This window comes from Durio zibethinus, chromosome 3 (genome assembly GCF_047325235.1).
Source record: "Durio zibethinus cultivar Kanyao isolate XHJ-2024 chromosome 3, ASM4732523v1, whole genome shotgun sequence".
Lineage (NCBI taxonomy): Eukaryota > Viridiplantae > Streptophyta > Magnoliopsida > Malvales > Malvaceae > Durio > Durio zibethinus.
In genome coordinates, this window is record NC_143164.1 from 36,285,452 (window position 1) to 36,407,756 (window position 122,305).

The following is a 122,305-nucleotide window of genomic DNA, read 5'->3' on the forward strand; positions in this document are numbered from 1 at the left end:
TATGTAGAGAAGTAAATAATGATTGTCAATAATTGATAAGAGTAATATTATTCTATATTAAATTAACATTCTATTTGATTTTTCACCAAATATATAACGCTTGAATTCGATTACTCTCAACTATATATAATTTATATATAGTTGTCATATTTGAGGCTAAGTAAAATAACGATTATGTTTTGAAAAAATATGAAAGAAATAAATTGTTTAATTTTTTATGTGAAGATAAAACGTGTTATACTTAAATTATCTAACGATAAGTAATTAAAGGTTATGCATTTAAAATAATTTCAATAAAATTCGAACTCGAGATTTTTATATTGAATAACATGATTTTTTACCAATTGAACTAATGATTTATATTAAAAATATTTAGTGGTTCAAAAGTCATAATTATCTTTTTGTTTATTATAAACCCTTACAAATAATCTTTTTGTTTATTAGAGATCCTTAAAAATAATCAAAGGTATTTCAAATATTTGTATTCATATAAAATATCGAATTTATTTGATATATTTAATATCATATTAATTCTATTACATTATTATTATTTTTTATCTATAAATATAAGTATTTAAATAGTATTATGATATTTTTTTTTACCTTAATCTCTTATCTTTTTTTTTTATTTCTTTCATCCTGATTTTTTATTTACATAATGAAATATAAATGCAAAAAATACCTCTTGCCTTCGTCTCTCACCACCCTCTTCTATTCTCTTATCCTTTTAGGAACGACCTTACATCGGAATTCGGTATAAACAACTTGCTCATAAAAAATATATTTGAGAGAACTAGCAGGAGGCTTATGGGAATGGATATGGAGGGGCACTTAGGTCATTTGGCACTTGAGGCCCCGTGTCGTGTGAAGGGTGTAGAAGACCCAATGGGCATAATGGGGAAAGCAAAGGGTAGACAATGGGCTAAGGGAAATTATTAGCAGGGTGGGTTGGTTGGTTGGTAGCGAGCGAAAGGTACCGACGATGCTCTGAGTGGACGGGCGGCCTGCCGTATAAGCTGTGTTGATAATGTACTGCCAACCTCATCCCTAAAAACTTTTTCCTAGTTATTTTCCTCCATTCACTTCTTTATTTTTTAAAGCTTTTTTATGGTTTAGATACTAAAATTTTATATGTTTGATCCATATTTTTAAAAATTTGTTCAAGATTCAATTATATTAGTTTAGTTAAATTTTTTTAATTTTTTTAATAATTTTTTTAAATTGCATCAATATTTTTATATTTTGATAATAAAATACTTTCAAAAATTAAATTTGAAAAATTTTGTCCAAAATCCTGTTCGGATTGAATTAGGATGATGAGCTCGACCAGCAGAATTTTCGGGCAGTGAAGAGCCGTAATTTAAAAGTTTAGTTAATCATCCTGCTTTAGCTTAAAGAATTTACAATTTACATTAATTTAGTTGGTAGTAAGACCAATTAATTACATGTGATAAAAAAATTTATAATAAATAGATTACTCAATTTTTAAAATCAAAATAAAATATATCATATATGATAATTTAAGATAAATAATTATAAATTATATATTTAAGATAATTTTAATAAATAATTATTTATAAAATTTGAATCTAAAATTTTTTCATTTAAAAAAATAAACCTAACGAATTACAAAAAAAATATTGCTTATGATAAAAGAATGATCCATTGTCCTTTGTAATCCATCCAATATGAAGGTCATTCGGTTCAACCATTTATGATTAATACATCATTAGTATACCCAAAATCATTGTATATCAACAGATAAAGCTTGCTAATTAATTCCCATATACCAATCTCATGATTTATTATCTAATTGGATTATATACAAGGAAAAGTTCTTTTTCTTTTTTTTTAAACTCATTTACATGTATAAATTTATATTAAATTATTAACCTTTTAAAAAACAATAACTGAATAAGATATAACTTGAAAAAATATAATTGAAAAATTATAAATTATTCAAAAAAAATTAATACATAAAAATTCGAACATATGAAATCTGTAAACGTAAGACCTCAAAGAGTATTATGTATACAACGTGAGACACGTTGATGGGAATACACGTACGGTACGTCTCAGGCGTCCTAAAACAGTGGGTAATCAAACCTAAAGTCAAAACAACCAAAACGATCCAATTCCATTCCGCCGTACTAAAAACGTGCAAAATGAAGTTATGTTCACACGTGTCGTATTGTGTGTGTGTGTGTGTTTTGAGTGGACTGAAAGTAGCCTAGACGCTTGGCTTGATGATTGGTGGTCAAACAACAAGACACATTGAATGTCGGGACCAGTGGGGCAGTCACGTGCTTTTTATCTCCTTTTGTTTTTTTTAAAAAATAATTTTAAAAAAATGATTTTAAAAAATTGTTTATATTTTTTGAATTGAAAATTTTTTTATTATTTAAATGAGCTAATGGAAAATATTTTTTGTGTTATTTTTTGTTTTTAAATAATATTAATATAATTATTAAAATATTAAAAATTATTTATTATTAAATTATATTAAAATTATTTGTTATTAAAACTATTAAAATTAAAAATAATTATATTTTAATAATAATAATTAATATTAAACTATTATGTTATTATAAAAATACTTAAAATAAAATTATTTATTTTTATATAATTTATTAATAAATTATAATATTAATTGTTAATAATATTTATTAATATATTATATTAATAGTATATTATTTATTAATATATAATTTATTAATATAATTTTATTTATTTATTAATATAATCTTATTTATAAATAAAATTATATTTAAAAAATAATAAATAGTTCTATTTATAGACAATTTTTTTATAAAATATCTTTTTTAACTCTATAAGATAATTTTAAAAAATAATTTTGTTTTTCATTAATCAATAAATTATTTTTAATTAATAAACTAATCTTCTTTCAAACAAATATTTAAAAATACAAAAATTATTTTTTAAAAATATTTTTTCATAAAACAAAGCGAGCCTTATTTTAATGCAAACAATGGCTGTGCATTTCAAATAGGGCCTTTAGTTGTGATGAAATTAAAAATAATAATAATAATTATTATAGCTATGATTAAAAAATATTATTATAATTATGATTAAAAAATTAATAAAAAAATTATATCCACTTAATTTTATTAAAATTAATATTTAAATTTAATTAATAATATGATAAACATAATCATACTATACCACAATTGTATTATATCAAAACTACGTATGAAATCCATACGAGGACTTAGAATACCATTGGCCGTTGCACCACCCTCATGGAGATCACCAAATGACTTGATTTCTTTCTCTTCTTAGGTCATGTAGGAATGGACCGGTGGTTTATCCATCCCAGTGTCCATCGTAATGCGGATGGACTTCGTTTCAGTCTCCTCCTCTCTTGTTCAAATTGCATACATAAAAAACATTCACCTATAATATTAATAATACATAGTCGACAATATTAATTAATATTTGACTCTCAGCATAGTAAAAGAAAATAAAAAATTATTGTCATCACTTAATTAATCCAAAATTTATGGATCAAATATCAAATTTAGCCCGAACAAATATAACTAATATTACAAATATCCCTCAAATCAACTTTAATCACTCATCCCATATAATTATATTGATTTTATTAATACGTTTAAGTGATGGAAAATAATATATTCTAAATAAATACTAATCTTCTAGGCCAGATGGATGATGTGTCAAGATCATCACCGTTGAAACCAAGACCCACCAACCATATTCCTTATATATATATATATTTAATTAAATGAGCAGTTGGCATTAAATTAAAGTTTGGGGTAATTTTAATATATTGTATAGATTTATTTTTTTATAATATTATTATTTGTGATTAATAATATTTATTTTTATCTTATAATTTTTATTATTTTTAATTTTTATACGTTACATTTCAATTTTATTAAATATTGGGAATGGTGTAAATTATAAATTTAATAATTTAATGAGAGATACAAGGGATAAATTTTGCCAGATAGATTGAAATACTATCACCAAGATATGGCTGAACGACAAATTTGTAACTTTTGAGTGACCGTCAATCTAAAGAGCCCGGCAGGCACTTGGGTTATAGTCCATGCAGAGGCCTAAAATTCCAGTACCGTAACAGATTTCTGGCTAAGGCCCAAAAATAAATAAATATTACATGAAAGCCCGCTTTGAATTTTCATTCAGTTAATTTCAAATAAAGTTATTAAAAATCAAATAAACCGAATTTTATTATTTTATTTTTTTTAATAGAATTAAATTACTTAATTTCAAAATTTACTTACCAAGCTTAATTTAATTTATTCAATTAAAATTTTTTATTATTCAAATAATTAAAGTAAATTAAATTAAATTTTAAAATTTTATTTTTTCACATATGAAATATATTAAATAAAAATATTAAAATACTCAATAAAAATTTTAATAATTTCAAATAAAATAAATAATTTTATATATTTTTAATTTTATATATAAATTTAGGGTATTAAAAATTAAAATTTTTTAAAAATTAATTTTAATATAATATATTAAAATTAATTCGATAAATCTCGAATTAATTGATTAAAACCGAATTATCAATATAATGGCGGTTCTTAAGACCCAAAATCCCCGTCACTATTCCAACAAAGCAACAGCGAAGGTAATCGAAGAAGCAAGCTAGGGTTTCCTTCGAAAATGATCTACGACGTCAATTCTCCTCTCTTCCGCTCATTCCTCAGCCAGAAGGGCGGCTCCTCCGATAAGAGGTTCGTCTCTCTCTCTCTCTCTCTCCTTATCTTTTTATTCTAATTTTTATCTGCATATTTGCTTAATTTTTTAGTCCTAGTTTCAACGCGATTAACGTGAATGATTAATTGATTATACTCATTGGGAGTTGAATAAGTACGAAATGGTGACTGATTTCTTGATATTAAAGCACTATTGCCTATTTTAATGGGAGAGGTCAAAGGGGAAATTCAATCAAGTGTTTCCTCTGGGCTTTAGCGGAAATTTGACAAGATAATATGTACTGATTTTAATTTCAATTATTTATAATAAGTTTTTCAACTGTTTGGTGAGAGATTAGAACAAAGTTTTTCGAAAGATTTGTCTTATCAGCAGCGTGAATCTGATGTTTAGAATGAGTTGGCTTGTGTCTAATTTGTTGAAATACGTGGTTCTGCGTTAATAGGGCTTGGCTAGTTGGTTTATTGTGATTGATTTTATCTGAAATTAGGAGAATTTGCTTACTATATCTGAAACTAGTGGTGCTTCTAATGTCATAATAGGACCTTTTACTTCTCATCATTACTGGATTCTATGCGATAAGATAATAATGCTACCTACAACTTTGGAAGTGTTGCAGTTGCAGCTTTTATTGCTCTCTTTCTCTCTCTCTCTGAAACTTAGTGAAGCATCTTTTTAACTGGCGGCACTGAATTGGATTGTGTTATGTGGTTAAGTTTTAGAGGAAAAATCTGTTTCTGTTTTGCTAGTTTAGCTTGGTATGTTGATTAAAGTGCTTGTCTCCCTTATTTTGCCCTATGCTAAAAATGATTATGTGGTTTTTTTCGTTTGCATCATTTACAATCTGCCACCTTGGATTACACCTTGAGCCGTTGAAATCTTATTGGAAGAGAAGGTTTTTTCTGATTACATACTTCTAATGTGTGGATATAATTTGTGCTTGACCTTTCAGGAAATTGGAGGAGCAGAAGCCTAAGGAACAGAAACCCAAAGCGAGTGAGAATAAGCCTGTCATGACGGAGTGATAGGTGCCCTTTGTTTAGTATGCTTTAGGATGGGAGAGGCTGGTGGATGTTTTAAAATGGTAGGATAATTGCTATGAGAATTCTGTTATGTTTTGGTATCGCAAAATAGTTGTGGATGTTTCGAAATACTATCATAATGGTTTTTCTCGTTTGAGGTGGAATGAACTTGTTCTTATCTGGCTTTTGAGTTTGTAATTTTCTGTTGCTGTGGTGTTATTTAATATTTAAGTTTGTGGTTGAATATTCATAGATTTATCTGCAATTAGGGTATTAATTCTATCAAGAAACTCCATGTTTTGGGCTTGAGTGGGCTTTAGGAGTATCAATGGTGCTACTTTTATCTTGCAATGCTAGTTGTGCATGGATTTTATGCAAAGTGCATATGGTTTTAGATTCTAATGCCATTGTCTCGGTTTGAGTTATGTTGTCAGGGGCTGATATCTCAACTATTATTTGCCTCTTTGTTGTCCCTCTGTTTCTCGGTTCCAAAATTCTGAAGTCATGCCCTGGAAGCTGATCAGGTTAGTTTAAGGCAACAAATCCCATGGTAATGGCATTGGCTTTGACTTCCTATAGTTCTACCTTGCTAGAGACGGGTATTCAATGGACCGTTTGATGCTACCCTGTTGTCTTCTCTCCCTTTTCTTCTCTTCTGGTGCCCTGCTTAAGCGGTAGCGTGTTGTTTGGTTTAGAGGTACGGATACCCTTTTATGCATATTGACGTAAAGATAAACTTTTTCTTAGGGCTAACCATTCTCTTTGCGGGAGACATGTTGACATTGTTGAGAGCTGGGTCCCGATTGCTTCATCATAATGGAAGGAGCGATTATGAGTTATATGACCGAGTTGGGTTTTTGGTAGTGCAGAGCCAAATCTTAGTTCATTTTTCTGTAGCTTGGCTAATCATATTTCAATGACTCGGTTCTCATATTGGAATTAACCTACTTGATAGCAGTTCAAATCAAATTTGATTTAATTTTTTCGAATATTATATAATATTATGAATTTTTAAAATTTAATTTGAATCTGAATCGAATTTATATACTATCAAAATCAAATTGAACTGTATTAGAATGATTTAGTTTATCAATTTTTAAAATTTAATTTTTTTATTTTTTAATATGTTTAAGTAGATTTTGACATAAAATTATTATTTTTATTTTATAAAAGTTTAAAAAATATATAAAAATTAAAATATATATAATTTGATTTGATTTGATTTTTTTTAATTTTTTGTCATTCGATTTGAAATTCAATTCGAATTTAATATATATATATATAATATTCGAATTTAATTTAAATAGAATAAAAAAATTAATCTAAAATGAATCAAATGTTATAATTTCGTATTGGTTATTGATTTTTTTTATTTTTTTAATTTTTTTTCTTTCCCCTAGCTTTAAATCTAGAAAGAATGCATGGTGAAATTGCGTCAAGGCAAATAATTGTGCTAGAGATGATCTAAAATCTGATTAATTAGTTGAGCCTCAAACATCTGCTAGAATATACTAACGACCAACCATCATATTTGTCAAAAAGCACCCCTAGCTATTGTCATTCACTCCGACAAAATGAGAAAAGGAATTCTTTTCTTTTTTGCTAAGCTATCTTGTTTTTCACCAAAGACTAGACACCGCCAATGTTTTATAATGAACAATGAAAGATTTTTGTAGTCAAACGTAGATAAAAAGCACTTGAGTGCCCATAAGTGCCTTCCCATGTGCATCCAATCCCAGTTCCCACCCCAACCCCCCCTTCATCTCCAACCCTTAACCTTCTTATTTGCAATAATTTCTTTAATTTTTAAAATGTCTGATATAATCCTTGCCTGTAAATTATAATTATATAAATCATATAAGGTAGAAGGATCACTTAAGGATTATTTTGTTAATTTATATTTAATTAAATTAATACATATCAATACTCTAACCCTATTTGTGAAGTTAAATTTTTTTTTTAAAAGCTGGGCATAAATAAAGAATATATCATAATGAATTTAAGTTTATATTTTGTCATGAATGAATTAACTGATATCAAAACAAAGAATAAAGTCCTGTTGACATGGTAGATCTCTTTTGTAATCTACTCAAAATCTTAGCTTAAAAAAATTAAAAAGAAAAAAAAAAACCCCAAAGTTGGTGGTTATAGAAATAGGAAAGGACGGGAAAGTTTCCAAAGTGGCTTTTGTTTCTTGTCAATGTTAGTTAATCTCTTGTCTCAGTCTCTCTCCTCAGTCTCTTCCCTTTATTCACGCCGCTTTCACTTCCCAATTTTCATTCATGTACTGCTACTTTTTTGTTCATTGCCATTTACTTAACCAGAACAAAACAAAAGAACCCAAAATTTTCAAAGTCTTGTTTCCTCACCCTGTTAGGCTGTTCCCATCCATTAGCATCTGCTCTCTGTTGTTTCCTCACTCTTGTGTTTTGCTCTCTCTTGTTTTCACCAAAAATGTCTGAATTTTCTTTGGCTTCCGCAACTGCCAAGAAGAAAACTCATTTGTCAAGTCTGTTAACTCATTTGTCAAGTCTGTTGCTCTCTGACTTTATAATCTTTTGTTCTTTCATTCTCTCCCACCCTCTCTATTTCTCTTACTTCATCTTCCTCTCCCCTTACCTCTTCAAGATTTTCTCTTTTCTTTCACCTCTCTTTGTTACCACTAGTCTCTTGCTTCTTGCTTTTTTCACTCTTACTCCCAGCTTTGTCAACCAAGCTGGTTCTTGCCACCTCGAATATTTACCAGAATCCAAGGTAAGTTTCCTACTTACTACCTACCAAACACTTGTTGAAACATTAAGGTCTAAAGTTAACGATGAAAGTGATGGCTTCGGATGCTTGGAAGAGCTTGAAGCATATAAGATCGTGTTTGAAACATCAACTACTCTTGAAGTTTTGGAGATGGCGACCAAAGAAGATTGCTTGGAAGCTGTTGATGCTCCCGTTGACAAGGGTGTAAATGTACGTGAAACATTGACGAGTACTAGTTTAGATGAAAAATCAGGGCAGGTTACGCGTCCAGAAAGTAATCAGGTAAAGGCAGTGGTGAAGATCTTTGAAGACTTCTTGCAGGAAAAGGAGGGCGTTGAAAATTTGTCTTTGAAAAGGAGAGAAAAAGAAGTCAAGTCACTAAGCGTAGAGTCCAATAAAGGTGAGGAACAAAAAGAAGAAGAGTTGATGAGAAGCGGATCCAAGGCAATGGGGAATAGAATAAGTGATCCTAAAGTGAGTGCTGACAATGGCGGGGAGCATGCTGACAAAGCAATGGTGAATTCCCAAAGAGCTAATTGGAGTACTGAAAATGATGGAGATAATTACAATTCCAAAGTTACAGATAACTACCAAACAATGGGATCAACTCTTGGGAATTTCGGGTCAATGAGGAAAGAGAAGGAGTGGAGGAGGACATTGGCATGCAAGCTTTTCGAGGAAAGACACAATATGGAAGGAGGTGAAGGGATGGATTTGCTTTGGGAGACATATGAAACTGATTCCAATAAGGTGCAACTGAAAAGCAGGTCAAAGAAAGGAAAGAAAGGTGGCAACGAGTACTACGATCATGATGAGGATGGCTATGAGGAAGACTCGGATGGGCAGTTGTGCTGCTTACAGGCCCTTAAGTTCTCAGCTGGAAAGATGAATTTGGGAATGGGAAGGCCTAATCTTGTTAAGATCTCCAAGGCCCTGAAAGGGATTGGATGGTTGCACCATGTTAGCAGCAGACATGTCAAGAAAGGGGTACCAGTAAATTAGATTTTACTCTCTATTAAACTATGCTTGATGAGAATAGTGGATATGTGTATTTCTCTAAGGATCACAAGTAAATATGTTCTTTGATTTCACATGAAATGTAGCTCTTTTTTCTTTTTCTTTTTCCCACTTGCATGGGGTTGATGAATGAGACAAACAACTGCTAGAGCATAAAAAATTTGCAGAAACCCAACTTTGCATATTGTGATTCTGCATTGCAACATTTGCTCATTTCTTGCTGTTAAGGTAAGGAAATGATTTCCTGCTTTGTTGCTGCTTCTTTTAGGTATGGCGTGGTAGAACGGATTTTTAGTTTTACAAAATGTAGCAATAATAATGGTATATAACATAAAAAGGCCTGTGCTTTATCATTATGCATAAAATCGTTGATTCCTTAAAGCAAAACTATTTGTTCAAGTAATGGTTTTAAGTAGATTTGATAATTCTAGACATGACATGACATGGAAGTTTCACCTAATTTCCATAAAGTGATATTAACATTTCTTGTTGGATTCCCTGCAAGGCATCCAAGGCAGGGTAACAGTTGCCATCTTTTGCTCTTTGATAAAATAATTTGCAGCTTAAAATTTGATTTCTATCCACTCTTCTTTGTACTAGTACTTTAAGAAGGGTATAATTCATTTCTGTAGACCAAAGTATCCTGAATAATCAGGATCTTTGATGAAGCGTATTTCAATAATCATCTACCATTGGGCCCTTCAGCTGTATGAAGTCACATGTGGCCTGGAGGGATTGTTTCAAGCTAATAACTGGGTTGCTAGTTTTATTAAGAACTCAGCTCAGTTGTGCTTGAAAAAAAAAAAGAAAAAGAAAATATATTTCCACCCAACAACAGCTTGTTAAGGAAATGACTCATTGGGAAGCAAAGAAGACTAAAAGTAAAGAGTTTCATGGAATTGTCAACGTCCAAATAGCTGAAACCTTGCATTCAAGAAGCATAATTGAGTTGCAGTTGATCAGATTCAATTGTGTTGAGGGCATTTATTCATAGTTAGGGATATTTTGAATATTTAGGCCAATTTGATATCTCAAATCGACATAACATATTCGGTATTACGTCGATTCAAATTTTGCTCTTCGCCTATAAACAAAGATACTAAAATACTATCATTTCATTCTATTCTATTTTTTTCAAAAATTCTTATTTTTATCCCCTTCCAACTTCCTTCATACTGATTTTTGATTTGTGTAATGGAGTATAAATGCGAAAAACACTCACTACATTTGTTTTTAACCGTTCTCTTTTTATTTATGTCTTTTCAAGATTACGAGCTTGGTGCAAACAAATTGTTTCAAAGGTTTTGTTGCAGTTTAGCAAAGATATGGCAGTACTTCCTGTGGAGCTCTGTCCTCATTGTTGGTTTCAAAATGAATCGCTACAGTTCCTGATACATCAACCAATGATGATCGACAAGAAACTAGACAACCCAGTCTCAAGCTTGTGTCATGAATTATACATCTAACAAGAATCATGTGCTTCGACTTAACATGGCATGGAGTCTCCTCCCAAATACATTATGATGGTGGCAGAGCAGAGTGGTCGTAAACAATTCTCATGGCCTCCAAAACCAAGTACCATTCCTTTGGTCATGCCTACCGAATGCACCCATTTGTTTTCTTGTTGGTTCCTAAGCCCAAAGAACATAACAACAAATCCAATGAAATCAATGCTCACATCTGGTGTACATAAGCTGCAAGCCAAATGGAATTAGCAGCTAGGATTTCAATTGTACAAATAAATTGAATTAAATTTTGTGTTTCATTTAATTTATATTTCAAGTAGAAATGCTTCACCTAAAAAAAAAAACTATCATTAATTAATTGTAATTTTAAATTATGTAAAATTTTATAATAAAAAGTTATAAATTAAATACTTTTCATCTCTCAAATAGTACTTTTTTAGCAGTGTTTCCTGCCGTTACTGTTGACCAGCGAAAGAAAAAATATTACTTTGAGACATCTAAAAAAAGGTGAACACTAAAAAAAAAAAAATGTTAATATTATTCGTATTTAATAAAAATTTTATTTTTTATTAGAATGCAAATGGAGATAACTATGTGTTTGATTTTAAATTTTTATTTGATAAGAATGTGTATAATTTTAAATTTTTATTTGATAAAAAGATGTGAATAAGTAATATAACATCTATCTTATACCCATATCTTATTTGTATATTTTTATATATTTAGTAAATAAATTTTTTATTAAATAATATAAATTATTATTTTAGATTAATTAGAATTAATATATTTTTATTAAAAAATATATTAATATATATTTATAAAAAATCTAAATATATAAGATAAAAAATTAAAAAAATAATTTTTATTTTTTATTTTTTATTAGAATGCAAATGGAAATAAATATGTGTATGATTTTAAATTTTTATTTGATAAAAAGATGTGAATAAGTAATATAACATCTATCTTATACCCATATCTTATTTGTATATTTTTATATATTTAGTAAATAAATTTTTTATTAAATAATATAAATTATTATTTTAGATTAATTAGAATTAATATATTTTTATTAAAAAACATATTAATATATATTTATAAAAAATCTAAATATATAAGATAAAAAATTAAAAAAATAAATTTTATTTTTTATTTTTTATTAGAATGCAAATGGAAATAAATATGTGTATGATTTTAATTTTTTATTTGATAAAAAGATGTGAATAAGTAATATAGCATCTATCTTATACCCATATCTTATATGTATATTTTTATATATTTAGTAAATAATTTTTTTATTAAATAATATAAATTATTATTTTAGATTAATTAAAATTAATATATTTTTATTGAAAAAATATATTAATATATATTTATAAAAAATCTAAATATATAAGATAAAAAATTTAAAAAATAATTTTTATTTTTTAAAAAAGTTATAAGTATAAAGACTATTTATACTCATTAAATATTCATAAAAATAAGAATGAAAATAAATTTAAAATATTTATTGAGTATAAATATAAAAAAATATATAATATAAAAATGAAAAAACGAAGATGATAAATATTTTACTCTTTTCGTACCTTATTTATTGATATCTATAAGAGAGAAGAATATTATTATTGTATTTAAAACTAAAATTTTTTATTTGATGTTATGTGTTAAAATTTTAAAATTAAATTTTTATTTAAATATAATTGGTTCACAGATAGTAAACAATTAATTCTAAAATTAATTAGTTATTAAACTTTTAAATTAAGGATGCTAGTGACGGTCATAGAAACGAGAGCGTTCAAACGGGAACCCGCGTTACCGCCACATTCCAAGTGGGACCCGGATAAAGAAATCACAGCCGTTGATCTCCGGAGACCCCCATTCAAGTAGACGAAGACACCCTAACAAAAGAGTGAGTGACAGAGTGCGGGTGTGGGCCCATCATCAAAATCTTTATCCTCTAATCTTAATAATCACCTTTTTTATCATTTCATTTTCTTCTTTCATTTTGATGCGCCGGTGATTGATCGGCAACAATGGCGAATTACCGTACATCAAGAAGCGGCGGCGGAGGCGGCGGAGGGCCAGTGTTGGGAGGGTTTGGATTTACATTTAGATTGTTGGCTTCTGCAATTACAATTGCTATCTGTTTCTTCTTTGCTCTTTCTTTCTTCTTCACTTCCCACCCTGACTCCCCTCATTTCCAAACCAATTTTGTAAGTACTAACTAACTAACTAACTAACTTTTCCCTCATTTTAACTGATTTTTTTTTTTCATTTTTCGATTCTGGAAGCTTGCCATGGTGACTGATTGTTCAGTGTCAATTTTTTTGGTATTTCTAGGGTTTCTCCACTGGTTCCTATGGAATCGGATCCAGAAGGAGGTCTGTTTTGGCACTCAAATCGGACCCGCTCAAGCCCCGACTGGATCAGATCCGGAAACAAGCCGACGACCAACGCTCTCTCGTCCTCGCCTACGCCTCTTACGCTCGAAAGCTCAAGCTCGAAAACTCGAAGCTCGCTAGGGTTTTCGTGGATTTATCTCGAAACTACTCGGACCTTATTAACAAACAATCTTATTGGGCACCCTTCGAAATCGATTCACTCTCCATTGACGAGTCGGTGCTCTGGCAATTCGAGTAAGAAGTGAAAGAGCGAATGAAAGCCACGCGCCAAATGATCTCTGAAGCCAAGGAATCTTTCGATAACCAACTCAAGATCCAGAAACTAAAAGACACGATCTTTGCGGGTCAATGAGGAATTGACCAAAGCGAAAAAGCAAGGCGCATTTTCCAGCCTCATCGCTGCGAAATCGATCCCTAAAAGCTTACATTATTTGGCAATGAGGTTGATGGAGGAACGAATAGCTCATCCGGAGAAATATACAGATGAAGGGAAGCCAATTCCTCCTGAATTGGAGGATCCCAAGCTGTACCATTACGCTGTTTTTTGGGAAAACGTACTTGCAGCGTCCGTGGTGGTGAATTCAGCCACCAAGAACGCGAAAGAGCCATGGAAACACGTTGTCCATGTGGTGACTGATAAGATGAATCTCGGAGCAATGCAGGTTATGTTTAAATTGAAAGATTATAATGGAGCTCATATTGAAGTGAAGGCAGTAGAGGATTATAAGTTTTTGAATTCATCTTATGTTCCACTGTTAAGACAGCTAGAATCCGCGAATTTGCAGAAGTTGCGACTAAAGAAACGACAAACAAGAAGTTTAGGAACCCAAAATATTTATCAATTTTGAATCATTTAAGGTTTTATTTACCCGAGATGTATCCCAGGTTGCATAGGGTATTGTTTTTGGATGATGATATTGTGGTGCAGAAGGATTTGACAGGGTTGTGGAAGATTGATATGGATGGGAAAGTGAATGGGGCAGTGGAAACTTGTTTTGGGTCTTTCCATAGGTATGCCCAGTATATGAATTTCTCTCATCCTTTGATTAAGCAGAAGTTTAATCCCAAGGCCTGTGCTTGGGCTTATGGGATGAATTTCTTTGATTTGGATGCTTGGAGGAAGGAAAAGTGTACGGAGGAATATCATTACTAGCAGAATCTGGTGAGTTTTGACTTTTGATTGCTACTCTTTGTTTGGTGTACTATGCCCTTGGTTTATTCTGCCTTTGTTGCTTGATTTGTGCTATTAGATAGATAGTGCAGCTACTTCTATAGTCTTAGCTTGATTACAGCGTTGGGAACATTAACCAATAATTTGAGATTAGTGAAACCGCCGGTAATAGCCATTAATTCACTGTAATTTATGGTGGAAATGCTAGCAGTATTTGTGGGATTATGATTTCTTTAATTTGTGGGTACCTGGCTTTTGCAGAATGAGAACAGGACGTTGTGGAAATTGGGAACATTGCATCATGGTTTGATCACATTTTACTCCACAACAAAACCACTAGACAAGTCCTGGCATGTTATTGTGTCGGGTCGAGATTTAAGCTTCGAATTCGTGCGGTTCTGGGACCTGAACATTCACTCTTTCAGCGTCCTAGATCAATTTTTTTATCACGGTTTACACACTTGTGAGGTATTGTCCGTTCTGGTCCTCTTGATCTCATGATTTTGTCCTACAAAAGGCCCCTCACAAGAAAGAGATGGTGTAAACCTTTCTATATCCCAGTGAGCCTCTTATTATGTTCGATGTAGGATTCAGGACTCCTCTTTAGGTCCGTGACATTCTCCTCCACTCAACCTCGTGACGCCCTCGTCACGGAGGCTGGTCACCCTACCTACCTCCCTCGAGGCGCTTGGCGTAGATCGAACGGTTTAAGGCTGGTGCTGAGATCACTTGTCACGGGTCGAGACTTAAGCTCCGAACCTGCGCGGCTCTGGGACCCGAGCATTCACTCTTCCAACATCTCAGATCAGCTTTCCTATCACGGTTCACACCCTTGTGAGGTATTGTTCGCTCTGACCCCCTGACCTCACAATTTTGTCCTACAAAAGGCGTCTTACAAGGAAGAGATGGTGCGAACCCTTTTATACTCCAGTGAGCCTTTTGTTATGTTTGATGTGAGATTCAAGATTTCTCTTTAGATCCGTGACACTTAGACTCGACTATAATCCAAGCATTAGCATGGATGAGATCCTCGATGTGCAGTGTTGCACTTCAATGGGAATATGAAACCATTGTATCATGAGTCAACCTTGTATAGGGTCATGATCGGGGCTTAAGTTGTCATAAGCCACCTATGTATAGGGCCAGGACTGGGTAGAACTCTTGTGCTAGAAAAAGTGTCTTCATTTCAAACATTGTAATGGTTACTGGTAACATAGCTTTAAAATCTCTAAGGCTCTTTAAGGGGGTGAGCCGACAGCGTACTGTCGGGCTGTCTCACCGATTGCTATGCGGGCCTAGGCCATCCACCAAGGGCTGCCCCTGGCTCTGGTGATAGTGGGAAGTCTCGATGTATGATTTTCGATTATAATAAAATTCACCCCGATTGAATGTATCGAATAATGTTTCGATGTGTTTTTTTTTTTTTCGATGTGAATGTGCCTTCTTGCGTGTGTTTGAGATTGATTTCGATATAATGTGTCTTATTGTGAATGCTTAGGACTAACCATGGCTTATAGTTATTTGTTCAGATATCGAATCATTGAAGGTTGATTTGGGTGGAAGCGTCTATTCAAGTGCCGTACGATCTATTGCTTGTTGAGAGAAAACTTAGTCCGTGACACGTGATATCAGAGCACGGTTGAGAAATGCTAGAAAATGAAAGAGATGGTCATAAGTGGTGGACCCAATTACCAACAAAGAATTGAGGAACTTGAGGTCGCGATGGTCGTAATGAAAACTCACATGGTGATTAAAGATCGAGTGAGGGAGATCGAGATAATCCAGCGGAAGTTATCCGATACTCTTCACAATGTGAGCGAGGAGGTTAGAGATGCCTTGAATATTCTTCAAAAGGAGTTTGAAAAACTCAGAGCACAGATGAGCATCTTACAAATGGCTGTGGCTAGATCGGGTTTGAGCTCGATAGAAAGGGCAAAAAGACCCAAGGTGTCGGAGCCTCAATGCTATGAGGGGGTGCTAAGGAGCTTGAAAATTTCTTACTTGACATGGAGCAGTACTTTTGAGCTGTACACACGAATTCAGAGGAAGACAAGATAGCAATGGTATCGATATACCTTATAGGGGATATCAAGCTATGGTGGCACTCCAAGTTTGTCAATGACGAATGTCCGATTAAGATTTGGACTAACCTGAAACAAGAACTAAAAAACCAAAATGTGGAGTATATGTCTCAAAAGAGACTTCGAGAATTGATGCAAATAGGAATAATGAAGAGATTTTGTAAGGAGCTTTTTTACCCTGATGTTGGATATTCGAGACATGTCCGAAAAGGATAAGATGTTTTATTTTCTTGAGGACCTCAAGCCTTAGGCCAGGATAGAACTACAAAGATAAAAAGTACAAGACGTGGCCACGGTCATGGCTGCAGCTGAACGTCTTCACGATTATAATGATGGTTTCTCAAAATGAAAAAATCTTTCATCAGTTGGCAGTAGCTTCAACTTTGGGAGTGGGAGAAAGATGACAAGGTTGGAACGGCCCTTCAGTGGGGGATCAGACATGAGGTCTTTTATCGAGATAGCACCCAACTCAAGACAAGCAACACAATGATTTTCAAGTCTCGGTAACTGTTAGCTTGCTTCCTTTGCTTCCTTTGTAAGGGGTCGTATAGGGTGGCCGAATGCCCACACAGAGGAGCTTTTAATGCCTTAAGAGCCTTGTCTCAAGAGTCCATAAAAGTACCAGAGCGTAGAAAAAGTTGAAGATGAGCCAATCAGGATGGGTTCAATAAGGTTCTTCAATGCCCTCCGCACCCAACTGAACACGATAAAAAAAAAATAAAGTAGAAGCCTGATGTATGTGAACTTAATGATCAATGGGAAGGCCACCAAGGTCATGGTAGATACAGGTGTAACCGATATTTTTATTACACTAGAAGAAGCAAAAAGGTGTGATTTTCAAGTTAGTAAAGGCTGTGGACGAATGAAGGGGGTCAATTCGTCAGTCTTTACGATTAGTGGAAGTTCAACCAAATTGGGGCCATGGGAAGGGAAGGTGGACTTTACAATTTTTTTCATGGATTACTTTAATGTCGTCTTCAGATTGAACTTCATGATGTTAGCTCAGGTGATCCCTATCCTCGTCGTTAGCTGCTTGTTGTTCTTAGGGGAACACCCATGTGTGGTGCCGATCAATATCTTGCTAAAGAGTGGGAAGAGAATGATTTCAGCTTTACAGTTCAAGAAAAGGGTAAAAAGAGGGGAACCCTTCTTTGTGGTCATACCGATCTTCAAAGAAGGGTCAGAAGTGGAACCGATACCTGATGGCATGAAAAAAATATTGGAAGAATTCGAAGAGGTGATGCCAGAGATGTTGCCTAAGGTTTTACCCCCTCGACGAGCAGTGGATCATGAAATTAAGCTCCGTTCAGGAGTGAAACCCCATGTTAGAGCCCCTTACCGCATGACCCCGTCAGAGTTGGTCGAACTAAGGAAACAGTTAGATAAACTTCTACAAGCTAGGTTCATTAGACCATCAAAGGCTCTTTTCGAAGTTCCAATGCTATTTCAGAAGAAGCATGATGGAAGTTTACGATTATGTGTTGACTATAGGGCCTTGAACAAAGTCATCGTGAGAAACAAATATCCCATCCCTCTTATAGCAAATTTGTTTGATCAATTAAGTCGGGTCAAGTACTTCTCCAAATTGGACTTAAGATCTGGCTACCATCAGGTCAAAATCGTTGAGAGAGATGAGCCAAAGATCACTTGTGTAACATGGTATGGTGCATTTGAATTTCTTGTTATGCCCTTTGGACTGACCAATGCTCCTGTCATATTTTGTACATTGATGAATCAAGTGTTTCATGACTATCTAGATAAATTTGTAGTCATCTATTTAGACGACATAGTGGTATATAGCTCAATTTTGAAAGAACATCAAGAACACCTGCGTCAGGTGTTTCGAAGGTTACAGGATCAACGGTTATACGTGAAAAGAGAGAAGTGTGCATTTGTTCAGACCCAAAATCTATTTTTTCGATCACATTGTCGAACGTAGCCACATTCGAATGGACATGAAAAAGGTTATGGCCATCAAGGAGTGGATAACACCAAAGAATGTTAGTGAATTTCGCTCGTTTTTTGGACTAGCTAACTATTATAGAAGGTTTGTGGAATGGTACTCTCGTAAGACCACGATCCTAATGGAGTTATTGAAGAATGAGCATAAATGGTGTTGGACGAGCGAGTGCCAAGAGGCCTTTGAGGGATTGAAGAATGCTATTATGAAAGATCCCATCGTAGCTCTCCTTGATATTGAAAAGCCTTTCGAAGTTCAGATGGATGCATCTGATTTTGCTATTGGATGAGTGCTTTTATAACATCACCCGATAGCATTTAAAAGTAGGAAGCTAAGTGAAGCTGAGAGGAAGTATATGGCCCAAGAAAAAGAGCTCCTAGTGGTAGTTCACTGTTTGAGGGCTTGGCGACATTATTTGTTGGGTTCACATTTTGTCGTGAAGACAGACAATGTAGCTGTTAGCCATTTCCTCACTCAACTAAGGCTTACAGCGAAACAGGCTAGATGGCAGAAAATTTTATCGGAGTTCGACTTTTATCTTGAGCACACCGTTGGAAAGACCAATCAAGTGGCCGATGCATTAAGCAAGCGAACAGAGTTAATGGCCCTTAAAAGAATTGCCTCAATGGCAGCTAGTAGAGCCACGACAGACGTTCGCAAGTTGATTGAGGATCATTTAGGGAAGGACCCGCAAGCCAATGCCATCCTGAAGCTAGTGGAAGAGGGGAAGTTCAAGTACTTCTGGCAAGAAAATGGGGTCTTGTGGACCAAAGGGCCTCGATTGTTTGTACCAAAGGTAAGAGGTCTGAGACAGATGTTGATGAGGGAATGTCATGACACCCCATGGACGGGTCATCCAGGCTGGCAACGCACTTTGGCGTTATTGAAACAGGGTATTATTGGCCTCAGATACGACAAGATGTAATGGACTATACAAAGACATGCGTCATTTGCCAACAAGACAAAGTTGAAAAGAGGAAACCTGCAGGCTTGCTTGAACCACTATCGGTACCCGTCAGACCATGGGAAAGCATCTCTCTCGATTTCATTTCGAGTCTACCCAAGGTTGGTGATCTTGGAGTCATTTTGGTAGTGATTGATCGGTTCTCTAAATACGTCACATTCATTCCCGCTCACAAGTATTGTACAGCAAAAGACACAGCTCGACTATTGTTTAAACATGTGATCAAATACTGGGGTCTCTCTCAAAATATTGTCAGCGATAGAGATCTGAGATTCACGGGGTCTTTCTGGAGAGAACTTTTCAAGATATTGGGGTTCCAACTCAACATCTCCTCAAGCTACCAACCTCAAACCGACGGTTAAACGGAACGGTTCAATGGATTGCTAAAAGAATACTTAAGGCACTTTGTTCAAGCCAATCAGAAGAACTGGCCTTCTTTATTGGACGTTGCCCAACTCTGCTTTAATTCCAACAAAAGCTCTTCCACCAGTAAGAGCCCATTTGAGGTGGTCACGAAACAGTTACCAAGGTTACCCCACACTTCCTTGGAATAATATGGAGGAAAAAATTCGAGAGCCTTCAACCTCGGCAAGGAATGGAAACAAAACACGGAGATTGCACAAGCCTACCTGGAGAAAGCATCAAAGCGAATGAAAAAATGGGCAGACAAAGGTAGTAGGGCTCAACAATTTCAAGTCGGTGATTTGGCTCTTGTTCGACTAGTCCCTGAACAAACCAGGTTCTTGAGAAAGAGAGATCGTAAATTGGTGCGCAAATATGAGGGTCCAGTGAAGATCCTTTCCAAGGTGGGGAATGCTTCTTACAAAATCCACCCACCAAAGTGGATGAAGGTGCACCCAGTATTTCATATGAGCAACTTGAAACCTTTTCATACAGACCCTATAGATGCTAGCCGAAGGGAGCCAACCAGAGCCGCCATCACCATGAAGCCACCCTCAGAGCGTCGAGTCGAAGAGATCTTAGCCGACAGGGAAACCAAGATATCTCGAAGACTTGTTCGGGAATACTTAGTGAAGTGGGAGGGATTAGGACTAGAAGAAATCAGCTGGAAAAGAGAGCACGACCTCCAGAGATTCAACAGAAAGATCGAAGAGTTTCAAGCCAGCAAGTCGACGAGGACGTCGATAGAATAGGTGGGGGAGGATGTCATGAGCCAACCTTGTATAGGGCCATAACCGGGGCTTAGGTTGTCATGAGTCACCCATGTATAGGGTCATGACCAGGTAGAACTCTTGTGCTAGGAAAAGTGTCCCCATTTCAAACATTGTAATGGCTACTGGTAGCATAGCGCTAAAATTTTTAAGGCTCTTTAGGGGGTGAGCCGATAGCATACTGTCGGGCTGTCTCACCGGTTGTTATGCGAGCCTAGGCCATCCACCAAGGGCTGCTCCCCTGGCCCTGGTGATAGTGGGAAATCCCGATATATGGTTCTCGATTATAATAAAATTCATTCAAATTGAATATTCTGAATGTTGCCTGGATGTGGTTTTTTTTTTTTCAATGTGAATGTTCCTTCTTACGTGTGCTTGAGATTGATCTCGATATAATGTGTTTTATTGTGAATGCTTGGAACTAACCATGCTTATGGTTATTTGTTCAGATATCGAACAATTGAAGACTGACTTGGGTGAAAGCGTCCATTCAAGTGTCGTACGGTCTATTGCTTGTTGAGAGAAAGTTTAGTCCGTGACACATAGCTTGATATTACCATGAACCAGTTGAAGCCTCTTTGGACAAAGTATGTCGACTTTGATTTGGATTTCGTCGAGGCCTGCAATTTTGGTATCTAAATATGCTACAAAACTAGTTTTACAGCAAGAATTTCATCTTACCATCTGCATTTTCTTACACGTTAATCAAGTGTTTTTATCCTGCGTGGAAGAAAATTAGCATCTATTTAAAGCAAACACAATACTTTGTCATATTAATTTAAGACTTCTTCCTTTAATTTGTTCATAAAATTGTTCAACTGTTAAACTATTCTGCAATCGTGATATCAAAGATGTTAATCGTCTAAGGAATAGGATTTTGTCTTGTTTGATTATCCCAAAGGGTCGACCAAAATCAATGGATTTCTTCTGCATCGAAAAGCTATCTTCAAATTTACATCTGTCGAAGTGGAACAGGGTAAGCTACACTTCAAATCTATGAATTTGTATTGCGGATACGTCTTTTGTCCAAAAAGCAACAAAGGCAAAAACCATCAATAAAAAGGTAGATTTCCCAATATCGAATGCCCCAGAAGCCTAAACATCACAGTAGTATGGTAAACAAGAATTTAATCTACTATCCACGATCAACAAAAACCTTTCAGTACATATTATCAAAGACAAAACCGTAAACAAATCTAAGATAAAACTCCTCTCCAAATGCTATGCAACAATCTCGATAGATGACTACACTACAAACCGAAAGTTACCTTTGACCACCCCTCCAACCAATTTCCAGATTAATTTCTTCATGCAGGGGCAGATACCCTTGGTGCCACATTCTTGGCTGCTGCATTAACAGTAAGTCCACCAGAACGGTTCACACGGCTACCATTACTCCCCATGTGCTCACCCCTCTGATATCCATCACCTCCACGGTTGGAATATCCTCCTCGATTGTTGCTCCTGTTTCCATACTCTGACCAATTACCAAACTCACCCCGGCTATAGCCCCTGCCACCACCATAGTTTCCACGTCCTCTTGCTCCCTCATTTCTGTATCCAGACCCAGAACCAGATGAAGACCGTCCTTTGTTCCCTGCAAATGAAGACAGTCTTATAACATGCAAAACAGAAGTTTTAAAGCCCATATTCTTGACTAAACTCTATAATCTGGAACATATCACAAAACTTGCTTTTCAATAAACTATGATTTGCATCCAATCAAGAAAGGAAAACAACAATCCTATGCCAACCAAACATTTCAAATGGTGTAGGATGGAAACACTACTTCAACGTTAACTTAGAAAAAAACAACAAATTTGAGAAGAGCAAAGCTCATTTCTAGCACCTTCTATAATAACCATAAAGTGGCCTATATGATTCACCTAAGTGAAAGATCTCATACTCCAGTCAATATCTCAATATGGTGTCAACTTTTGCCAAATCATGTAGATCATATACTATAACTTTGAGTAAACTTAAAAATAAAAGCAACTTGCCTCGAGATGTAGACCTTTTTTCTTCAACAACTGCTTTACGTCCACCAATATTTATAGGTGATGCCTGAAAAGTATATCAAAAAAGGAAAAAAGCATAAAGATATAAATTTGTTGGACAAAAGAAATTAATAAATGCAGCTGGAAAAGAATCATCTAATGCTGGGACATAAATATAAATTTGGTGCAACCCATGCCATGATAAGAGACCTCATCTACATAAATACCTCTATGGCACTTTGCACAGAACTTGCCACTTCAAATTCCACAAAACCAAAACAGAATCCCTGTCGTGAAATGCAGAGAAAATATTAATTGAATATACTGTCAAAATTCGACACATAGAAAAATGATTCAACATCTACCTTCTGACTTCGAACTTGAATACCACCACTCTTGATAGGTCCAAACTTCTTAAACTCATTCTCCAGCATGCTAGGTGTAGCATTCAAGGGCAGACCTTTGACATAGATGGAGGGACCCTCAGCTGTCCACAATCAAAAGAAATAAGTAAAGCATATGCAAAGGCATGCACATATATATAATACACACACACACACACATAAATACATATATATAATCGAAATAAAGCGGATAACAAATACACTGCATGCCTTAATCTCAAATTGTGCAGGAATGACAAAAAAAAGGTGGATACCTTCCACATCTTGATTATTCCCATTTTCTGTAACAGTGTTAGACGATATCTGTGCATCAGATACGGGGGCTGGAAGAATAGGTGGTGCAGCAGTTCCTGGTTGCTCTGGGCTCTTAACTACAGTCTTCACAGGGGAATTTGTAGGGATTGATAAAGGAACCACATTCTCCTTCATAACCTTCAACTAGAACGATAATAGGTGAGGCTAAATCTACCACCTTAAAGCCAGCACTATAAATCCAAATATAACACCAAGTAATTCTAAAAAAAATTAGAAACCTAGCATGCGGCAGAATGGTACATACAATAGATGCATATGATTTCTTTGGAACTTCCTCAATTTTGGAGTTAGAATCAGCAAACATTTGTGAATCATCAGGAATCTCATCTACAACCTTGGCCACTGGTGCTTCCTCTTCATTGATAGAACCATCTCCATTTTCAGAAGGGTTGTACACTTCTGGCCCATTACCTTCCTCTGGTGATGCTGCCTGTTGCTCAACAATGTGATTCTCTGGAGCAGAGGGATCTGCAGAGAAATATTTACATCAATTGGAGAAATCATTATAATTCTGTATTTCAGAAGTCTGGGTTTCTAATTACCCTGCTTGGGAGTAAGAGAAGGTTCAACATCATTAACAGGATCCTGGCTCCCACTTGGATGTTTGGCTTCATCTACGTATCTAAACACATCATTTAAAACAAAATAGCCCTTGTCTTGAGGTGCCAAAAAGAAACTCTGAGTGAATTTCCGCTTCACTTTGTCCTTTCCAGTTAAATACCCAGTCACAAGAACAAGTACTCCCCCATTGTGAGAGTCCTGTGCATCTACAGTTGTTATCTCTGCTGTAAATTCTCCATAACCAAGTGAGAGTATCTTCTCGTTGATGGCCTGGTCCACAAAATGAAGCACCAAGGTTTCAACTCTACCAATTCAAACTCCTATAAGTCATAACTATTTAGATATTACATCAAGATAATACAACTCAACACGAATTCTAGCTTCCAATACAACCAACCATATACAAATAGAACAGAATGGGTTCCATAACCTTTTCTTATATGAATATCAATCCATCTGGTTGCTGGGAAACAAAAATGTTACCAATTATATATTTCTATATTTAAAGTTCTGCACAAAACCTTGATATGAAGAAAAAGTCTAGATATGAAAATCTTCAATATTGTGTAACATTTCCTTTATTTTCATTTTTGCACAAACAAAACCAAAACCAGAGAGTAGATTTTCACATTGGAAATCAAGTAAACCTGGACTTACTAAGACATATAGATTTCAAAAGGGTAGAAAACATGGTTTTCAATAAAATTGTTAGCTTAAAGAAAGAAAATAAATTTGAAACATAATGAAACGCATATACCCTCATTTAGAAAGTCTGACCCAAGACAAACACACACATGCATGAAAGAGACAGACAGAAAACTTACTTGCATAGTTGTTGTGATACTCATTACACCATTTTCTTCAGGACGACCAAGTTTGCTGCTATTATGGTAAAATCGATGAACCAGCTCAGGGGATTGATATAATATAAGGTAGTATTGATGAACAAAGGCATTACCGACCTAAAATCAACAAAAATAGAGATCAAAACTGAACTTTAACCGTATTATTATTACTAAAACATTCAAATAAGAGGGAAGGGTACATACAACATCAGCAGCAGGAGCTGTAATTCCAGATGGGACTTGTTGTTCTGTAGATGCCATTGCCAATTGGTGTCTGCAAAGCAACGAAACCCTAAACTCAAAGCCATTTACTCAAACCATAACCCTAGGTAAATTTTATGTTTAAAGACGTAATTTTTTTTGTCAGGTAATAGCCACGAAAATTCCAACTTGATACCCACAGAACAAATAAAGTATTGAACTATAAAAAATATCATAACAAAATTTCCGGGAAATTTTTTTGAGCGAAAACAAACAGAACCTCACGGATCCACAGAATAAACACTTTGTTTAGAGTTAAAATGAATTATATCCATTTTCCTGAGAAAATTTAAGTATCTTTTTTTCCCTAGAAACTGAACATGAATCATTGATGTAAGCAGGAGATTAAAGCAACAAAAAAAACAAATTAGAGAGAGAAATGAATAAGAGAATTAGTTGAGAAATGAGGTAATTTAACTAAGCATTTAGATTTGGATCGCAAATCGGTTCTCTTTTTTTTTTTTTTGGGTCTTTGTCTCACCTCCCTTTGATGGGTAGGTTGGCGCTTTCTAGGGTTTTTGTGGATGCTGAAAAGGCGCGAGACTGGCGAGGGCAAAATGGAGTGAGAGCACAGGGTTTTTGGTATTTATAGTCGTAAAAAAAATCCCATAGTTAAAGAAATTACCCAAAAAAAATTTTTATATCCCATTATTAAATATATCCTCTGTTTAAAATATAATTTTTTATATTTTTTTTTACATAAAAAAAATAAAATCTTTATATAAAAAAAAAAAAATTTAGACTCGAAATCAAACTCTTGATATTCTCTTAAATACACTTCTTCTCGAAAATATTATATTTCCCTTCATTTCATTTTTCACTCTCTTATTCATTTTTTCATTCTCAATTCAAAACTTATCCTTCAAATTATTAAATCATAAATTATTTTTTTAGTATTTTATTCGTTGCAGGTAAATTTTCAAGATTTTTATTCAATACTTTAGTTAATAATGCAAAAATTAGGATTTTTATGAAATTTCTTTTAGTGAAATCGTATATCTCAAAAATAATTTTTTAAAAATATTAATATAAATTTTTTTCTGAAACTAAAATTCATGATATTTTTAAATTAAAATTTAATTTAATTAATTTATATGATTTCTTTTATTAAAAAATTCATGACTTTTCTTATCATTGCAATTGAGTCAATCCATGATTGATTACTTCTTTTGATTGATTATTTATATACATTTCCCTTCTTTTTGTTCATAATACCTTTCCCTTTTGCTTTATTTTTTTAAAATTTTTAATTTAAGCATATAAAATATTTCGAACCTATAACTTTTAAATACTAACTTTAATAAGATACCAATTGAACCAACCAATAATCTTGTCAGTTAATGCAGTTAGAAACCATATTGAAGGAAAGGACAACAAAGAGACTTTTCCATTCTGTTTTCCGAGAAGAGCTCAGTTACAAGCATACAATCATCATTTTCTGCAGCTCCCACGGTCTAAAAAAAAAAACTAAACACCAGGCAAAACAATCATGCATTGCTACAATTGTTGTATTGTTATTAGAAGGCAGAAGGAATTACGGTAATGTGTCTCAGAGGATGTGACGCATCATCACCCCCAGCATGCTGCACAAACTCAGCAGGTGTGAATGAACTTCCATGGCAGACACAGATGATGCTGACCTCTGATTTTGTATATCTGTACAGAAAACCATTAATGGTTTTACCATTCGGGCCATTGCCTGTTGTTGAAACGCAAGGCATGTTTTGAAGCGAAAGGATGTCGCCAGGAGGAATTTGAGGCTTAGGAGGCTTGCCCATGTCCCCCTTGGCATCTTTTGTTAAAGTGGCAGCTGGAGTTTCATTAGTCAAAACAGGTTTGCTTCTAAAATCTGATCGTATTCTGGGATTGGGTTCTTCCTTCAGACTTGATGGAGTGGACTCGGTGACCTTCATTGAGGCCTTCTTTTCGATACCGTTTCTAGATTTGTCAATACTTTGGGCAGAGTCCATTTGGTGAGAAGGAGCACTGTGTTCAGACTGGCCCTTTAGATTGCTTGCAACTGAACAATTCATTTGAGGATGTTCCAGTTGACAATGACTTGTGCCGGTTCCAGCTTCACTGCTGCAACCACCTGAAAATGAAAGGCAGCCAATATATATCAACAAAATCTATATTCTTAGCAGAGATAAGCATTTGACATCAATGTATAACATCACAACAACATCGAATAAGAACTAGGAAAAATGATGATTACTTCGGGGAGTAATTCAATACATCCACTAGGACGATGGAGGAAACTAGTATGCTAAACAAGTTCAGTAGTAGATAATTCAGTATGGCTCTCAATTAACTATATTCAACACTGTCAAATTAGCTCATGAAATGGTTGAGCTATGTTATAAGAAAAGAGGGCGCACGACTCAACCACTAGATTCAAGAAAAAGAAATTCATTCCCTCCTAAATGAATAGTTAGAAGTTTAAATAGCAGATTGAGAGTAAATAAATATGTCTACATATCCACAGCTGCAATTTTATTAATAAGTTCATTCAAGGCAAGTATCAGGCAACAGTCAGAAACCAATCCAAATATTGCATTCTGTCGCTCTAACTTTTCTTTCTTTGGTGTGATTATCACGGCTCCAAGAAACTACTCACTTTTCTTTAAGATCGTGTGTCCAACACAAATTTGACATCTCAAAGCAATAAGCTTTAAAATATAAAGAGAAACTTAGAAAAAACATCGCAGTGTGTGGGACACGTCCATGTCTTGAATATGCACACCCAAACCCAAGTATATAAACGACAATTTACACTAATTTGAACATTACAAATAAATGACAATGCCATTAGCTCATGGACATTCCAACTCGAAGCCATCATTTTAAGTCTATAGTTACTCATGATTGGCTCACACACAATTGTATATTGATCAAAAGCAAGGGGCAGAGCCATAACCAAGGGGGATTCTTTGTCCAGTATGTACAGATTTCGCTAAATGCAACAGCCGGAATCTATATATTCTTGATCTACAGTAAAGGTGGACAGATTTGAATGATAGAAGAGATCCAAGTTTTCTTGTTTTCCATTAATCATCATATTATCCAGAAACACAAAATTCCCAAATCAAAATCACTAGAAGCGAATCGTTTTCCACAGACAAATGAACTTCATATTGAAATCGGAACCAGATTCATAAAAAAAGGGTGATGCAGGATTTGGTTTCCGCTGGGGAGCCATGTCATAGTTAAACTAAATTTTCATGATTCTTGGAAACTTGCATGAACAAAAAATCTTTGCACGATCAACAAATGAAAGATTTGTAATAGTAAAACAAATAAAAGCAGACAGCCATCCAGAAAAAAACTGCAAAGCACAAAAAGGAAAACTTGGAGTACCTACCTTGATTAGAAGAGCATTCAAGATCCGAAACCACAGAGGAACTATACATGGGAGACCCATTTGACCCTGTTTTCCTATTCCTTTCATCTCTGCTACTGTTTTGCTCCGAATCATATCCATTTCCAGCATTCACACCTGAATCCTGACCCGTCTGAAACGGCCAAAAGGCTCCATTCGGCGCCACTGGCTGCACGACACTCTTCTCATTCCCAACACCACCACCCCAACAAGGCACCCCATTTGCGCAAGAATAAGCAAACCTATTGTCCAGCGGCAAAAACTGGACCTGCGGGTACGGGGACGGGACCCGCAACGGAATAACCGGGCACCCCAACGGATTATTGAGTTCGGCGGTTGTTTTAAGATTTGCATTACCAGAAAATTCTTGAACTTTATTCTTCTTGCATTCTCTTTCTTCCGTTGCACCGACGTCGTCGACTTTGCTTCGGAACTCGTTTTGGTGACATATAGATGATATTATTGTTCCTCTCTTTTGCTGCTTCTCTTCTCGCTTCTTCTTCGCTTCTTGTCTCCTTAAAGCTTGAATCTCACGTTTCGTTTGCGGATAAAAAACCACGCTTTCCCCGATATCTGCAACGGAGTTATTCTTGGGTTTTGATTCTTTCTTGATTGGCTTTAGTTTCTCGGCCTTTCTAAAGCTTCCTACTATTGATAATCCCAGCTCTAGCTCAATCTCATCGTCCCCTAACCCCATAATCCCTAAGTCATTTTCCATTTCAAAGACTAAAAAAAAGCTTCCGGCTAAAACCTCATGCTACAAATAAATAAACAAAATACAGGACAACAAAAATGTACTCTCTTTGTACCTGCTTGTGCATCCGGCCTTGGATTCAGATTTTCTGGGGAGAGAGAAAAGAAGGAACTGAAGAGAAGAGACAAGGCCACGTGGCGAGATGGGGGAAGTGCAGACAAACGGTTAGTGTTGACACGTAAGGGAGTTTTCGGACATATTTAGCGGAAGCGTTAAGTAAGGTTGCTCCAGATCAACACTAATTTTTTTTTAAACGCCCCTCGGGCCTCAATAAAATCTTCATTTGGATTTTTTTTATTAAATAGATTTGATAATTTAGATAGTAAAAAAAAAAAAAAGAAATGATGGATTCAAATTAATACAAATTTATATATTTAAAAATTTAAAAATTTATTTCATATTTAATTTATGAACATAAATTTTAATTTTTACTTATATCTAACATGTAGGCAAATAACTGGCTTAATTTTTTTTGTTACGAAAAAAAAGTAATTAAGAGGATGGGGGGAAGAAAGAGTTCGGAGTTTGACACGTGGCCACGTGCATGAAGAGCTGAAGAGTCGAAACAGCTTTGGTGGGATTTTCCGACACACTTGCAGATACGGACACGTGGTAGGAGATCTCGCTGTCCTCGAGGATCTCGATCGTCTCATCTCGAATTCCCAGGAATCGAAAAGCAACGTCGCTGCTTTTGGGTAAGACACGTTTAAGATTTTGTGAGGTAGGCCCGGTTTTCCATGCGTTACACTAGCTTGAACCTGACACCTGGCTGAGCTCGTGGCGTTACAGCTCAGCAGTCGTCAAGTTGGTCAAGTTGCGTTCGCAGCCTTTGGAGGGATTGACGGGAAGGTGTCGACGTGGGTCGTATTGTTAGCGTTTCGTACACGTTGTGGCAGCCATTTGGATAAGCGGCTAAACGTGGCAAACATCAAAGGGGATTTATAAACGTAAGGTAAAGTGTGGGGTAGTTTGGACCGGGAGTGGACCAAGGTTTGAAAGTTGAGGAAGTGGCGCATGACGGCCACGTGGCATCGTCTGAGAAGGGCAGTGAAAATCACGAGCATTATGAGACTGAAATTGCAGAAGCAATGGCTGATAATTACTGTAAAAATTTTAACAAATGATATAAAAAATATATAAAAATATATTTTATGAATAATACGAAATATAATATAACAATTTTTATATTATATATATGTATTTAGTACAATAAATATGATAATCAATTATTTTTAAATTAATTGATATATTATGAGAATTGATAGTTAAAAATTATAAATTTAAAAAAATTTATATAGATAATATTTTATTCAATTAATAGATTAAAATTTTAAATATAAATTAAAAATAAACTTTTGTTGATTGTCTATTATTTATTGTATTTTAGATAAGAAAGCTTTGTTGGTGGTGGTGGGATTAGATGTTAATTAATAAAGAATTAATATTATATTTGATTCATCAATGTTTGTTGGTTCAAATAATAAAAAATTTGAATTTTTTAGATAAAATTTTAATTTTGAATTTTATGAATGAAAAAAAAATTTATTTTTTTATGAAATTCGATCTGATTCAATTTCGAATTAATCGAAACTTAAAGTAACGATAGAACATAACAAATTTCAAACAAAAAAATTATTATTTTTGACCCATTCATATAAGTGGATTAGGGGCAGATTTGGATAAAACTGAGGTGCGGTTATCATCTAAAAATCATCATTTATGTCCAAATAATGGAAAAGTGAAGTGCAGTTGAATGAATTCAATCATGTCACAATTTTTTTTACACTGGAGCTTTAAAATTCAGTTAATTTTTTTTCTTTCATTGTTCTATATTTTCTAATTTTATTCTAAATCCATGATTTATAGCCTAAAGTGAGAGGAATGCCGGCAGCATTACGGGTGGCTTATTGTTTGAGTTTGATTTCCAGTTTGTGGATAGCAGTTGGAGAAGATTATTCAATGGATCGAACAATGCCTGCAATGCCTGCAAGTCATGATTGGTATGGCCCTTTCACAATTTGGGCTGAATGACTATAGTTTCTATCATTGCAAAAATAATTCAATCTTGAAATCATAACCGGCACAAAGGCTAGGATAATAACTGTGTTTTAAAGCAATGTAATAAAACAGTTCATTCAAGTCCTTAATTGGTCACATGGCTACTGAAACTAGAAGGTCAGCTACTTGATTATCCTCCCTCCCCATACTCAAATGTCATTACCGTAACCCTCTTACAATTCAGAGCACAGGGCAAGGCTAAAAGTATATAATATTCTAACAATACGACTGCTAATTTTGGGTTATAAATTATATATTAGTGCGAGTATTTAAATATGATTCGGATAAAATTTCAATTTAATTCAGTTATTGTCAAGCAAAACTCGAATTTAAATAATTTAATTTATTGAACAAATCGAATTCAAACATTTTAATTTATATATCGAATAACTCACGAATTTAATTGAGTTTTAAAATTTTAATATATTTTTATTATTTTAATTAAAAAATTATTATTTTATTATATATATATATTAATTCGAACTCAAATTCGAGTTTGAATACATAATCGAGTATAAAATCAAATATAATAATTAAACTTATTTTTATTAAATTAATCTAATCGAATGAATTTAAATAATTTAATTTTTATTTCAAGTCAAATTCAAACTTAAAAATTAAAATTAGATCGAATTGGAACCTAATTACAAATATCAAATTTTAATTTGAATTTAAATTCAAACTTTTCGTTGCATTGACTCTACTAAACTCAATTACATCTCTATGCTAATCACAGAACAAAGATAGAAAATGGGAAAGGATTGGCCTGCGTTATTCATATTTAAATTGGTCGCATTGTCCATCAGTTGGGGGCCATAAGAGGCCTTATATTCACTATTGGATAGTAAGAAATTTCATTAATTTAGAGTTGATAAAGACCATCAGGAAGGCGAGGAGATAGAATCACTTCGAGAGGAGTTGCCTTGGGCATGTTACCACCTGGGCCTTCAGTCATATCCACTGGAGCATTTAAAGGTGCTGTTAAGTCAAATCCTTGAAGCAGGCGTGCAATTGTCAAGCGAGTCACTTGCAATGCCCAAGTCATCCCTGGGCAAGATCGTCTACCAGAACCAAATGGGATCAGCTCAAAATCTTGGCCCAAAATGTCCACGTTTTCATGGGTTGTGAGAAATCTTTCCGGCTGAAATTCCTCAGGATTCGACCAAATTCGTGGGTCTCGTTGCAACTTCCATACATTCACAAATAAACGTGTGCCCTTTGGAATATGGTAGCCGCTAACACGACAATCTTCCATTGCCTCATGTGGAACTGATAGAGGAGCTGGTGGATATAGGCGGAATGTTTCCTTAATTATGGCCTGGAGATAGACTAATTTCTCAATATCAGAGTCTTCCACCCATCTATCTCGACCAATTTTCAGGTCTAGCTCTTCTTGAGCACGCTTCAAGGCATGTCTATTGTTCATCAAGTTGGACAAAATCCATGTCATTGCAAGGGATGTCGTGTCACTCCCTGCTGACAATAGAGTCTAAAGTACAAAAGAAAAACCTGTATTAGCATGGCTTGTATTCTTGTCGAACTCCCGATTAAGGGTTAAAACTCTAAAATCACAAAGAAATGTCTCTCTTAGGGCATCGAAGTGCAAATATAAAATATACATTTTACTTTTGCCTTAATTACTCTTTTTTTTTTTATAATTTCAGAATTTTAACCCTCAATCCAGCACCTACCGATTGTTAAGTTGAAATTTGTTGATTAACAAACATATTGAACCATGGTCCAATCCAAATATGCAAATGGTCAATCCAATGAAGAATCAAGAGTGCAAAAGCATACCGTTACTGTTGCCTTGATAATATTTTCGCGTGTATGGCCGAACATGGAATCATCCTCTATCACAGATAGCATCACGTCGATGAAATCTTGATCATTGTTTGCTCCGATTTTAAGCCTCTTTAATTTATGTTCATCGACCCAACTTTGAACAAGAGAGTCCATCTCCTTCGAAATACGCTTCATCGATTTCACTTGCCAGCTCCAGATATCCATCCATTTTAAAAACGGAACCACTTCTGAAAGAGAATTAGCACCTAAGAAATACGCAAATTCTTTGGATAGCTTCATGAAACGTTTGGCTTCCTTGTCTTCACTCTCAGCATCTGAGAAATATCTCTTCCCTGCAATTATTCTTAGAATCATGTTTAAGGTCAAAACATGAAGCCTTTGATCAATTGAGATCTTTTGATTAGGACTCTGCTCATTTTTCTTGCAAAAGAAGTACAAATTTTTGATAAATGCATTCACCTCCGAGATTTGAACATGCTTTAATGTCGCTAGCCTATGGGTAGAGAGAAGTTCAACCACGGCTACCTTACGCATCTCACGCCAATATGCTCCGTAAGGAGCAAACCCAAAGCCTGCGTAGTCGTAAGCAAGGTATGTTCCTACATTCGATCTTGGGCGAGTGGCAAAGATCCTGTCGTTTATTGTTAAACACTCTTTAACTGCTTCGTGATTGGAAACGACAAGGGTGCGGAACATGCCGAGTCGGATTGTGAAGACAGGTCCATAATTATCTGCCATAGCTGCAAGGGTTCGGGCAACTGTTCGTTGGGCACCAAGCAGGTGAAGGTGGCCTATGATGGGTAAGGCACCTGACGCTTCTGGGGCTAGTAATTTTCCCTCACTGCTGTGCCTGCAAAGCCTCAACCTCCATATATTGTACAACATTACCAACCCTAAAAGGCCTCCAACAATTGCTGGTAGATAAGAGGAGAAATCCATGATAAGGTAGGACTAATTACCCTGACTTTATTATTTAGTGGATTTGCAAATTTATGACTGTAGCGGTAGCAGCAGGAGCAGCAATGTCAGGACTGTAAAATCAGTCGGAGTTGAAAAGCTTCGAGTATAAAGCCATGATCGAAGGTGCTGGTAGGGGAGCTTGGAATACGTGGGAGAGGGGATGGATGGAGAAGGGAAACAAATGAAAGGATAGAAGCAAATGAAGTAAAAAATCAATGGCGTTATAATGATCCTGGAGATCCCTGGCTAGAATTGTAATGTGGTTGGAAGCTGATGTTGTACCGCATTAACTCTAGATGTCGTGGTGGGGACGTTGCCCCATTGTTAGCCATAAAAAAAGAAAGAAAGCCAATCAAAGTTGTCATAGATAACATATAGAGTGACGGCTACAGGCCTCTCAATTATTTGATGAGGGCGTGAACTCAGGATAACTCATAACTTCGAGTGGAGTTGCCTTGGGCATCGTAATGTCTAGCCCTTTGGTCATGTCACAACTGTGCGGTTTAGAATCCATTTAAATAAACAGTAAAATTGATTATGAGGAAATTAAAAATAATAATAAAAATAAAATTAATTATTGTTATAATTAAGAGTACAAAAACTAAAAAAATTAATTTAAAATTATAATATTTGGTTCAATTGAATCTAATTTAAATATTAATCCAAAAATCATATCAAATCAAATTATATATATTTATTTATTTTTATATATTTTTTAAATTTTTATAAAATAAAATAATTATTTTAGATATAAATTTATTTAAGTATATCTAAAATTTTATTAAAATAATATATAAAAAATAAAAATATTAAATATGAAATATTAAAAACTAATAAATCAAATCGAATTGAATAAGTAAAATTCAACTCAGATCAGATTAATTTTAAAAAAATAGATTCAAATTCAGATCAAATTTTATAATTTTATAATATTATATATTATTAAAAAAATTAAAATAAATTCGATCTGATCCAAATTGTTATCACTTTAATTATAATGATAACATCAATAGTGAGATATATATTTAAATATAAAATAATAATAATATAAAATAAATTGCATTGAAAAGAAAATGATCATTAAATATATTAAATTAAATGTTATATAATAAAATTTTTAAATAATTTAATATTTATATAAAATTTATTAATAAATAATAAAATTAATTCAAAATATTTATTCGTATATTAAACAATAAATTTTATTTATTATATTAAATTACCAAATTTATTTTACAATTTTTAAATAAAAAAATAAAATCTGTAATGACTTTTTGAACATAACAACAAAACTTAAAATATAAAAAAAAATATACCTGGTTAAAAAATATCAATTAATGAACTGCTATTTTTAATCATAGTGCTATTCTGTTTGAAAGCAAAAGTTTACAACTGACGCGTTTTCTTTATTGCAACTGCACCGCACTGAGGGTGCAGTGCAGTCCAAATGGGCACCACATCAAATCCCTGGACCATGCGAGCAATTGTAAAGCAAGCCATCTGCAATGCCAATTAAAGGTGAGTAAATTTTGATTTGAATCGATTAAACGAATTTAATTGATTTGTTTAGTTTTGATTATAATTGATTTTTTAAATAGATTAAATTAATTAAATTGGTTAATTTTTATTTTTAAAATTGATTATTAAATTGATCAAATTAATTAATTTTTTAATAAATAAAAGTAAAAAAATTAAAATAAGTATTTTTATTTTTTAAAATATTATTAAAATTATTAAAATTTTGAGTAATTTAATTTAAATGGTACTTGAATTTAAGTTTTATTGAATTGAATTTATAATTAAAAAATTATTTATAATAAAAATAATAATAAAATATAATTATTTAACCAAATCAAATCAATTTTAATCAATTTGATTTCGATTAATTTAATTATTTATTGAATAAAAATCAATTAAATCAATTAAAAAAATTTACAATTAAAACCCACACTCACATGCTTTTTTCAAAATCTTTTAGTTGTCTTTCCTCCTTACCCACCATTTTTGAATTTAAAGTTGTTTTCTGAATCACGGGATGTTTTTTACATTTTAAAAAATAAAAAATAAATTATTAAAAAAATAAATGCAATCATATAAAATATATTTGAAGCCTTTACATTAAACTCTGACAAATCTAACATTGTATCATCGGACCATACACAATTGTTAACAATAAATGCAATATTATTTTCATCAGAATCACAATAAAAGCTTTATCTTATTTGTACCTATGAAAAAGTTTTAAAAGGGGTTGATTTGATAATTCATATATTTATGTGGTATAAAACATTAATAATTTATATATTTGTATTATATTGTACATGTAAATTATATGTTATAATTTTTATTGACACAAAAAATATGAAATATATTCTTTAATTTTTGTTAAAATTTTAAATTTATCATCTTTATTTTTTTATATTATGTTATTATATCATATTTTAAATTGTTAGTTTTAAAAACGAGAAATTCAAATTATTTTATTCCAGCTTAACCCTCATATTCCAGGATTTCTGGCTCTATGGTTGGTGAGGGTTATGGGTGTCATTGATTGCAGCAAAATTCTTAGCTATTGTAGAGGCCTTTCTTGCTTTTCTCTAATTCTAAATGGGTTAGTACGGTCTATTTGATAGTGGAAATGATTCGACAAATGCATTATCAAGTCGGGCTTGCTTCGAACATCATTGAAGTATGTTCAATTAAAATCAAATCTGTACAATTATCCAAAATACAATGGTTTAAAACTTAAAAATTTGGATGGCAGCGAATATATGCTTTGGATTAGGGTAGTATCTTTGTACACTTAAAAAAAAAAAAAATAATAATCAGTTCAATTATTTAAGATTCATGTTTTTCGATAAAAAATTTTTTTGATTTGAATTTTGTCGGTAATCGTTTGTAAAAATTATCTCGAATGTATGATCTGTAATAATTTATCTTAAATTATCAGATACGACATATTTTATTTTGATCTAAAAAATTAAACAATCTATATATCCTCATATTTTTCTTACCAAGAAAAAAAAATCTTCTAAGCATTTTCAAAATTAATTGGGTGCAAATTAATGAATCCCTTTTCTTATTACAGTGGCCTGAGCAGCACCCAATCCAATGGTCTTCTAAAACCCAGCTTTTCACTCAAATCTCAATTTGGGTAATAAAGAACCAGGCCCCAGCCTAGTCTTAGAAACTTCAATGTGAGGTCGGAGATGTGTTGGGTGTTTAAAGTAGCTCACTCTCAGAGATCAAGCAAGCTTACAGAAAACTTGTCAGGAAGTACCATCCGGACGTCTCTCCTCCAGAAGTTAAGGAGGAGAACACAAAGAAATTTATTCAGGTGCAAGAAGCTTATGAGATTGTCTGACCAGGATTTGGGCGAAACAAGTGAGTGGAAGAAACGGTTGGAGTCTCAACTTATAGAATTGGAAAGGAGGAGCATGAACAAGCTGAATGAAAAAAATGACATGTCCTGGGCAGCCAGAATACGCAGGCAAAATGGTACACAAGCATACTGGATATTGACAAGAAATTATGTATTATGATCAGCTGACCTGAAATAATTAACATTTCCTTATCACCCAGGTCAAAGAATAATTGACATGTCATTCCTGTGTTGCAGCTAGCTCTGTTTCTTCTTTACTAAAATCCATAAAACAAAATGGTGAAGAAAGGAACATAAAACATATGCAATTAGATGGGAACAAAATCTTATATGATAAGAGGTATTAGAATGGTTGAATAAGGGTGAAGCTGAGGACAGACAGGTTTTGCCAAATAGAAAGCTGATTCCAAGGTAATTAGCTTTTTCATCAGCGCATTGACATTGTTATTAATTGAAATATTTTTGGGAACGGAATTTGATGAGTGGATACTCCCTGCTTGTCTCTACTTTGCTAGAATGGTATTATCCCACATTTATTAAATATGAATATTTCACATTTGGCAAAGGCTATCTAACCCCTTTGACTACCAGTATATCTTTGATCAGTCAACTATGGAAAACAAATTTTCTATTTGTCTGATGAGATACTTAACCTCGTCTATTTAATCAGAAAGAAATACTGCATTTGCTGAGTGAAATCATCTTTACCATATTATTTTCTTCTCCGTTGTACGGAAGGAAACAGGTAATATGGTGAAGGCAGAAGTGAAATCATCTTTACCATACCATAATGGTGCTATTAAAAAAAGTTTGTAGACTATCCCTTTACATTCCTGAATAAATGTTCAATCTGTTGAGAAGAATAATTCTATGTTCTCCTGTCAAGGGTCTCACTCTTTTCGAATACTCAAAAGAGCCAATCTTATTGGCAAAAAAAATTGCATGATCTCTTCATAAAATGCACCAATCAATACTCAAAACTGTGATTCTGTTCCCCCCAGGACAATGCTTCCACCAAACATTCAACAAAAGAATTTCATAAATTAATCAAAGATTATCAGTAGTCAGAACATCAAGTTTGTATTTGAGCATGAAGCAAATCTTCATACTATGATTCAACCTCATATTCAGGCATCAAATCTAGGCTATTACAGGAAAAAAGAAAAAAGCCATAACATCAGTCAAAGCTATTCAAGTAAACCAGTTGGTTTAAACACAGGAGCTAGAATCTTGTATCAGCCTCATGTTGACGAGAAATTTAAACAATTTGTGTACAGCCCGCGTCTAACCGTAAGTTAGTGACCATTTTAATTCGAAAATCTCATGGAAACACCTTACAAATTGTTGGGTTAAATATCTACTTACATACTATAGCATATCCTCAAAATATCCTTCAATTTTTCTGTTTCTTCTTGGCCTGTTTCTTCTCTGTGTGACACAAATACGAATGGTGATCAAAAACAATAGTCGCAAGAATATGAGGAAGGGGAAGAGAAAAACAGAGGTAAGAAAGAGAAAATTGGTACCTAATTTTCTCTTTGCTTCGGATTTCGCAAAAAACTCTCTCCATTCATCCGTTAGAACAAAAATTGGCTCCTCCTCCTCTTCCTCTTCCTCTTCCTCTCCCTGTCTTTCATACTCTTGTTCTTGCAACACCCTAATTATCAGCCAAAACAAAGAAAACAAACTCTCAGACACGAAATTCTTTACTAAATTCAATTCAAAATTTCAGTAACTGAGCTTTGTAGCGAAAACCCATGTCAGAAATTAAAAAAAAAAAAAAATACACGAATGCATCAATTGGGGATATTTGTTTTTTGTTTTTCGAGTCAAAAGAAGAGCAAGAATTGGAGAAACTTACAAGGTACCAGAATGGTGCGCTTCGTTTTGAACAGTCGTGGACTCCAAATTCAAGTGGTTCTGCAAAAGAGGAGGAGCCAAAGTAGGGCTTACGTGGGAATGACAAGTAACGAGGTGGTGGTGGTGGTGGAGAGGGCAGAGGACTGTATGGTGGTGGTGGTGATGGCGACATAGAATCATCGGATGGTGGTGATGGTGGTGGTGATGATAATGATGATGATGATGAACTGGATATGGTGGCCTCCATGATTCGCACCGATACGAAGGTTCCATGGGTGTAATCTTCTTCAATTCTTCTCCTTTTTTCACCACCTACTAGGGTTTATGGGTCACCGAGCAAGGGTTTATTATTTTTGAAGAATAACTTTTTTTACTATTCAATCTTGCTAAAGGTTTTACCGTAATTATAACCATAAACTTTTAAAATCAATGAAAAAAAAATTAATTGAAAATTTGAAATAAGAAATTTTGTTATATGGCACTGTTAGTCACAATTAATTTTTCGTTATTATAATTAGATTTTTTATAAAATAACTTAAAAGTTGTTTTAATTGGATTTTTTTTCAAAAATTTGTACTTTTAAATTAGTTTTGAAAATTTATAATTATAATTACAAAAAAATAAAAACATAATCATAATAAAAGGTCAAAAAAATTTTGGTTAAAATAGTAAAAAATAGTTAATTTTACTATTTTACTTAAATAAATTTTTTATTTTTATTACATTTAAATAAGCTATTGACTTTTAATTTTCATCTAAATAAATCCTTAACATTTAATTTTATATATAAATAAACCTTTAAATTTACTTTATACATAAATAAACATTTAACATAAATTAAAAAAATTTTAAACACAAATAAAAAATAAAAAATTATTTAATTACAATAAAAAATTAAAACTTATTTTAAAAATATTACTCGAAAAATAATTATTGAATCAAAATTATTGTTAGCGATGAAGAAAATTACGGACATCATTCATGTAAAATTTTTTTTTCATATTATTCATTAGTCTCAACAAATTTTTTGAAAGAGATTAGAGTTGTAAAATCTAACATATATTTAAAGAAGTAAATTTTTATGCTAATTATATGATTAATCGAACTTTTAATCGAATTAATAATCATTATGTTTTAGTTGACACATTGCATATAGTTATTAAGTTTAGGATAACACAATTTAAGATAATGTTTGATGCATTAGATGATGGATATAATAAAATAATAATCATTTTATATTATATTTAGTCTGTATTTAAAAAAAAAAGATAAAATTACAGAAAAATTAATTATTTTTTTGATATAAAATTATTCAATTATTTTTAAGTGAAAATAATTATTTTTTAATCCATAAGATTATATTTATATATCTTATTATATATTTAAAAATTATATGAATGATTAGGGAAGATTTTTTTTTTTTTGTTCAAAGGAGGACATAGCCCTTGTAAAGGGGGAAATAATGGAGAAGACTTTAGTTAGAAACCAAGATCTCTATGCCTTTACAAAATTTCCTTAATCATTATACCAAAAGGTAAAGAAAAAAATAATTTTAATTAATAAATAAATTATTTTATTTTAATTTTTACACGTATTAAATAAAAATAAAATAATATTATTTAATATAATTTTATTTATAATATTATTTTATCATATCATGTCGTGATTAAACTTCATAAAAAAATCTTCCACCTTTTTTGAAAAAAAAAAAAAACCTTTAAGTTCGGTGGCATTTGAATTGAATGGTTCTGTCAAATTGTCACCAACCATGAAGACTTTGGTGGCCGCATTAGGTAAATCATCAAATGGACATGGAGTTTGTTGTCACAAAACAAAGCAAAGTCCAAGATCCATGAATTTAAAACACCAGACTTTGACGTAAAATCTTTGTGGAAATATCTTGGCCCTCACTCAATCGAAGTCTCGTACCAAATAAGAACGGCACATTGTTATAAATCAAAAAGAAAAACGTGGTTGTTGAGAAAACTACTCCGGTGCATTAACACAAGGCATCGATTCGACTTTGATTGAAACCTGACCTCTTCTTCAGTGGTTGAGAAATCGACACAAAATTTTTTAATTTTATTAAATTTGTATATAATTTTTAAATTTTATTATTTATTTTATTTTTATATCATATTTTAAATTATTAAATTTAAATAAATGATAATAAAAACTTGAGAATCTTGATCTCAAAATTTTTAAAATCCTTTATACATATATTAAATAAAATTAAATGATATTTTAAACTAAAATTTGAATATAAACTATCAATAAAAATTTATAACAACTCGAATTTAAATATTTTACATCTAAAATTTAAATTTTAGTAATTTGTGTTGGTTTTTATTACTTATTTATGATGTCAAATTATAATTATTTTACGAAAACTCAAGATACAAAAAGCACTATCATGTTATTTTTAAAAATAATAATTATATAAATTAATTAAATTGATATATATATATATACTTGTTGTTGGTTAAGATAATTTGTTGCTTTCATTTATATTTTGCTTACCTATTGCTCCATATAGTAAGCAACAATTTGGAGTGATGGTAAAGGCAAAAGATTGAGTAGGAATGAATCCATGCCCTTTAAAGCATTAAAAGCAGCCAAAATCAGCATTGCATTCTATCATTATCATTAAATAATCATCAATCATTCAAAATCTTGATAGTAAGCATGCTGTTTTTGTTGGATGTTTGCTTCCATTTTAGGCCTACCGGTAACTTTTTTTTTTTTTAGTTTTTCTCATCTAGAGCAATCTCTTTTCTTTTTTCTTTTTTCTTTTTTTTTTATAATGTAACCAATAATTGTTAAATTATAGTAAAATAATTTAGATATTTAAATTTTAAAAATGTTTACTATAATAATTGAATTATAAATTTATTAATTAATATGATATAAAAAATTATTTGATCTTTAAATATTATTATTTAAAATTAATAACGTTAAAAATAAATATTATATTATTTAATAAATTCATAATTTAAATATTGTATTAAAATTTTTAAAATATACATTAAATATTTTGCTATATTAATAAAAATCATTCATAATATTAAATTTTTTTATATTGAATTAAATCTAATAATTTTAAATATAATATGAAAACGATACGAAAAAAATTATGTATGAATTTAGTGTAATCGTATTTCATGTATTGATCGTATCAACACGGTTAAGATGCGACATTATTTATATCATATTTATGTTGAACAGTAATGATACGGTTAAGATATAGTATTGTTTATAACATAAAAAATTAAAAATTATTTTAATTTATTTAAAAAATAAATTAATAATCATATTTATCATATTATTTTGGTATTTAAATAAATTATAAATATTTAATTTTAAAATAAATTTTTATTTAAATACTAATTTAAATGATATTTTTTGTTTAAATAAAAAAATTAATTATGTTTAATTATATTATTCATATATAATTATATTATTTTAATATAAATTAATTTTAAATATATTAATTATATCATATAATATATAACATATATAATAAATATATCATAATAATATTTAAATTATTCATATCTTTTAAATAATTATATTATATTTATATCATATATAAAATTATATTTGATATAAAATATAATATGATAATACGAAATATTAAATTTACATAAATTTACAAAAAAAAAAAAAAATTGGGCAATGACCATGAAATCATTTTTAGCCAAAATTGGCCCATACCCCTCGAGTGGCTCCAAAAGCCACAATGAGCCTAGAAAGCTATAAAAATAGCATCTTCCTCTGAACATGCAAAGATCCGGTTCGGTTCGGTTGCTGGGTTGGTGAGATGTTCCAACATCTCCTCACCTACCATTTGTTAGTTTGGCCGCATCCATCATTTGACTCGTATCTCAAAATATAAAATATACAGTAGAGATACGATATAAATAAAAATATAAAAATAATATAATTTAAAATTTAATAAAAATTATATAAAAATTAAATTAAATTAAAAATATTTTTATATTTTTATAAATTATAATATATAATTTTTATATAAAATATAATATAAATATATAAAATTTAATATTTTATATTATAAAAAAACACAATCGCCGCATCGAAGACCAACCCACACACTTTTTTTTTTTGTTACATCACTGTCATTGTGTCCAATGGTAAAAAACCAAACTCTAAATTTTGCCTTAAAATTAATTTTAAAGGTGTCGAAAAACCAAACCATCTCTTTCTCTCTCTCCCGTTCTTCCTCATTGTCTTTTTCCAGGCGTAACAGAGTCGGCTGGGGCTGGCGAGATAGATTTGGCACTCCCCTACAAAGAACAGCTCTTCGTAGTGGGTTCCACCCCTCACTTCCCAAATGTGAAAAAAGAGATTTTGTCATTTTTTTTATTGAAAATTTTAGTATAAAATAGAGGATAAGATCCACACAATTCAAAGACCAAGGGCAACCCTACGTATCCCTTCCCTTCGCCCCCTCCTCTGCCTCGATTTCCTCAGCTTATCTCTAGCTCTGTCTTTATTCGTATCTTTCTTTTATGTTTTTGCATCTGGGTTCGTCGGATATTGCAAGTTTCTTATCAAAAATTGTATTTTGAATTAACATTCTGATTGTCTGGTGGATTTTGGATTGTTTCAAGCTTTGGGTTTTCATTAGTTTATTCTTTAATTTAGATCAAAATAGGTGCTTTTTTTTTTGGGTTCTGTCAATGGGTGCTTTGGATGGAGGCCATTTCTGTGTTGAGCTTGAGAATGGAATGAAGCTGGATGCAAGTGACCCGGGATTGGAGAAAGAGCCAGAGACTATAGTTATTGAGGATGCTGTGAAAGTTCTGTTGCAGGGCTTGGGTGAAGATGTCAACAGAGAAGGTCTTAAAAAAACTCCTTTCCGTGTTGCTAAGGCACTTGGAGAAGGAACAAGAGGTGCTTTTATTATTTTTCTTCCTAAAACTAGCTTTTTCCCCCTTGATTCTTGTTATATATGATAGTAATTACGGTAATTTCTCTAAGATCCGCATGTTTTTATAATATGCTGACCCTGTTGAAGAATGTTGTTGATTTTTATATTGCTAGCAAATTATCACTATCTTCTATGGTGGTGGGACTGATCTGCACTATGCTCTTTCTTTAGTTTCGTTTCATAATACCCAATCAATAAGCCAAGGTTGTTTTTTCTTCTATTTGGTCCTGTTTCAAGGTCTTGTCAGTTTCGTTAAACCAACAGGCAAATGGTGTTCATGTAATAGTTTACTTTTTTGCTGCATGGGACTTAGCCGGCTAGAAAAAGGCCAAAGTAAACAAATGAAAGGGAAGGATTTTTAAAGTATAAGTATGTTGGGGGTTGATTGATTAAGTATGTTTTGGCTCATCTTGCAAGTTTTGGGCCCCAATACAGACCTTAGTATACAAGATTTTATGCTGTTTGTATGAAGATTTTGAAGCTTGTATAATAAGGTTCTTTTGCCAGTGATTATTTATTTGTATAAGAATTTGTCTACTTTCCTCTTTATCAGCACTTCTTACACATGAACATATTGTTTGTTCACATACATGTATATGTATTTATCTATGTTATCGAAATCTCAGATATTGTGCGAAGTTTTGATCGAGACTTTTCTGTTACATTTTTCAGGTTACAAACAGAAAGTCAAGGATATTGTTCAGGGAGCTTTATTCCCTGAAGTGGGTTTGCATGATGGAGTTGGACATGCCGGAGGAGCAGGTGGGCTTGTGATTGTTCGAGATCTTGACCTGTTCTCATACTGTGAGTCGTGCTTGCTCCCATTTCAGGTTAAGTGTCATGTAGGTTATGTGCCATCTGGTCAGCGGGTTGTAGGATTAAGCAAACTCTCTAGAGTAGCTGATGTTTTTGCAAAACGACTGCAAGACCCACAACGTCTAGCAGATGAAGTATGTTCAGCTCTGCAACATGGAATTAAGCCAGCAGGGGTTGCTGTGATACTCCAGTGTTTGCACATTCATTTTCCAAATCTGGGGTCGGTCTTTCTTGACTCAAAGCATCAAGGATGGATAAAGGTGCTGGTGTCTTCAGGCTCAGGGGTTTTCGAAAATGAAAATGCTGATGTTTGGAGTGATTTTCTGGGTCTTTTGAAATTCAGAGGTGTAACTGTGGAGAAAATTCTAACTAGGGACTCTACGAAACAAAGTTGGTGCCCTTCCTATTCTTCCTCTGTTGCTAAAATTTCCTCTGAGCTTGTAGCACCCAACCCTGGAATGGTTGCTGCAGTAGTTTCAATACTCAGATCTTTGGGTGAAGATCCATTAAGGAAAGAGCTTGTAGAAACTCCTAGCCATTTTGTGAGGTGGTTGATGAACTTTCAGAATACAAAGTTGGAGATGAAGCTAAATGGCTTTGCATGCGGCAGAACAGATCTTCTTAAACCTAGTGGGGAAGTCTGCTCCCACAATAACGAAGAGATGCATTCAGAGTTGAACCTATCATTCTGGTCTCAATGTGAGCATCATCTACTTCCTTTTCATGGTGTTGTCCATATTGGATACTTCTGCCCTGAAGGATTCAATCCCATTGGAAAGTCCCTTTTGCAGTCAATAGTACATTTTTATGGTTTCAAGCTCCAAGTGCAAGAAAGACTCACCAGGCAAATAGCAGAGACAGTTTCACCAATCTTAGGTGGAGATATCATGGTAGTTGTGGAGGCAAATCACACCTGCATGATCTCTAGAGGGATTGAGAAGTTTGGCAGTAACACAGCTACTATTGCTGTGCTTGGTCGATTTTCAACCGATCCTGCTGCTAGGGCTATGTTTTTCCAGAGCATTCCAAAGGTTCCTACATCTGGAATGTTGTAGTCATAACCTGAAGTTCTTTTTCAGAGTTGGATGTTGTCATTCTTTGCCTCAGTTCATGCTTTTTCAGTCTGCAGCAGTGCAGAAAATGGTACAATTTATAGTGTATACTTTCTTCATGGATTACCAAAAGGCAGCCTGGCTATGTTCCGATTGATTATTGGTGGCAGGAATTCCACGCGAAATTGAGAATTTTTTTTGTTCTTACTCTCTGTAGCATAAATCCTCCCAGATAAATTTCAGGGGTGAGCCATTAGTTCCATTATTATTACTTTCTGGTCATACCTTTTTTTTTTTTAAATTTCTCCAAATATAATATATATATATATATATATATATATATATATATATGTATGTGTGTGTGTTAAGATTTAAATTTCTCACTCTTTTATTTTTTATTTTGTTCTCTTATAATCTGCATGGTGAGAAAGTGCTGCAGAAAATACTGCTGAACATCGAGAGTATAATCTTAAACATACATTTCATAAACATTATTTTCAAAAATCCTAATCATCCATGGTATCATCTGCAATTGGTAACGAAACACGATAAACTTTCAGCAACATGACCTCCAAACATCATATTTTTTATTACCAGCAAAAGACATGATGTACACTTACGCCATCATCTGCATTGTTCGAAATAGTGAATGCTTATGAATATAAACATGGCCCATAAGCAACCGCACTTGCAGAATTGTATAAAATTACAGTATCAAGTTTATCTTCATAAACTCAAGGCTCCACTATGATCTTCCCAGTGGCATGGCCATCAATGCTCTTAGCCCAAGCGTCTTGAGCCTTGCTTAGGGGATGCTTTGAATCAATTACTGTCTTAAGGTTTCCTTCTTTCACCAACTTAACAAGATAATCAAGGTTCTCTTTCTTAGGTATCAAAAGCACCGGTTGCAGCTGCTTCTGGGAGAATGTAAGCTTTTTCAGGGCAAAAGTCATGAAAGCACTAAGACCAGGAGTAATATCTATTACCTTCCCATTCCCACTCAAATTAGGCTCAAAGGTAGACCAAGGAGTTTCCACTGCACAGTGGATCACTGCATCATATTTGCGACCAGATGGGCTCTTCAGAGCCGCCCCATCAGGAGTCTTGTAGTCAAGAACCTCATCGGCCCCCAGGCTCTTGACAAAATCCATGTTCCGAGCCCCACAAGTGGCTGTCACATTTGTGTTTCCAAGCTTTGCTAGTTGAACCGCATATTGACCTACGCCACCTGAAGCAGCAGTAATCAGGAGGTTTACTTTCTGGCCGCTTCCATCAAGCTTAACTCCAGCAGACTGGGTAAGTGTCTGGTGAGCTGTGAGGCCAGCAACAGGCAAACCTGCACCTTCAGCAGCTGATACTTGTGGTGGCCTTGCAACTGTCAAACTCTCATTAGCCACAGCAAATTCAGCTAGTCCACCTCCAGTCTGTCATTGTAAAATATATTCATAATAGAATATGGCCGTAGCAAATGACATAAATGATGCTGAATTGCTCATGATAATAGAAAGCAGAAGATAAAATCACCATATCACTGGCTCACTTTAATAATATCCTCAGAAATGATTGTCACATAGACAAAAGATAGTAAGAAGGCACAAAAAAATATGGGTCTGGGAAAGTTCCTATAGCTTGAACCAACAAATAGCCCATGGAACATCTAACATGCATGCATTTCCCTCAAGCAACAACATCAGCACAAGCAAAACTGGAAAGCCGAATGTTTTCAAAGAAAGGCGTACCATTTAAAGAGATAATCTTTCTATCAATGAGGAAAAGCAAACCACAATAAGCAATATAACAGTATTTCAAATTCTAGGGATGATAGGACACAAAACTTTCATTACTTTGATTCATCCAAACAGGCAAGCAGGGCAATGCCCGGTAGAGTTAACTAAGGTCAGTAAGAAAAGGAAGATTAACAAGGTTCATTTGGAGCAAAAAAGCGAGCACCGGTCCTTGAAAATACTTTATATGGGGTTTATGATTTACTAGTGTTCTTCCATTATTAGATTCTGAAGTGGATCATTTGGCTACAAGGAATTCCCTTTCCTCTTTTTTTTTTTTTTTTTTTTCAAGAATATTGAGTTTGCACTAAAGTCCTACCCAACTTCAGCACCAATTAGTTGCTTGGGCTAATACCCAAAAACACAAATGCCACCGAATCTTTATCTACTATGCTAGTATATTGCTAATGCTTCTTCCACTCTTCATGAAGAAATATCCTTTTGTGATTATTCTTAGAATGATTAATAACATGCTACCCCACAACTTGTATCTAAAAATAGCCAGTTGTTCACATTAATACGATATGATATGATAATGTCTCTTTAGTGGAGAGCCTGCTAGATTGGACTTCAGTCCTGTTGAAAATTTTAACAAGAAGAAAAAAAAAAAAAAAAAACCCCAGAAGAATAAGAATGACTACTTACAGCAGGGCTAAGCATGGCCACAACTTTATCCCCAGCTTTGAAATTCTTGACTCCTGGTCCAACCTTTACGACTTGTCCTGCTACATCAGTGCCTGGTCCAATAAAAGTTCTTTAGCCAATGAATGAAAAGACGCAATCAAGATGTTAGCAGAAAGAAAACTGCAATGGTTACTGCTGATTTAAAGTTAGTACTTTCAATATAATTTGCAAATGATATATGACAGCGAACCAAGTTTGCTTTTGAGATATTAAATCTTTATGCTTTGAAAACACTAATTCCATGACAATGTGATCCCATATATTACTATAACGTAACCACAACTGGTTGACAAAGAGACTAACTAATAATGTCAAATTTGGCATAGTGAGAAAAACCCAGATTTGGAATTGGAAGACAGATGTAACTTGAGAACCTAGCCGATAATGTCGACAGAATGAAAGTTCAAGTATCAAACTGATAATTTTATTTCTTTAAGTCCTAAATTGATGAAAAATATTAACCCAACACAAATACCACTCGCCGAGTAAAATAAAGAGAAAAGCAAAGTACCAGGTATGTGGGGGAATTTGAGAGGTAAAAATGGCCGCAGCATCCCTTTCTGCATTTTCCAGTCAATAGGATTTAGACTTGTTGCCTCCAGTTTTAACAAAAGTTCATCTTGGTTTGGAGTGGGAATCGGAACTTCAACATGCTGCAATGCAACAGGCATAAAATTCACAGTCGTTATGACATCAAATCTCTGTCAATTTTTGAAGTTCAACAGGGCAGGAAAATGCTGGAAATACATTTGCAAAAATATGTTACCACAATTCGCTGTCAATATCTCATACCCTTAAGAGCAAATCCTTAACTATACCATTATTTTCTTTCCATTCAAGAAATTCCAGTATTCTAATGCCTGCCCCTCTTACAAATATCTTGATTCTTTTTATCAAAATTTATTACTAATTGGATGATGAAAATTAAGAAGATAAATGGTAATGAAAGAAAAAGCAAGCAAGCAAAAGACTGTAACACTCGATCAGAATCGAGTAGATTACCTTCAAACCGGCAGCTCCTCCGCCATAACTAACATATTGAACGGCATGCATCAGATTCTCTGCCATTTTTGTCTTTTGTGAGAGGAGATAAAACTGAAGCTGTGTTTTAAGACTCGAGTAACTTAAAACTTGGAATGAGGGTAACCATGCAAATGGAGTCCACATGGATAAATTGACGGACATACCCCTATTCCAACAATTTCGGAGGAAATCTCTGGATACGAAACAATGGAAGGTTTTATGTTTGCCACGTGGCTGATACCTTTCTTTTATCTTGGCCGGATGGTAGGAGATCAGAGGAAATGCAGAATCTAAGATCGTCGTAGTAGGTGATTTGCCAGTCATAATTTAATTTAATTTAAAATTTTCATTTCTTCCTTCAGCCATCTTTAAGGATATTTAGCAGATTTTGAGATTCTTCGAGTCTCCGGCAATCCAATCTTAATGCCTGTAATTTTTTTTTAAAATTTTTTTAGTTATGGCTTTTTCATATAAAAAAATTTCATTTGGCAAACACAAAGAATGATATATTAAAATTTAACAAATATAATATCAAAAACTTACGAGTATGAGAAGATTGAGATGATATATATATATATATATATATATATATATTGATTAATGGAGTACAAACCACATGGAAAACAAGTAAAATGATCTCACTAACTGGTTATTGCTCCACCATTGCATTTGAGAGACAGTAGAAAAGTTTTATACTGTACATTATTTTGTAATACCAACTTATAATTATACAAAGTGAATTGCTGGGTTCTTGCAAACTAAAGCAATGAAGCAGAAAGTCTTAACTCCTCTGTACAAAGAGACTTCACTTAACTGCTATAACTTCCCCTTGTCCCTAATCAGTTGTCCTTTAGCTTATAAATGGTGTCAACATATTCTTCTATGTCCCAAAGGAAAGAACCAAAGGCAATTGCTTCTAAAACTAACCTCTTCAGGCTTGAAAAAGAAGTCAGAATCACCTCACCTGTCTCCAGCTTACCTGTTTGCTCATCCCCAAAGAGTGCATAGCTGTGTTTCTCGATCAAATTTACAGCCTCTTTTGATTTCAGTTTGGCACACCTCTGCAATGTCTCAGGATCAAATCGCATCACATAACACCTTAATTCTTCAAGATTCTTTCTCTGTGTACCTGAACCTTGACCTAACGAAATGGATTGCATGTCACTAACATGGCCAAATACCAGACTCCTAAATCTGCAATGCAAAAGATCTAGAAACTGAAGAGAGTTCATATGACTCAGATAGTCTTGATAAGCCAAAGTTAGGCATCGTTCCAGTTGGTGTCTAGAGGCAGCAGACTTTAGAAATAACCATACAAGATGGAGGCTGCATAAAGTCGCCCTAGATGGAGCCGCTGGATCTCAGTAGTAGCCCAATTGTCAGTGACACTGGAGTTTGCCCTCAAGCCAATAACAGTACTGACACGTTCCCTAACCATCTCCAAAACCTCAACGCTATGGATGGACTCTAGCTCCCAATCTTTTGAAGGCCATATCTCAAGTCTACCATTGTAAATGCACCTGGAGAGCCTTGGAACCAATGGTACTCTGATTTCAGAGAATTTTTAGAAGATTAACATATACATGACATCTTCCACAGCAGCTTGGCAGTCGTTCTCTTTCAGTTAAGCAATCCTTCTGGCATTTAGGAAAATCTAATTATGTCAAAAGAAGAAAAAAAACTAAAGAGATTATTATATTAAACATCCATAGAGTCAAGGATCCAACATACAAAATTAGAGGTATTCCAATGGCAGCTCATTTATTAGAGTGATAATATTGCCAGATAAAACAACACGTACTTCATTGGTGGTTAATACTATTACCACCATCGCCTGGGTGCATCGTAAAATGTATCAAGCCAGGGATTTGCAGAGCTCCATTCCAGCAGAAGACAATGCCATCATGCCAGAAAGTCTAATTGATATCACTATAAAACATAAAATACAATAAACTTCTTTTCTAATCCAAGCCAACAGAAGAGTTCTACAAACAAACAAGTACAAACAAGTTAACTTATGATCACAGTATGAGCTTTAAAGGAAAAAAAAAAAAAGATATACCAATTGCTAATAAAATGATTATGGGAAGAAAGAAGAAATCAGCAATAGTCTAAATAGCACTCCAAAGTTCAGATGAATCATTATATAATCAAAATTATTTATTGCACTCTGTACTCAACAAGAATAGAAACAGGGGAAGCAGTAACCAGTAAGCATGTAACCAACACTTTCACGTACTTCCATTATATTATTGGACAATGTTTAATTGCATTAGAGTTAAGGGAACTTAACACTTGTTGAAACCCATTAGTAGTGTGCCTTTGTGAAACTTCTATGAAATGAGCAGTTTTTATCTGTTTATAAATATGAGTAAGTTTCTCAAGTTCTTCATAGCTTAAAATTGCAAATGAAATAGAATGACCTCAGCTAATGGAACAAGGCAAAGAATTAAAAAGTTAGCTTCAATAGTTAATTTGTTCAGCCTTGGGACTCATAACAGAATGAAAAAAGCCTGTTTGCGCCTTGGCAAAGATGAGACAACCAGTGTTTGTGATTTTCACATCACATAGGAGTGACTTTCAGCAGCCTTATCTGAATATGAAATGTGGCATTGCTTCATCTTTGCCAAGTAACTTTGCTTCAACTAGAGCATTAGTTGGGAATATTTAAGTAGGAACATATCCTCATGCATTGTGGAAAGAAAATACATGTCTTCTTTAGTAGCCAAGTATTACAACAGATAGAAGTCGATAAGCATGGTGGATATCCACAAAAAATGACTGCAAAACAAATGAAAAAATTTGAAAAAGTTAAGCATTTTAAATGGATTCACAAATTCCCAAAGACATGAGTTGCAATGCCAACCAAGAGATAAAGCCAAATACCATATGTAACACCAATATGACCCTAGAAAATTTTTGGTCAAACAACTTTTCTTAAACAAAAGGCTTAGCATAGCCTTAGAATCAGTTAATCTACAAAGTATTATGGACAATGACATCTATAAAGCACAAAGCCATACAAGAGACTCATATATCTGATCCTTCTTCTACCAAAATTTAATATCATGACTGATCCATATTAATGACCTTGAAGTCCATGCAATTTTCATGAGTTTCTTCTCAGATTGTAAGTAACCAAAAGAACCCATGAATCAAAAGAGACTTCTATTTGGTAGATCAAGTGTACAAATGATAATAACAAGTCATACTATTCATATAATTCGATTTCAATTCAATTCAAAATATTCTTGGATTGACATCCCAAGGTCTAAGGTATTTGAACTTGGTTGAAATCAATTTGGCATCACTGTAAAATCAAAGCTGGCTTTTTTCCACACATGGTCTATTAAACTAGACCCATCACATAATAAAACCTCTATTCCACCAAAACAAACATGCCAATCATCATTAGAACAAAATTAAAGCTTCCCAAGTCACAACTTATCAACATAAACAAACCCTTTAAAGAACAGATAAAAATTACAGAATTTTTTAGTATATACTAAAAAAACCAACTGTTACACAAACCTGTGGAGACAGGCTTCATCAGAATCCGAGCTGAGAATCATACGAGTTACAGCGGCGTCACGATCACCAGCGAGTTGTTTAAGTTCATCGGCGGCTGCGAAGTGGAAGAACTGTCGTTGGTTCTGAAGAACACTGCTTAAGAACTTCCCCGAAGCTGACCTTGGCTCAAGCGGCACGTTCAGGCTGCCAAAGTCGCAGTGGCTAGCGCCGGCGCTCGCTTTCACCGATGGTACCTTCCGACTATTGAAAGCAGTAGAAGTAAAGCCAGTCTCGAGTGGTCTCCGGTGAGTAAAACTGAAGTTGGGAGGTGAATTACGAGAGGTAAATACGCGGCACTCCTGGGAATTTTTGACGGCGGATGGTAAAAAACATGACAGAGAAGGGGCTTTGTGGAGGCAGAGGCTATGGTCCATCAACTGTGAAGGGGAATCCCAGAGAGAATCTGCAGAAATTGAGGGAGAGGCTTATAGTTTTTATGGCTTTTATGTTTGGTTATTAGCTTGAAAAATGCTATTTGGATAAGGTTTTGATGAATTTTTTTTAACGTCGTAATTATGAATTTGTATTTTGAAAAATATTAAAAATTTATATATTTATATCAAATTTTATATAAAAATTATATGTTAACTTTTTATGATATAAAAATATAAAATATATTTTTTATTTTATTAAATTTATTTATAATTTTTATTAAAATTTTATCCTTTTTATGGAAGTGATAAAATAAAGTGGGAATTGCAGGGAAAGGAGAAGAAAATTAAGAGGGCATTATCAAGATATTAGTTGAGCAAATATTGGTATAGATTTCAAGATTGAGCATATCAAATGTCTTTTGATAGAGATAATAATAGACAATAAATAAATATTTGTCATTATTTGATTTGTTTATATTAAAATTTAATAATTAAAAATAATAATTAATAAATTTAAATAAAAAATTTATTATTCGTGATAGATTTAAAATGAATGCAAATAATATTTTTAAAATATATAATATTTAAATATATTTACATTTTAATGAATAACAATAAATATTTAAATTTCGTATTTAAATTTGTTATCTGCTTAAATACGTAAAGTATATAAAATTTTATATTTGTAAAAAGTTTTGAATCTTAAAAATAAAATTTTATTATTATTAATTAAGAGTAATTTTAAATTTTAAATTAAATTTTTATTTATTTTATATTTTAACAAAAAAATTAAATTAACATATTCAGATATTTAAATAGATTATACTTATTTAAAAGTATTTTAATTTTGATAATAATATTAAATTTAAACGAATTCAATATTATAAATATTAAATAAATTTAAATATTGATATGTAAAAAATAACGAATATTTGTTTCATTGTCATTTTTACTTTTAATTCATGTGTAATTTTATATTAATATGACAAAATTTATCCTTAAAATAAATTTTACATGATAATATGTAATTTATTGATTGTAAATTATTTTATAACATGCAATTTTATGTTTAATATATTACTATTTTAACAATAAATTTAAAAAATAAAAAAAATGGCGAGGGAACTATTGGACTTCTAAAACGGGCCGTAACATAAAAATAAGGCCTCCAAAGAATCGAAGAAGAAGCCTATTTCAGCCCATTACAATCGTCTCTTCACTCATGTTTGTTTATAATGATCGAAACCCTAAAATTTATGCAGAGAAAGTCCAGAGATAGTGAGACAAAATGAGTTTCGATTGCTTGTTGAAGATGGCTCCGATTCTGCTTCTGCTGGTCCTTTTCACATTTGGTAGGTTTCTTATCGGATCAATTTTTCGATAATCAATTGTACGGTCTCACAATTTCCAGATCTGATCAATTGCTAAAACGATCTCCATCTTTTTTAAATATTTGTGAACAATTTTAGTTATCGATTTCATTTTTTTTGCACTTCAATTCTTCAGCGTCTGCCAAGAAGTCTGCTGATGTGACTGAGCTTCAGATCGGCGTCAAGGTATTTTTACTTATCATATCTTTTTTCCTTTCTTTTTTCCCCCTTATTCAAAGTGTTATAGTAATTTGATCTGAGATAAATCAAACCTTGTAAAATGTATCTATAATTAGCTTTAGCATGACATATTGTTGTTTGGAGAATTTTATGGTCGCCGTTGTAGTAATTGTTTTTTTTCATTCTTAATGGCCATGGTTTCTTTAGTAGGGTTGTTCATTCAGTCAGTCCAGTTAATTTCAAACCGACTTATACAAAACCGAATTAGCTGAATTATATTATTTTATTTTTGTTCCCTTTTTCCTTGTTTGTGATCTTACTATATATTTATTTCTCACTTTTGTTTTATATGTTCCTTTTGTATTCACAGCATAAGCCCAAATCATGCGACATTCAAGCTCATAAAGGTGATAGAATCAAAGTGCACTATAGGGTATGTTTCAGCTGGATGTTATGTTTTGTAATATATTGCTTGACCCTCAAAAGTAAATGATGAATATTTGATTGTTTATATTGCTATATGTCAACTGGTTTCAACATCTCGAGCATGTTCCCTTGTTTGATTTTGAAAAGTGGAATTTGGTCTAGTTTTCTTTTTAAATTTCATGGTAAACGGCCATCAACGTGGATAGTTTTTTGGGCATTACTTATTGTGACTTATAGCTGTTTCTAATATCCTTTTGCTTATGCCTAGGGATGTAAACAAACAGAACCTTTGACAAACAATTCGTAAACATGTTTGGTTTCTGTTCATTTATATTTGTTTTTTAAGCTTAACAAACGATCACAAACAACATTTTAAGGTTTGTTACTTAAACGAATAGATCGCGAATATAGCAAAGTTTGTTTGTGAATACTAACATAGCGTTCGATAAACAGTTTATGAACATATTCCGTTTCTGTTCATTTATGTTCGTTTATTAAACTTAACAAACGATTACAAACAACATTCATGGTTTGTTAAGTAAATGAATAGATCATTAACATAGCCATGTTCTTTCATATTCAGTTCGTTTATACCTCTACTTATGCCATTATTCCAATTTTTAATTCATTTTATTTCTCTCATTAGAAGAGGGTTAAAGAAAAAAAGAAATTGATTACTCGTGAAATTTGTGGTTAAGAATATATTGCCCTCAAACATAATGGTTAGAATTAATTGTATGCTACTAATACCAATGAGTTTCTTGGTTTACATAAATTGTCATTCCTTTTTGCAGGGAAAACTCACCGATGGAACTGTTTTCGATTCCAGTTTTGAAAGGGGTGATCCCATTGAGTTTGAGCTTGGTAGCGGTCAAGTAATCAAAGGTTTGTTCCCCCTAGCAACCACTCACACCTTTTGGCTAAAACTCATACAATGATTCATTTTCTTGATGACTGGAATCTTGGTTGTTATATTGCAAGTTCATTGATGCTTGAAAAAAATATGTTCCTTGCAGGATGGGACCAAGGGCTACTTGGGATGTGTGTCGGTGAGAAGCGCAAGTTAAAAATACCTGCAAAGCTTGGTTATGGTGCACAGGGTTCGCCACCCACCATCCCAGGTAATTGAAGGAATGATGCTATTATGACCAAATCTTTTGCTTTAGCTGCTTCGCTTGTTTTGTCCAGAAAATATGAGAAATTTATGGTTTTGCCAAACTTTCAGGTGGAGCAACACTAATATTTGATACTGAGCTTGTTGCAGTCAATGGGAAGCCATCAAGTGGAGGGGATACAAGCGAAGATGAGCTATAGTCGGTCACTAGTCAGAGAATCAGCTGCTTTTTTTTTTTTTTTATACGTTTGTTTTCCTTTTACAAAAGGCGATGGCAACCTCACCAGGGCTTGTGGCTGGGATTTAGAAAAATATATTCTGGTAGCTTTTTTTAAAGCAAAATTTATGAGATGCTAGAAGATAGCCATCTCCCATTAATCCAAAATTATATTTAAGTGACATTTTCATGAATTTTATCATTATATTTTTTATTTTGTTGATTTTTAAACAAAAATTAGAATTTAATAGAAATTTTTGTTCATATAAGCTAAATATTCAGTAAAAATTTTAATTATGTTATTTTTATTTAAAATTAATAAAATGAAAATAGAATAAAAATTTTACAAAATTAAAATGTAATAGTAATAGAATTTAATTAAATTTAATCAGCTGCGTTCTGGTAATGATTCATTAAATATAAAATTTAAAATATATATTTTTATTTTTATTAAATTCTTTTATTGTTTTGTTAAAATTTTAATGTTTGTCAAAATTTTAAATCATATAAATTTTACTGTTTTTGTGTGATGTTATCGCATTTAATAAAATTTTTATTGTTTTCGAATTGTTGTGTTAGTGTAAAATTTAATATTAAATATAGTAAGTAATGAGAAATTTAATGCAATCTTACTATGTCTAAATTTAATAAATAATAATATAATGAGCAATGACAAATTTAATGCAATCGTTAACCAAGAAAGAAAACATAAAACACAAGATGAAAGAAAATAAAAAATAAAAATTTTAAATTAGGGAATGGAAACTGTGGGAGCATCCCGACCCTTCAAAAACAATCAATCAACTGCGATATGTTGGTTGATCTCTTCTCTAGTTTCTCCCTAACCCTCCTTTTTTGGAAGCCTCTAGAAGCCATAACCCCCATCACTTCTCCATAAAAGGCCCTCTCTGTGTAGTTGTCTTGGATTTCCCTTCTCCGATTCTCAAAGCTCCTCAACAACGCTCGTTTCTTCGTTTCTAACGCGCTCACTTTCACTATCTCTCTAGATTCTTCGATTCGAGATGGATGAGGATTTCGATGTTCCGGCGGCGGAGGATTTGATGAACGATGACATGGATCTTCCCGACGAGACTCCCATTTTGAAAGTCGGAGAAGAAAAGGAGATCGGAAAGCAAGGCTTGAAGAAGAAGCTTGTTAAGGAAGGGGAAGGTTGGGACAAGCCTGAAATCGGCGACGAAGTTGAAGGTATAACTTATACTATAAACAAGGAAATAAAAATAAAAATAAAAGAATTTTCCTGTTTTGAAAATATTTTGGATTCTGATTGGTTGTTGTTGTTGTTGCAGTTCATTATACGGGGACGTTGCTTGATGGAACTCAGTTCGATTCGAGCCGTGAAAGAGGGACTCCTTTCAAGTTCACTCTCGGTCAAGGTAACGAAGACCGTCTCTTTCTCTTTTGGAAAGTTCTTAGAGCAATTTTTCGGGTGTAAATCGAATTTGAAGGAAAATGATGAGCTTATTCTGTAAAGTATAAGTTTGATTTTAGTGTTTTACACTGTTAATAGACATAAATTCAAAGCAGTGTTTATAAATAATATGCTTTTTTATTTTGACTTATTAATTAACTTAATTTTGTTTCTTTTGCTGGAAATGCATTAAAAATTTTGGAATTTATATGAAAACCATGGGGAGTTTCTCAAATAAAACTTGTGTTCCTGCTGTTCAAATTTTTACCTATGAATACGTTTTTTGAACTTGCTATATTTGGAATGTAATAAAGGCATTTCTTTGAATCTTGGTGATTTGTTTCGTGTGTATACTATTTATACCTCTTCATTCCTTTTTATGGTATTTAATTTGGTCTATTCAATGAATTTTTGTCTTTTGATGATAATATATTATGGCTGATTGAGGGGCAAGATATCTGTTAAGTTCAAGATGTGCCAAAGCATGAAGAGGATGTGCCATTTTAGTCCTTTTTTTGTTAAGTATGGTATTGGACTTTTAGTGATCTTCTTGTTGAAGTGAGAAACTGTGATGAAGTGGCATTACGCTTTAATATGAAATTTCTGCTTTCTTCTTATGATTGCAGGGCAAGTTATTAAAGGATGGGACGAAGGAATTAAGACAATGAAGAAAGGTGAAAATGCTATTTTTACCATTCCTCCTGACCTGGCATATGGTGAGTCTGGCTCACCACCAACCATTCCTCCTAAGGCAACCCTCCAGTTTGATGTCGAATTGCTATCTTGGACAAGTGTCAAGGACATTTGTAAAGATGGGGGGATATTTAAGAAGATACTTACCAAAGGGGACAAATGGGAGAACCCAAAGGACCTCGATGAAGTGCTAGGTACATTCATATTCTGTTCCTTCTTTTAATATTTATTATAAAAATAAAAATTTTCTATCATTGGGAGGTACTGTTTGATTGAGCTAGGTTTAATACTGGGTTTGTATCTCAAATGCAGTTAACTATGAAGCGAAGCTTGAGGATGGCACAGTTGTGGCAAAAGATGATGGTGTGGAGTTCACTGTTAAGGCTGGTTTGTGTCGTGGATGCCCTTTTTCTACATTTTATTTCCCCGCTAATTTATGATCTCTAATTCCTAAATACTAGTGGTTGCTTCTTCCTCTGTGAACAGGTCACTTATGTCCTGCATTTGCAAAAGCCATTAAGACAATGAAGAAAGGGGAGAAGGCACTTCTTACAGTTAAGCCACAATGTAAGTTATTTTCTCATTATTCTCTTAGCATGAAAGTGGATATGCTTGGCTCTTTCCCTGATGTTGTGACCTATTTTACTATGATAAAGATGGCTTTGGTGAGAAGGGGAAGCTAGCCACTGGTGCTGAAGGTGCAGTGCCTCCAAATGCCACACTTCACATTACCCTAGAGTTAGTTTCGTGGAAAACTGTGACTGAGGTCACTGATGACATGAAGGTTATAAAAAAGATCTTGAAGGAAGGGGAGGGATATGAGCACCCAAATGAGGGGGCTGTCGTCCAAGGTTCGTGTTAAGTTATGAAAAAAGAAATTTCAGTTTTCCCCAATACAACATACTGCAAATGTCTTATTTAATATTTATATCTTTATATACCTTTTGGCAGTGAAATTGATTGGGAAATTGCAAGATGGTACTGTCTTCTTGAAGAAGGGTCACAATGAAGGAGAAGAGTTGTTTGAGTTCAAGACAGATGAAGGTAACAGAAGTCTCCATTCCTCTCACTGCTCTCTTGACTCCAGTTTCATGATTTTAGCTAAGCTGCCCTGCTTAAATTTTTGTGACAGAGCAAGTCATTGATGGTCTTGATAGAGCTGTGATGAAGATGAAAAAGGGTGAAGTAGCACAGCTGACTATTGCACCTGAGTATGCTTTTGGGTCGTCTGAGTCACACCAGGAGTTGGCTTTGGTACCCCCTAATTCAACTTTATACTACGAAGTTGAGTTGGTATCATTTGTCAAGGTAAATGGATCAGCTTGCTTGTATGATTTAAGTTCTTTGTTGTGTATATGTAAGATATCTATTTGGGAATATGTTAAAAGTGGTTTTGGTGATTTGCTTTTTCAGGAAAAAGAATCATGGGATATGAGCAACCAAGAAAAGATTGAAGCTGCTGGTAAAAAGAAGGAAGAAGGAAATGTATTGTTCAAGGCTGGTAAATATGTGAGAGCTTCTGAGAGATATGAGAAGGTATGCATTGCAATGCATATATTGGCTTGTGAAAGTTTCAGTTTCTGCTTTATTATACATTGTATTTTATCGGTGATTGTATATGCAGGCTGTTAAGTATATTGAGTATGATTCTTCCTTTGGTGAAGAGGAGAAAAAGCAGTCTAAGGCATTGAAGGTCGCTTGCAATCTGAACAATGCTGCTTGCAAATTGAAACTGAAGGATTACAAGCAGGCTGAGAAATTGTGCACCAAGGTTGGAATAACTGCATTCATAATATATAGCTAGATCTTGTAGCAATGTTAACTGTTGCATGTAATGAACATGCAGGCTTTAGAATTAGAAAGTGCAAATGTGAAAGCCCTCTATAGAAGGGCTCAAGCATACATCCATCTGGCAGATTTGGATTTGGCAGAGTTTGATATTAAGAAAGCTCTTGAGCTTGATCCTGATAACAGGTAATTTGCCTTAATTAGCAAATGCTCTCCCTTCTTGATCTCTTATCTGTTGAACTCCAACTGTTAAACAAATAAATTGTTTGTTCCAGTTTGGCATAGGTCAATGTCGTATATAATGACGTGTTTACTATTGTTTGGTATCAGGGAGGTTAAGCTCGAATACAAGGTTTTGAAAGAGAAGATCAAGGAATATAACAAGAAGGAAGCCAAATTTTATGGTAACATGTTTGCCAAGATGAATAAAATGGAGTCTGTTGATTCTAGTGTAAGTATTCAATCGCTTGAACAATCCAGGAACTAGTAGGGCTTTCTCTATAGCATTCGATGGGTTTGATTGGGTTTGATTGTTCATGCTTCATGGAGTAATTGATTGTTATTGTTTCTTTGATTTGGCAGAAATCAGCCGGTGAGGAACCGGAACCAATGAGCATAGATAGCAAGGCGTAGGTGGGGATCGGGTGGGGGAGATAATGCCTAGTTTTTATGCTTCAACTACTTTGATTCTATTTATCGGACAACTTATCTTTGGCACAAGAGAACTTGAGTTGTTGTAATGGATTCTAATGTGTCTGAACTATTTTGATTATATGCCCAAAGATTGAAAATTTTATAATCAACCTACTCCGTGCTTCATCAAATGCACGATTATGGTTATAGTTTGGATGGATGAACATTAATTTTTGTTGCAAGAATTATTGTATTAGCACTCTTTTAAGTTATAAGTCATAATTAGTAGTATCTTTTTTTCAAGTGTGTTGTATTTTCATTAACATGTTAAGTTTGTTCTTGCTCAAAATATAAACATAAAATTTATTAGATTTAACATCAATGTGAAAATAAAAATTCTAAAATTAAAATTTAATGTAAAGTTGAACTCATTTTTCTTTATCAAATAAATTTTTTTTAATGAATTTAAAGGAAATCTTTCAACAAATAACTTATTTATTTGTGTCAATAGTTTTTTAAAAATATTCTTAGTTTGCATACTATTTTTTTTTAATTATTAACTTTTGTAATTACGAATCTATAGCAAAATGACTAGCTGCTCTTACATTTAATAAAATAATAAAAAATTCTAAATTTATATTTTTCATAAGTATATATACATAAAAACATATATTAGAAAATGACAAATATACCTTAATTTGGTTAGTTTAGGGTTCCAACTTACCAAAAAGCCAGCGTATAAATAAGACAGAAATAGGGATATAGCAGGTGCTGTGCCTGTGAGCGTGAAACGAAAGAGAGCAGGTGAATCTGTACCTTGCGCCGCTCAGCCAACATGGGTACTTTGTCACTTGGATCTTTACCTTCTCCATTTTCTCACCATCCAAACACTCTAAACTTGTATCTCGCTTTTGATATTTTCTTCTCTTCGATCTTCTCTTACTCTATCTCTTCAATATGTGCTTTTTTCTATCTTTTTCTCAGGTATTTCCAGGGACTCTATGCACAAGAGACGTGCCACTGGTGGCAAGAAGAAAGCTTGGAGGAAGAAGCGAAAGTAATTCTACATTTTCACTTTACCCATTTTTTCTATTCATTTCTTTTCTTATTTCCGTTGGTTTTTTGATTGATTTGTTTACTCTCTTTTCTTTTTTTTTTTGTAAATCTGCTAATGAGCTGTGGGTTGGAATTTCCTATTCTTAAACTTTGTCCAAAATGGGATAAGATGGATGAAATCTTCACAGTTGTTTTCTTTTAGTGGAATCGATCTATTCAAAAAAAATTTTTCGTTGATGTTATATATCGGGTGGGATTCACGTATGTAGAAGAGATATGGAAGTTTTAGGTTCAATTCCTTTCTAGCAAGCATATAAAGAGCATTTTCATGGATGGGTTACAAAGTCTAATTTGTGAGATTTATTTCTAAATGATAGAGCTAGGCTTGGTTGCTTGCCCTTTCTGGTGGGATTGGGGTGGGTCTTGGGTTCATGTCTTGCTTAGCGCGAATGTGATTCTTTTTGCTGTGTAAAATTTGAACCTAAGACATTCCTCTTTGGGGTATTAAATGGCATTTTATGTCGTCTGATGCTATGTGGATGTGAAACAGACAGGCCATCAACAATTACATATGACTCTTAATCCAATTTGGATATATATATTTATATACATGGAAGATCGATGTTTTTGTCCTGGGTGTTGCTGTGATTGTCATGGACTGTTTTGTGTTTCAACTCTTGTCTGTATATAATCTGAGAACCAAGATGTCTGTTGTTTGAGGTTGTTGGGGAGTTCTTTCGGGATGAATTCTTTTGGGAATAGATCCATTGAATTTCCAGTTTGTTGGTCTGCTTTTATCAATAAGTTGTTAGTCTCATGTTTGTGGCTGTTTTTGAAAGGTATGAACTTGGTCGTCAGCCTGCAAATACTAAGCTCTCAAGCAACAAGACGGTTAGGAGAATCCGTGTTAGAGGAGGAAATGTGAAGTGGAGAGCATTGAGATTGGATACAGGCAACTATTCATGGGGTAGTGAAGCTGTCACCCGTAAGACCCGTATTCTTGATGTGGTGTATAATGCCTCAAACAATGAGCTTGTCAGGACACAGACTCTTGTAAAGAGCGCCATTGTTCAAGTGGATGCTGCTCCCTTCAAGCAATGGTACCTTCAGCACTATGGTGTTGATATTGGGAGGAAGAAGAAGACAGCAGCTAAGAAGGAAGCTACAGAGGTAGAATGTTTAAAATTTATTTATTTTCTTTCTGAAAAGTATTTTTTTGGATGCAGTTAACTTTCAAACATGATAATGCCCCGCATAAGATTGTTTTAAAATTTCATTGTTTTAATATTTCATGCTTAGAAATATTTGTTTGTCACTTAGCTTGTCTCTGTGCAAAGTGTATGTACTATTCGCAAAAGTTTAATTTTGCATTTAATAGTCTTATTAAATTGTTTTCTCTTATATCCCTTTTGAAAAACTGATAGAGTGTTGGTGTTTTAATTTAGAGTATGGTGAGAGTATGTGGTCCTTAATTTTTGGTGTGCAAGCTTGCACTACTAAGATCCTTCAGTTGATGTAATTCTTGTGCCTGGTTTTGATTTGATCTTTACTGTTTCTGCATCATAAAACTGTCAGGAAGGAGAAGGTGCTGCCGAGGAAACTAAGAAGAGTAATCATGTGCTAAGGAAGCTTGAGAAGCGCCAGAAAGATCGTAAACTTGATGCTCACATTGAAGAACAATTTGGTGCCGGTAGGTTGTTGGCATGCATTTCGTCCCGGCCAGGTCAATGTGGCAGAGCTGATGGGTAAGTCTGGTGTCCAAGGTCTTTGTTGTCTCTATCATTGTAATGCGATTCTTTTATATTATCTTATTCAATTTATATTATTTATAGATACATATTGGAGGGTAAAGAACTTGAGTTCTATATGAAGAAAATCCAGAGGAAGAAGGGCAAGGGTGCTGGAGCTGCTTAGATGCAGTATTTCACATATCCTACTCTCACCAATGTTGTTCTTTAGATTTTGTTCCTTTTATGGGTACCTTGAAAGCATTTTTAATGTGAAACATTTTACTCTTTTGCTGTTAAATTTGTGCATTTTTTTAAAATCGAAAGTTGAACATTATTTTCTTTGGCGTTATCCCCTACATCTGAAGAATTTTATTGGATTATTTCACTTTAGCATATTTCGCTTGCCAGCTTCTTATTTAGTTTGTATTGTGTCGAATGGATACATGGGTCGAAAAAGACAGATTCCAAGTTGTGATAAGATTGACTAAAGTTGTGTTTGGGAAAATGAATTTGATTGCATATTTGAATGTGGGTAGGAGAAATTTCCTTTTTTTTTTTTTTTAAATAATTGGAAAAAAAATATTTTACATGGGAGGAAATAAGAGAAAATGTATAGTACTAATTTGGTTTTGAAAGACTACAATGGGCATACATCATCTATAATTATTCTGTTACAAATCAATCACATTTCCTAATTGAACAGGGTTATAAAAATTTAGTTGACAAAATATATGAAGACAATTGCTGGCTTGGTGCTGTAACCGTCTGTAATCCGTCAATTGGCTTTGAAATCCAACGTTTTGTTGTAATGAAAATACACCAGAACTCAGGCATGGAAATATCTGTTAAATTTTGATTAATAAGAATGGAACACCATCAATCAATTCTCAAAACTTGACATATATGGTAATGGTACACAATCTGTCTAACAAAATTAAAGAATAACGCCAATGACGCTTGTCTTGCTTCTCAATTGTACAATGTATTATAACACAAAATAAATCCGCGGGACGGAATTCCATCCTCCCACCCCTAGTTTTGAAGGTTCTCTTTAGATTTAACCAATGGCATGTCGCTTGGCAACCATAAAATATGTTATGGTAGTCCAATTAAGTATATAAATAGACCAGAAACACATACCATGCACAAACGAATGATCTGCTTCGAGCCACAGATAGGCTATTCAACACACAGCAATTGATTCAAAGCTAGGTCAGTGTGACCTGTATTTCAACTGAAACTCTCCCGGATAGTGTACGAACGGTTAACTCACCTGTTCTCCTATCAAATCGAGACCAACCACAAGGAAACTGATCCCTTGAAATAGTAGGAAGTAGAAGTGAATTCCTTGGGCTGACAACAAGCTTCTCACGGAGGCAGTTAACAAGATAAAAGCAAGTGCAAGTTCCTTCCTGTAGACACGATTTCTTCTGGTTTTTACGTTTTTCTTGGTTACTTCTAGTTTGCTAAGCTCTTCAAGGCCAGAATCTGAGGATGACCTGAGGAGACTAGTAGCTTCAACTAAAGTATCTGATTCCTTTTCATAGGCAACAAGGTCGGTCTCTGATGATCTCCCCAACTTTTTGGTAACTACCCATTCGTAAGAACTTCCAAACCGAAACAGTCCTGATATCATGGCATTGAACTTTGTCACTGACATTGTGTTTTCAAATAGAAGGTATGGGACTATGAAAGGGAACGATCGTGGTGCTGGAATGATATTCAACATAGACATAATTCCAGGGATATAGCAAACAACCCAGGCTGGTAGCTGAGCTTCTGGCAGGAACATTGTCAATGGGAGAATGATGCAGAACAGGGTGAACGAGTAAAAGGGCAGAATAAGCTTCCGTAGGAGAAAGAACAGAAATATCAAATTCGCTTTCTTGGCCATACTTACCTGGAATGTGGAAAGAAAATGAGATATAATGCAGAAAATTGAACTTTCAACCTTTATATTCATAAGAAAGATTACAAAACTCAATAACTAAATGATGCAAGGAAATTTTTACCATAAACCCAAACATACCACAAGCAATTTGATAAAAAGTTTTCATTTTTGCCACCGAGCATTTGGCCCAATCATAGGTTCATGTATTTCCCATGTTCAAAGAACCGGGCAAATCTCGTTTCCTCAATCAAGGAAATAAGAAAACCACACTGAAGTTTCCGTTATTCAAGATCCTGTTTGTGAAAAGGATTGAAGTTTGGTGACTACGAAATCTACTAACTTCCCCCATTAAATTCATTACGATTCAGAAATAATAAAATAAATAAAGATAAGATGGTAAGGGCTAGCAAAGTTACAAATGAAAGCAAGCAATTCTCAACATACTGTCCCATTTTTACTCATTAAGTATGAAGAGCCAACAAAAACTAAGATGAAATCCTAATAAAGCTTTATCTCACAAAAGATATTCTGAAAATTTATTTTCTGTTCAAGAATTCTTATTCAGGTAGTTCATACCATCCATACATAATGTTTTTATCTAAGATTTAAAATTTTCCATTACAACAATTCTACCACCCAGTCACACTTTTAGTCCACATTATGTATTTGAATTTATTTTCAGACACTAAAATTTAGATATCAATCAAAGAGGAATATGTGAATTGTTGGCATTAGGAATATAACGTACAAACAAATGAATACATTTAGTTTGGTAAATATGTAAAGAAGAAGTAAACAGTTCTATAATGATTAAATAGAAAAGGAATATTTGAGCAGGTTTTGAAATATAGATTATACCAATAAAAACAACCTTAGGAGAAGTTGATTGTACCAATCACTAAGATATAGTAAGGCTTACAGCTCTTCATAAAAACAAGATACAAAGAGGATAGCAGTTGACTCCTAAAGAGGATAGCAGTTGACTCCCACATAAGGATCAAGAATACAGCATTAAAAACCTTCCAGTGTGAAAGTGAGATATCATAGAATATTAATACATTTCAAAAGAGTAGAGAAAGTTTGAATGCTGATTTCAGAAATGGAATATATATAAATATATATAAAATATAAACAATGGCCACAAAAACCTTAAGATGTATTGGTTAAGATACATGGGATTTTGCTTAAATGTTTTCTTTCTGATAGAACACAATGGTTGGATTGTCCACAGAACTAAGGAAATCAATAAAACTTTTAGGTAATAGAGTTAATAAAGTAATATCCTAAAGGAGATATAATTTCTTTATGCATGAACAGTTCAATTTTTATGAAAACCACAAATATAATAGCGTTAAGAAACTTTCATACCTTAGACCGAAGTATGTCAAGGAAGCACAATCTGAACAACTGCATGGGACCTGAATGCCAGCGGTGCTGCTGTTTCTTGTATGCCTCATAGGACTCAGGTAGTTCACAAAGGCACTGCAGACAGATAAAAGTTAGCTCACTTTTTCTCTCTCTCAATTGGGGAAGGAAATTTGTACATGATAACATGTCACAGACCTTAACATCATTCAGATATACAAACTTCCATCCACAAAGGTGAGCACGAACAGCGATATCCATGTCCTCAACAGTTGTTCGTTCCAACCATCCACCACAGTCCTCAAGGGCCTTAATTCTCCACACACCAGCAGTTCCATTGAAACCAAAGAAGTTGATAAACACACCATTGACCTGCTGTTCAACCTCAAAGTGGAATGATAAATTTATGTTCTGCAATCTTGTAAGCAGGTTCTCATCCTTATTTACAAATGCCCACCTTGTTTGGACCAATGCTAGGTCATCATTCCCCTAGAAAAACAGGGAAACAAACCCTGATTAGATAGAAATGATAGGCAAATTAAAAAATCAAAATGGAGAAATAAAAAGGAAATATATATCTTTTACAGGAAATCAACCAGTACCCATGCAGATTTGAAATTAGGAAATCACTAAAAAGCTCTGGAGTTATATCATTCAATTAGCCAATTATGGGGGCACGTATTAAACTTCCTTGTGTTCGAAAGGTGGATTAGGTCTTGTTGAACCAGTTAAGTTAAAATTTATATATTACTATTAATAGGATAAGCACTGTATAGTAGCTGAGAAACGTTAAGCATTTAAAAAGCCAAATATGCTACTCAAGTGCAGCTCAATATGAAAGTTAAATTGGACACTAGGAAAAAGTGAAAATACAGGATTAAAACTCTGATCTCTAGTAGCATCCACATTGTTATCTAAGTCAGGTTTTGTACTGGTTTAATGCAAAGAAAGAAACAAATACATATACCTGGATGACCATGGGTTTGGTATGAATTGAACATCAGAGAAAAATCATCTTATGTGTCAAATGTCACTGGAATAAATATTAATGTCAAAGACTAACTCTGCTTGTGACAAATTGCAGTTATGCATCAACAAGGGTTATCTACATAACCAGATTGTAAACAAAGACCACATTGGCCACCAAGTGGGAATTGCTTGCTCACAACTGTAAACCATCAAACTGCCACATCGTTAACTTTTAACCACATGGTGTTTCTTATCTTGAACCTATAGCAACTACTCAGCTCAACTAAGCATTAATCTTAATCTTGTTCAAGTTAGCTTTATCTCAAACCAATGTCTATGATTATAATAAAGAAAAGGATAATCTAGCACAGCACACCAAAATTATGTTCAAAGGAGATGGCTAAAGGGTATGGACACAAAAACACAAAGAGCTCATAAACACACACAAACAAGAAGGAAAACTTACATAATTAAAATGGAAATTTAATGGAAATTTTCAATTGTAATATATTTCTCCACCTAGACATTAACCGTCAAACCTTCTTAATCCTATAGAGTTCTTAACAGATGTGAACTAAAATTTTACCTTGAAATAAGGAATGGTTTTCTTCAAGAAATCAGGTGCTGGCTGGAAATCCGCATCAAAAATAGCAACAAACTCATAATTTTTCACATAATCACAATTCATTGCAGATTTCAGGTTCCCCGCCTTGTAGCCAGTACGAATAAGGCGATGTCTATATAACATATGCACACCCCTTTGTTGCCATTTCTGTACTTCTGCCTTGATAAGGAGCTGAACATCTAAATCATCAGAATCATCCAAAACCTGTACCAGCATTCTCTCCTTTGGCCAGTCCATGATACAAACTGCTGCAATAGATTGTTGGTAAACCTGTGCACCACAAAAGTGAAAGTTTTGGGAATTACCAAGAACCCACAATCAAAAAATCATTAATTGTTTAAGTTCAAGTTATTTTGATCAATTCCTAAGTATATGGAAGGAAAGAAAAGACAAAATTCATTGGAATTTCAGGGAATTTGAGCCTTAAATCTACTAAAGAACTGAGTAAAAAAAAGTCATTTAATTTTTTTGCTAGGGATTGTGAAACCTACATCTGCTTACCTCCCTCTCATTGCACATAGGAATTTGCACTAACACCATTGGATAATCCTCTACATTGTCTCCTTCTACTGGCCCCACCGGATACTCCATGGCTACCGTTGGTTTCACCTTCCTAAACTTGATCCAGAAACATCCTAACATCAAGACCACACGATCCACCGACTGAATCAAGAAGAGCACTATACACACATTCGCCAAGCTCTGCAGCGGCGGCGCCAAGTAATCGGCTCTAATTTCGAGCCACTTGGCGTACACAAGCTCGACTGCCGCCTCTGCCGACGCTGCCGACGGTGGACTGAAATGCCATCCCTTGAAATACGCAACTAACTCCACACAAAGTAAAAGAAGCACCAGAAACAGAAAGAACTTTATAATACGGTAAAGCCTGGAAGCGGAGGAATCGGAAGGGGAAGCAGAGATTCGACGGTTTGCGGTACGGAGGAGGATAATGGAGGCGTTTGTGATCCACGCGAGGGAGTTAGCAAGCTGCTGGAATCTCAAAAGGCAAACCCAGGACAGCTGGCGTGCGCTTCTGGAGCGATCTTTCTCGGCCGTACGATCAGGATTGGGACTGCTGATCTCAACGGTTAGGAATCCGTTACTAGGATTACTACTTTCGTTCGTGAAAAGCCCGTGGTTCTTCTCCCTTTGCTTGTTCCACCATTCCTGAAACTCATAATTTGGCGCTCGAGACATAAATCACCAAATCAAAAATTAATAAATAAAAAAATCAAATCTGAATTAATTCAATGTCGACAAACAAGGAGATCTTTTCTCAGTTTTTTTTTTTCTTCCCTCTTCTGCTGTTTTCTTGTTTCTGTGTTTGGACGGAGAGAAAGGGGGGGAAAATCTAAATTTAGAGTAGACGAAACATGCCATGTGCGGGTTTTGTATTTCTTAAGATCAAATCCAGATTTCTGTTCTACACGCGCTAATCACGGATGCTGTGGCAATTGTAAGATTATGACGTGACATGAGCGTAGGTCCTTGGCGCGTCAGCTTGGTCTCATGAATGGAAGAAAAAACTAGTACTATAGTAACAGTAACAGTAACAATTGGTGGATGGATGATTGATCTCTCTCTGTCTGCAGATTTCTATAAAGCATCAGAGGTTACATCCACTTATGATTTTTTTTTTTAAATCAATGAAAATTTTTGTAAATGATTAAAATTTAAAATTTAAAATTTAAATGTAAAATATTTAAATTTGAATTTTTATAATTTTTTATACTAAAAATAAAATAATCTTTTCTACTCTTAAACTTCCTTCTACCACTTAAATTTTTTTTTTACTACACAATGTAATTTTTATTTCTATAGAATTACGAATTAAATTTTTAAAAATTATTTATAATTTTATTAAAAATAAAAAATGTAGTAGTAGTAGTAGTAAATTTTAAGCTAAACATGCATGTATAAATTTGTTTAAAAAATTTTTAAATTTAATTGTTGGATAATAATTTCAATCCATTTTTTTTTAATTACACTATTTTGCTGGATAAAAATGAAAATGATGAAGGGGTGTATAAAAAATAAAATTGAATTTAAAGAATTTAATATTCAAGTTAATTGACTAATATAATTACTTTTAAAATTAATTTTTTAAATTGGTTAGATTTTGTTGAACATTAAAATTATTGGAGACTATAGGTATAAGTAAGTAGAGCTTTCGATAAATCGTTTATAAATATATTCAATTTTTTTTGTTTATATTCATTTGTTAAGTTTAATAAATAATTTTAAACATTATTTGTGTGTTTTTTTATTAAACGAATTGGATATAAACAGTTGTCTGTTCGTTTATTTTATGTTCATAAACAAATTTTTTTATGGTTCATTTAAAATTTATTTATTTATTGTTCGTTTGTCGTATATCTACTATTCGTTTATAATAATAATAATAAAATTATATTTTTTTCTTTTATTTTAATTTTATTTTAAAGTTTGTTTATATTTATTTGAATTTGTTTATATTTATTTAAGATTTATTTATTTAAAAATTTTTATTATAATTTATTTATTATTCATAAATTATTTATTTATATATATTCATAAACACATTCGTTTAATATTTATAAATAAATTTATTTAATTTAATTAAATATATACGAATCAAATACAAATAATTTATTATTTAAATTAACAAATATAAACAAATAAAATAATTTTTTTAATAAACACAAACTATACACAATTATTTTTAAAAATAAATAAATAAATACAATCGTACATTTATTCGTTAATGTTCGCATCGCTGCTGGAGAGCAAGTCTATTAGAATTTTGGAGCATGCTCTCCTACCTGGCAAGTGACAGACTGACTTAAGCTGTCCGATAATGAAACGAAAATGATATAATTTGCCCTTTTCCGTCTTTTTCTTTTTTTTTTTTCATTATTTGAGCAGCCAACTATGTTTGTTAGGATTTGGACGTATTTTTGTTTTTACTATTTATAGTAGGCATTAATTGACTGCTTGTTAATTAGTTAATATATTATCGAAGTTGATATTTAAAAAATTTTTAAATTTAATTGTTGGATAATAATTTCAATCCGAAATTTTTTTTTAATCACACTATTTTGCGGGATAAAAATGAAAAAGGTGAAGGGGTGTACAAAAAATAAAATTCAATTTAAAGAATTTAATATTTAAGTTAATTGACTAATATAATTATTTTTAAAATTGGTTAGGTTTTGTTGAACATTGAAGTTGTTAGAAAGTATGGGTGTAAATAAATAGAGTTTTTGACGAATTATTTATGAATATGTTTAATTTTTTTCATTTATATTTGTTTATTAAGTTTAATAAACGATTTTGAACATTATTTATACATTTATTTATTAAAAAAATCGAACACAAAAAATTATTTGTTCGTTTATTTATGTTCACAAACAAACTTGTTTATAGTTCGTTTAAAACTTATTTATTTATTATTCGTTTGCTATTTGTTTATAATAATATTAATAAAATTATTTTTTATTTTTTATTTTAATCTTATTTTAAGGTTCGTTTATATTTATTTGTGTTTGTTTATATTTTTTTAAGATTTATTTATTTAAATTTATTTGATTATAATTTATTTATTATTCATGAATTATTTATTTATATATATATTCGTGAATATATTTATTTAATATTTATAAATAAACTCATTTAATTTAATTAAATAAATACAAATAACTTATTATTTAAATAAATAAACATTAATAAATAAAACAAATTTCTTAACAAATATAAATTAAATATAAATGTCTTTTTAAAAAATGGATATATATAATCATATATTCATTCGACAATATTCACAACTAGGGTTGACAACAGGTCAAATCGAAATAAATTTTTACTCGTCCCGAACTCGACCTAATTTTATAATAAAAAATTTAACATAATTTTTTTTATATTTTTTATACTTGATCTAATATTATATAAATCGTATTTGATCAAATCCGATCTGAAATTAATAAAATATTATTTTTAAAATATATAAAATATTATTTTTAAATATAAATATATAATTATATATAATTAAAAATTAAAAAATAATTTTTAATATAATATTAGATCGAATGAAATTTACTTAAAATTCAAATTTAATTTTTTTTTAATAATATCTTATCCAAAACTTAAATTTATTTTAAAAACATTTATATAATCAAATCGAATCAAAATCTATCATTCTCTGATTGAGCCAATCCTATTCGCAACGCCATTGGAGAGCAAGTGTGGTAGAATCTTGGAGCCTGTTCTCCTGCCTGGCAAGTGACAGACTGACTTAAGCTGTCTGATAATGAAACGAATATGATATTATTTGCCCTTTTCCCTTTTGTTTTTTTTCATTGTTTGACCATCCAACTATGTCTGTTAGGATTTGGACGTATTTTTGTTTTTACTATTTTCTTACTTTTCGTAATAGGCATTAATTGACTGTTTTTTAATTAGGTAATACGTTATAAAAATTACGAATTTGAAAATTTTTATACATAAAATATTTTTTTAATTAAATAAATAAAATTTTTTAAAAAATAATAATAGGCATTATCTAAGGAAAGAGGCCTATTTTGCAAAGTCAAATCTCAAAGCAATGCTTAATTAGGATCAACATAGATGCATACAACATTTTTTTTTCTTATGGTATATATATGAACTTCATTATTTTTAAGTTTCATTTGCAGTATATTTACTTTTGTGTTTCAAGATTTAAAAAAAAAAGTTAATTTGCATGAAATTTTAAAAAATTATAAATTCATTATTTTTTATTAAATTTGATGAAAATAATAAATTAAAGGAAACAAGTTTCTGTTTGCAATGTATTGAGCTGAAAATGAAGATGAAGCCACGCATCCGTGTAAATGAAAGTTGTGATATAAAATGTAAAAGCTTTTCTTTGTCATTCAAACCAATGTGATTCTTTTCAATCATACAATAATTAGTGTGACCAAGTGCTTTGCTAGGGGATAGATAGTCCCCCAAACTGTGGGTGGTAGGCCATAGGTTTCCCATATGGAGAAAAGGGAAAGACGAAACTTTTGAAGTACTTTTGATCTGAGAAGGTCTTTTGATCAATCTTACCAAACACAATTAAATGAAGTAAAATGGAGTAAAATTTTTATTTTTAAATTTAAAAAAATTTTAGGGAGATAAGAGTTTTTGATGTTTTATACTTTCTTCATTTTTAATATAGTAAAAAATATAAGACTCTGAAAAAAAATTTAATCAAATTAAAAAATCAGATAATAAAAAATTAAATTTTGAGATAAAATGATCCCAATTAAATGCCCACTTAACACATGGCAAATAAATAGCAACTAGACTGTATTATGTTTTCGATGGCTGGTTAAAATCCTTTTATCGCCTTATTTCGTTGTTTTGAGGTTCAAATCTTATTTAGTTAGGGTTTGGAATTTATTAATGTTTAGAGATATAAATGATATATTAATATTTATAAATTATTTAAATTTAATTTAAATAAAATTAAAATTTAATTATATTATTATCGAATTGAGCTTGATCTCAAATAATTTGATTTATTGATTGAGTAGAATTTAAATATTATTATTTTTAATTCGAATAATTCACGAATCAAATCGAATTTTTATTTTTAATATGTATTTATTATTTTAATTAATAAAATATTTTAAATTTGATTTAGAGTACAAATAATCGAGTTTTTATTGAATATAAGAATTAAGTTTATTTTTATATGTTAATCAAACTTAATCAAGCAAGTTCGAGTAGTTCAATTTTTATCTTAGATTGAGCTGAAATTAAAAAAATAAAACCCAATCGAATTATAGTCCAACTCGAGTTCAAACTTAATATTATATTGGTTCGAATTCGATCGATTACACCTCTATCAGTACTTCAATGAAAGTATGATCGAACTCTCTCATTATTACCATTTAAATCTAAATATCAATTCTATTAAGATTCATTCAACATAAAATTTTTCATTAAAATTTTTTTTCAATTGTAATTATAGTAAAAAATTTTTCAATTATAATTATAATAATAATTTTTTTTTTTTTTAATTTTACCAAAATCAATCTCCTCACGTTCAAATAGACCCTTAATGTTGTTAGGAACCTTCAATAGGATTCATGTGACTATGACTAACTTCATTTTTCATCTGACTCAATCCCAGTTTTAGATTTTTGCTATGGAAAACTCTAATTAATCATAACCTGAATCCAACAAAGGACACCCTTAATTGATGGCCGAGAACGAAGGATCTTCTGTATATACTTCATGTATTATCAGCAGGAAATGGAATCTTTAAATCGTGGAAATCAACTTTCTTCTCTTCCACCGTATTTTTCACTAATATTTCAGCTAATACTAATGGTCGTTTTCCAGGTACGTAAGCAAAGTTACAAGAGCTGGATGAGGAATAGAAGCACCGTGGAGTATTGTTTAGGCTGTAAGATGGGTTCCAAATCATAACAAGTTAACAATGGGAAAGACAAGAAATGAGTACGGATACCTGTCCCCAGGGGCTCCACGAATAAATAGAGGGTAGGGCAGTTTGGCTTTGGAGGGTAGATGAACAGCTTGATTTTCGTCCACATTAGCTACATTATTCGTAGCCAAGACCAAGAGCCCAAGATAATTATGAAACTGGTAGCATCGCAAGATTGTGGCGTCGAATGTACAGAGATGGATCGAACTGGAGCAGTAGGATGTTCATAGAAATAATTTCCATCAAAATTCACAAATCTAAAATCCACATCCTGTATCGATTCAACGTAACAAGGATTATTCCATTGTCTGTTATGAAGCAATCAGTAAATTCTGAAAGTGTCTTGAGCACCAGTTGCTGTCATCTTTTGGTAGATGTTGTTGGTTGTCCCGAAAAGTTTACTAGTAATAATGGAAATACGGAAATTTTATGCTGTTCTATGTCGGCAAGAAAATGGGTTTTTCTTTGCTTTTCTTGTTAAAGAGTGAGTACTGGTTGTTTCCATAAAACTACTTTCTCAGTTCAACAAATCAATCTCCTTTTGGTTGGTGCTTATCCATTTTCTGTAGTCAGACCCAGGAAGCAAAAATCCTGGGTGATGGCCTGGAGGCTGGAGCTGGATATATTGGGGCATTTACATGCCAACAAGTTTTTTGATCTTTAGATTTGTTATTGAGTTTTGTCCAACTAGCCCATTTGCTTCTCCATTATGGGCTTTGAAAGTTGTAGCCTTTGGATCACCTGATCAGACTTTCTGAGGAGCAAGTGGACTTGCCAATGGGTTTATCTGTATATAAAAGAAAGCCTTCTAGGCTGTGGCATCCTTGGTAGGTAATTGAGCCCAATTCATGTGTCAATTATATGAATTGACAGACATGCTCAACAGCCTTGGTAAACCTCCTACGGTTATATGAGAAGATAAGTCATTTACATTTGTAAAAATTCGGTTATTTATCTACAAAATTCTTCCCAAAAGTTAAAAACAAAAACAAAAAGGCTTGACCTAATTATCTCTTGCATCTATTGATATATTATTGAAGTTGATATTTAAAAATTACGGATTTAAAAAAATTTATGCATGTAATATTGTTTTAAATCACGCAAATAATAAGATAAAAAAATTTAAAGATAGATTAAAAATTAAAAACAAAACAAAACAAAATACTTGAAATGGAGTCCTTTTGGATGAAAAAAAAAGCCTTGGACTTACTTTTAGATCAAGAAGAAAAAGGGCAAAAGAAAGAGTGTCCACTTACAATAAAAATTGTTAATGGTATATATAATTTTTTTTTTCAAGAGTATGGATTGATAATATAAATATATATAATATTGATAAATTTATTAATTTTATCAATGAAATAATAATTAGAACAATTTTTAAGGATATTCAAGAAAAAATTATCACTTAAATTCTTTTATTTTACAAAATTTGGAAACCTCACTCTATATGTAAATCCGCCGATAAATATTGTAAAATATTATTTAATATGATAAAAAAACAACGCCGTTAATGAAACCATAAAAAAATTTATAAAAGCAAGAGAAAAATTATTGGTGAAAGATCTAAGTTTATTAATGTTTCATTTGAATGATCGATATAAAAAAAATCGTCATGTCATTTTGTTATTAAGCCCCTAAATGATAAAGTATAAGATTAGCATGTATGTTTATGTAGGCAGGTAAAAAGGTAAAATAACCAAGGGGATTGAATCTTCAAAGTAGGTTTCTAGGTCATAGGTTCATTGGACATCGTCCAAATTAGGTTACTTACCTACATGAATATCATGTAAATTTCTTTCTTAATTTGTTTTAGTTAAAGTTTCATATAAAAGCTAAGCTTTTAGAACATGCATGATACATCAATTTCTTTTATTATTTCTTACATTTTAAAACATTTTTATCTCCCTTTAATTAAATTTTGAGTTATAAAAAAAAAGGTTAAGTAAAATTTTCAACTTCTGACTATTGAGGTGTATTCCATTATAGACTAACTGAGAAATTGACTAAAGATAAGAAATTTAGATATCAAAAGTTTTTTTTTTAATTTTGGAAAAGAAATTTAGATTTTAATTTCATTCTTTTGAAAACCTCTTATCCCATAAAAAATTGAAAATGTCAAAGTGCTAAACATGACAAGCAAAAAATATATATTTAAAAATTATATAATATATCGACAATAAAATTTTTTAATTTCATAAATGAGATTAAAATAATGATATATGTTTTTTTTTAGTTATTTTAAAATTTTTTTAATATACACTGATAAAATATGTCACCAAAGATTAAAAACATCACTGACGATATTTTCACGAATCTAAAAGTAATTAAAAAGGAAAGAAAGTAAGTGGAAATCATTGGCGACACAAATACTAAAAACTTTCCACACGAAAAAAATTTGGGATCTTTTTGTGGCGAAGAAAGAAGCTTTGAAATGCAAGGAAAAACAAAAACACGTTTACAGTTGGAGAGCATGAAATAATGCCATATGGTTGGTGAAACAAATGATGGGGGGAAGGATTGTTTCTTCTTCTTTTTCATCTTCACAACCATTTTTTCCCTCCAGATTGAAGGAGATAAAAAAAAAAAAAAAACCCAACCACATATTGTTAAAATTAGTGCCCTAAAAAGTTTTCCAAAGGACAGGAAACAGAAAAAAAGGGTGATAAATTATGGATAATTACTTTGTTAATGGGAGTGGGACACCTACCCTAATCATAATCCATGTATATTATGCCCTTTAGGTTCCTAAAAAAATCTCATTTCCACCTATTAAAACATGGTTTTACTTGCTATTTCGGGGATTCGAATGGCTTTTTTTTAGTAAATTTAATTTTTTATTTAAATTCCAAAATTTATTATTCATTTTTTATATAAATTTTTTAAAAGAAATTTTGTATGCGTGTGAGCGATGTTTGTGCCGAGCACATGGATTTAAGGATTTGATTAAGACAAGTTACCAAAAATTTCCCTATAAAAACTTAGATCAGTCGAGGCATAATGCTAGGCCTTGACGCATTAGAAAGGAGAGGGATTTATGAAATGGATTGCAAGCAAACAAAAACAAAACAATATAATAGTGATAGCATCAATGACACAATAATGCTTAATGCAAAACAGTGCTCTTCAAGACATGTCTCTTTCCCTTTTATGTTTTCCTCCTACTAGGAAAATGTTGATGTGACCATGTCTCTTCATAGGTTTTTGGAGAACATTTTTGCTAAATTTTCTAATCTTATGTTTCACATTAATTTTCCATCAACATTAATCAAATCTCAAGTCATCTACATGATTATAAACTAGTGTAATGTTATGGAAAAAAAAGTAAAGAAATGCAACAATATTGTGCTCTTTGCATTTGCACTAATTCATATATAGTTGCATTTACTTCATTATTTTTAACGAAAGAAGTGACAACATGAGTAGAGATGACAATCCAATCTTTTCTTGACAGGTTTTAATCCGATTCAATCTTATAAAATTTTTCTTTTAAATCAAGTTTCAAGTTTGGTTGAATAATAGTAACAAAAAAATTGATGTTAAGTTTTAGGTATACTCGTTCTGATTTGATTTAGTATATATATAAAAAATTATTTTTTAAATTATTTATTTAGTTTTATATTTATATTAAAAATAATATTTTATTAATTTTTAATCGGATCAGATCAGATATAATGTCTGGTAAGGATCGAGTATTATAAGTATAAAGTTGAGTTAGATTTGAAAATGAGCAAAAATTATCTCGACCCAATCTGATCTGTTGTCATCACCAAACATGAGAGTAGAAAATGAGATTATAAATGTTAAAATTTGAAACTAAAATATATTAAATATTATTTTTTAAAGATAATTACATGAACCAACGAAATCGAGTTTTGAATTTATATTTATTTTATTATTGATTAATAAATTATAAAAGATGAAGAGATTCGAACTGTATTTTTTAAAAATAAATTTATTTACCATCTCCGGTGATGGAGCCAAATTTTTTGAAAGCCATTAAGTCTTAATTAATAAACATCATTTTCCCTTAACAAATTAGGGGCTAAAATCTTGGATAAGAGTGACCTTACTCTGAATCAATTTCAGCCCTACAACATATTCACCACCTAACTGAAGGGATATGCCAGCAGGAAATCATTTTCTGATGTCACTTTCAATTTTAATGAAATGTTGAAGTAACATTGGAATTTAAAAGGTAGCCTCATATAAACTTTTCTATGGAAACATCCAATCTTTGGAAAAAGAGCTAGTCTTTCTCATTTTCTGAATTAAATGGATTAATGGATGCAGATGGACACATTTTATTGTTGTTAATTAGGAGTTATTGGCAGTTGAATTTTTGTGACAAAATGATAATTATCTCATATTTTAGATATTGTCTTAAATTATCACATTATTTTTTCCTGACATTTAACAGTCATTTGGCAGAATTAATCCAAAATGATAATTGAAAGCAAAAAAGAAAAGAGATTAAAGATTGACAAAATTCAATCCCTAGACACGTCGCTAAATGATTCGTTCTTTTTTTAACTTTTCAGCGACAAGACTGTCACATGAACATCTTCCATTGCTATTTGTTTTTACAACTGCTCTGAACACAAAACACAAAGCGCCACATTAAAAGCATCTTTCCGGTGATTAAATAAAGCCTAATCTGCAAACCAATAATTGACCTTTGAATTTTAAAAAAATCACAATAATGGCTACAACCCCTGAAATCTTTTGTTTAAGCCCCAGAATTTGGATTTTTAGTAGCAACCTCAAAAAAAAAAAAAAAAAAAAATTGACTACCCATTTTGTTTTTTTAATGACCTCTTTCCAGAACTCCACTACAATTATAACTTTTCTTCTGATTAAAAAAAATTGAAAGTTGGTGAGATTTCAAAGCTCAATGATTCATTTGGTCTAGTCAGAATGTCACCATTGCCATCCTGGGATTCTTTTGATGCAGAAATGTAGAATTAATTGAAAAGAAAAAGTATAATTAAAGGGGGTGGTTGTAACTTATAATCTTTTATCTGTGCTTGAATGAAATGATTTTTGGTTCTGTCACAGTGAAAAAGAAAAATAAAAGGATCAGATCAGAAGCTTCTGTTTTTGGTTAATCTATGAAAATTACAGGACACCCTCCCCGGGGGGAAATTGCCAGGAATCATGGGTTGACACTTGACCCCAGCTCTGCAAATCACTCTAATTAGACTTTTTTGAGAGAGCAGAAAGTTTCCCCCAACAACTACAGCTGGTTAACACCAGTAAGGATCAAATCCACCATATTACGCATCTAACAAGGCTCAAAATTGATGGAACAGAAATTTAATTCAATTGATTTATTAAAGTGACATTCAACATTTTTAAGCCGTAACCTTTTTTATAAAAAAAAAAAAATTATGTCCCAAATTAATAAAGCTGGCTGTCCATTAGCGTAGAAAATGAAAGCTGCTAGGAAAGTGAAACTCTTTATATCTAATTAGAATTAATTAATACTATATCTTACAATGTTGGTGCTTCTGCTATAACATCATTGCACCTGGAATACACAAATTTTACAGTGGGTAAGAAAAATCCACAAAAAAGAGTTAGAAGAAGACAAAATTATTAATAAAACCCACAAATAAGATAAAAAATATAAGGGGTGAAAAAGGGAAAGAATCCTTCTCTTTAAACCTAAGCATAATTGGCTAGTACTAGTAGTTCATGCACTGGTCCATATTAAATTCCTTGTATATACATGCATCAGCCTTTCTCTCCTTTTTGACCTTTAATCCAGGACCAAAGAAAGGTTGTTACAGCTCGACTTTCATGTGGGATACTTGATTTGACCCTGCATTACAAGAGTAATCATCAATTAATCAATCAATCTGCTATAAAAGGTTTATTGATTTTATTAGGGACATTAACTTTGCTTACCCTGGAAGGTTTCTGACTGTAATGCCATTTCCTGGCTGGGATTCTGGCCAAACCCCATTTGAACTATGGTTTGCAGGTCACCCTCACAGAATGTTGGGTACTGAAGATAGTTTATACAGGCAAATTTTACACATTTAGATCTAGGAAATGGAAAGAAAAGGATGGAAAAACTCATTGATCTCTACACTTTTTTGGTGGAACTAAGAAAATGAGATTACCTGAGGGATAGTTTCTGTAAACTGGGTAATTGAAGGTAAATGGCTGTTAATGTTGGGGCATATTCCAGTCTCTAATGGGTCCATTGAGCCTTGAGTCATTGTCCCATTAGAAATATTGCTATGTAGTGCTGGATTTTGCTGGGGATGGTGCCCAAAAATGGCTGATGCCGAGGAATCCATTGGGAATATTGGAAGTGGCAAAGTGGCTTTTGGTTGAAATATCTGCAGAAGAACAAAAAAAAGAGGTAATCCCAATTCAAAGAAATGAAAAATTAGTCACCAGAGAAAAGAATATATAAATAAACTGTTGGCATAAGAGCTTAGACTTACATCCTTTGACATTAAACTATCCACGTTAAAATCCAGCCTGGTATTCACTGAAGCTAACCTCATTGAGAGGAACTGCAAATAAAAACATATCATAACCATTAGTCAAGAAAACTTTTATCCGAAGAAATTGATCACCACACGTTCATTAATATAGGTTAATCTACCTCAACTTGTCGCTGCAATGATTGAACGTAGTTTATAATTTCATCCAGCATTAGGGCTTTTCCAGTGACCTACAATTTGAAACACAAGACCATTATATTTAAGAATTACTGCAATAATTTTTACCAAATCCATTTTTTTTATAAAGAAGGCTGCAGCCTGGAAAATAATTGCAGGTGCTGGGATTCGAAACCTCAATGCCACCTGTTAAATATGACTGTATGAACTAACTGAAATAGTATGAACTAATTGAAATAAGCTGTTCATCGTTCACATAAACCACTCCTTTTGTTTTTACTTCGTTTACAATTTTCCAAATTTATGACAAATTCCAGACCTTGTTGCAACCAGGAACAAGATTTTGCAGAAGCTTCATTCTCTCACTGATTTTCTCTCTACGGACCTGACAAAAGTGACAGATATAGCAAATGTTAATGCAAGAAACGCCAACAGCTGATTCTTGAATATTTTGAATTGAGAAATGTGAATTATAGTTCTCACTCTTTCAGCTAAACTATGGCTGTCAGTGGCTTGACCCCTTCTTGCTCTAACATGAATATAGTCCCTGGAAGGTTCGGGAGGCTTTGTGTTATTATTATTATTAGTCTGGTTCTGTTTCTCATCCCCTGCATTTCTATTGCTTCCTTTTGCTTCTTCCTCTGCTTTAACAAAGTCATTTTCATTTCCGTTGCTTTCTGTTGACTTGCATCGCTTCTCATTTGATTCTTCGTTGGGTTCAGACACCTGGGAATGGATAATTGCTGAATGTCAAAAGGAACAATCCTCTATAAAATCTACAGTTGGAATTTTGAGACTTTGAAGTTAGAGCTCTTTCAACTCTATACCTTTGCAGCATTTGCTGATGCGGGTGCTGACGTTTCCTTTGTTTTTGCTTTTGGAACCGCCTTCCTTTTCCTTGAATATGAATCTTTCGAAGCTTTGAAACCAGGATCAACATTGGGATTTTGTTCGCAAACTGTGGATTCGTCTTGAGAATTGGCTAATTCGGATCGATCCTGCAATGGAGAATTTTTGTTGGTCCCTTGAACAGCACCAACTTGAGATCCCATTGCCTTTAGAGAAGGGCTACTCGAAATACGCGGTAGATTGGCATTTGCTGTCAATGGATTAGATCTGTAAGCAGGTATTTCAGTGTTGTTGTTGAGTCCAAATTGACTTGTTCGACCATTGAAACTCCTGCTTCCAAAGCAAGAGAACTTTGCTGCTCTCTCTGCGAATCCTGGATCAGCTGAGAATTCTGCCACACTGGAATTCAACCCCATTGATTTTCCCAAACTGGGAAGCTTCTCTTTAATCAAACTATCCATCATTGGAAAGTTTAATTTAGGAGGAGAATTCAATGGAGTGCTATAACAAGAAGTGTTTGTACTGTTGTTTCCATTGATGTAAGAAGCCAACAATGGCTGAGAATGTGGGGAGATCTCACCAGAGTTACCAATACTCCCCAATTTGCCTATCAATTCCCTGATCATAAAGCTCTCATTGGAGATATTGGAATTTGATGCTGCTGGGGAGGACACCATTGAACTCAGCGCTGAGTCAAACTGTAGACCATAATCTGTTGATTTTTCCCAGTTGGTAATCAGGAAACAATCTTGAGACCGATCAGGGGAAGAAGAATTCAGCTCTGTTGCCTCAATTTCCATGGCTGAAGACAGGGACTGCCAAGCTGAAATTGGCGCTGAATATGATAAAGACGGTCCAAACTGCAATGGCGGTGCAGCTAGTGGGATTCCTGCATTAAGGAAAAACTGGTTCTCCATTGAAGAAACTTAGTTCAATGTGACAAATCCAGATCAAGAATTGGAAATTTAAAAAACAAAAAAGTCCCAGTTTGATAGTTTTAACTTTGGATTCTTTATATTTCCAAAAGAGAATAAGTGAAAGTTGAGTGGAAATGGATCAATTGTGGGCTCAAAATGATTGCATTTCTTTTTTATAGAATAGAGGTTAGGGAAAGAGGTGGTTAGAGGAAACGGAAGGAAGATGATATGTTTGGTGTAGAAATGCTATGCAAGAGAATTAAGCAAAGAAAGTGAGAGAGGGAAAGGGGAAGTTTTGGGTTGGGCTGCAATGGAGTTTTATAGATGTAGAAGAAAGGCTATTGCTCGACCTTTTTATTTTTTATTTTTAAAATATTACATAAGGATTCAAAAAATTTTATTCTAGTCGGATTTAATGAATTTATAAAAAATTATTTTTTCTTGATTTCTCAACGAATTAAAATTCAAACAACAAAAAAATAATATATTTTTTATCACATGAATCAATTATTCGTTAATTTTTACAATGATGTATGTACTAGTAATATTAATATATTAAGCAAATTTTTTTCTTGATCTTTCCCCCTTAAAAGGCGGAGAAGGGAGGGTGTTGCCGGGCCTTGAACGTCAAAGCACCAAAATGTCCTTTCCCTCTCTTGAAATTCTCAAGTCTCCTCGAACCCGCCATTCATGAATCCTCTAGGAAGTCCTCCATGGTTTTTCACTCGAAAGCTGGCCTTTAGCCACAGATTTTAACTGGGATTGGGATTGACTTGTACTTCTAATTATACAACTGGTTTTTCTTTATATATATATATATATATATATGGATAAGAAATTTTAACCAATTATATACAAAATTCATGCCAACATTAAAAACGATTATTATACTTTGATGAAAAATCTTATTTGATGATGCTTACATTTCTTGGCTTTTTTTCATTAGTCAATTTACAAACTTGTTGATTGTCAAATCAAAATATTTTATTTATTTTTACATTTATTAATAAAAAATAATATATGTATATTCGAATGATTGAATACGAATAAAAATTTATGATGAATTTTGAAATTTGATTCGTGAAAATATTTTCAAGTAAAGTGAAATGAAATGAATGAAACTATTTTATTAAATAATATATGTTGAAGAAACAAAATGGTTAAAACCGACACGGCATGGCATGATTTCTAATGTAGACAATGAACAGTAATATCACCATTTTGCAGGTTAAGGAAAGCTTGAAAAAAACTATTATTTAGAAGTTTTGGCACCGCTGCATGGGTCATGAAAGGCCAATTCCTACATGCATTAACGCCCCTTGGCCCCGGAGACCATGGAGAAATGGGTGTGAATAGGAGAGCATCAAATGATCAACCTACCCTGTATAGCATGGCAGTGGCTGAATCCTCATCTCATTGCCACTCTTCAACTTACTATCTATGCCTTAAAATGCTGCAACAGTTAAATTTAATAATTCATATATTTATGTAATATAAAATATTAATAATTTATATATTCATATTATATTTGATATTAAAATAATATATCACAAATTATATCAATAAAAAATATATAATATTTTTTTTTATTTTGTTAAATTTATTTATAATTTTTGTTAAAAGTTTACATCGAATTATTTTTATATATTTTATTCTTATTAATTTTATATTATGTTATTATATTATATTTACGATTATCAGGTCTAACCACGATGCAATTTCATTGATTGTTTTTTACTTCAAATTTACAAATTTTTTTGTATGAAATTTTCATCTTCTTAAGAGGATAATCTTTTATTTCATGATCCCACTTGTCATTTACAACACAAATGGAAAATGCATTTTGCAATTACAAAAAATAATTATAATATTTTTACTACATGATGTAAAAGAATAGATTGTAATTTTTATTTGGACTCGAAACTTTGTCTAATTAATTTATATAATTATTTTTAAAAAATAAAATCTAATAAATTAAAAATTTTAAAGTCAAACACTTACAATTTCATCTTTATTTTTAAATTAATATATTTTTTAATTGTAATCTCAAATTCTTTTGTGAACAATTTTCAAATTTCCCACTTCGGTTAAACAAGTTAAATAGTTTTATATTTGAGAATCATTGGAGACAGCACAGGGGTTGGGTGGTTTAAAAGTCAGAGTAAATTAAATAAATAGTGGAAGCAAAATCTATAACTTGGAAAAAAAAAAAAAATTTAATAACAAATACTTCATGTTTAGTTGAAGTCAAATCATTGCATTAAATTCGTACCTTGCCGGTTAACTCGGCTTTGGTCGGGTTCACATAACAGACTAACTAAACACTTTGCTTGAGGGAAAAAAAATCTTGAATTACTTAAGGCTCAATTACTTATAATTAAAATATTTATTGGTTTAGTCGCATCGATTAAGATGATATTTAAAGAAACATAATTTAATTATAATAATTTTTAATTTAGTAAAAATAATACATTAAATATAAAAAAAATTTAAATAATATTTTTTAAAAACCATAATTTAAAATAAAAATTAATTAATTTTTTGAATTAATTTTTAAATTTTTTAAATAACATTTTTAATTAAAAATAATAATAATTCGAATTAAATTTAATTTGATTTTTTTATAATAGATAAAATTATGAAATCGTACTTTCACACGATTTGATTTAAATATAATATTATCTATTCATTTCACTGTTTTTTTAAATTTAATATTTTATATATTATTTTAATATAATTTTTAATATATTTAAATAAAATTATGTATAAAATGATTATTTTTATTTTATAAAAATTCAAAAAAAAATAAAATTAGTACAAATATATAATTCAATTTAATTTTTTTTCACTTTTTAATTCAAATTTCAATCCAAAATTAATATATATATTTATTTATGTAATATTCAAATTTAATTCGATTCAAATAAAAAAATTTATTTAAATCAAACCAAACAACTTCAAATCAATTTTTAATTTTTTAAAAAAAAAATTTCATCCTTATTTTTAACTATTTTAAATAGTACCTATAGACACCGATCCAATTTTTTTACAATTTTATTACCCACCACGTTTGGCTTTGGCAAATTGGTAAACTTCATGATGAGAAATGCTGGATTTGCAATTCCACAAATCCCTTTCTTTAATCCCAATGCTAAAGGGTTGTTGATGACAATGGTTTGCCTTTGGCTAGGGCAAAAAATGATCAGGTGGTCCATTGCCCCTAACATTTTACTTGGTACAAAGCAAGCAAATCCTTCATTATGTGTCTCGTATTTTGAAAAATAATCTTATTGAAACTGTCCTAAACCTAAAGCTAGTATTGATAGGTCCTACATCTAACTACATATAAACAACATGCTTGATGGTATATTTGATCCAGAATGTTAAGAAATCAGAATTTGTCTGGTCCAAAAGTGGTTATAAACTTCAAATACAAAAAAAAAAAAAAAAAAAAAACTTTGTCATTTATGAATATCTAGGATTGGTATTTTGATCCAGACTATTTTTTATAATATAATCAGAATCATTTTAAATTTTGTTTGGATCTAATTTTTTTTAGTGATTTTAAGGATTTACTTTTTAAAATATTTTTCGTAAAAATTAAATCATGATTGTTAAAAACGAAAACTCTTCTATTTACCAATTGAATTAACTCGAACATGAATCGCGACGCATTCAAGTTAAAAAAATTTATGTTAGAAAAAAAAACAGAACTTTAGAATTATTTGAAAGTCATTATTAAACCCAAAACTATTAGTCAAGATTAATTTTTTTTCAATTGGCTTAAACACAAATTTGCCATTTTTTTTCTTAACTTAGAAGTTCAATAATTGTTAAAGGTAAGTCCAAATTTTAGAATGTATTGTCCAATCAATCAATTATGGCAGTAATGTGTATATATAATATTAGGGTCATACAGTAAATACCAATTCATATCTACCCTTAATTGTTTTCTAAGAAAGGACCACGACAGTTAGTAGTACCTTGAACCACTTGAATTTTAATTATTCAAGCATGGGGAAGATTTTTGAGCTTCTAAGTTATAACCAAATGCAAATTAAATGAAATCATCCCATTAGTTAAATTCTTTTTACTCATACCATATTACATTATTACATATATATATATATGTATAAATTTGAATTCTAAGATTTCTTTGTCATCCGTGTCCAAGTATTTGTCTTAATAATTATGAACGATTCTTTATTTGTAGGGTTCAAAATCTTTATTTTTCAAAATAAAAAAAAATTATTTTTTTCATCAAAATATGGGAAAAAACCCTAATATAAACCATTTAATTTTGAAATATTTGAGGTTAAATCCAAAAATGGTTGATCCAGAAGGTAGGAAACAGAAATTTTTCTTTCATTAACAATGTTTGATTTCCTAATTCAGTGGCCGAAAAGACAGGGTTTTGGCTTATTAAGGAGATGGATCATGTGGACAAGAGCAAAACCAAATTGCTAATGAAAAAAAAAAAACCCCTCATTTGTCTTTTCTTTTGCCTTATTGTAACTAATCCCAAATTATTAGCTGCTTTTGTCAGTGGATTTGGACAGCATATTGTAAGAATCTTAATTCTTAAACCAAACTGACAGAAACCAATTATAATTTCTGAAATTTTTTTGTACTTCTTTTGTTTTGTTCGATCCATCTTCTTTCTGCCTTGTTCTGCCATATTGTAAGACTTAATGATTTAATTTGGTATCATTTGTTTAATCAACCCAAATGGACTTTGTTATTGATTTATAATAGCTTTTCAATGTGTATTTAAAGGCTAGTTTAATATTACTTGTGAAAGCAACTTTTGCATTCAAAAGTAATGTTAAACAAAAAAAATTACTTTTGAAAGTAACTTTTACATTTAAAAATAAAGCTAAACAATTTTTTTTTCAATTTAAAAACTTGGTTTTTAATTTAAATAAAAAAACTTCTCAATACGTGTTTTTAGATAAAAAAAAATACAATTGAGATAAAAATAATATTAAATGAGCAACAAGCTTGATTAATTCAATTTTTTTAAAGTAAGATTTTCGTTTCGAGTTTTATGAATAAAAAAAATAAGCTTAGAAGAGTTTATATTTTTTATTAGGTCTGATTCCACTCAACTTTAGATTAATTAAAGTTTAAAGTGATTATCAAATACCGGATGATCTCAGACAAAAAATTATTTTATTATACCTATATTTCTAATACTTTATCATTTTATAAATATTTTTTGAGGCATTTCAATTATTCACAAACTTTTTTAAGTAATATCCAATCATATTTTTTATTATATTTTTAAATTCATTGTTTTAACCCAAAATTTTTTCCAACCACAACAAGAATGCTAAATTAGCCTTAAATAATAAATTATGATTAAAACGGATTTTTTTCTCTTATAATTAATTAATCCCCTCCTACTCTAAATCAATGACTAAATTTATAATTTAGGCTTAATATCTAAATGTATCCTTGAACTTTAATAAAAATAAATAAAATTAAATCCCTAATTTTTAATTACATGTAAATAAAGTTGTTTTTTATTTACCTATAATTATAACTATAACTTTTAAAATTAATAAAAAAAAATTAATTAGAATAACATAAGACAGTTTGCATTTAGCACTGCTGGTAAACACATGACAAATTGTAATAAATCTTTCGTTGTTTCAATTAGACTTTTTATAGAATAACTTAAAGTTAAAAAACAATTAAAATTTGTTCCAATTGATTTTTTTAAATTATTTTAAAAGTGAATGATTAGAATTACAAAAAATAAAAGATTATAATTTTATTTACAACCAATAAAAGGTGAAGGATTTAATTATATTTTCACTTAAAGGTATAGGCCTATAATTGCCAGGTTGTCATATATTTATTTTTTTTAATTACATACTTAATTAATTAGCATCATTATTAACAGTAATCAAGATTGATTTTTAAATCCTCATTAAAAATTAAAGAACCTTACCTAAAAAAATAGGCAATATCCCTTTCGTCAGTAGCTTCGTCAATTAATTGAGACAAAGTCTTGGGTGTCAATCTCAAGAGCAAAAGGTTACACTAGTGATGTAAATGATATATTAGTTTTCGTAAATTATTTGGGTTCGATTCGAAGAAAATTTAAATTCGGTTCGATTCAAAGAAAATTTAAATTCGATTCGATTATTATCAAATTGAGCTTGAGTTCGAGTAGTTTGACTTATCGATCGAGCTGAATTTGAGTATTCTTATATCCGATTCGAGTAATTTACGAGTCTAATCGAACTTTTATATTTAAATATATTTTTATATTTTAATTAATAAAATATTTTAAATTCGAGTTCGACCTCAAGCATAAATAATCAAACTCTTGTTGAGTATACGAATCGAGCTTATTTTTACATATTAATCAAACTTAATTGAACAAGTTCGATTAGCTCGAATTTTATCACGAATCGAGTTCAAACTTGAAAAATAAAATTCGATCGAGTTCGAACTGAGTATTGAGTCACGAGTTGTGAGTCGAGCTTGAGCTTGAGCTTGAGTTTCTCACTGTATCGACTCGACTCGATTCGATTACAACCTTAATTTATACCCACTTATTATTCCTTAGTTTTTTTTTTTTTTTAAGTATAATATGTGGTATTCTCAAATTTTATCTGAGCTTAAATTTTTTTTTTTTATCTTAAAAGCTCACTTTTTCACAATTTAACATATTTAAAATTTTATTTTCACATTAATAAGATCTTGATTTAATAGCAAAGATGAAACCTTAAAATTTTGATACCCTAATTAGATTTAAGTCTCACTGCATACGGATTTAATTATTTAATTATATTATAATTTATTAATGAATTATTTAATAATTATATAAATATAATACCTTATATTTGTATAACGTCAAAGAAAAATTATTTCCTTAATTATCTTTTTTAGTAATCACAAATCATTTACAAAAGAATTTTCATGTTTAAATTTTATATATTTCTTTTTTTGAAAATAAAATTTATATATATTCTTAAACTCACAAATAACTATAATTTTGTTTGTACAAAATTAAATTCTTTGACGTCTAAATTATAATTAACATTATAAAAAAGGATAAAAAAAAAAAATTGAAAGTGATGACTTAAGATCCTTGAACAGTTGAACTTTCTGACATTGAAATAGAGTTTGCTTCAACTTGAAGCAGCTAAATTTAATGTTAGTAAACAATTCTTTTATTGTTTCTATAATTAAATTTTATTAGTAAGTGTTTCACAGAGAAAGAGAGATATGGTTAATAACTGTCAATGTACAATTAAAGCAAGCAACTACCCCAAAAAAAAAAAAAAAAAAAACAAACTTGCAAATTAACTTGGATGGCTAAACATAACGAATTAATTAGTCAATAACAAATATTTATGGTGGATTTTTAATTGTACGGCCCCACTCAGCACTTCCTTGAGGAAAAAGTGATAATGTGCACCCCACAAGCACATAAACTTTAGTCTATGAGATAAAAAAAAAATTAAATATTATTTTTGGATATTCAAGGTTGTCAATTGAATTTTGTTTATAAAAATTAAAAGTTTAACATTTTTGTTGGCATCGAACTTCAATCCGAGAGTATTTTTATAAATACAAAAGAAAATGATAATTAAAAGTAAAAATAATTAGTATTTTTTGTGTTTGCATTTCAATATTCAAATCAATAGTGATTAAATCGAAAAAAAAAAAAAAAAGAAGGAAAGAGAGATGAATGAGATGAATTTGATTTCATGATACATGAGATTTCATATTTATAGGTAAGTTAAAAAAAATTATAAAAAAATAATTAAAATAAGATCGAATTAAAGTGACATTGATTATATTAAATATATTTAAAATATTAAATCGACATAAATAATCAAAATACACCTAATTATTTGTTGAAGACTTTGAAAAAAAAATAAATAATTACACCCTTTTAACCATTAAATATATTTAATAATTTTATTAACAAATTAAATAACCGTTAATAATATTTAAATATTATTGTTAATTGCATTTCTTTACGGTTACAAACTATTTTTTTATTTAAAAAAAATATTCGAATCATGTAAAATTTAAATATTAATCTCCTTTTGCCTCATAATTGGTGCAACATGAAAGTCAAAAGGTGGGTGATTATTTTAATAAAAAAGAACAAAAAAAAAATGCATTTTTTGTACTTGGACTTGATGAATCTTCAAGGTATTGTTAATTATTGAGTCCAGGAAAACGTAGAGGCATAGCCTACAAAACCTGCTTACTTATAGTTTATGCTATAAGATATATCAAAATTCTAACTTTATGTAATTGTTCATGCTGCATGCAAATTGCAAATGTAGAGAAAAATTTTGTATCATTTCGTTGAATTATAAATTTCTGAATTAATTATGATATCTGCAGATTCATCACTTCTAGTCATTTTCATAGTTACCTATAAAGCGATAACTCCAAAGAAAAAATATTGCATTTTATCCTATATAAAATATAAAAGATATAGTTTTTTTTTTTTTGTTTATGAAATTATAACTATAAGAGCAGTTAGAATTATAATTAAATATTATATTTATAAAAATTGTTAAATAATTAATATTAAAATATAATTAAATAAAACAAAATTTGAATTTATAAATCAATTCTGTTTTAAGAGGAAAAATTTTGAGTTAAGTATTAAAAAAATTACTTGAACTAAAATTAAATAATTATTCAAATTTTTATTATTTTATTGTAATTAATGAAATGCTCGAATATATATTTTCACTTGATTGAATTATTTTTAAACAAAAATTAATTAATTGTTAATATCTATTTTCATCCAATCTAGAGTTTAATTAGGTAAAAAAAATTTAAATATTCAATTTGATGAAAATAAATGTTTGAAAATTCAATTAATTATAATAAAATAATAAAAACTTAAATAATTATTAAATTTTAGTCCAAAAATATTTTTATATATAAGCCAAAAATTTTCCATGGCTGAACTGTCACATTTTGTTAAATCCTGGTAACAGGTCTCTTTGTTTGAACATTTTTTTTTCTATTCAAAGGAAGCATCCATGAAGGTTTTGGCTTTGCCAACCTCCATGATCAGCCTCAGCCCTCTCATTTCTGATCTTCTTACATAAGTATGACGTTCCTTTATACCTAAATTAGAATCAACCGACAAATAGGAATATATATATATATATATATATATATATAAACTTAGACTCAAAAACGATAGAATTTGTGCATTATTTCAATGTGCGGGAATCATTTCTGCCGACGAATTATTTTAGATTATCGTGTTTGGTTAAAAAATAATGATTATTTTTCATGATCCTAATTTTAACAAAATTAAAAGGGTTTTAGTGTAAATTTTTAATTAATGCGTGTTTTTCATTTAATTTTTCATAAAAAAATTTATGAATTTCATTAATAATTATAAATATTAAAATTTCGATTTGAATGTCACATCAAAATTAATTAAATTAAATTTCGAATCTTTAGGAGATTTCGTGCTTGTTAAAAAGAAAACGTGAGGAAATTAAAACTATGCATGCATGGTTTTGAATGCCGGCAAAAATTCAACAACTTCTCCACCATGCGGCATGGCTGACCAGACATGCAGGCAGGCAACTGGGCACCGTCATATCAAATTCAAACGCTAGCTCTGCTTCAACTTTAATTTTCTTTGCCAAGATTTTGAATAAGTCACTATATCCCATATCTTATTACATATATCTGCATCATCCAGAAACTGTGGCCAGCTGGGGTTTTAGCTGACATATTTAATTTAATATTTTAGATGTTAAATTTTGAATTAAATATTATTTTTTAAAAATAATTATATAAATTATTTAAATTATGATCTTTGAATTCAAATTGAATTAGAAGTAAGCGATTGATAAGTTTGATTTGAAAAAATTAATAATCGAATTAATCAATTTTCATTCAACAAATAATTAAAGTGATTGAAAAATTTTAAATAAACAACTATTATCAAACCAACCAATAAATTTCCTATTATTCATAATTATCACTATTATAACAATACAATAGGAGTTAGTTCATATTTTTATACCCACAATTATTATTGATTAATCCTCCCATAATAATAATAAAGATAAAGCTAACCATTTTATGGTACTAAAAACATGAAATGCTTTGGTTTATACTTATATAACCACAAATCCAATCATTTGACACGAGAAAGCATCCAAAGCAAAATGTAAAAGTAATTTGACGTAAAGCATGAACAAAGAAAATCTTTGTGAAGGGGAAAACAAGACAATGGGCAAATGCAAATATAATAATAATAATAATATTCTAAATTCTGCAAAAAACACAATCAGCTTTCTTCTGATTGGATGACTAAAACTGCTTTTCAGCTTGGAAGACCACAAAACAAATATATATATATATATATATATAGATTTGTTTATGACTTCGTGGGTGGAATGCATGTGCTCCCAAAATCTTTATCAATGTCGCAAAGGGTTCAAAAATCCACTCTAATGTTTTTACCCATTCCATCATTGTCATTAAAAAATAAAACTTAGAAAAAAAAATAAAGTTATTTGTATTTATATATCTGTTAGAGCTATTTTTAGGTTTAAATAATAAAATAATTTTTTTCTTTGTTAGAGATTATTAATAAAAAATTAAAGATATTTTTTATTTTCAGGTCGAATTGACATATCAAGTCGATCTGATTTCATGAGATCATGTCAGATTAACCATCTTACCAATTTATTCAATAGATTCTTTTAAATGCTGATTTATCATCTTCTGAATTGATGATCAATATCTAAATCAGCTTGATCTGTCAAATCATCCTAAACCCTAAGACTAACCTATGACAACTTAGGTTGCTTATATCTCCTCTCTTTACATATATAAATAAGATCATTCAGGTATAATTTTATGATCTTATTTTCTTATACTTTCTTTATATATTAATTTTTATTATCTCTTTTATCAATCTTTGATTTAAATGTTGAAATACAAACGTTTAAATTATTCTCAACCTTTAATTTTAACTTTTTTTTTTTAATTTTAAGATTTTATCTCTCAAAGATAACTCAGAGACAAACAATATCCTCACATGCATTCAGTTTAGTTGTAATCACAAATTAGTTAAATATTTAAGCAGACTTTTTACTTATAAGACCAATCTAATGGAAACATTTTCAATTGGTTCCAATTCAACAAGCAGTGCAAACCAGCTTGCTGGTTGACGACTCACCACACGCCATTTTTCTTTTACTATTACTTAATTTTATCATAAAAATTAAATAAAATTTTACTATTATTGTTGAGGAAGCATGATTTGAAGGTGACGCAATCGCTGATGGAGTACATTTCTTTGTTTGTATATTTTATAAAGTACGTATTACTCTATAGTCTAATTAAGTTATTATTTCCAAAGCACAATATCTTATTCGCTTTTATTTTGTTTTATTTGTAATTAAAAAATATTAGGGAATAAGATTTTTTTTATTAAATGAAATGGACGGTGCGTTGTCCAAAACCAGGAATTGTTAAAACTAGCGGCGACACAAGGAGTAAACCGCCGGCGCATAGGAGCAGGAGAAATTATTAAAAAACTTTTGGGGGAATCAGTTATTTTAAAGTCTAAACCTTGATTTAGGCCATTTAAGGGCTAATAGAAAGATTTGGGCCAAGGACGCAAATGTTTTCTCTGTGGGCACCGCAGGCTTCAAAATTTTTTCTCTGTGGGCACCGCAGGCTTCAAAATTTTTAGGGTCTATGATAGAACCGGGTGGCTATGGTAAATTTCGAGGGTAGAAGGAATATAATTTTATAGTATCGTAAGATGTGTTTTATAATTGAATTTTAATTAAAATTTAACGTTAGTTAAGTTATATTGACAAGCCCTAATCTTTTTCTACTTGCATAGGGATGAACTAGGATTAAAATTGATCATTCAATCCGCACTTATAGATTTTGATTTGATTTGATTTAATTTTATAAATTTTTTTTAAATTGGATTGTTGATTAGGTTAAATATTCTTAAAATAAGTCGAGGACGGGTTTTATATAAACTTGTTTTTACTTGATCTAATATATATTTTTTTAATGTTTATTTAATTTTATATTTATATTTAAAAATTAATATTTTATATTAAAAATAATATTAAATAATATTTTATATTAAAATATTAATATTTTATATTTAAAAAATAAATTAATTTCATGTTAAATCAATTACAAATTTAAACAGAATCAAATATTGATATAAAATTTTAATATTTTAATATTAAATCAAATTTAAATATTAAATTTATAAATCGAAATGAATTCGAAACATACCAAATTATGTTTTGATTTGACTCATATCATTTTTAATTAAGATCCTAACATAAGAAAATGGAATAAGGAGAGCTCTCATGGTTAATATCAAAGTTTAATTGGTGGCTTATTCGATCCGATGAGACAATGAATCTAGTGTTTGTCGAGCCAATGAAATACACCATTGGGTCGAGTTAGATCAATTGGTTTGTGTTTAATTGTTCAAAAAAATTTTATAAGTGATGAAATTTGTACCTTTAATTTTTTTTATTTGCAATAAAGATCTTACTGTTAAAGTATTTATATGTTTTTGTTAGTTATTTATTAGATTTATTATTAAAATCATGCATTTAATAGTAATATATTTTTAATTGGACTAACCTATTGGACCGATTAAAATGGTTAAACCAAGAACCGAAGATACTCTCGGTTCGACCTCCATCCCGTTTGTAAAAACATTGGTACCACATGCAAAATAAAAGTTGAAATTAACTTAAGGTGTCGTAACGTCTAGATCCGGGGATCTATCGCTAGACATTGACTTTAGGGAGTCGCCACCAATCTTTTTTGTCTAGGTGCGATTGGCTACCTAAAGAATCTGTCCTTTCAGGGAATACCTAAGTTTAAGGACCCCTAAAAGAATAGGTTCAGGTCTGCTAACCAGAACAGAGTTCGGGAGTTCGGTTACGTGTGAGGAAGGTTATAGCACCCTCACAACGCCCATCAAAAGATGGTACCAGCTTAAATTTGTGTTATCCAAAAGCCTTAAAATTTTACCAAGTAATTAATTATTAGAAATTATTCTCAATTGACTCTAATACTTTTAGCAGAAAATTGAGAAAATTTCCTCACCTCAAGAGTATGCAAGAAAAACTACTGTTTCACTTGCAGAGGCTCCGTCGTCGGATTATTTAAAGAAAAATCAAGATCAAAATCAGAATATAAGAAAAGAAGGATTTTTTTTGTTCAGGGAAAATTGATACTTTCAACTTTTCCCTAAAAATATTTTTTTTTTGAAATTTATTTCTGAGGAAAATTGATACTTTCAACTTTTCCCCAAAAATATTTTTTGGAAATTTATTTCTAAGGAAAATTGATACTTTCAACTTTTCCCTAAAAATATATTTTTTTGGAATTTTTTTATTTTTATTTAAAGAAAATAAAATAATAAAAAATAAATAAAAAGAATATTACATAAACCTAATCTAATAAATAAAAAATAAAATAAACAAATAAACAAAGAAATCAAAAAAAAATCAAAAAAAAAAAAAAAAACCTGGAGCGGCTCGGATCGCGGCTCGGCTCGGCTCGGCTCAAGGAAGAGAAAACTGCTCGGGGGGAGAGGCTTGGCGGCTTGGCTCGGCTCGGCTCGGAGGGGGCTGGCACGCGCGGGTCAGAAAGCGGGTCGACGCCCGGGTCGGGTCGGGTTCGGCAAAACGTGCGGATCCTCTGGGTTACTTAAGGCCAAAACGACGTCGTTTTGGGAGGGTATAAAAGGCACCTTCCTCCATTTTTCGGCAGAACGCTCCTCCCCCTCTCTCTCTCTTCTTCCTTTTTCTCTCCCTTCTCTCTAGAAACTGAAGAACACCGGTGCCGAATTCTGGAAATTTTCGTCGGAATCTGGAAATTTCACCGGAAGTTGGCCGGAAGATCGCCGGTTTCTGGGATTCTTCGCCGGAAACTGGACTGGTCACCGAAAACTTCAATGTTCACCGGAATTGTTGCCGGAAAATTCAAATTTCGTCGGAATTTTCGCCGGATTCTGGAAATTTCCCAGAAATTTCCAGAAAAAATTTTCGCCAAAAAATCTCTAAAAATTTTTTCTCACTCCCAGAACACTCCTAAACTTTTCCTAGCTTCCTATACGCCTCCTTTTCTCTTAAATCAGTAGCTTTGCTTACTGTTTTTTGTGTTCAGCATTGTTCCAGAGGGTCCCTTTTATAGGGGTTGATCAGGAGTTCCTGATCAATCCCAATTTCTCCTTGGACGGGAATTCAGTCTTTGAATCCAACTGGACTCTTCTAATTGAATTCCCCTCCAGAGTGGGATTCTTCAACTTTGAATGTTAGCCATCCATAATTAAAATCAAAAATAAATAAAAAAAATACTAGATAATCAAAAGATATGATAGTATAAAAATAAAAAAATAATATCAGATAATTCGGAAAAAAATCAGATAAAATTAACAGATAATAATAAAACAAATAACATAAGATAAACCCAAAAATATATTAAAAAAAAAAAAAAAAGAAAAAAAAGATAATAATAATAATAAATATATAACTATATACATACAATACATATAAATCTAATCTAAATAAAAATAAATACACAAAGATATACATAATAATAATAATAATGAAATACATAAAATACAAAAGAAGAAAAAGAAAAAAAAATACAGGATTGAAATGGGCCTTATCCCTTTGGGCCAGGCCCAATTGATCTGGGCCCGGACCCAATTGGGTGTCTACAGCTGCCCCTCTTTGCACATTTTCTGTGAAACAGAAATTGCGCAAAGACGTAGACACCCAATCAAGACTCAACTCAACATTTTTATTTTTTTGATTTTTTTTTTTAAATTTTTGTTTTTTTGTTTTTTGTTTTTTTTTTGTTTTTTTTTTTTTTGCCGAAGTTTCTCTAAACAGAGGCACCACGACTTTGGAAAAATAAATTGCTCCTCTCAACAGAGGTATCACGACTTTGGAAAAAATAAATTGCTCCTCTAAACAGAGGTACCACGACTTTGGAAAGTAAATTGCTCCTCTCAACAGAGGTACCACGACTTTGAAAAATAAATTGCTCCTCTAAACAGAGGTACCACGACTTTGAAAAATAAATTGCTCCTCTAAACAGAGGCACCACGACTTTGAAAAGTAAATTGCTCCTCTCAACAGAGGTACCACGACTTTGGAAAGTAAATTGCTCCTCTAAACAGAGGCAACGGAACTTTGAAAAATAAATTGCTCCTCTAAACAGAGGCAACGAACTTTGAAAAAGTAAATACTCCTAGACGATCATGTCCGAAGGAGTTGAAAGTTGTGTTTGAAGGGATTTCAGGAGATTATGCCCAAAGGTCTTATAAATCAACCCCGATACCAAGAGACATCCTATTTCAAGGATTAGGAACTTACCTGACAAGTTTCTTCTCAAACTTGCAAAGTCTTTTCATATCTGTCTTTTTCATGTGGGATGTTGGAACACCCCTGCTTCTTGAATTTGTACACTATACTTTCCTGAAAGTAGTGTATGCTATGCAAATGCATATGAATTTCAATGCATGCTATGCAAATGTTGGCTAATTAATTTCTGTTCAAATGTATGGTACTCAAGTTTCTCAAGCTCTTTTCTTCTTTCTTGGGTGTCAAGCCCTTTGATTCCTCAAGGATCCAATTGCACTGCTCTTCTAAGATCGAACCAGTGTAGCTCTCAATTGTCCTTTCCACTCACATTTTTTCCCTGTTCAGTTTCTCAATACTTTGGAATAAGCTTCATCAATCGATCATCCCTTGACCATCATTCAATGAATTTCTCAGCACTAGCAAATTTCAAAACAAATTTCATCCACCATCACTGGGTCTTTGTCTCAGCATCAACCATTCCAAAATAAACTCTGTCCACTGATTGTTCCCACCATTCGACCAATTCATCCTTGTACTCATCACTTGGTTGTATCACTTTTCAAGATTTGCCTCATCATATTCTCTATTTGGTCACATCATACATCCTTTTAAATCATCTCTTTTAGGTTTTTATCATTTCTTCATCATCTTAGATTTCTTTTTAAATGAATGCAAGACTCTTTTAAGCACATATTCATTCATTCATTATCATTTCAAATCTTGACAAGTACAATGCAATCGAGCATTTTCTCAATTCATTCTAAGGGTGTAACAATAAGGGAACAGAAAGTGAACTATGGTAAAGATAATCAATGAAGATCTATTTTGGTAGAAAATAAATGGGAAAGAAAATAAATTGGATGTCATTGAAGTGAATGGTATGTCCAAATGATGAATGTTCAGACAATTTTCAACATTAATCTAGGATTCTTTTTCAAAAACTCATTCCATTTACTGTTGAAGTCATCTTGAGCTTGGCGAACTCTGCCCCAGTCTTTGAGGGATCTTCAGATGTCTTTGATCTTTCATTCATGTGAGCTATTTGACCTGGATCTTTTTTTTTTTTGTACCAAAATCACCCTTTCAGGTTTTCAATTTGAATCTCTTTTTTTTATTTTTTCATTTTTTCATTTTTTTCATTTTTTCTTCTTTCTTTCTTTTTTTTTTTTATCATCTTTTTTTTTTTCATTCTTCACCTATTATTGACATCCTTCATACATCAAACTTTTAAGGTAATGTAGCATGATTCCATTGCTTCATCATGAGCATGCCTTCGCTCAACATATGATCATTCAAGTTGAGTATTCACACTTGATCCAAATGGACTTTTCAAGGTTGTAATGTAGGTCAAGGTGAAGGGTCATAAAAAAATGGATATAATAGGCTCAAAACATGTATTAAAAAGGTTCAAGATCGAAGGATCATTTGATGCAGCTTGGCATTTTGCCCCACATCGTTTCACTATTTTTTCTTTCTTCACACAAAAGATTCTCATTATTTTGCCCCAAGTCATGTGTGGCTTTTATTTATCTTTTGCTTTTCTTTCTCTTTCCATTTTTGAGACCTTTTGTGGTGTTTTTTTCTTTTCTTTTTTTTTTTTTCAAAATTTACCCTCTAGTGTAGAGGGTGATCCTTGGTTGGGGTTCTTCAAAAAAAATGATAAGCTCAAAGGGGTAACAATAAATGGTTTTTCAAATGGTAAAAGAAAGATGGCCATTTTTCATCTCAATTGTGAATACCTTTCTTGAACATCATCTATTGAACAAAGCTCATGAACTTGTATAAAAGATTGCACACCTTCAAGACATATCTATTTCACCTTCAGTAACAGCTTACTTTTTGCTCAAATCATCTCCTCCCATTGACGTGGATGAGTTCTCAAAATTAAATCCCAGAATTATTGTTATCATTGTCTAAATATTCATCATCTGAAATCTAAGAAAGAGAGTATGAAGTTATGAAAGGTAACAAAGCATTGAGTAATGGTCAAGTGAAAGAAAAAAATGTAATGAAATGCATTGACTTGCCTTTAGTAAAATGATAACAAGTGAAGTCATATTGCAAAAAGAAATCTAACATTGTTTGAAAAGAAATCCTAAAATGACAGAAAAAATCTTCAACCAGCCTTATCTCTATTTACATCTTGCCCCTCAATTCATTGTGAATCTTCGGATCCTTTCTGTTCTTGACTTTCGTTCAGAGCACTAACATTAGATGCCGTTGCTTTTCCCTGATCAAAACTTACCATTCCATCATTGATCAACCGTTGCACCTTATACTTTAAAGCAGTGCAATTTTCAGTAGAATGGCCAGTAATTCCATAATGGTAGTCACAACGGGCTGTAGGATCATACCACTTTGGATAGGGTGGTTTAAGTGGTTCTACATGGCTGGGGGCAATCAAGTGGCTATTATAGAGTTCTCGATATAACTCTGTATAAGTCATAGGGATTGGATCAAATACAGGTTTTTCTCGAGCAGTCCGTTGTTCTCGTGAGCCACTTGCTGGGTTAGTAGGGCGAATTTGGGTTCTTACCGGAGCTTGAATATTAAGGCGGTAATTGGATGAATAAGATGGTTGTGGAGCTAGTTGGTATGGGTAGGATGAGGCATTATTCACAGCGGGATAGTATGGAGAGTAGCCTTGGGATGGATAAGGTTGATAACCCCTGAATTGTTGTCTATCAAAGCTCACAGCTTGAGCTTCAGCTTCTTTCTTTTCTGATGCCTTCTTGGTTTCTCCTCCTCTCAACTTGCCATTTTTTATGGCACTTTCAATAATTTCTCCAGAGATTACCATGTCAGCAAAATTTTTTGTTGCATTTCCTATCATCTTTTCATAATATGGAGGCTTTAAAGTGCTAACAAACAGCACTGTGGTTTCTTTCTCTGTCAGAGGAGGTTGTACCTGTGAAGCTATATCTCTCCATCTCTGGGCGTACTCTTTAAAAGACTCGTTTGACTTTTTCTCCAGATTCTGCAAAGACAAACGATCAGGAGCCAAATCGATAATGTGTCGATATTGACTGATGAAGTCATGTGCCATATCACTCCAAGAGCGAATACGAGTCTTATCCAACTGAACATACCATCTGGCGGCAGAGCCAGTAAGACTGTCCTGGAAAACATACATCAAGAGTTTTTCATCATGTGCATGAGCTGCCATCTTTCTGCAATACATAGTGATGTGGGTTTTGGGGCACTTTGTACCGTCATATTTTTCAAATTTCGGTACTTTGAACTTATAGGGAATAACCACATCAGGAACTAGGCAGAGCCCAGCAGCATCAACTGACCCATAAAAGTTAAATCCTTCTACAGCCCGTAGCCTCTGCTCTAACATGCTAATCTTGAAACTTCCCTCAGCCTTTACTCTCATCTTTTCCTTCTCCTTCTCTTCTAGATTAGGAATTGGTTCTGCTGCCTTTTCAGTGAAGACAAGATTTATATAGCTGTTATACTACCCTGGGTTGAAAGCTGATGGCATTCCAGGATAGGCGAAATGTTGTGGCGGGACCTCTTGGGCAGACTGGGCTTGAGGTGGGCCAAAACCTGGAGGGTACAAAGGGTTAGCCACTTCTTGTAAATGGGAAACTTGTTGGCTTGTATTTCCTTCGACTCCTTTCCCCTTATTCATGTTATTTAGAGCTTCCAGAATCTTGCTTAGTTCATTTTCAATCTTCTCCTGAGCTTTTTCTAACTTTTCAAATCTATGAGAATTTTCTTCCTCCATTTGTCTTGCTCTGGATCTTGTGTTGTATGGATGAGCAGGGTTTTTGCTAGATGGAGCTATTCTGGGACCTTGAGTACCATACTTATGATTAGAAATGTCATGCTGTGCCTTATGTATGATGCTTTGATACACAAATGAAATGTACATTTTTCTGAATGAAATCTAGTATGAAATGAATGCAAATGATTGTGTTAAAACATGGTCATGAAAGTAATGCGGATGCATACAATCAGACAAACAACATAGTTAGTTTCATGAATGAAATGAAAGTGATGCTGATGCATAACATTACAAAAAAATAATACACAAAGTTAAGCAATCAAAATGATTAGATAAACACCTTTTTTGTGTCCTAATTTCAGGGTATATCTATCATTGGGTAGAAAGGGTTCTATCCTAGGGTTAGGCACTCTTAAGGTTCACTACATGTGGTTTTAAAGTCAGAGTCTAAAGGTTTTCAAATTGTTCCTTACATCCTTGTCCATCACAGACTAGTAAGGCACCCTAATCCTCACCCATTACAGGCTACAAGCGAAAAAGGTTCAATTTGAGTGGGAGTATTTCGCTAGCCACTGCGGAGGCATTAGACCTCACGAAAGTAATAGGTACTTTACTCCCTCCTAGAGGGACGGAGCTCGGGTGTAGAACTCATGTTATGCACATGCACATGAATGACATAATTAACAAAGTAAATAAAACATGAATGAATAACAACACATATATACAACAAGGTTCAATTTTATTAGGCTTTTGGATAACACAAATTATTTGCTGGCCTGACTCTCAAGGTCCCCAGTGGAGTCGCCAAGCTGTCGTAACGTCTAGATCCGGGGATCTATCGCTAGACATTGACTTTAGGGAGTCGCCACCAATCTTTTTTGTCTAGGTGCGATTGGCCACCTAAAGAATCTGTCCTTTCAGGGAATACCTAAGTTTAAGGACCCCTAAAAGAATAGGTTCAGGTCTGCTAACCAGAACAGAGTTCGGGAGTTCGGTTACGTGTGAGGAAGGTTATAGCACCCTCACAACGCCCATCAAAAGATGGTACCAGCTTAAATTTGTGTTATCCAAAAGCCTTAAAATTTTACCAAGTAATTAATTATTAGAAATTATTCTCAATTGACTCTAATACTTTTAGCAGAAAATTGAGAAAATTTCCTCACCTCAAGAGTATGCAAGAAAAACTACTGTTTCACTTGCAGAGGCTCCGTCGTCGGATTATTTAAAGAAAAATCAAGATCAAAATCAGAATATAAGAAAAGAAGGATTTTTTTTGTTCAGGGAAAATTGATACTTTCAACTTTTCCCCAAAAATATTTTTTGGAAATTTATTTTTCTTTTAAGGAAAATTGATACTTTCAACTTTTCCCTAAAAATATTTTTTTTTGAAATTTATTTCTGAGGAAAATTGATACTTTCAACTTTTCCCCAAAAATATTTTTTGGAAATTTATTTCTAAGGAAAATTGATACTTTCAACTTTTCCCTAAAAATATATTTTTTTGGAATTTTTTTATTTTTATTTAAAGAAAATAAAATAATAAAAAATAAATAAAAAGAATATTACATAAACCTAATCTAATAAATAAAAAATAAAATAAACAAATAAACAAAGAAATCAAAAAAAAAAAAAAAAAAAACCTGGAGCGGCTCGGATCGCGGCTCGACTCGGCTCGGCTCAAGGAAGAGAAAACGGCTCGGGGGGAGCGGCTTGGCTCGGCTCGGCTCGGAGGGGACTGGCACGCGCGGGTCAGAAAGCGGGTCGACGCCCGGGTCGGGTCGGGTTCGGCAAAACGCGCGGATCCTCTAGGTTACTTAAGGCCAAAACGACGTCGTTTTGGGAGGGTATAAAAGGCACCTTCCTCCGTTTTTCGGCAGAACGCTCCTCCCCCTCTCTCTCTCTTCTTCCTTTTTCTCTCCCTTCTCTCTAGAAACTGAAGAACACCGGTGCCGGATTCTGGAAATTTTCGTCGGAATCTGGAAATTTCGCCGGAAGTTGGCCGGAAGATCGCCGGTTTCTGGGATTCTTCGCCGGAAACTGGACTGGTCACCGGAAACTTCAATGTTCACCGGAATTGTTGCCGGAAAATTCAAATTTCGCCGAAATTTTCGCCGGATTCTGGAAATTTCCCAGAAATTTCCAGAAAAAATTTTCGCCAAAAAATCTCTAAAAATTTTTTCTCACTCCCAGAACACTCCTAAACTTTTCCTAGCTTCCTATACGCCTCCTTTTCTCTTAAATCAGTAGCTTTGCTTACTGTTTTTTGTGTTCAGCATTGTTCCAGAGGGTCCCTTTTATAGGGGTTGATCAGGAGTTCCTGATCAATCCCAATTCCTCCTTGGACGGGAATTCAGTCTTTGAATCCAACTGGACTCTTCTGATTGAATTCCCCTCCAGAGTGGGATTCTTCAACTTTGAATCTTAGCCATCCAGAATTAAAATCAAAAATAAATAAAAAAAATACTAGATAATCAAAAGATATGATAGTATAAAAATAAAAAAATAATATCAGATAATTCGGAAAAAAATCAGATAAAATTAACAGATAATAATAAAAAAAATAACATAAGATAAACCCAAAAATATATTAAAAAAAAAAAAAGAAAAGAAAAAAAAGATAATAATAATAATAAATATATAACTATATACATACAATACATATAAATCTAATCTAAATAAAAATAAATACACAAAGATATACATAATAATAATAATAATGAAATACATAAAATACAAAAGAAGAAAAAGAAAAAAAAATACAGGATTGAAATGGGCCTTATCCCTTTGGGCCAGGCCCAATTGATCTGGGCCCGGACCCAATTGATCTGGGCCCGGACCCAATTGAGTGTCTACATAAGGTTCATTCGAAAAGATGATAAGATTAAAAATAATAATAATCATTATTATAATTATGATTAAAAAATTATTGTATTGCAATTAAAAAAATTTATATTGATTATATCTTATTAAAATTAATATTTAAAGTTAATTAATAATATAATAAACTCAACTCCATCTCACTAAATTACATTGGAATCCAAAACCTGAGAAGAGACCAACCCGGCAGCGGCAAACTACAAACCTAGAAAAGGAACAATGATCCATGGCATCCCCCCCATCTTAACTTGCTTAGCAACCCAATCTGCTGCCAACATATAAACTAAACATTGTGATTCAAAATCTACCAAAAACATGGGTTTTTTTTGTAGGTCTAGATAGGTCATTGATGATTGACCCAACGGATACCTCTACTCGGCTCTTAATTTCTTATCAAAACATGGGGCTGGCCATTGCTTTGGCCCATAGGCCGTTGTTGCCGAGTTGGAACCCAACTGCTTCACCCACGGGCCTTAATAGATGTTTACAGTGAACTTTGAAACCTAATACATCCGAACCCAAACCTATAATTAGATGCATATCATATAAAATATTATATTTATATCATATTTTATATAAAAAATATATATCATAATTTATATCGATACGAAAATATAAAATTTATTTATAATTTTTATTAAAATTTTAAGTCATATTATTTTCGTATCATTTATTTATATAAATTTTATATCATATTATCGTATTATATTTTAAATTATTAAATTTAATTATAATTTTAATAAAAAATACTTTAAATTTAATAATTTATATCATATAAATTATGTTATTTTTATAATTTATGACTGACATAAGTTCTCCCTCCTCACACTTTAGTTTGTGAAATTGTCACGATAGACACAAAGAATTCGCTTTTCCCATCAAACATTCAATTCCGAAAGCAAAAATCCAAACTTTATCAAAGCTAGAAGTCATTCCATCTAACCATTTATCAATCTTTCGTGACACTCAAAAGCCATTCCGTCTTGTCCTCAAATTCAGGCAAGTAAAAGCTCGCAAAATGCATATACATTTATTGTACCATTAATTCTTGAAAAAGAAAAACTATGAGATAATTTTGAATTAAATTTTGTCACAGGAAATTTCAAGTTAAAATAATTTAAAGACATTTGAATTGCGACAGTGAATACAAAAAGAAAAGGACGAACAGAAACATGTCCGCCGGCGGACATGTTGTTGCGGCCATCCGTCTAACGACACGTGGACGGCATAAAGCGGTCCCCACTTTTGGAAGGGAATCCTAGTTGGCAGAGAGGAAGAAAAAGGATGGGACCCACATCCACTCCTAATAAAAGCGATATAACGATGGATGATCCGCATTAATTACCATAGACCGCCTGAAAAATGGCGACAGACGCTCTTCTTCCGTGGGGTTCTTTGTCCCCCGCGTCGAGCATTTATAGATTGGCCAAATTTCGTCACCTTTTCCATCATGCGTCGCCGTCGTCTTTTCTTTTCGATTAGTTGCTTAAACTGCCACTACTAATACTTGCTTTTTTATGTTATATTGTATTGAAATATTAATATATGCTTTTTATTTTAATTCAGATGTTGATCTTTATGATTTTGATAGCTTTTAATAAGAGTGCAATGGCTTCCCAATAATATTAAGATCAAAATTCTGCTATACTTGATCTAATATTTTGCTCTTTTTACAAATTTTCCACATCTATAATTATTTTTCGGTGATTAGATTCATTGTATCAAGCCTCTAATCCTTATTCTTAAAACTTAATCAATAAGTTAAGGGTATAATCGTCACTATAAATTCTTTGAAAAAAGAAATACTTTACAAAACACGTTGGAGTACTTTAGGTAGTTGCAGCAATTCCATCGTTACTAATGCGGTTTGACTTTTATTTCCAGAGTTCCTCCAGATTCTTCCACTCAATTTATTTTTTTAATTAAAAATGTAAGGTGAGAAAAAGTTTTCTCATTTTAAAGTTAAATATAATTTGATAATTTAAAATATAACAAAATAATATAATATAAAAATATAAAAATAATATAATTTAAAATTTTTAAAAAAATAAAAAATATACATTTTATTTATACGAGTTATAATATATAATTTATATGACATAAATTATCAAATTTAATTTGTATTTATAAATTTTTTATAAACAAAATTCTTGAATGCGAAAATCGAAATCTTAACAGTGAAATTAGTTCAATTAATATTTTTTTTGTTAATTTAAATATTTTTATATCTTTGAAATGTTCTTCTTTTGTTAATTATATTGCTAACTTAACCTAGTTTAATTATTCTATATTCTTTGGGGTTAGAAGTTAGGTCCGTTAATGTTCAGGTGGTCCATGAGAGTTGTGACCTAAGCCCCCGATTTTTGTTGGCAAAATTAAGGATCCTTGACTTTACTAAAAAAGACCCATAATTAATTGGTTGGGTCTTACCTGCCACTGAATGCCACGTGTCCCAGCTTTCCTCTACTTTTACAAGGCAAATGTCCTTGAGTCCCGGCCTACCTTGCATATGTAAGTTTATGCCACGATTTTAATAAATCTAGTAATTTTTTTATGCAAACCAAAAATATATCTTTAAATAATTTTGATTTTATGATAATTTCGATTAATGAGTTTCTTATAGATCAATATTGAGAATTTGAAACTTAATTGCATTCACCGATTAACCACCGTAATAGATGTTTAAAGTGAACTTTGAAATTTAATATTTTTGAATCCAAAGATATAATTTAAATGTAAAATATATTTTATTAATAAATAATTGATTAAATTGATTAAAATTTATTTTTTTGTTAAAAAATTTTAAATTTAAATCTTATCGATTATTATTTATTACAAAAAAGGTTTTAAGATTTCGGAAATAAATATTTTAACTTAATTTATTAAATTTTTTTATTGAAATACAAATTAATATAAAAACTTCCAAACAAAATTAACATGTATAACAAATTTTTATGTTATATATAAATATAATATATGCATAACTGAAATTAACTATTTTATTTTTGGCGAATATAGTTTAAACACTACAAACACACACAACTACATATAAATATGTATATATTAATTTAATAAATTTTTAAAGATAGATGTAATATGTAAAAAAATAAAAATTAATGTCTTGTTTTATCATCTATTTTCATTTTTTAATCATGTGAAGAATAAAAAATACCTATATCCTTATATATAATGAAACTAATATTTTCTTTATATTCAATGAAAACAAGAAAGGCATGTTAATTCAATATTTTTTTAATTTTTTAATTTTTATTAATTCACACTTTATATATTATTTATATGAATTCTAAAAGTTCTATATTTGTTTTCCTACAAAATTATTTTATATAATAATGAAAATGCTTACCACCTAAAGTATAAAATGTTTAATTACCTTACCAAAAAAAATGTTCAATTACTTTTTTAAAAATAAAATGCTCAATTATTATATAAACAATAAAAAGTTTTCCTCAATGAGCCTCAATTTAATGAAGGCAAATATGATAGAAAAAAGTTTAGTAAGAGCAAAGCTTAAGTTTTCTAAAATTTATAAGATTTTTTTTATAATTAACTTCAAAAATTTTAGGCAATTGCCCTTATAATTTCGTAGATTCCTTTATAATTTATCAAAATTATTTTGAATATACGATTTATAATTATATATTCTTATATTAGTGAATTGAATAATTTATTTATTTTTAAGATTTTATATATAAAAAAAATAAATATTTTAAAATTAATAATTCATATATTTGTATCATATTATGTTTTTTTCTTCTCATCAAACACTTAATTCCGAAAGTAAAAATCAAAACCTTATCAAAGCTAAAGTCATTCCATTCAACCATTTATCAATCTTTAGTGACACTCTCGAAAGCCATTATGTCGTGTCCTAAAATTAAGCAAAGTAAACGTTCGAAAAATGCATATACATTTCTTGTGCCATCAATTCTTGAAAAAAAAAAAAGTGTGAGATAATTTTGAATTAAATTTTGTCACAAGAAATTTCATGTTGAAATAATTCGAAGATATTTGAATTGCGACAGTGAATAGAAAAAAAAAAAAAAGTCGATGAACAGAAATATGTCTGCCGGCGGACATCTTGTTGGAAGCATCCGTGTAACGACACTTGGACGACACTAAGCGGTCCCCACTTTTGGAAGGAAATCCTAGTTGGCATAGAGGAAGAAAAAGGATGGGACCCACATCAACTTATTCCCAATAAAAGCAATACGACGATGGATGATCCGCATTAATTACCATTGACCGCGTGAATAATGGCGACAAACGCTCTTCTTTTGGGGGTTCTTTTGTCTCTCCGTAGAGCATTTTTAGATTGGCTAAATTGGGCTTCGTCACCTTTTCCATGATGCCTTGTCGTTGCCTTTTCTTTTTGATTAGGTGCTTATACTACCATCACTAATGCTTATTAATTGAAATATTAATATATACTTTTATTTTTAATTTAGATGTTGATTTTATGATTTTGTTAGCTTTTAATAAGAATGCAATGTCTGGCTTCCCAATAATATTAAGAGCTCAATTCTTTTATACTTGATCTAATATTTTGGTCTTTTTACAAATTTTTCACATCTATAATTGTTTTTATGTACATATATACATTGAGAGATGGAAAGATTCAAATCTACTATTTAGATAAAAAAATATAATAATTATTAATTCAATTTTTCGAATTCGAATTTATTATTTATTATATTCGATCAGATTAACGAGAACTTTTAAAATAATTTAAATATTATTTGATAAAAACTTTTTGCATTTGTTACATTAATTTCACAAAATTCAAATGACGATAATGTGTTAATTATATTTTTTTAAATATCATTGTAATCGGCATCATTAGACACTTGTTAATTTTTTTTAATTACATTTAGCAAAATGATTTTTCTTATTTAAGGTATGGTACAAGTGCTGAAAACCATATAATATTGTAAACATGCATGATCAAGTATTTATAACCAATAATTAATATTGCTTCAATCCATTACACATCTATACACCATTTGATGAAGAATCAAAACGTTACTAGACCATAGGGATGTCAACACGTTCACAGATCTATTATTATTATTTTTGGGTGATTGGGTTAATTGTATCTAGCCTCTAGTCTTTTCTCTTAAAATAATTAATAACCTAAGGGTATAATTGTCACTATAAATACTTTGAAAAAGCAAAAACTTTAGAAAACACATTGGATTAGTTTGGTAGATTCAGCTGTTACATCGTTACTAATGCGGTTTGACTTTTATGTCGAGTGTTCCTCAAGATTCTTCCACTCAATTTATTTTTTCTTAATTAAAAAAAAGAGAAAAAGTTTTATTTTTAAATTTAGCCAAATTTAATCTCATATTTTAAAAAAATATTGAGATGATATAAATATGATATAAAATATATGAAAGTGATTTAATTTAAAATTTTAATAAAAATTAAATAAATATAATAAAAATAAATATATTTTTTATATTATTTTTTTATATTTTATATGAATTATGAGATATAATTTTTTATATAAAATATAATATTAATATATAAATTATTAATATTTTAAATGATATGAATACATAAATTATTAAATTTAATTTATATTTATAACTCATACATAAAAAATTATTGAATAATTAAATATTAAATAAAACGATAAATAATAAAGATTCTTTTTGAATCTTCAAATTGCTATTTAAACGAGTTTTTATTCATCAATTTAAATTAAATGCTTCTTTTACATTTTACATTGAATTGGCCCCTTCACCATCAATATTGACAATTGAATAAAAAATGACTTATTATGATTTCGAGCAAGTCGCTATGGTGAAATCGATAGACACGTTGCTTTTAAGAAGCAATGCTAGAGCATATCGGTTCGAGTCCGAGTGACGGCATAGTATCTTTTAAAAGAGATAGAATAAGTCTTATAAAATTGAAATATTATCAATGATATATATTTTTTTTGTAAGAAAAAATTCAAAGATAAATAAACTGTTTAGTTCTTTAGGTAAGGATAAAATGTGTCATATCTAACAGTTTAAAACATCGTTACAAATCATGTATTCGAGATAATTCCAATAAGTTATTATTAATAAGACTCGAACCCAAAACTTTTTCATCTAAAAAAATAAATCTTAGTCAATTAAATTAATTATTTATTTGTATTGAATCAATTAATATTTTTATTACTTTGGAATGTCCTTTTTTGTTAATTATTTTGCTAACTTAACCTAGGTTAATTATTCTATATTCTTTGGGGTTAGAAGTTAGGTCAATTAAGTTCAGGTGGTCCTCAAGAGTTGTGACCTAAGCCCCTGATTTTCGTTGGCAAAATTAAGGATCCTTGACTTGACTAGAAAAAACCCATAATTAATTGGTTGGGACTTACCTGCCAGTGAATGCCACGTGTCCAAACGTTCATCTACTTTCACCAGGCAAATTCCTTGACTTCCGGCCTATCCTGCACATCTAAGTCTATACAACAAAAAAATCTCTATAAAAATTACCATATATTTTACTAAAATATACTTTAAATTTTAATAAATTAATATAATATTTTTTAATCTCAATTATAAAGTATAATAAATAAAATTATGGCCAGCTATCAAGATTACAAATTGACGAGTGATGAGCAAGGGTGTTGCCAGCTGCACAGGACCGTGGATTTCGTGATCGCGTACATGTTGGACCTTGTGGGTCCATAAGTCTCTGTTCCCTCATTAAAGTATAAAATACAAACTTATCAATTTTTTTTTTCACTTTTTTTCCTTTTTTTTTTCTAAATTTATTACTCATTTTCCGTATCAAATAGGCAAATTTAATTTCATTAAATATTTATTTGAGAACAAGTTACAATTTCTCAATTATTTCGTTAATTTTAGCAAAATTACATACTAATTGGATGTAAGTAAAACTTTTTAAAAAATTTTATTTATACTATAAATTAATACTTTATAATTAAAATAAATTTTATTTTTAAACTAAGTTTGATTAACACGTACCTATAAATACTTTCTAATGTTATTTAATATAGTATTTTAAAAAATATTTTCTCATTTGAGACATTAATTTTATAAAATTTATAAGAAAAAATTATATTAATTAGATTTTATTTTATAAATATTATATTGACAATCGTAGATAAAAACTATTTTTAAAAAAATTAAATTTTCATTTAAAAGATAATAAAGAGGTATGTGGGATAAGAGATTATCTTTTAAATTATTCAATTGGAGATTTTAACGGATAGATTTTTTTTTCTTTTTTTTTTTACAAAAGGACCTAATAATTTGATGAATAAAAAAAATTATAGATGTTAATATTAAAATTTTAAATTTATAAATTTTATTTTTTAAAAGTGATTGTTTAAATTAATAAAAATATAATATACAAGCATAAATTTTTTACGTTTAAATCATGTTACGTAAACGGTTACTTACATGAATCTATTGAAATACTTTCTTTGTCTCTTTTTATTTTTTATTTTTTTATGTCTTAAAATTATATCTTATTTCTTTTTTAAAACATTTAAAATTCTTTTTTTTATATTTTTTACTTTTTAATATTAAAAATCATGAAATTTTAATTTTATAAAAAATTTGAAATTTAATATTAAATATGTTAAGGTCAATTTTTTTTTAAATTTCACAAAAATTAATATATGATAAATAAATTGAGATGGAAGGAGTAAATAATAATAATTTAATTATCAAATATAATTTATAATAAATGATTAATTTTTTTTACTAATATAACTATGAAATATGATTTAAATAAAAAAATTTACAAATAACCATTTGATTTAAAATTTTTTAACAATTTGATACAGTCCTTATTCCTACAAAACTACTAAATCAACATAATTGATTTCACATTGCAATGTTAGAGGATGTATCTGTTCAAAGATAGTAGTGATTGACTAATTTGGGAATAAAAATAAAATAAAAATCCCAACTAATTAATGGCAAAAATAAATGCAAAGGGGCAATTCAATGGCCACAATCTGAGACTCATTAACACGGCGTGTTTATAATGAGCAAACCTCGCACGCAAAAATAAAAATAAAAAAAAATCCAAACCCCAAAAAAAAAAAAATCATTAAAATAATAATAAATATAGGGCTAGGTGAGGAGATAAACAATGAAAAGCGACAAGCATTAACTTGTTTTTTTTTTTTTTTTTAAATTTAAATTTAAAATTTTTTTCTCAGTTCAGTCCAATTAAACTGGGAATCAGAATAGAGAATGAAAAAAATAGAATAAAAGAATAAAAAAATAAGGAGAGAATGAAACAGAGTATACTCATTATCTGTTTGTTTTTCTTTTGATAATAACTAACGGCTCTGATTTTGATATTTTTATTTTTGGGTGGTGGTGGTGGCGGGGCGGAAGAATCAGATGGCGAAAACAGGGGTGTTGAATTCTGATCCAACGGTGAGAGCGAGAGCGGCAGAATTGAAGAAAGAATTGCGGAGGCTGGTTATGACTATCGTCGACGATGATGATTTTAGCATCCACACCATTGATCAAGCTAAAGATACTCTTTGTGTTTTGAGAGAGCTTAAGTTCAATAAACAATCGACGACCACCACTACGACGTCGTCGTTGAAGTTACATGAAGCCCTGTCGTGTCCTGAAGAGTTTAAATGTCCTCTATCTAAAGAGCTTATGAGAGATCCTGTCATTTTAGCTTCTGGCCAGGTAAACAGCTTTGTTTCTTTAGATTGTTTGTTCATGAAAATTTTGGATTGGTTTTTGAAGGTTCAAAGGAAAAAGATTTTAAAAATGTGGTTTTTATCTTTTTTTTTCGTTTTTTAAGCGATAATTTGAAATAATTGAGGTGGAAATGGTATCTTGAATTTTATTTTTTTTTCAAAATTTTATTAATTTTTGTAATAATTTTTTTTGGTCGTTTGATTTCTTTTTCCCATTGTTTTAAGATAAAATTTGATGTTTCCCCGATGAAGGTTGTTAATTTCTTTTTCTGTTTGGTGTGGAAGAAAATGTGGGTTCACGTCTTTTTTCCTTTTTTTCTTTTTTTTGGTCATTTTGGATTTATTTAGTAATTAAATTACTATAAAATGGTGGTAATTTTAAGTTGAGATTTATTATTTTCTATATTTTTTCTCTTCGAATTATATCAGTTAAAGTGAATTTCTCTTTCTGCATTTCGGTTTCACTAAGAAATTTATGACCTTTCAACAGTAATTTTAATGTAATTAGTTGAATTGCAGAACCTGATTTCGCTGTCACCATGTTTTCAATCTTACCTACCCAACCGAATGTATCCTTAAAGATTGCACTTCTTTGATTGGCCCTGATTTGGATTTTTTATTTGTTTTTCCTTCTATATTTGCTTCCTTCTAAATTGTGTAATGTTTTTATAATGATTCTTTTTAGTAGGTTTGTTTTAATTGGATGTCCATGGATTCAAGTTTACCAATTGGATTGGTTGTTCTAGTTTGTGTTAAGCTTCAGTCTGTTCTTTCTCTTTGTTGCTCTTGGTTCCTGATTGGTTTCATTTGTTCACGTGCAGACATATGACAGACCTTTTATCCAGAAATGGCTGAATTCCGGCAATAGAACTTGTCCAAGAACCCAACAAGTTCTTTCACACACGGTTCTCACTCCTAATCATCTTATTAGGGAAATGGTATTGCAGTGGTGTAAGAATCAGGGAATAGAATTGCCAAACCCTGTTCAGTATGGTAAAGAGGAGGGGGTTACAGAAGCTGAGCGTGACCGTTTCTTTTCTTTGCTAGAGAAGTTGTCTGCCGCACTTCCTGAACAGAAGGAAGCAGCAAAGGAGCTTCGGTTGGTGACGAAAAGGATGCCTTCGTTCCGGGCTCTCTTTGGTGAATCTGATGATGCCATTCCTCAACTGCTCACCCCACTCTCAGGAAGCAAATCTCAGAGTGGTGTTCACCCTGATCTCCAGCAAGATTTGATCACGACACTCTTGAACCTTTCAATTCATGACAGCAATAAGAAGCTCGTTGCTGAAACTCCAATGGTTATTCCTATTCTTATGGAAGCACTGAGATCTGGAACTATTGAAACTAGGAGCAATGCAGCTGCAGCCCTTTTCACTTTATCTGCCCTTGATTCTAACAAGGCACTTATTGGTAAATCAGGTGCCTTAAAACCCCTTATTGACCTTCTAGATGAGGGTCATCCATTAGCGATGAAAGACGTTGCTTCTGCAATATTTAACCTTTGCATTATTCATGAGAATAAGGCAAGAGCTGTGAGGGATGGTGCAGTAAAGGTCACTTTGAAAAAGATTATGGATGGTGTGCTTGTTGATGAGTTATTGGCTATCCTAGCTATGCTTTCAACCCATCAAAGGGCGGTTGAGGAAATGGGGGAGCTTGAAGCTGTTCCTTGCTTGCTTCGCATTGTCAGGGAGAGCACTTGTGAACGCAACAAGGAAAATTGCATCGCAATCCTCCACACTGTCTGTCTTAATGATCGAACCAAGTGGAAGGCACTAAGGGAAGAAGAGAATACCCATGGAACAATATCTAAGCTTGCTCAAGATGGAACCTCCAGAGCCAAGAGAAAGGCTAATGGCATTCTTGAGAGACTGAGAAGGGCTGTTAATATTACCCATACCGCGTGAAGACATTACTCAACGCAACACTACCAAGCACATCATTTGTAAATTCTGTTTCCAACTCCTGGTGATCAATGCTGCTTATCATCATTCCAATTTTGTAAATTCTCACCTTGGAAGCTTATGTTTATAAGATTTTCTCTTTGTTTGGTCAAATAATTTTCGCTGGCGTTCGGATTTTACAGGTAACAGAATATTGGCTCTTTTTATTTGTTTCCTAGCATCCACTCCTGTTTCTCATTCGAATTTCAGTCATGCGTCAGATTCTCTCTTTTGTTTTTCAGCAGCAACTTGAATTTTTCATTTTTTCTTGCCATTTGATTTTTGAATTATGGCAGAAAAATTTTTATCTTCTAACTTCTGCTTTGTCCTTTGTATTGTCAACAACGAATTATGTCCGGAAGTGGCAATGGATCGGATAAGAACGAGTCGAATTTAACTCGATTTTATATATAATATTTAAATTTGATTTGATTTAATAATTTTGTTTTATTTTTTTAATATTTAAATTTAACATGATTTAATAAATATATAAAATTATATTCGATTCGAAATAATAAAATATTATTTTTAATATAAATATAAAATTAAATATAAATTAAAAAAATTAAATAAATAATTAAAAATAATTTATATATTAAATCAAATTTATTTAAAATTCAATATTAATTTTTTTTGTTATACGATTCAATTCGATTTAATATTTAATTTTTTAAAAAATAATTTTAAAAAATTAAATCGAATAAAAATTCATCATATTAAAATATCTTCCCTAATTGCAACCTTGAACATTGATTGAATTTTGCTTGCAATAGCAAAGGCTGGCTCTTTTACTCGATGGCAAACCGAGGAAAGAGCCAATCTTTTATGGATATTCATAAATAAATCCAAAATTTGAATGAATGGTCCTTGAGAATTTCAATGGTGGTCCATCCTTGACCGGTCCCCGAAACCCCAAAGTCTTCATTGTAACAGTTAGTACCCTGAATGCCTACTATTCTTTCAGATCCCAATAAGAAGAGGCCTATTTTTTTTTTTTTTGTATTTAAAATTGCTAGGATCGAATGTTGAGTACGAAAATTAAGGGTTTAACTCGCACGGCCGTTGAAAGAAAAAAAATTTTTTTATCGAATTCTAAATTTAATTTAATTAATTTATTAGCATTTATATATTTTTTTATTTACTGTCAATTCTTTTGAAAAAAAAAAATTTTTTTTTTCATCTTTTTGTACGTCTCTCAAAGCTAATGTTAGCAATTGTAGTAGTCTCCTCAACCTCGTTTTTTATGGCTTTCAAGCAATTAGATGAATGAACGATGAACGTCTGAAGATGGGGTAAAGTTGAAACTAAGATATGATAGTGACTTGTACCATTTCTATTAACGCATATGAACACATGTTTTAGAGCAGGCCGCCGACGGCTGCGGCACGTAACCTTGTTTAAGTTTCCACAAGTGGCGTCTGATTTGTGGAAAGATTTACATTCCAGAAAACATCTGCGCAACGAACATTCCATAGCGCTTTCCTTGCATTACTTGAAAAGCGTGTTAGTTTACACGGCCAGAGATTTTTGTGCCCAAATTTTGATGATTTCGGTTTTGTAAATTTGATAATTCGCTTCATTTCATCGTATACATATTATTTTATACAAAAATTATATATAATAATTTATATTAATATATTTTAAATTATATTATTTTTATATCATATAATCGTATTTTATTTAATCAGATTTATTATTTTACCTAATTGGTCAAGAAAACATACCATTAAATTCCACCCGATTATAATGCCAGGAAAGGTCCTGATTTGAAACCCAAGTATTATGAGAATGAGTTCACAATGTTGAAATGCTAACTTTACACACATGATGATTTTAGTTTTATAAATTTGATAATTCATATTATCGTATTATATAAAATATTATATTTTATAAAAAAATTACGTATTATAATTTATATTAATATAAAAATATAAAATATATTTTAAATCGTATTATTTTTATATGTTTTATTTATATTATTTTCATCTCATATTATTATATTGTATTACATATTATCATATCTACCATTTTGCCTAATTGGTCAAGACAACATACCACAAAATTCCATTTGATTATAATGCCAGGAAAAGTCCTGATTTGAAACATAAGTATTGTGAGTCCGAGTTCATAATGTTGAAATGCTAACTTTATATACTTCTGCATAAATCATAATGATAATAGTGTTGCATCAATATGAAGTTTAACTCAATTTAGTTGATTTAGTACATCATATTCTTTAATTTCTCATTAAAAAAAAAAAACAGTGTTTTTGCTGTAATCCGAGCAGGTTTTAACCATTGCCAAGAAGGGAAATAAGCATGGGTGTTTGACAAGATCATATGTGACTGTCTGCCTTAACATAGATCTAGACAAAAACATACCCCCAAAAGGTAGATATTAGTTTAAAACTTTAACCTCTTATATCAGACAGAATCATTTAACCATTGAATATTGAAGATCATGGTAAAAAAAAAAACTCAAGAAAGTGAACTGTTCCTAGACTCTTATAGGTGCATGCATGGGAGATCGGGGGTAAAGCACAGAGAGGTCGTTAGTGTTGTTTGCTAATCAAACAAATTCAACCAGCAAAATGGGTCTACCACTGCCGATTGCAATGGCTCATGCTCGCTCCTTAAGAGTTAACCTTTTATGTAGATACGATAATCCATATATTTATATTATATTTTATATAAAAATTATATATCTTCGTATTAATATTAAAATATAAAATATAATTTTTAATTTTATTAAATTTATTTATAATTTATAATTTATAATTTATATTATTTTTATATCATATTATTATATTATATTTAAAATTATCAAATCTATTTCTATATGAACAAAGTGGTGAGTGCCATATCTACTCATTTATGATATTCTCTCAAATGACATTTGCCCAAAAGAGTAAAAGAAATAGCAAATTTTCACATTGTAATAAGAATTTAAGATGCATAAATCCATAATTTAGAAAAAAAAAATTCATAATTTTGTAAATTTGAAACAAAGCAAATAGGACCAATAATGATGTTTTTCTTTAAAAAAATCATAACCTATTTCCACAACACCGACAGAACTGCAAATTTCATAATTTGCAATTTCTTTACTTTGGACTTTCCTTTAAACCTTTGTCAATGCTAATAATGGAACTTTTTGAACAACCTTTGGCTTTAGTCAAATTTATCAGGCTACCTGTATTACTATTTGCATAGAGTTACAAAAATTCCTCACCGACAAGACATGGGCGTTAAAAATTTGAAGCACCCTTTCTCGTTTTATTAGTTGTTATTATGACTTTGGTCATCATAATTTTTTCAGAACAAGAAATGTCGGCAAATCTTTGATTTTTGGATCCATTGGATGGATCCATGTCCAAAGGTTTGAGTTGATAGGTTTATTTAGATATTTTTTAATATTTGCTTGAGTTTTGCACACTTGTTCGTTGAAAATGATAAAGATTAAACTTTAGGTGGTGATCCACATTTGGTATTACATCTTAGAAAATTAACTCAAAGAGAAGTTGCCAACTTAAAAAAAAAAAAAAAACTTAAAACTCAAATATAGACATGTTCATGGTTGAGCGATTCGTCCGAACTTAAAAATTCGTTCGAAATTTTAAAAATTTTAAATATAAATATTAAATTCGTTAAATAAATTTAAATAAATAAAAAAAATTTGATAAAAAAAATTAGACTGAATTTAAATTTCATCATTTAATATCTAAGTTTAGTTCAAAAATTAAAAAATATTTTTTATCATAATGAGACAAAACTCATTTGCTTCATTTTTTATAATGGACAAAACTCATTTTCTTTATTGTTTATAATATAATAAAGTTCATTTTTTTATATAAAATAATAATTTAATTTTAAATTACATTCAATAAAATTAAATTGAATAAAAAATCAAATGACTTATAAATTCAATTAATAATTAAAAAAAAAACTCTTTTTTTTTTTTAAATTTTAAATGCTAGTGTTTTAGACGAATTTAAACTTTATTATTATATGTAAGAATATGTTTAGACATAAAATGAGGGCAAAAAAATTAGATTGGACTAGGTTTGGACTTACTTAAAATGTTAGAATATTATGTTAGGTTCGACCCGAACTCATCTCGGCTCATGAGCAAATTTATTGAATATACCTATAAATTTTAATAAAAAAATAAAAGTAAGTGTATAATTTTTTATTACGTGTAAATAACGTTATGATATTTTATTTTCTATAATTATAACCATAAATTTTTAAATTTAATTAAAAATCCAATTGAAATAATTTTTTAGATATTCTATAACTTAAGTTATTTTATAAAATTCTAATTATAATAATGAAAGATTAATTATAACTTGTCACATGTTTGTAAGTAGTGTCAGATAATAAATATTAGTCTTTCGTTATTTTAATTAATTTTTTTCATTAAAATTTGAAATTTATGATTATAATTTAAAGAAAAATTATTAAAATAATTTTTTTATTATGAAAATACATTAATAATATTAACTTTCAAAAACATTGTCTTAATAAGATGAAGCCCAATTTTTCCTTCTTTGTGACAGTTCAAGAACAATCAATGTCTTAATGTTACCCTTCGTTAATAGAACCCAACATAAACATTAAATAGTTTAAAAAAGACATTTGGACAACGAGCTTTTCCCTTGGTGCTCGGAAATAATATCGTATTTATGTTGCATTATCATTATCATGACTCTCAAACTATAGTGATGATTAGGTAAATGGGTTCTTTTCAGGACAACCAATAGAAACAATGGAAAAAGGAAAATGGCCAAAATCAAAATGGAGATGTGCCAATGCATAGTTTTTATTTCAACTCATGTCTTGGATTATTTCGTGACAAGAATTGCTTACAATAATAAGCCACAATTATCCATGGAAATGACACTGCTACTGCCCTAGCTGCCTTTTCTTTTTTGTTCATTTGCTTGCATGATTGGTGGGGCAAGCTGTTTTGTTGTATCGTTGATGTGATAACACCAAACTGTTTCCTTTTCATTTAGCCCCAATCTATACACAATTTGCGAAGTTGAATGATATAGGTTGGAACATGCAGCCATTAATCCTGACAGCAAAGTAAAATATGTCTCTTTCTGATGCCATGAAACCCATCCATGGCCACTCATTTATAGCATGAATTAGTTTTGATCAATATGTACAAAGTTAGCTATTATGAGAATAACCGAACAATTTCAAAGGATCAATGGACCACTATTCACCAGTAATTAAATGGCATAACAACATCATGGTGTTGGTTTAAGGATTTAGGGTTAGTTAAATATTATTGTTGCGGTTGAAAAAAAATTATTTACATGAGTAATGCTAAACTAGATCTTACTTTCGTGTCCTGTAGGAACATGCATGGTGTTGCATTGACAAGGCTGGAGAGACATCATTTGAGCACCGTTTGCTCTTAACTGCTTTTCACCAATCAGCATCCAGCTTGCATCTTTCAGTAGGTCGGTGCATCTCTTGGCTGTCATCTTGAGTATCATCGTTTCATCAAATTTCAATATAGCAGCATTTACATTTAATCCCTACCGTTTGCTTCATCTAACAAGATCCAATTAAAGTCCAATACAAGCCGGTGCAAATCTTGAAGTGTTTTACTTTTTTTAGCAGTATAGAGTTTCGAAGTTTAATAAATTTACTGAAAAATTATCTTTTCATATTTTTTTAATGAGTTCAAACTCAAATAACGAAAATAAAAATCAAATTCTTT

At 31.5% G+C, this 122,305-nt stretch overlaps 14 protein-coding genes and 2 pseudogenes across 21 annotated transcripts; 8 read left to right on the forward strand and 8 right to left on the reverse strand.

Annotated features, from left to right (window-relative positions):
* Positions 1-4,590: 4,590 nt before the first annotated feature.
* LOC111283437 (wound-induced basic protein) lies at positions 4,591-6,075 on the forward strand. Its single transcript, XM_022872001.2, has 2 exons — positions 4,591-4,748; positions 5,681-6,075. The coding sequence occupies exons 1-2, from the start codon at positions 4,678-4,680 to the stop codon at positions 5,751-5,753; spliced, it is 144 nt and encodes a 47-aa protein (XP_022727736.1). The 5' UTR covers positions 4,591-4,677; the 3' UTR covers positions 5,754-6,075.
* Positions 6,076-6,937: 862 nt separating this feature from the next.
* Positions 6,938-9,629, forward strand: LOC111283504 (uncharacterized). The gene has a single exon (XM_022872098.2). The coding sequence runs from the start codon at positions 8,205-8,207 to the stop codon at positions 9,501-9,503; it is 1,299 nt and encodes a 432-aa protein (XP_022727833.1). The 5' UTR covers positions 6,938-8,204; the 3' UTR covers positions 9,504-9,629.
* A 3,027-nt stretch (positions 9,630-12,656) lies between these two features.
* Positions 12,657-21,370, forward strand: LOC111283290 (galacturonosyltransferase 8-like; annotated as a pseudogene). The gene is made up of 5 exons (XR_016341064.1): positions 12,657-13,194; positions 13,322-14,545; positions 14,816-14,916; positions 15,547-15,623; positions 21,274-21,370. The product of XR_016341064.1 is annotated as a galacturonosyltransferase 8-like (transcript).
* A 413-nt stretch (positions 21,371-21,783) lies between these two features.
* Positions 21,784-25,741, reverse strand: LOC111283289 (nuclear transport factor 2-like). Of its 5 annotated transcripts, none has more exons than XM_022871750.2 (10): positions 25,596-25,741; positions 25,058-25,127; positions 24,833-24,970; positions 23,990-24,278; positions 23,692-23,915; positions 23,387-23,564; positions 23,094-23,215; positions 22,956-23,015; positions 22,732-22,795; positions 21,784-22,328 (listed from the first exon to the last, which is right to left on the reverse strand). In XM_022871750.2, exons 2-10 carry the CDS (start codon positions 25,112-25,114, stop codon positions 22,039-22,041), a joined length of 1,422 nt encoding a protein of 473 aa, XP_022727485.2. In that variant the 5' UTR covers positions 25,115-25,127; positions 25,596-25,741; the 3' UTR covers positions 21,784-22,038. The 5 variants fall into 5 exon arrangements, with proteins under 5 accessions (XP_022727485.2, XP_022727483.2, XP_089614856.1 ...); XM_022871748.2 differs by having other exon boundaries at positions 23,387-23,570; positions 25,596-25,714; XM_089758730.1 differs by having other exon boundaries at positions 25,533-25,606.
* A 731-nt stretch (positions 25,742-26,472) lies between these two features.
* Positions 26,473-29,536, reverse strand: LOC111283959 (uncharacterized). The gene is made up of 2 exons (XM_022872657.2): positions 28,476-29,536; positions 26,473-27,206 (listed from the first exon to the last, which is right to left on the reverse strand). Exons 1-2 carry the CDS (start codon positions 29,209-29,211, stop codon positions 26,632-26,634), a joined length of 1,311 nt encoding a protein of 436 aa, XP_022728392.2. The 5' UTR covers positions 29,212-29,536; the 3' UTR covers positions 26,473-26,631.
* Positions 29,537-32,049: 2,513 nt separating this feature from the next.
* Positions 32,050-34,268, reverse strand: LOC111283975 (vinorine hydroxylase-like). Its single transcript, XM_022872679.2, has 2 exons — positions 33,103-34,268; positions 32,050-32,794 (listed from the first exon to the last, which is right to left on the reverse strand). The coding sequence occupies exons 1-2, from the start codon at positions 34,048-34,050 to the stop codon at positions 32,168-32,170; spliced, it is 1,575 nt and encodes a 524-aa protein (XP_022728414.2). The 5' UTR covers positions 34,051-34,268; the 3' UTR covers positions 32,050-32,167.
* Positions 34,269-38,474: 4,206 nt separating this feature from the next.
* Positions 38,475-39,684, reverse strand: LOC111283710 (uncharacterized). Its single transcript, XM_022872301.2, has 3 exons — positions 39,315-39,684; positions 38,980-39,110; positions 38,475-38,881 (listed from the first exon to the last, which is right to left on the reverse strand). Exons 1-3 carry the CDS (start codon positions 39,584-39,586, stop codon positions 38,847-38,849), a joined length of 438 nt encoding a protein of 145 aa, XP_022728036.2. The 5' UTR covers positions 39,587-39,684; the 3' UTR covers positions 38,475-38,846.
* Positions 39,685-43,504: 3,820 nt separating this feature from the next.
* On the forward strand, positions 43,505-46,414 carry LOC111283766 (GTP cyclohydrolase 1-like). Its single transcript, XM_022872386.2, has 2 exons — positions 43,505-44,227; positions 44,937-46,414. The coding sequence occupies exons 1-2, from the start codon at positions 44,014-44,016 to the stop codon at positions 46,133-46,135; spliced, it is 1,413 nt and encodes a 470-aa protein (XP_022728121.2). The 5' UTR covers positions 43,505-44,013; the 3' UTR covers positions 46,136-46,414.
* Positions 46,415-46,699: 285 nt separating this feature from the next.
* On the reverse strand, positions 46,700-50,112 carry LOC111283508 (chloroplast envelope quinone oxidoreductase homolog). 2 transcript variants are annotated; one of them, XM_089758733.1, is made up of 6 exons: positions 49,788-50,112; positions 49,603-49,661; positions 49,112-49,253; positions 48,562-48,653; positions 47,119-47,556; positions 46,700-47,049 (listed from the first exon to the last, which is right to left on the reverse strand). In XM_089758733.1, the coding sequence occupies exons 1-6, from the start codon at positions 49,945-49,947 to the stop codon at positions 46,867-46,869; spliced, it is 1,074 nt and encodes a 357-aa protein (XP_089614859.1). In that variant the 5' UTR covers positions 49,948-50,112; the 3' UTR covers positions 46,700-46,866. The 2 variants fall into 2 exon arrangements, with proteins under 2 accessions (XP_089614859.1, XP_089614858.1); XM_089758732.1 differs by having other exon boundaries at positions 46,700-47,556.
* A 131-nt stretch (positions 50,113-50,243) lies between these two features.
* Positions 50,244-53,660, reverse strand: LOC111283506 (UV-B-induced protein At3g17800, chloroplastic-like; annotated as a pseudogene). The gene is made up of 2 exons (XR_016341066.1): positions 53,155-53,660; positions 50,244-51,260 (listed from the first exon to the last, which is right to left on the reverse strand). The product of XR_016341066.1 is annotated as a UV-B-induced protein At3g17800, chloroplastic-like (transcript).
* Positions 53,661-54,763: 1,103 nt separating this feature from the next.
* Positions 54,764-57,058, forward strand: LOC111283507 (peptidyl-prolyl cis-trans isomerase FKBP15-1-like). Its single transcript, XM_022872099.2, has 6 exons — positions 54,764-54,919; positions 55,074-55,123; positions 55,488-55,550; positions 56,338-56,428; positions 56,560-56,664; positions 56,769-57,058. Exons 1-6 carry the CDS (start codon positions 54,856-54,858, stop codon positions 56,855-56,857), a joined length of 462 nt encoding a protein of 153 aa, XP_022727834.2. The 5' UTR covers positions 54,764-54,855; the 3' UTR covers positions 56,858-57,058.
* A 739-nt stretch (positions 57,059-57,797) lies between these two features.
* Positions 57,798-61,720, forward strand: LOC111283686 (peptidyl-prolyl cis-trans isomerase FKBP62-like). Its single transcript, XM_022872263.2, has 13 exons — positions 57,798-58,080; positions 58,182-58,268; positions 58,930-59,190; positions 59,309-59,383; positions 59,483-59,563; positions 59,653-59,847; positions 59,948-60,040; positions 60,129-60,304; positions 60,410-60,532; positions 60,621-60,767; positions 60,843-60,970; positions 61,115-61,235; positions 61,367-61,720. The coding sequence occupies exons 1-13, from the start codon at positions 57,897-57,899 to the stop codon at positions 61,415-61,417; spliced, it is 1,722 nt and encodes a 573-aa protein (XP_022727998.1). The 5' UTR covers positions 57,798-57,896; the 3' UTR covers positions 61,418-61,720.
* A 467-nt stretch (positions 61,721-62,187) lies between these two features.
* On the forward strand, positions 62,188-64,552 carry LOC111283357 (small ribosomal subunit protein eS8). The gene is made up of 5 exons (XM_022871838.2): positions 62,188-62,256; positions 62,402-62,474; positions 63,313-63,643; positions 64,049-64,218; positions 64,306-64,552. Exons 1-5 carry the CDS (start codon positions 62,253-62,255, stop codon positions 64,385-64,387), a joined length of 660 nt encoding a protein of 219 aa, XP_022727573.1. The 5' UTR covers positions 62,188-62,252; the 3' UTR covers positions 64,388-64,552.
* Positions 64,553-65,029: 477 nt separating this feature from the next.
* Positions 65,030-70,383, reverse strand: LOC111283356 (putative xyloglucan glycosyltransferase 6). The gene is made up of 5 exons (XM_022871837.2): positions 69,555-70,383; positions 69,015-69,323; positions 67,658-67,948; positions 67,463-67,576; positions 65,030-66,103 (listed from the first exon to the last, which is right to left on the reverse strand). The coding sequence occupies exons 1-5, from the start codon at positions 70,248-70,250 to the stop codon at positions 65,468-65,470; spliced, it is 2,046 nt and encodes a 681-aa protein (XP_022727572.1). The 5' UTR covers positions 70,251-70,383; the 3' UTR covers positions 65,030-65,467.
* A 10,560-nt stretch (positions 70,384-80,943) lies between these two features.
* Positions 80,944-84,158, reverse strand: LOC111283674 (transcription factor bHLH62-like). Its single transcript, XM_022872251.2, has 8 exons — positions 82,970-84,158; positions 82,626-82,868; positions 82,462-82,527; positions 82,127-82,195; positions 81,963-82,034; positions 81,633-81,854; positions 81,415-81,514; positions 80,944-81,328 (listed from the first exon to the last, which is right to left on the reverse strand). The coding sequence occupies exons 1-8, from the start codon at positions 83,906-83,908 to the stop codon at positions 81,291-81,293; spliced, it is 1,749 nt and encodes a 582-aa protein (XP_022727986.2). The 5' UTR covers positions 83,909-84,158; the 3' UTR covers positions 80,944-81,290.
* A 29,799-nt stretch (positions 84,159-113,957) lies between these two features.
* LOC111283513 (U-box domain-containing protein 9-like) lies at positions 113,958-116,686 on the forward strand. Its single transcript, XM_022872108.2, has 2 exons — positions 113,958-114,612; positions 115,448-116,686. Exons 1-2 carry the CDS (start codon positions 114,310-114,312, stop codon positions 116,531-116,533), a joined length of 1,389 nt encoding a protein of 462 aa, XP_022727843.2. The 5' UTR covers positions 113,958-114,309; the 3' UTR covers positions 116,534-116,686.
* Positions 116,687-122,305: the final 5,619 nt, after the last annotated feature.

Bases quoted from the DNA above. Each gene is read 5' to 3' on its own strand.
- LOC111283504 (XM_022872098.2), top strand. From the start codon at position 8,205: ATGTCTGAATTTTCTTTGGCTTCCGCAACTGCCAAGAAGAAAACTCAT.
- LOC111283356 (XM_022871837.2), bottom strand. From the start codon at position 70,250: ATGTCTCGAGCGCCAAATTATGAGTTTCAGGAATGGTGGAACAAGCAA. The intron at 69,324-69,554 runs GTAAGCAGATGT...TGTGGTGCACAG, and splicing joins CTATGTGCAATGAGAGGGAG to GTTTACCAACAATCTATTGC. The intron at 66,104-67,462 runs GTATGAAAGTTT...TCCACATTCCAG, and splicing joins TTGACATACTTCGGTCTAAG to GTAAGTATGGCCAAGAAAGC.
- LOC111283513 (XM_022872108.2), top strand. From the start codon at position 114,310: ATGGCGAAAACAGGGGTGTTGAATTCTGATCCAACGGTGAGAGCGAGA. The intron at 114,613-115,447 runs GTAAACAGCTTT...GTTCACGTGCAG, and splicing joins TCATTTTAGCTTCTGGCCAG to ACATATGACAGACCTTTTAT.
- LOC111283507 (XM_022872099.2), top strand. From the start codon at position 54,856: ATGAGTTTCGATTGCTTGTTGAAGATGGCTCCGATTCTGCTTCTGCTG. The intron at 54,920-55,073 runs GTAGGTTTCTTA...TCAATTCTTCAG, and splicing joins GCTGGTCCTTTTCACATTTG to CGTCTGCCAAGAAGTCTGCT. The intron at 55,124-55,487 runs GTATTTTTACTT...TTGTATTCACAG, and splicing joins AGCTTCAGATCGGCGTCAAG to CATAAGCCCAAATCATGCGA.
- LOC111283437 (XM_022872001.2), top strand. From the start codon at position 4,678: ATGATCTACGACGTCAATTCTCCTCTCTTCCGCTCATTCCTCAGCCAG. The intron at 4,749-5,680 runs GTTCGTCTCTCT...TTGACCTTTCAG, and splicing joins GGCGGCTCCTCCGATAAGAG to GAAATTGGAGGAGCAGAAGC.
- LOC111283686 (XM_022872263.2), top strand. From the start codon at position 57,897: ATGGATGAGGATTTCGATGTTCCGGCGGCGGAGGATTTGATGAACGAT. The intron at 60,533-60,620 runs GTATGCATTGCA...TTGTATATGCAG, and splicing joins CTTCTGAGAGATATGAGAAG to GCTGTTAAGTATATTGAGTA. The intron at 61,236-61,366 runs GTAAGTATTCAA...TTGATTTGGCAG, and splicing joins TGGAGTCTGTTGATTCTAGT to AAATCAGCCGGTGAGGAACC.
- LOC111283357 (XM_022871838.2), top strand. The intron at 62,475-63,312 runs GTAATTCTACAT...TGTTTTTGAAAG, and splicing joins GCTTGGAGGAAGAAGCGAAA to GTATGAACTTGGTCGTCAGC. The intron at 63,644-64,048 runs GTAGAATGTTTA...TAAAACTGTCAG, and splicing joins CTAAGAAGGAAGCTACAGAG to GAAGGAGAAGGTGCTGCCGA.
- LOC111283766 (XM_022872386.2), top strand. From the start codon at position 44,014: ATGGGTGCTTTGGATGGAGGCCATTTCTGTGTTGAGCTTGAGAATGGA. The intron at 44,228-44,936 runs GTGCTTTTATTA...TACATTTTTCAG, and splicing joins ACTTGGAGAAGGAACAAGAG to GTTACAAACAGAAAGTCAAG.
- LOC111283289 (XM_022871748.2), bottom strand. From the start codon at position 25,114: ATGGCATCTACAGAACAACAAGTCCCATCTGGAATTACAGCTCCTGCT. The intron at 24,279-24,832 runs GTAAGTTTTCTG...TTTGTGGACCAG, and splicing joins GTATCACAACAACTATGCAA to GCCATCAACGAGAAGATACT. The intron at 23,016-23,093 runs GTAGATGTTGAA...ATTTCACGACAG, and splicing joins TTCAAGTTCGAAGTCAGAAG to GGATTCTGTTTTGGTTTTGT.
- LOC111283959 (XM_022872657.2), bottom strand. From the start codon at position 29,211: ATGGAAAATGACTTAGGGATTATGGGGTTAGGGGACGATGAGATTGAG. The intron at 27,207-28,475 runs GTAGGTACTCCA...TTTCATTTTCAG, and splicing joins TGAATGCTCTTCTAATCAAG to GTGGTTGCAGCAGTGAAGCT.
- LOC111283508 (XM_089758732.1), bottom strand. From the start codon at position 49,947: ATGACTGGCAAATCACCTACTACGACGATCTTAGATTCTGCATTTCCT. The intron at 48,654-49,111 runs GTACTTTGCTTT...TTATTGGACCAG, and splicing joins CAAATTCCCCCACATACCTG to GCACTGATGTAGCAGGACAA. The intron at 47,557-48,561 runs GTAAGTAGTCAT...TTACAATGACAG, and splicing joins TGGCCATGCTTAGCCCTGCT to ACTGGAGGTGGACTAGCTGA.
- LOC111283674 (XM_022872251.2), bottom strand. From the start codon at position 83,908: ATGGAGAACCAGTTTTTCCTTAATGCAGGAATCCCACTAGCTGCACCG. The intron at 82,196-82,461 runs GTCTGGAATTTG...TTCAAATTGTAG, and splicing joins TTGTTCCTGGTTGCAACAAG to GTCACTGGAAAAGCCCTAAT. The intron at 82,035-82,126 runs GTAGATTAACCT...TTTTATTTGCAG, and splicing joins CATTGCAGCGACAAGTTGAG to TTCCTCTCAATGAGGTTAGC.
- LOC111283975 (XM_022872679.2), bottom strand. From the start codon at position 34,050: ATGGATTTCTCCTCTTATCTACCAGCAATTGTTGGAGGCCTTTTAGGG. The intron at 32,795-33,102 runs GTATGCTTTTGC...TTTGTACTTTAG, and splicing joins TTATCAAGGCAACAGTAACG to ACTCTATTGTCAGCAGGGAG.
- LOC111283710 (XM_022872301.2), bottom strand. From the start codon at position 39,586: ATGGAACCTTCGTATCGGTGCGAATCATGGAGGCCACCATATCCAGTT. The intron at 39,111-39,314 runs GTAAGTTTCTCC...GCTGATAATTAG, and splicing joins GCGCACCATTCTGGTACCTT to GGTGTTGCAAGAACAAGAGT. The intron at 38,882-38,979 runs GTACCAATTTTC...TGTGTCACACAG, and splicing joins CGAAGCAAAGAGAAAATTAG to AGAAGAAACAGGCCAAGAAG.